We start from the raw sequence: 121,896 nt of genomic DNA, 5'->3' as shown, positions 1-121,896 counted from the left end.
GTTTCCATTCCGCTTTTCTTCAACACCCTGACCTAAACTGCTGGTGTCACGTTGGGTATGGGGTTTTCATCAAGAAACCTTCAAATATTTACCTCACAAAGCAGTCCTCCGTCAGGGAGGGCTGGGGAGAAGCAGGAACCCAAGCGGTGGCTGAAGGGAACTGACGCATCCTTTAAAGAACTGTAGCAACTACATAATATATACATGCTCTAAATCATATTTATTACCGAAAAGTTCAGTATAAACCAGCACAGGAACAGGTCCTGCTGGAGGGAAAATCGGAGGGGAATATTGTGATAAATGTCACCATGAGCGGCACCGATTTAATGGCAGCAGCTCGTCAAGAGAGACAAATTTGTCTCTCGCTGCCCTACTTCACATAAACCCAGAGCTGAGCCCGTCCCAGACACTGGCAGCATGGGTGAGAAGAGCAAATCGTGGCATTTAAGCCGTCTTTTGGGTGCTCTTGTTCTAAAGAAACTGAAAGTAGAGGAAAAATGGGTTTTAAAACAGTTGTCTGGTTCTGAAAGAGGCCACCAGAGCTGTTCATGGGCACAGGTGTCCACAACGGACTGGGTTTCAGAGCTCTGAGTGCTGTGAACTTTCTGAGTTCTCCAAATAAGCCCCTTAAACAGCAACTGAATCATTCCTGCTTTCTTGTTTTGACATCTGCTTTTAACACAAAGCGCTCGCAGTTTTACACACCAGCAGCCTTATATCGCTTGTCAAATCTATCTGTGACAAGATAAAGCTGAAAAGTAAGAGGACTAAACCATCAGCCATTTTCTCCTTAAGGGCTTTCCAACTACCTCTGGCAGCGGTGTTGCTCACCCAAACAAGTGACAAGGCATAATAAGGACAAGGAAACTACAAGGCATGGTTAAACCACTACTTTTGGGAGCAACTCTCCTCAAAGAGTTGGGTCTGCTTTTTGCTCTGACATGAAACATTTTAGCTGGGAAGAGCCTCTAAAGCCACTTCTGGGCCAGTTTTATTGGACTTCAGTCACCTAAGTGTAACGTCCTGGTATTTTCATCCCTAAAATGAGACTGCATTGTACGGCTACATGGGAGAAGTCACTCACATCCTCATCCAGGAGCTTTTGATCAGTAATTACACAAAACAACTCTGGAACTAGCACAGAGTATATATAAGCTTTTTTTTTTTTTTTTTTCAATTCAACTAATTATCTGTGGCAATATATATTTACTAGCCTTCCCCACAGTTCTACCTTCTGAAATCTACCCATCAAGCCCTTACCTTGTGTTCTGAAACGTTACTAGGCACTGCAGCACGGATGCATTTCCCCCAGAAAGGGCCAGCCCAGTGTCCTGCTGCTCTGTCTCAGCAGACAGAAACAAAAACGAGTTTCAGCACCTGCTGCATTCTGCACCGAAGCCACTTTCTTCCCAGTTTCACTTCAACCTCAGAGCAGAACTCTGTAAAGTCATGCCGGCTACTTATTTTTAGCACTCCTCTTGCTCAGGGGGAATGCAATTGTACTTCAGCTCAAGTGAAAAATCCACAACTGCTCCCGAGATCAGACAGCTTTCCCGAGGCAGTGCTCTGGGCAAAGAGAGAACTTTTTGACATCCACCCTTCCCAGCCTACCCAGCACCTGGCCAAGCAAACCAAATACGAGCAGGGACTGTTTTCACTTACTCTATCCACAACACGACAACTTTTCAACTGATTGGAATATAATCTTTTATTTCTCTTTACAGTGATGACGGAAGAATGTACGGGTGTTTTCACCCATAGGTATAAAAATCTGTTTATATACAGAGTCACAATAATCTTTAATTGGGAAATCACTCTGCGCTCCTGATCCATCCTTACTAAAGACCACAGGAAAAAAAAAAAAAAAAAAAACAACCAACAAATATTTAATACAGGCAATATAATTCCAGTAGGTTTGCAACCTGGCATCAAAAGCTCAGCTTTAGATTAAGGGTAATGTTTGATACTTAAAAAAGGACTTTAAGTCATAGGACACAAAATAAAGTTGCTTTTCAAATAAGATATATACATCAAAAATAGGAGTCTAAAAAAGGCATTGGTTTTAATGCTATTAGAAAGCTATATAAATGTGCATGGGTCCGTTTCTTCTTATAACGAAAGACCGAAGGAAAAAGTGCCTCTGGCTTTTGGGAATTTCCTCCTGGGACAAGTCAGTTAAAAGTACCTGCAAGAGAGAAAGAAAGAAGCCCTTTTGGAAAAGCAAAGGCAGGTGGTTGCATCAATTAGAGCGACTTTGCTTGAACAGTTACAGCTGTGCTTTAGCTCTGTATGAAGAGCACATTATAAATTGTTCCTAGTGAGTAATAAAAAAAATTAACACCACATAAGTAGCTGCTCAGTTGTTAAGACTCCTGCAAGCGCCTAGTTATTTTTTTTTATTAAGCACAACCACAACACGACATGGTTTAAAGGTTCAACCTCTTCTACCACACACCCTCCTGCATTCCGGGGTGTTTCATTACAACCTAAAATCACTTTCTGGATTCTCATTTTTAAACACGGAATAATTAGTACATAAAAAGTTTCTTAATATCAACGGATCAGACTGGAAAATTAGTCTGGGAATTATTAGGGAAAAAAATTAGTAGGGAAAAGACTCATCTTTCGAGCTGCTTTACTAATCCACTTAAAACTCTTGTTCAAATCTATAATGAAAGTCATTAGGGCAGAAAGCAGGGGTTTTAGAGAATACAGCCAACACACTAAGTACAGGTAAATAGGTAAGGAGCGGATGAAAATCAAGGTCTGCTGATCCAACTGATTTCTACCGAGAACCGCAGCATTGGTGCAAAAATAACCACTTCTGCGACTCCATTACAGAGTAATTATTTCACGCTAAATTAAGGAGTTCAGATTGACAATTTGAGTCGAAAATGGCAAAGGTTCGAAATTTCACACCTTAAATCAGCGTTCTTGCCTGACTTCCTTTAATGTTACCCATAATTAGGCTTTTAGAGGAGAAATATTCAGGGATTAAGAGTCTGACAGTAAATATCTAGAACTTCAAGTAATTAGAAGGAAGGTTACTGGCCTGTTAACTGGGCTAAACAACACTGCCAAATAGCTCTCGTACACAACATAAAGAGCAAATTTACGTTGCACTCATTCCATAAGTAATAAAAATGTGCATTAGAAACATGAATTAACGAATGCGTGAATTAATATTCGTAAGTATTATCCATTTAAAAATAAATAGAAAAGTTTTGGGAACTAAATTAAAGTCTGAGGAACAGCAGGACATTTACTTTGATTGCTTTACCCCTTTTTTCAGCACCTACTAAGCATTAAAAGATTCACCTGTAACGGTTTCCAGAGACTGGGCTTTTACCCTAAAGGATGAAAAACACTTTCTTCCTCCCCCAGCGATCTGCGTAGCATTCAATGTGAAAATATTCATTTCTAAATATGCAAAACTGCCCCTGCTGATGCAGTGCACTAACAAACGTGCTGAGAGAACATGGGGCTGCTGCTGCGTGATACGCTGGCGGATGAGATGGGGAAATCTGAGCGTGCCCCTCCTGGAGATCTGACTCACCTGATTTCTTTTTATGCTTCATCTCCGTTATCCATTTCTACCTCTAGATCTTTTGTCGTATCAGCCGCCCGTGACAGAATGTCTGCCATTAGTGCTTCCTCCAGTTTCTTACGCACTTGTTGCACCCGCTCTTCTTGTTTCCTGAAAGCAGAGAAGGGGCAGAATTGTCAATCCTTCAAGCATATCATCATCCTTGGAGCATGCTACATGGATAAACAATGACTCAGGATTGTTTTTTTAACCCATACTGATTAGTTCTTTAATATATTACCTTCACGTTCAACTATTATCTACCAGTCACTGATGCATTTTGGGCAGCAGCAACAAATGGTTGTTTCCCTGCTGAGCTATTTCAAACATCTTCCCTCAGATGTCTCCAACAATTTAAGGCATTTTGAGTCAATGTTTAGCTTGGAAGGTAAAATTTACCTTTCCTGTGTTACCTGAAAACAAGGAGTCCTCTTTTGAAGTTTTCCCAAGAGAACACAACTTTTGCAAAAGAACATTTATTTTTTTTTTAAACTCAAAAATACACCTGTTCTATCAAGCTATGTTTTCTAAAAAATAAAAATATATATATATATGCTTAAAAATGACCAGAACTCATCAGAAACAGGCACAGGCAGCACAGGAAAACATTTGTTTGAGTGCACCCTGCAGCTATTTAGGATGTCAGGACAGATAGGAAGAATATCAAATCTTCGAAGAGCAGGAGTGATATCTAGCATGCTGCACAAGCCAGAAGCCTCTCAGGAGCACCAGCCTCTAAAGCTGTTCAGTTTTACCGCTGCAGCTACTGCCAGCACTTCGGAGGAGGCTGTCTGCTCACAGAGATAGCAAAAGAAGTGCAGAACAAACCAGCAGCTCGGTACAGAAATTGTTTTCTGTCTTCCAGCTGTTTCCTGTCGTTGTTTGCTGTCCTCCACAGACAGCTCGCTGTCTCCCAGAGCTGTTAAGTTGCAGTGCCCACTGATCTTTCAGACCCCTGGGCAGAGAACTGAACCGAAAATGCCTTGTAACCTGTTTTATTTCTCCGTTGTCACATAGAATAGCAACTTTGGTATTTGTTAATTGAATGAAAGCGATCCCAAGACCTCAAATAAGATGAAATATAACCAAAACAAACCAACAAGTTTCCTTCCTACCACCTCGAACCCAATATCCGTGGTATTTAACTCCCACAAGACACAGAAGTGCCAGCCAACGTCACGTATATTGGACCAGCTCCTGTTATTAAGGGCTGTTAAGGTTCCTGTTAGCAGGGCATGCGGCCTCCTCGTGAGATTCTTCTTCCTCACCTCCCAAGGTCAGGTGAAGACAGAGCTTTCCCAAGTTAGCTCATTCCCAAATCGTCAGGCAGCCAGTTAATCTCCCTGGCAGCAATAACCATAAAACAGCTCGCGGCACTTCCAGGCCTGAGCAGGCTGCTCTGCTAGCAAATGGATTTAAGCATTAAAAACCCAGCTCTGTTTATACAAGCAGTATTACTTTTAAAGCACGGGGAGCTACCGAGAGCAAATATTTAAGAACCAACAGCAAAAAAAAAACAGCGTGCTACTAAGAAGCGCTCATCTTTAAGTAAAATCCTAAGGCTCAGACTATCTCCACTGAGCAGCTCCGCAGCCACATGCTCTTTTCAGCCTTCCTCCTGCCAAGACACACTCCTCATCCTATAGTATTTATGCTATTGTCTTCAAAAGCAAGCGAGCGTTAAAGAGATGCTCCCCCTAACGCAGAAATTCATTCAAATTCCGACCATATTTTCACGGGAAAGCTGCTTCATGCAGCAGGACTGCGCATAAACGTCGCATTCAGGCGATTTCCTTAGTGCTCAGAATTAAATTCAGGTTTAGGGCCATCCGCTGACTCCCCACACACACAGCTCTCCCAAACGTCATCTCACAAAGATCTTCTCTCCTCCCCTCTCAGCAGAAATTAACCACTGCTGACACAGCAAATCTAAACAGCAGTGACATATTCTCAGCTGCCTACTTTGCTGACATGCTCCCTATCAAACTCATCATTAGAAAATGGGGTCAGAAGGTTGATGCCATTGCTTATTTAGGTTTTTACCTCTCTGCAACGCAGAAGGGTGTGATCATTTTACCTTACGAGTTTCTTAATCATGAGGAGAGCTCAGGCTGCAACAGCATCCTCTCATTTCCTCCCTTTGGCACTTTGTAGTTCTCGTGGCTTCGGTCTGCCACACAGAGCAAGATTTGTGCAGGGCACTGAGGAATATCGTGAGCTACCAAGCTCCAGCTGACTAGCTCGGATCGAGGTTCAAATAGCTGAAGACGACGGCATGCTTAGCTCCAAGCTAAGCCGACTTGGAGAGCCCTAAATTTGAATTACTCTCCATCCCTGTCTGATGTTAAATGCCACTTGGCTTTTGGACAGATTAAGAGGTAATTTTTCTTACCCACTACCGCGCAGAGCGTGACGCTGCCAGACATACTTCATTTATCGCTATGCTCTGGTGAATTTAGCAGGTTACGGCTGCTTACAGGGAAAAGCAGAAGTCCTATTAACATGCAATTTCAACAGGCCATTTGTCAAGAAACCCGAGAAATCTCAGGAACAACACCTAATGGGCAACAGCGATCGTTCAGCAAAGAACCTAGCCTGAGCAAGAGAAAGGGCTCTTGAAAACCAAAAGGTAGGATTTTCAGAAACTAGGAGAGCAATCCCTCTGTTCCTTTCAGAGGATGCCATTCCCCGATCCACCCCAGAAGAGGAAAACTAGTTAAAGCTTTTTATCTAATAGAGACTCAAGGATGTCACCCCGAGCCTTTTACAGAAACGGAGATAACTCAATAGTGCGGTTACAAAAAGAAGATAACGATGTGCAGGTCAGGAAAAAAAAAAGCTACGAACAAGCTGTGAATCAGCAATCTCAAGATAAATGATCTCAGACTCGTATGGGAGAAGCCAGTTGACAGGGAATACCAAAAACCTGCCTAAAGAGACCAAGATTGACATGTAAACACCCCTGGGAACAACACCATGCTCATTTTACACCCTTACCTTGCACAGGACTAGCATTTAGAAGCCGTATCCCACAACTGAAAAATGTTAAGTGCTTATCCCTGCTGATATGGAAGCGTGGTTAATTCTTAATCAGGCATTTAGAGGAGGAGATTTAAAATGTTTGCTGAACTGAAAGATGAAATTTTGTATTTTACTCTGATTACGAAATAGATTTATCATCATTACATGACCAGGAATACTTCAAATTAAACGTGATTCAAGCTGGCAGCTATTTTCAGAGAATCCAAATGTTCCTTGGGCTCCAGCAGCCTCCCCTTTTCTTGAAGACTCGATAAAAACTCACCTAATGTCATCGTCTGTGACTATGAAAGCTTTGCAGAGGGGTTGAGATGTGTTGAGCCAGACGGCTGGGTTCTTCTCCACCGCTGCGGAGAGCTGGCCCGTGATGGGTGCCGAACTGGTGTGCAAAGCGCTGGCAACAGCCGACAACAAGGTATCGTCGTTGTTACCTGGGCCAACTCCTAAAATAAGGATAAATTCTATAAAAAACAGCTTTGCAATAACATTTCACAAGGCAGCTCACCGCTAGAATTGGCTGGATTTTTTTAATTTTTTTTTTTTTTTTACTTGCAGTAGCAATTACAGCATCATGATTTTTTTAATAAAGCTGATCACATCGTCGATTTATCAGTCACGTCCTCAAACAGTTCATCTGCAACTTCACCATGTTAATCCACACCAGCACAGTCTCTGCTTGAATCCTACAAGGTGTTAAGTGTGAAAAACGCCCACTGAAGATTTTTACAGCCCTCAAGTTCCTGCGAAAGTCTCCTAGGCAGCGGAACAACGTTATTAATTCTGACCAGCGATTTGATCATATTTTAGATCAACTTTCACCAGCGAGAGTACAGTTCTGCAGTGTGGTTTATATTAACTGCTAAAAATAAAGAGAGTTTTGGAGGTTGAGGTATTTTGTCAGCAAGCACATTTACAATTTGAAGTTTACTAAATCTGATGGGAAACTGAAACGCTCGTTCAGAGCATCTAAAAGTCTGTCCCTGTTAAGCCCAAGCTGCTTTGTGAATCTGAAGCGTGAGCACAGTACCTTGAAGACCCTTGGGGAGCTCCATGGATTTTATGATTTGTTCGCTGACATCCGACGCGCTGAGGCCTTGTAGCCTCTTCTCCCAGAAAAGCTGCAGAAGCAAACGAGATCCCCATTAGAATACGAAATAAATCAGCTCATGGAAATAAACTGTGCTCGTAATCAAAGGAACATCGGAACAATATACAACACGCAGCTTGCAAAGGTGTGGAAAAGTGAATATCCTATCTGCTGCTGGAAATCTGTGTGATGCTGCAGGTTACAGCAGCACAGATCACCAAATGAAGCTGCCCAGCAGCTGTACCCCCTCAAACCTACACTGGCTCCACGACCTGGCCCTTTCCATTGCTGTGTAGGTAAATCTTGACTTTTCTAGGAACAGGATCAAATCTTTTCACTTCTAGGAAGGTAACACGAACTAAATTCACATTCTCTTTCCGTTGTTTAGTTTATTAGCTGGGAACACGCTTCCATTTCTCATTTCTTGATTTAAGGGAGGTTTTTTTAGTGATACAGATTTCCTTCTTCGCTCCTACCTTATATGTCCGAAGATAAATCCTGAAGTTCTGGGCTGCAGATTGACCGTGACTATTATTTTTAAAAGACCTTTTTATATCTAGCAAGACTGCGATGGAAGCTGGTTAAAAAGGGATTAGCTTCCCATCTTGAAGCCTGTAGGACTTCGGAAAGCTTTTGTCACTTCACATACAAGATGCAGACGCAATATTCAGCCACAGAAGCGCGCGTTCACGCGACCGAAAAAGATCCTGCGAGGCTGGAGGCACGGAGCATCTGCCTCTTCAGTTACAGCCCTAAAAATAGCTTACATTATTTAACCTGCACCTCTCTCAGCGTTATGGAGCCGGGGAAAAGAAGAGGAAAGAAACCTCCAATCCACCCCTGGGAGCACCACGAGGAGGATCCGCTCCTCTCCTCGGCTGCCTGCTGAGGCTGCACCAGCGCAGCCAGAAAAGCCAGATCCACGCCTCCGGGAGAGAGGCATTAGCAAACATGCCCCTGGTAGGCAGCGATGAGAATCCTGATGGGAGCAGGAGGAGGAAGGAATGAGAAAAGGACCGCATTTCAAGATTCATCATTCTTACGGCGCGATATTTCATCACTAATGCAGAACGAATAACCCTTCCGAGCATCCATCCGTCAGTCAGGGGCATTGGTCCTGTTGCAGGATGACAAACGGCCCCATTGCAATTTCTCCCGAAGCCTGGGGGTTAGGAAAAACACGCGGCAAAGAGCCTAAAACCCAAACCCTTCATTTAGCAGTGCTTGAGCGGGCTGGGTTCAGACCCAGCCAGCAGCCAAGCGCCCCATTTCCTGGGAAATTAGTCAGCGTGCGTCATGCCAGAAGTGACCCCTTACGCAAGAACATCCTGCAGAGGGAGAACTGCATCCCTCAGCACCCAAACTTACTCTCTGGAGGGCAACCCGGTGTTCTTCTGATATGGGAACGCCGTGCCAAGGTCCCCAGGGTGGAGCAGCCTTTTCTTTTCACTTCCTTGTTCTTCTGCGGCCCGATAATGGTAGCCCTGAGCTGCAGATGTGCTGCTGGAGTCCTTTATTTGGAGAACGGTAAAATATTGCTTCCTCCACCATTGGTTCTTTTTTATCATTTGGGAACTGCTCAACTCAATGCTGTTGCAAGCGATTCATGAGGAAATATGATTATAAAGTGGGCTTTTCAAAACGTCCGTGGAAGATTTTTAAATGAATGAGAATTCCTCCAGAAAGCTGGAAAACTTTTCATCTTTTTACACCCTGTGAGTTGCTCAGCTCTCCTACACCCATCATTGCCAAACAAAACGTCAGAGCTTCTCGACGGGCTTGGGAGGTGGAACTTCACCTCCTCAGGTTCCTTCCATCCCTCTTTTTTGATAGTTCTAACAGCCATCAACCGACAAGCTTCAGTTTTCCAACCCAACCTGATTTTGGATCTTTTAAGTTCATCCGCAGGAAATAAAATTACGTCTATTCGCCATCCTGCCATTTTTCGGGTAAATTAGGCTTTTGAGACTGCACCTATCTTATGCAAAAAGTGACTGTGGTCGCATTTAGCTTGTGATCTATCATCTTATTCAATAATTCATCGCAATACAATCCACGGCAAGTATCTATAAAGTCTGCTAAGGATAAGATAGACTTTCAAATCAATTGCGAAGAGAACTTTTGGCCTGAAGACAGATTATTTTATAGGCAAATCGAACAGGTTTATCCTCAGGTGGTTTTATAAAGTGAATACCGGCAGGTTTATCCTCAGGTGGTTTTTTGAAAGGTGGCTATCTGCCATAGCACTAGAGGAATCAGATCACACAGTATTAACTGATTACTTGCTCTTCTTGAAGGAAGCTTCAAAGAGGAGGCTGGATGCGTTTTAAACAGTTGATCCATGCTCACGGATTTATTTTTTTTTTAGCCAAATGTATCAGGAAGATAGAGCTGAACCTTTTGCAAATTCGGTTTTATAATCACCACTTAAGTTAGTTTATTTTACTAGCGTGGTTTCAAGCTCTCTCTATCACCACAAGCAACATTATACAGCAGAATTAACAGGCGATTAATCAAGTCCTTGGCAGTCTGAGGTCCTTTAACTCAATACCTCAGGTATGCTACACGTTTGGAGAGTGAACTTGGTGAAAAAACTTCTGAAAAAGGCCAGTAAGCGTGGAACAATGTGAACCAAGGAGCTCTAAAACATGAAGAAGATGTTAAGTGCTCTACATAAGACACAGACCTATGGTCTGCGAAAAAAAGTCTGATTTCAAGAAGAAATCTGATTTTCAGCACCGCTCCATTCGATCCGATTAGGTACAGAATGCTTGATGTTCAGTTTCTGCAATGGCAACCTGACTTTTTAAAATCCAAACCATTACTCTGAAATTTATCAAGAATGTATCATTAGGAGGCTAAACTTTTTTATTCATTTATTTTTTCCTTTGCAGGACCCACTAAAAATCTGACAGGGTTCTTCTTCTTATACTGGCTTATTTGTGGACGCTGCAAAGAAAAAAAAAACAACACAGAAATAGTAAGGAAACCTATGCTAAGTAAGCTTATGGAAAACTAAGATACGTTTGAGCAGGATGATGCTTCAAAAAGAGATGTGAAAGCACTTGGAAGAAAATTGCAGTGAAGGCTCCTAGATTTTCTACTTGGGAATTTAACAGATTTTCTGATTAGATGCAAAAAATCTGAGAAATCTGCTGGATTGATTGGTACTGGTGTTGGAACAGAGGCCTCTTAGGGGAAGACGACTTAGAGAAGTCTTGTGCGTATCAGAAGACCCTTTACGAAATGCACACACACACAACTCGAGTACTTCCAGAATTCTCCAGAGCATTGCTACTCCTTCTTGGATGAAGTTCTCCGCTCTGATGATCAGTAATCTATGGAAGTCTAAAAATCTGAAAGCCTTTAAGATGCTGTCTCGCAGAGCAGTTGCTTGAAAAAGTCTTAGACAAGCTTGTGACGCTATTTGTGTGCAACTAAACATCGCGCTGAATACGTGGAACCAGCAGTTGCTTTAATTGACAGCTTTACCTCCACCCAGATCCCAGGCAAGCTGTTATCTTTCCAGGAACTACCACAGGGTTTAGTGCTTAAAGAAGAGCTGCTGCCAAACGCCTTCCCTGCCAACACTAATAACCACGTCTGCTCGCTCCCAGGTCACGAGAAAACTCCTGACTGCCAAAGGAACTCCAATGCTCGGTTCTTTTCAGCTCTACCTAAGGAGGAAGGCCAAAGAGAATCTGCAGGGAACTCTGGTGAGGCTGTCTTTTGAAAAGGGAGGTATAACAGGTACGAGTGAAGCGAGGCTTTTGGAGATGTGTATCTAGAAATACAGAAGGAAGAACCCCGTCAGGGATTTGGGGCCAAGAATTGAAGAAACGGGGAGGAATGACACTGGAAATGGTAACTGAGTAAGCTTTACATACAAAAAGGCAATAGTCAGTGCTTCAGCAGCTGATTATCCAACACTGATTTAACGTCTACGTATTGGGAGGTTTACATGTCTGAGTATAAGAGAAGGAGGATGCACGTAGGGATCATTTATATGAGGAGAAATAGAGTTTAACTGGAAGAGAACTCAAGGCTGCACTTGTCTGACAATTGTATCTCAAGTGCTCCAAGGTGTCGGTTTTATTCCTTCCTATTTCTTTTTTATTTCTGTTTCCTTTTTATTTCTTGTATTTTTTTATTCTTTTTACAAAGAATAAAATTTTCCAGCAACTTCACTCCTCGCCCTGGTTTTTCTATTTTATCTCAACTGATCGCACCAAAAAAAAAGAATCCTTGCTTTTTGAAAACCAAGCAAAAGACCACATCCATTAATATTTACAATTCAGACAGTAAGTAGAGCATCCGAGTGAACTTCTTGATGCTTTCAAACGAGATGTGCATGTCTGTGTATTTACATACCTTCAGTTACCAATGCCTAAAGAAATACTGATAAAACGTGTGATGGAAATCTGTGTGTAAAGAAACCAGATCACTGGAAATTGTTTATGGAATCTGGCAATTCGCTTAAGATTCTCCAGGAATTGACAGCGTATCTACACTAAACTGCTTTGTTCCAGATTTTTTACTGGAAGTTTAATTCAGAACTCATTGAAGCTTTACGTAAAAGGCAACTGTGACCAACTATTCTCTCCCTTCTCCACGTTTCCCACCTGCGTCAGTCACCATGACAAACATAAGATCTCAAAGCAGCATTTTAGGTTGGGGAAAGGCAAAAGAGTAAGACATTTCAAGGTTTCCTTTAATATTAGACATAAACTATTCTCTATTCAGTGCAAGTAGAGTTCGCATTTCTTCAAATGAAGCAAGACATTATAGAATAAAAATAACATTTTAAGTGTCCTCTTCTGAAGATGTACTCTTGCGAGCAAAGGGAAAGGATGCTGATCAAACCCAAATGCTGACGCAGTGATCAGCAGACATGGATTTCTTGAAGATCTTGCTATAGCTTCACCTGCTAGAACTTAAAGAAGCAAAGATTTAACTTGGGTGGGTTTGAAAACCGACTATTCCTCAAGTCTTTACTTGAGAGTCGTTCTCAAAAGACAAGGGATGCATTCCAGATGGTTTCAGTTCACTACGTATTTCAAGCAAAGATTCTGGAAGAAAGAAAACTGGGAGGAAACAGGCAAGCACAAGAGGATTTGAAATCCATCAAGATACGGATCACCAAACATCCACGTCTCTTGCAACAAAGATGCCGTAACTTTCTTACCCTTCAGTGATTACTACTGGTTCAGCAGACATCCTAACACACCAAGTGCAGTAGTTTAAAAGGAAAACCCAAAGAACGTGAAGAGAATCAATAGACACATGCAATTATGCATCTTTAGGATCTGAACGTGATACACTTACATGGCCCCTGTTGAACTTCACGGGACCAACAGTGAGGTTAGCTGAGGCCTTCAAATCTTGCTAAAAGACATCTCAACAAGATGATCCCATACGGCTCGATATTTCTTCCTTCTCTTTCTCACCTGAATTTAGAGGATGCAGAGTCTAAATTCCTTATGTTATTTCTAACGAGAACAGCATTCAAGAGGTTTGAAAGTTCAATATTAGAGACAGCCTGAGTTTCAAAGGAAACGTTGTTAAAAGTTAGCGACATACCAACGTACAAAAACGTGAACATGCCTCTGCATTTTCTTCTCATCCCAGAATAAGATGTTTCAGTTTGATGAGAGCAATGCTATGACTCCAAAAATACTCATCAGACTTAAAAACTAACGCCTAAATCCTATAAACACTGTTATGTAGCTGATTATTCCTTCCACTAAATTTCCTTTTCTTCTCTGCTCTTCTCCCCATAAAAAACAAAACTGAAAAAGCATCATGTGAAGAGGTGATGTCATTGATATAGAGAAAAGCAGCTAAAAAAAAACTTGTGTAAGGTGAGTTTAAGTCACTGTGTTTTGCATTTGTAGTAGTATTATACTGAAAAAGAGGGATTTCAGATAATTTTAAAATTGATTTTGCACAAAGCTCTTCTATATAAAAGCGATAATAGTTCTTGATGACAACTGTATGTTTTATAGAGACTTCAATTAAGAAGCTGCACGTGAAAAAAGTTTTGTATTTGAGGTCCAATTGTGACAACACAGCACATATCTGCAATTCAAGAGGAATTTTTCTGTCAAATCTGAATGAAGTTTTGGATTAAGCAAAAATAATCTCCATAAGAACTGACTTATTTCTGGATTTTAAGGGTATTTATTACAGCGTATTTCCATAAGTAACCATCAAGACAGGATAGCTCATCTGCGATTGAAGCGCAGCTGAAAATATTTTGATTTTCAGCTTGGAAATCACAATATTTTGATTTTCAGCTTGTCTCAAATGTTGCACAGTAACAACAGAAAGAGATGAATTCTTACCTGCCGTGGCTGTTCCGTCACTCGCTGCGGATCGGATCTCACTTTGTTACTAGGATGGTTGGTGACTTTGGTGACAGGCTGCTTGAAAATCGATGCAGTTTGTCTGATGGGCAAAGTCGTATTCAAGTCTGGTTTTCCCTGTTTAAAAAAAAAAAATAAAATAAAAAGGTGAATTAACAAGAGATAACACATAAAATTCCTACAAATTAACGTTGGATAAACCATCCTCTACTGATGAGCAAAAGAAAGCAGCTTTTTCTGGAGTAAAGATTTCCCTGAAATGCTGTACTTAACTAACCTTTGCAGCCACCCAACTTTAAAGAAAAATGTACCACTTAAGCAGCTCCCCACGTTCTCACCTTCTCTGGAAGAAGCACACTGCTTCAAAAGTCCACCTTTTCTTTTAGTAAATGATAAATGTCATTTGTGCAAGCGACTTACATTCTGAAAACAGACAGCTTCGTGAAAATACGCTTGTAGTGAATAGTTTAGAGAGTCCCACATCTTAAAGGACAGCAACTTGCTCGTTAATTCATCACAGATTTCCTAAGCAATTCCTCCATAATATGATTTTTAATCCAGTGCAGTCATTTGTTCTGGAAAGAAACTAAAACTATATAAACTTCAGCAAAGCCTTTTGGCAAAGCTAGTTTTTATCAGGTTTGTTAACAGATGGTTCCCTTGCACCAGATAGAACAGTTCCCCAGTAAGAGCTTGGCACATACAGAACCCTCAGACCCTTGGAGATACTACAGAAAGGCATTCAGGCATCGGTACTAACACCACCAGATGAATCATTTGGGATGGGGAAGTCCCTCCTAGACCCCAAGACTGCTGAAGACAAAAGCACATTAACCTACACACCATTCAGAGTCTCTGAATGGATCTATCCAAGAGCTACCTGCAAGTTTGAAGTGCCATGCCAGCAGAACAGTCCCCTAAAGCTTTATTTTTTTTGTAATCTCATTTCCCAGAAGTCCTGAAGACCAGTCAGACCTCTCTGCTTCTGCATTTTGCCTTGTTTTCCCTGAAATAATCCCCATTTTTCCTGGGGTGTCACTGGCAAGACACGTTCTTACATCCACATAAGACACTGAAAATAAATATCCTATAATACATAAGTCCCAATTAACACGTACCAAAAAGCACCTTCATGTTTTGTGAGACTGTCTTAAAGATAGATCTATTTTTTGACACACAAAAATGGTTTTGTTTTCTTAAAAAATACTGCTATTTGCTCAAAAGGAAGAAAAGTTCTTGCCCGGTATTTCAGACCTTAGAAGAAAGTTTTATAATTGGCTTTGAGCTCACTGGATAAAAATTGCACGGTGAACGTTGATAGTGGACTACAGCCAAAGATCACATTAAAATGATTTAAAATTAAAATGATTTAAAATTATTTCTACCAAGAATCTCCTAGCTCTGTGTCATCCTGGAGAGGTTGCAGAAAGAGGTTTCCCCACTTGCCTCTCCCCACACCCAACAGATGAGTCAAAAAGTTGAAAAAACAGCCAATGTAATAATCATCGTGGCTTGTGAAGACATACGGCATTAAGTGCCTTGCCTGCGGGAAGGTTTTCACGTTGAAAATTACTTTCTGCACACTTTCTGTGCAAAGATATTCTTTTGATGGCTGGTTTATAGGTGTTACACTGCACACATACAGAAAGAAGGACTTCACACGCTCCCTCTCAAGGACAGAAGCGTGCTAAAACGCTGGGCATGTTGATGATGGAGGATCCACCCCGTCAGACTGACCTAGCAAAGCGCTGAAAGAGGGAAACTCTTAAAAGAAAAAGTTAGAAATAAGGAGGATATTTTTAAAATAAGAATTTAAATTGAGACAGGTGTAGTGAAAAGACTTACTGGTTACTAATATGTTAATAAACCTGAGTCTCTAACAGTTTTAAATTCATTTTTATACAGATCATTACAGAATATCCACCGTGAGTATCTAGCTGTCATCATCTGGACGTGTGTTTAGCTTAGAAACTTAATGATTTTTAAGAACTAGAGAGCACACGCTTGTTTAACAGTGTCTTTTATGAAGTCATCTCGTCCAAATTGCGTAATCTAAATACTGAGGGTTTGAAGACTGAGACTTAATTCCCGTTTCTAAACCCAAGAAATTGCTTTTTTTCTCATAAAGTTCTTTCCAGGAGAAAAACAAGGAATTCCTCCACCTAATGTTAAGGAATGCAATTGATAGGAAAGAGAAACAGAGAAATGCTTCATATTTATCTCAGTATTACCTAAATGAAGGGATGGTTGCAGTACTTCAGGCCTGATTTTTTCTCCAGATGGCAAAGAAGGTGATTTAGCAAGAGTACCACGTACATTCCTAGCTATTAGCATTATGACTCAATTCACACACTCATTTTTAAGCTCTCTCTGTAGCATTTGGAGAATCTTTGCTTAATATCGATTCACTCAGCCTCTGAGGAAAGCCAAAACAATTTTCCAGAGCAGCAGAAGTATGCTAGAACATAGAACTGAATCCTGAAAGAGTTCTAGAAACAGATTATTTTCGATGGAAGTCTTTCTGCTTCTATTCCTACCACTCCTTGAAAAACACCTTGCTGTTTTATACGTCCTCTTTCTTCATTTCCAGCTAGAGCAGTTAACTCCTTTAGATATAATACGGCTAAAAGCACAAATTCCCATGGAAGTCATCCTCAGAAATCCAGGTATCCGTCGTTTCTTATTCATAAACTCACAGCTAGAAGCCAGTCCCCATATTTTGTAATATTATTCCTGCTTTTAGCAGGAATATGTCCCTCCTATCAAATATGGGGCCCACGGTGAACCCTCTGACAGAACCTCTGATTGATGTCTAATAAAATCTAATGTTAGACTTTTTCTATATATTTTTTTTTTATATTTAAAGCAGCTCTGATGAGCACAGAACCACCAACCAGAGCCAGACCAGAACCTTGACAGACTTTATTTCTCCTCCCAGCTTCGCCTTCCCTGATCTTGTGACATCGAGTTCAAAGCCATCCGTGAAGCTTTGAAGTCCATGCCTCCAGGACATTCTCTGCAGCAGCATCAGTAGTCGTGGTAAAACAGCTATTAAAGTTCACAAACACAGTAATATGACAGAGCCACCCACAACATGGGGGGTAAATCTGGTTTAGCTGACACTTCTGGAGCAGAGGCCTTGGTTTCAAGTTCCTGGAAAAAAAGCCACAGGTTCCTTTTGTCCTGTAATATGACTTAAAGGGGAATTTTTAAAACATACCCATTAAACTAACTTTAAAAAAAAATAAAAAATTAAATTCCTTCAGGCAGTGTGAGAACTTAAGTTCAGCTACATTAATGACCTAGCCCCGAGAATGAAAGCAACACCCTGATGAGTAATGAACTATCCAGGAAATGCCATTTGAAGGACTAGATGCCCAATCTACTTTTTAATCAGAGCAACGTACTCGAAAGTGGCCATTAGGATAAATTGTTTAAACTAAGAACAGATCAAGTCCCAAGTATTATAATTGCACTCGTTACTGTCTTACTTTGTTTCCCCTCTCATCACACTCACATCTGGGCTTGCTGGTCTCCTAACCAAGCGGTCACTGGGAGTGCTGAACAACAAATAAACTCCTTAGGACAGAAACTCGCTAAGCTCATCTATCTCCAGCACCTGCAGATGGTCAGAGTTAGAGGGAAAAACCATAAGTTAACAGGAAAGGACGGATGTTCAGAGAAACTCTTTTTCACAACAAACCATAAACGAGATTTGTTCCTGACACGGGAAGAGCTTCCAATCCGTCTTAAAGAAGGCAGTGGCAGCAAACATCCCTTGATGTACAGCCAACACCTCTCCTAAAGCATAGAGGACTCTTCTGAGCCTTCTGGCCAAAAGACTTTACACGTTTCAAGTGCTCAGACACAGGTTCACCACCTGAAGTTCGCCACGTTGAGCTTTAAGCACCCCTACAAAACTTCAGCATCCAGCAACCCAAACCTGTGGGAGTTACATCACTTGCTCACTAACAAAAATCTTCTGCTCTAGGAACGATAGCAATACATTAAACAGCAGAAATATCGGTGTCCCCTGCTTGTTTTTATTCATGAGGAGCATCTTATTTATTCTCCAGTAACACATTCCAAAGAATTCCAGTCCGCTACCTTTTTGAAGACCTATTTCCAGAAGCATCAACACGCTCCCATCGTGAAAACATTTTAAAAACTCGATATATTTCCTGGCCTTTCCTATCCTAAGCAGCCATCTATCATCGGATAGCATGTTAAATAGTAGCCTCTATTATGGCGTACAGGAATGTCAAAAGTGAAAAGCATTTACTAGCATCTATTACCCTCGGTTCCAATTCGAACCAGGAGAGGTTCCCCTGTCAGTTCTGACATTGAGCTCTAAGCTGCTTACGATGAGAATCTCTGGAGTTAGAGGTAGGGCAAGACAGCGTTTCCATCCACCAGATGCATCAATCTAACCGTCTAGACACGTCGCAGAAAGAAGGCCAGAGTCTTATTTTGATATTCGTTCTTGGAACAGAAGGGGAGCCAAGGAGTTTAGAAACGTTCGTGGCGAGTTGTTTGTCCAAAAACAAACAAGCCATAAAACATGAGCAAGTTTATACACAAACATGCCTACGCACGGCTCGCCTTTATGGTCCCTCCAGCAGCACAGCTGCACGGCGGACTACAAGACGACCACAACCAATGTTTGGCACTGTCTGGTGGAAGGAAGAAAGCATAAACTTCAGGATTAAGCTGAGGTCCCCTTTTTAACTATCGCGGAGGCTGCAGAAATTCTTGAAAGCTCATGAGCCACACAGTCATTCACTTTCAAATAATAAGTGTTATTTACCTAAAAAAGAGAAAGCGTTAATTTATTCTAATCTGATAGTTAAAGAGTTACTGCGAACGACACCCAAAATCACAGCAATACAAAGTTAGCACAGTCTCGTCTGGATTTTATATACCAAATTTTGCAATTTCTGCCCCTGCAGACTGCCCACCCAAAACGTTTCCTTGGAGTAGCCCCAATAGCTGTCTTAATTTGAAAGCCTCCCGTCTGCGGGAAGGAAATGAAAGAATCTGAAGGCATGACTTAAATAAAAAGCAATCAGCATGAAATGTTTGGGTCACAAATTACAAGCGGCAGATGACCAAAAATGACAGTGCACGAGACACAGCTAAAACTCGTTAGGTATTTTCAGACACTACTGTAAATTAGGAAACCTCAGAGAAATAAAGCTCTTTCAAAAGAAAAACGTTGTTACCGAAATCCTTGTGAACTTGTGAGAACTGTTGTACAAGAAATCTATATTTTGTTTAGGAATAGAGTATCTGAGGGTCTGATAAGTTTATTTGTCCTGTCCTTACATGCTACAGCCGTTATTTTACTGCTCTATGCTTCAGACTTTCATTTTTAATCTACCTTACGCATTCTCCTAAGTACTCAAAAGGGTGTGTTTGTCCAAAGAGAACTAAGACAAGAAGAGAACAATCAGATCAATTGACAAAGGCCCAATCAAGCAGAGAAATATCTGGCCTTGTTTGGCTCCAGACATTCGGATTTGTACAGATAAGCTGCCTCAGAAAACAAGCTTCCTGGCACATACTCAAAATGTGAACTTTTTCATCTCAGAACAGGAAGATGAACATAGAATTTAGGAATTTTGAAGCCTTGCACAGAAGAAACCGACGTCAACAATCCTAACTGTTACCGTTTAGAAGAACATTACTCAGGCAGATGACTAAAACTTCGAGCTCTTTATAGCCTTTAGCCAACTTCTGGCTTACTCAGACCTTTGTTTCATACTTAACATCACCTTGGTATTTTCTGGTAGTAGCAGAGCATTCCCTCTATTTAAAAAATTTGCATCTCTACCACTACGAAAAATTAAACATACACGTACATCTTAGAAGCAGGCTGCTTTAAAGCAGAAAAGAAATTGCTAAATGAACTACAGGAAAGGAAATTCTTAGGATATCCTTAAACACAGTATTTTACTAACAAACCTTATTTTGATTGAGAGAATCATTCCTTAGTCTCTGTTTGTTCTTCTGCAATTTACTGGGCATCATCTTTCCCGTTCTGAAGTCAAAACTGCTGAGATCAACAGTGTTTCCCAGGTATCTTGCCAACTGAGGCTTGCTTCTGAACTTCTTACCACTTGGACTAAAAAGAAGAAAACACTTTAGTATGTTTTGTTGTACAAGAGGACACAACCTTGACTTCTTACAACAGCTTTTACGCCTGGTTAAAGATCCAAAAAGTTTCCATTAGCTTTATTCCATGTGGCACGTTCATTGGTGTGGGGGTTAGCGATGGCACAACTGCCCGATCCCTGCATACATCCAATCCCCTCCTTGGCACGGGTTTTAATTTACGTGTCAGGCTAAACCTTGGCAAGTCAGGCTGCGTCCAAGGGCTGGAACTTCTCTGCACAAACCGTAAAGATCCTGTGCAAGGTCTAAATTGATTGCTAAGGTCAGCCTAGACTCAACAGCAACCCTTTTCGGCTAGCAAACAGCAAGGGATTGAAGCCACGGGCACAACTAAGACTCGAGGTGACATCTCTGGGCTCTGCAGTCGCTTACACTGGTGAGCAGAGGCAGCGAGGTACCTGAGCAACAAGCAAGCAAGCAGCAAGCGAGATGGTGCGGAACATGAAGCAGGTCCCAGGCTGCAATTGTATTTATGGCAGATCCCATCATCACAAATTCAAATCGTACAGAAGTTATTTAAATCGGACTGGTTTGAAATTACGGCATTGCTATTACCCCAAATTCCCAGCTAAAGGTCTGAATAAGCGAGATACTTTTAGGTTTTCCTAAGGAAGGGCTATTTCTCCCCCTCTTTACATTACAGAATCCTCTCTCTTCGGCTCAAACACCCAGGATGGTGATGCACATACCACACACACACGCACTGCCTGCTCTGAATTACGCATTTCATCCCTGACACATTTCATCTCTGCAGATTTTCACCGAGCTCAGTGAGGCTTCCCGTGCACAGACTCATCAGCGGGTCAACCAGGACTTTAAGGGACATTAAGGGACAATTAAGGGACAACGGTGCTGTCCCCAGACTCAAAAGCTGGGGGAAAAGCTGCTGGCAGGAACTGCTACACGAAGCTCAAACTGCACCCCTGGTTGGAGGTGGCTTCTCCGTACATGGTTGTGGAAACAGCTACATACCTATCGCATCAAGTCAACAGCCATTTGATGGTCTACTGCAAATCTCTCTGCAGTGAAATGACCCCAAAAAGGTCAAAAAAGGACCTGAAAAAGTGTCAAAACCTTCCTTACGCAAGAGGTTAACCAATCTCAGGGTGTTTTCCACAACACTTTGTGCAAAAAATTACTGAAGATTTCTGTCTACGCTTTTCCTCCGAAGCGTTGTGTGCTTTTTTTTTCTTCCCCACCTCAAAAAGCCCTCGAGGCAAGAACTTCCACACAAAAGAATACGTACTGAATTCTGGGAAAACCAGCTCATTAAGCCAAACGTTTAAAAAAAAAAAAAAAAAAAAAACATATTTAAATGAATCCAGAAATATGGAAAGATATAATTAACGAGAGGTAAAGGGTGGGAGAAAAAGACTTGAAACAGATCGCAATCTGAAAGCTAACCTCCTCGAGGATGGGTGTGGGAGGGAAAAAAATAAAGCAACACATACACACACACGCTCCCCACAAAAAAAAAAAAACTCCTTTCTGTTTCTTGCAAGCCAAGAACTGAAGCTTTCCTGGAAGCCAAACTCAACCCAGCGCGTTTGAGTTGTGTTTTGGATGGTGGAGATGAATGCCCTGGCTTGCTGAGAGCAGGAGAAATTCTACACTGCAGGTCAGACAGTGAGCAAATCCCTCATGGGGCAACTAAGTTCCCTGCTAAAATAACCTGATCTATTGTCGTTCAGGCTTCTTCAGAAACCTGCGAGAGAAATTCAAGATAAAACCTCGTCTAGAAGTGCCAGCTGCCTAGCCAAGTGGCCCTGCTTGCTCCGACTTCACTGAATAAAGCCTCCTGGTAAGAGCTGCCGCCCCATCCTTCATAAAATCCTGAATGAAAAGGGGAAAACAACGACTATAAGCAAATTGTGAAGTCGATGATTACGTTTTCTGTTTCAAAACCTTTCTTTTTTTGAATTAAAACCCTTATACACACTGTCATTTTAGCCCACACCTAAGTCACTACTGAAAAGATGGAGAAATTGGAATTCCTAACACCTTCTTCCATTATATCCTAATTTTTGCACCAAGGAAGAATCGTTTTATCGTTCATTATTCCCCCATCACCACCTTTTTTGTTCTGTAATAAGCTACCAGACTGCCACGAAGACAGCACTGTGTCTACTAGCCTTCCTCTTCAGCCTCCTTGGAGAGAAACGCTTCACCTGCACCTCGAAGGAAGCCAAAATTGCAGCAGCGAGCAGCCACCAGCCTAACTCCACGAAAAATTCTTCCTGGAGAGCTCTGCAAACACATTTCACATTTATAAGCTAAATTTATAAACGCACCCAACACTCTTAAATTCTATTTTTTACATATTTAATATCGCGGGGGGCTCTTCTGTTTGTTTTGTTCAGTAACGCAAGAGCAAATGCTCCAATATTCTGTATCAGCATCAGCATGGATCATTGGCAGGGATTTATTATTAAAAACTATTTGGATCCGTAGCACAAATTCCACCACTTTACACTGAAACTATTAGCAGGGAGAAACCGCGATATGCTAACAAAATCCCTCCTTTCACCTTTAATTAAGTGTTAAGAAAGAAACGCGCGCTTGGGCTGAGATTAAAAGCTAAAAGTTAAAAAAATACAACTTAAAAAAAAATCATCCGAAACGAAGAGACTTTGGAAGAAGACTTGCAAAATGGCAAGAAATATTAAAAAAAATATATGGATTTTTAAACTGGAAGTGTCAAAGCACTGAAGTAATGCCTTCATTCCTGAATCGCTCCCAGATTACCTCTCCCCTGCTCCTGCTGCCAAGTTGCCTCACTTCTCCTACCTGCAAAGAAAGCTCCACGAGGCAGACGTCAAGCAGAAGGCCCATTTGCAGCAGCTTTATCTGCACATCTATTAAGTAATTGCCATGCACTAACGATAACGAGAGGGGTTACAGAATCTGTCTGGGCTAATGCAGCTGCACACAAGCCTGCTACTCACGCATCTGGGCTGAAACTACGAAGAGGTATTTTCTTTTCCTTTATTTTCTTTAAACCAAACTAAGTTCAAACCTTGTTTTCGCTAGAAAAGAAAGGTGGAAGGAGGGCTGTGAAGCTTTCTTCTCCCAGAGAGGCCCCTCTGGATGATGCTCTGGAGGCACCTCAGAAGTCAGGCTGCAAGGGATGCTGCAGAAAGCTGAAGGAAGCGCAAACTTCAAAGCCACGCTTTGCTCAGAAGGTTTTTAAAACGTGTCGGTCTGAGTTCACACGGCCTAGAATTTAAACCGCTACAAGAGTCAAAAAATGGATCCCTGCACGATTTCAAAGACAAATTGCCCAGATGTGGAGGAAATCGGTGCAATTTGCCCTCATCCAAGCGTCCTGAAGATTATTTTTACACTTCTTTCATGCAGCGAGGAGCAAGTGAAAGAGCTCTTTCAGGGTGCTGAGCCACAGGGGAGCCTCTGCTCTGCCCAAATTGCTGCATAACCCAACACTGAGACAGCTTAGAGTCGCGAGATGAACGTGGAGATGCACGTGAGCGTCTCCAAAACCAATTTCAAAAAAATGGACGGGTTTCGGACTGTTATTCTTGCAAACATTACCTAAAAGTTACAAATATGTAGTCTCACCTCAGGACAATTAACTTTCCCAGAGCTTTTTTAATAACTTGTCAACCTCAATTCAAAGTTTCTCAGTTTTTTTCCAAATGGAAAACTTATTTTCTATATTATTTCCAAATAGAAAAATTATTCCAAATCATATTTAGTGTACCTGTAAGACTTGGGTCTATCATAGCTGAAAAGCGTCCCAGCATCTGCTCTTTGTTCTTTCAAAGTCAAATCTGGGGATGTTTTTCAGCCTCATCAGTTAAGGACTAACAGCACATCTCCCGAGCGCCTACAAACTGCTCCTTCGGTGACGTTATCAGGGCTCGGATCACTCCGTACGAGATGAAACGAAGCACACTACACCTCACCTACAGCTATGCGCTTGTGCAAATTTACATGCCAGACAAATTGAAGCTCTTCGCGGGCTGAAGGCGATTAACTTCGACGATGAGCTTGCAGGGAACTTTATTAAAAAAAAAAAAAAAAAAAAAGAGAGAGAGACACTTTACAGATGTTTCCTGGGAAGCAGCAGAACAAGTTAATTAGCATACAGGGAAGTTACCTTGGGTTTTATGGCACTGCAAAGCCTACTTGACGCTCCTCTCCCCGGCCACCCCCACAGTTCAAAAACATAGCAGCGGTGCATATTAAAAACAATAACCTTCAGCTTGGCAGACACTTCTGTTTTTGGCTGCTTTCAAAAAACAAAAATTGGCAAGCTTCCTCAATTATTTATTTATTTTTACATGCTGGTCCTCCCCATCCAAGAGATTTGAGAGGAAGATTTCCACCGGAGCAAGCTCGATGCTCCAACAGCAGATGGTAACGGGGAAAACACGTCGTCTTTTTGGGGTTTAAAGTGCCTAGTTTTTTTGGAGCTACCCCAAGCAGCCATAAATTAAAGGGCTCCTGTTTTTAAGGATCCACTCTGGCATCCTGCAGTCCGACCCGGAGGAGCACGGAGCGGCCGGCCACCAAAGGAGAGGAAGAAAAACACCAAACTAGTTTTGAAAGGCGATTCAGATTAATGATGTTTTAATTTGGCCACCTAACAGAGGTGAAGCAAAGCGAAGCGTTTCTCCCAATCACCCCTTGTGGGTTGGGAACGAAGCCCAAGGAAAAGAAGGAGACTGGGAATAAATCCGAGCGTTTCACGGGGTATTAGTAAATAAGACCACAGAAATCCCTCGTTTGATCTTGCGTTCAAGGGAACCTAATATTGGAGAGCTGCTCCTTAAAGCCTCCTAGGCAGCTGACCTCTGCAGGGAACGTGAAAGATTTGTTCCACCAGCGTATAAAAACTGCTCTGGGATCCTTGGAAGATCCTTCCCTTGATGATTTGAGTGCAAATGCTCAAACACACGCTCCTAGACATTCAAAGATCGGGTAAAGAAGTCACCACACGGATGGGGAAGCAAAACATTCTCACGCCTGCAGGGAATTCAAAACTTAGGATCTAATTTTCCTTGCAAGAAAACACCTTTTTTTGATTTTAAACACACACTTCATATTGCCACGCTAAACCACCAACAGCAGCCGATGCCGACAAGCTTTGAGAGGTTATTTTCTAGAGGGCTGCTCAGTTTTCTAGTTCTGAAAACATTTTGCCTTCGTTTTTCAGACTCCCTTCCTACGTTTCCTGCACGACTTGACCAGCTGCTTCGCCGAGGCCTGACTCATCGTGCCCTCGTAAAACGAAGGCAGTTACCACGATGGCTTGGTAATAACCACCGGTATTGTTCGGTTTTACACGCTAAGACCCTCCTTTTAGTATTATGAGCAGTGATGGAGGAAAGATGCAGAGCTTCCAAAGAGGTTAGAAGAACAAGAAGGCGACTTCAAGGTCATCCCACGAAGGGGGTGCTCTGCGGGGAGAAGATGAAACAGGAAAAACACTGAGAAATTAATAAACTGCTAATTCCAACAACTTTTTGCTTGCACGGAAGGCAAAGCACGTTCCCAAGATTTAGCCCTCACTATTAGGACTTGTTCTGTGTCTTACCTACCTCTGGAAGCAGCAAAATAATTAAAAAAAAAATCAGTAAACCTACACATAACATAAGCATAATTCAGCATCCGAGAGCAGCATCGCTCAGGAAGTTACGCCGTGCTCGCTTTTAAAGATAAAGGTCTGCCCTCCGAAAACCGGCACCGAATTAAACTAATCCTGCTGTCACTGGAAACTCTCCGCCGTTTATCTTCCTGTCAAACCACAAAACAAAACTTCAAAGGGATGTCTGTTTGCCCCACGGGTACACCTAGGCTGGAAAAGCTTTTGTAGTTCAACGTCAGAGCCTGTTAGAACCCACTGAGAGCCGTGTCGAACTACTCGGCGTTTTTAATCTCAATTTAAAAAAAAATAATAATAATAATAATAAAAAAAAAGAAGGGTAGCTCGTTCGCTTTTTTTCCCACGAAGAACAAATGCACCAAAACGGAATATTAACTGGCTGGAGCTGTGAAAGAAGTCGTTTCATGCCAGGTTTAAGAAACATCTTTCAGCAGGTAAACGCCCGAGGGGGTTACACACGCTAAGGAGACAGCGCCAGCAGAAAGAAAGGGGTGATAAAGCAGAAGCTGAGAAACCCTCGTTCAAAATTCCCACTTTTGCAGGGCTCTGGAAGCAACTCTGAGTATTTAACAGGCCAGCAGCACCCCCTACCTCACGGCACACTGAATAAATAATTCGAAAAAATCGTGGTGCTGATTTCAATTCGGTACTAGGACCTGGAGAAGCGAGGAGAGTCGAAGTGAGCTCGATTTAAAAGGGAAGAAAAAATCTGATGCAGAGCCTTCAAGGCAATATCCTGTCTGCAGACACACTGAGAGCTCGGGCAGGATGTCAAAAATGACACAGAGAGGTGAGCTGCTCAGAGAGAGGATCCTCATCCTGAGGGTGAAGGAGCAAAATTACCTTCCAGCTCGCCTCTGCTGATAGCTGATGGGGCGCTATCACACGGACAAGATGGGCAGGAGGAGAACCTTCTTCCTCCCTCCTTCCAAGTAGATGGAAGCCTAACGGGAGCATTTATTCTGAGCAAGCGTGCTGTTTGCATTTGCCCTACATTCAGCGCCGCGCTTTTTAATGCGGCATCGCCCAGATCAAATAAGTTTGCAGGGCTAAATATAGAAGCTCCCCCTCGCGCTCAGCTCCGGCGGAATTAGGTTTTTGCTGCCTCGCCGTCAGCAGGGCGAGGATTCCCCAAGCCAGCTCGGTCAGCCGTGCGAGCCTCCTGGGGAGAAACACACAGAAATTCACCCGACACACACAGAAATTCACCCGGCACACACAGAAATTCACCCGGCACACACAGAAATCTGACAGTCTGCGTACAATGAAGCAACTGGACGTTTGCTCAGATCACGCCGCCGCCCTTCAAACGCAACGTGGATTTCCACCGCTTCCTACGACTGCCAAAAAAAGTGGAATATTAAACTTCAAGAGGCCGTGCCAAGTGCTGGCTGCCCAGGCTTTTAGGGAATATTGGCCTCTCCGAGGCACGCCAAGCAAAGCCCGCTCTGTACCCACCTACGTATTTCAGCATCGCCGTGTTTATTAACCTCCCCTTATTATTATTATTATTTTTACAAAGGGGTGACACAGCTCTTCTGAACCCATTTGGCCTGCTCTGCTTTTGCTGGATCAAAACAGATTTCCATTTGTTTGAAACACAGCGCTGCTGAAATCTGCCTCAAAGCCATAAACAGAAAAAAAAAAAAACAAAAAAAAAGAGATAAATTTCCTATGCCAGTCCCGCCTGCAGCCATAAAAAACATTTTTTTTTTATTTGTTTCGCTTTGGTTGAGCAGCAGTAGGCCCGCTGCTGAACAGAAGTTATTTCTCCAGACATAAATGACTACTTCTTCTTCCAAACCTGTAATCTGTAGCGAAATCAACAAACTCTGAGCTATGAGCTGCCTGGTGAGTTTTTAGTTTCAATTTTGCGGTTGTTTGGCAGAAGATCTGCATCACTGCTAACCATGCTGGAAGGCGGCCTGAAATGGGAGGCATTTATTCCTCCCGCTTTCCCACATGAAAAAAAAAAAAGAATTCCGGAGTCGGCGATGAGCAGATTACAGCCCTGCATCTTAAACCGGAGCGTGCTAAGGAGCTCCTCCTCAGCAGGATTTTCGGCAGCAGCAGAGTCTGGAGGCTCGGATCATCACAGAAGGGGCTAACCCTAAAAGCCACGGTTTGATCTCGCGCGGTGCTTGTAAGGTATTTCCACCACACCCCTCCTGGAAGAGCTTTTTGATGATAATCGAGGTCGCTCAGCCTCAAGGTTGAACGCGAACGGGGGGCGAAAACCGTCCCAGCAGAACCGCCTGCAAGCGTTTCGGTCCGGCCGAGCAACTGATTCACCTCTCCCGAACGCGTGGCAGCTTCAAGCACCATAAAGCAGCCCCGAAACAAGCCAGTTTCGAAACGCAAATCAGGTAGATTGCAACATGCATTAGCCTTGCAAGAGCTGTTCTTAATTACTGCCATTATTTAGAGCATCGCCGTAAATGAAGCTTCATCCAATCCCTTTTTATTGGGCCTTCTTTTTTTTTTTTTTTTTTCCTCTAGCCTTAAGAAGTCATAAACCCATAAACCTCAGGTTTTTAGTCAGCTAACTAGTTCTAAGCAGCTAATATTAGTGCCTTAATGAACTTAATGAGGTTCCATTATCATTCTTCGCGAAGCAAGAGCTAAAACCTGGAGCTTGCTAGGACGTACCGCGTCCTCCCCGTATTTTGGTCAAGAATTTGGGATGTATAAAACTCTGACATCCCTGCGCTGTAGCGGGATGGACGCAGGGCTAGGGTTAAGTGTTTTTCCAACAGTCCATTTTGAGGAAATAACTGAAGTTACGTGGGCTTTCTACATTAAATGTGCTGTGACAGAGTTAGCAGCGAGTGTCTAGCCTGAGAAAAGCCAAAAAGCCTGGCGTTTAGCTCTGGAAAAAGAAGCCCTACGCAGCAAGTTGAGGTCAACGGGCTGCAGGAAGCCAGGAGCCCTCCAGAAAACGGGACTGACGCGGCAGGACTCGAGTTCAACCTCCGAGCCAGGCTTCCCGAAGGCAGGCCAAGCAGATGCGGAGAGGCAGGCAGCGAGGCCAGGAGGCAGAGGCACAGCAAGACGGCAGAATCGGCTTTGAGGAGTCGTCGAGGAGAAGCGCCATCCCTCCTCTGCACGCAGGGCCACCGATGTCAGAGATTTCACGTTGCTTCGCAGCGACGGGTCAAGCGATGCCACCCCGGGGGCGCTGGCAGGAGCAAGGCTGCCCGCTCGCTCCTCCAGCTGGCCGGAGGAAGGCTCGAGTCCCTCGGCTGCAACAAAAGGAGGCTGCTGAGGCTGCTCGCACAGCAGCACAGCCTTCACCAGAGGTTTCAGGTGGGGCCCGTCAGATGCTGGGCGAGCTATAAATAGAGGAGCTGCGGCCAGCAGGCCGGCCTGTGCACTGGGTGGTTTCCTCTGCAGCGGGCTGGACCTACTCGAGCCCGGCCTAAGAGCACGTTTGGAGGCTCGATCCTTTTATCAGCCTGGAGAAAAGGAGTTATTCCCATAACATTTCTAAAAGCAGGAGGGAGGGGGGGAGGAAACGGAGGGTGCCGGAGCTTTTCTTGCTTCTCCGACAAGGCGTGCTGGCAGCGGGGAGGCTGGCAGCCCTTGCTTGTGTCGAACTTTTATTAAAAATTACAGCTCCTGCTCCCCGAGGCGCTGAGGGAGGCTCCCCCCCGCCTCACCTCACCTCAGGGCAGCTCCGGCTCTGAGGGGCCGCTCCTGTCACTGAGGGGACAGCGGGCCCGGGGGGTGCCCACAACCCCCCAAAACCCCCGGGGGTGCCCCAAAAACACCCAGGGGTGCCCCCAAAAAAACACAAAGGTGCCCCAAACCCCCGGGGGTGGCTGCTTTGATGGGAACCCCGCCGCTCCGAGCCCGGTCAGGGGCTGCCCCCCCCCGCGTCCCGCTCCCTGAGGGGCTTCTCCCCGGCAGGTGGCGGGGCCGGGGGGGGGCTCCGCTCGCTCCCGGCTCCTACCTGAAGTAGTAGACATCGCTCTTGCCGGCGCTGAGGCCCGATTTGCGGATCACCTCCTCCTTCTTCCAGCCGGGGGGCAGCGCGGGGCAGTCCATCCTGCCCTGCCGCTCCATGCACCGGCGCCGCGGCCCCGGCCCCGGCCGAGAGGGGACGGGGCTGGGCGGGCGCTGCTGGGAGCTCGAAGCCGGGCGACGAACCGGCAACGGGGAGGGGGGAAGGGGAACCGGGGGGGAACCGGGCAGGCACCGGGGACCCCCCTGGCGATGGCGGCGGCGGCGGCTGCTGGGCGCCAGGAGCGCGGTCGCTGCGCGCGCAGCCGGCGGGGCGCTCGCCCGGCGCCCGCTTCCGCGGCCGAGGCCCCGCGGGCGGTGGGAGCGGCCCCGCGGGCGGGGCGCGGCCTCGGAGCCCCGCTCCCGGAGCCGCCCTCACTCGGGCACAGCCGGGAGAGAGCCGGGAGCCGTGCCCGAGCCGCTGTCGGCGCTCTTAGGGCTGCGTTTCGGCCCGCAGCGGCTCCCCAGCGCGCCGTTGAGCCCCGTGCTAGGGCCTGCGTGGAGCCGCCGGGCCATGGCGCAGCCCCGGGGCGGGCAGGATGAGGAGGAAGAGGAGGAGGAGGAGGAAGAGGAGGAGGAGGAAGGGTGGTGGTGGCCGCAGCCGGGCCCTGAGGCCGCTCCGCCCGCCCCGAGTGAGCGCGGGCTCGGGGCGGGGGGCGGGGGGGCTGCTGTGAGGCGGAGTGAGGCGCTAGCGTGGCCTCAGCGACTATTGACTGATTAATTGATTAATTGGTTGACTAAATGGCTGACTGATTGATTAATTGACTACCTGATTCATTAATTGACTATCTGATTGATTAATGGGTTGATGGGCCGACTGACAGACCCATTAACCCGGCAGCTTTGGGCTTGCTGCCTGGCAGGTGGAGATCTTGCCTTCCCCCCCGGCGAGGTTTCAGTGTCCCAGTCCCACAAGCTTCTCAGGAACAACTCAGTTTGCCTCAAATTTGAGCTGAAATGGTGTGAAATCGGCAAAGGTTCACTCCATGTTTAACCTGAAGTGGTGTGAAACCGGCGAAGGGTTGACTCCGCAAGAGGTGGAGGTCGTTGCTGCTGTGCTTCTGTTAGAGCTGAGTTAAAAACAGAAAACTTGACAGAAATATACCAAAAAAAAACGTCAATATTCCACCAAGAACAGGTACTGCAGCACCTAAACAATATTCTGATATGGTCCAGTGAAAAAGAAATCCAAGTGGCCACCTGAAAATGGGAAGATGCCCAGCAGTAGGCTGAGCTGCTGTGGGTGACTTACCCTCCTTACTGATCCTAGAATTAACACGGTGCTAAAATGAATATAAATCTCATCAGTTTTATATTCTCGTAATATGTTTGGTAGTATAAACTGACTTAAAAATGAACCTTTCATTGCGTTGAAGGCGGCTAGTAATGTTTAATCTGTTTGTTTGCTTTCCTTGCAGCAGGCCACAGCAAGTCGGTGCCAGCCAGAAACGCGGCGGGCAGAGTAATTGTGCACGTGGACTTGGACTGCTTTTATGCCCAAGTAGAAATGGTCCGTAATCCCGAGCTAAGAGACAAGCCTCTAGGTAGGAGTTGCTTTGCTGCTGATTAATCTGGGGAATGTCTGGTTCAGGCCGGAGAAACCGAGGAGGTAGGGCTGCACGGTGACACGCAGGCAGTCACCCGGCAGCTGTAACCACATCCGCAGTGAGCAAGGTGCAGGCTCGGCTCCGCGCAGCTGGGTGACTGCAGGATTCATAAATCCTCCGGAGCACAAGCGTGGGCACTCGCCAACACGTCCCAACAGTTCTGGGGATTGAGGCTGGTTCGTAAGGCATGTGGGCACGGAGAGGGCAGAGCTCCACGGGCGAGCCGTTTGACACAGTCATGCTCAAAGCACGCTTTATTCCATCCCGAAGCTGAGCCTGAATGCAAGGCAGTCAGCAATGGCTGCAATCTGTGGAGGATGTACATCTGAAATTAACTAACACATAAAGGTCACTTTCATGGGTAAAACTGCCTGAAAAGGGTCAAGGGTAAGAGCAAAACGTGAGGTTTTAAAATGTTCTTCCAGCTGCTAATCTAAACCAACAAATCTGTCTTTCTTGTAGTCTTGTGAAGTTAAGACTTTGGGGATTATTTGTTCTACAATGTCATGTTCTGATCAAATTTTATGCTTTGGAGTCTTCGCAGTGGCATGAAAGTACTCTGGCCTTCTCTGAAGTACCAAGAAACCCAGACTTCTAAAAACATTTAACCCTTATTTTTAGGTGTGCAGCAGAAATCCATAGTAGTAACCTCAAACTATGAAGCCAGAAAACTCGGAGTTAAGAAACTGATGTCTGTGAAAGATGCTAAAGAGAAGTGTCCTCAGCTGGTACTGGTTAACGGAGAAGATCTAACTCCATACAGGGAAATGTCATACAAGGTTACAGGTACAAAATTAACAATTTTTCAGTACAGGACAAAGAAATCCAGTTAAATTCTGTGTGCACATTCACACGTATGCAATATTACTGCTGTATGCTGCACTAAAAGTTCTTGAGCCTCCTACTATGGTGATAATTATGGTCATCAACGTCAATATTTAATAAAATAAGATACTAAACTTGGTTGCAGTCTGGGTCAGGCATTATATCGTTCCGATGTTTTATGGGATCTGTATGCTGTATTAGGTTTATTAGCCATGTAGTTCTTGAGGAACATTTTTTCTTCCTTAAATACTGATTTCATTAACATATTTCCAAGTGTAAAATGATGGAGAACAGAACCCTGAAGCCTTCAAGTGGGTAAACTTCTTTAGTATCTCTTAATTATATGGTATGTCTGTGTTGTCACTTATTACTGCTTTTTATTACTAGCAGCTGTAACGGGTGAAATAGTGATAAATGTGAAAGCCAGGCTGACTAAGAAGCAGGTTTCCTTTGGAAAAGGCACTGCAGAGGTTAAGAGCTATCATTTTGTAAAGAAATGAGGAAAGAAGTTTGAGAAGAAAAGCAAATGATAGAGTGTTGTGGGATGGAGAAATATTTTTCTTTACATGCTCTTCATTTATTCAGTAAATATATAAGTAAAATAAATGTATATTCAGTGTCTTATCATCCAGAAGAGAATAGGATCTCTGTTCTTGAAAGCATCCTGTTGGAATTCATGGGAAATCTGCTGTGAAACCCCAGGTTATTGGTTGTGTGTATGTTATATTTGGGCATCTCTTCCTCCTAGGATTGTTGGAAGAATTTTGTCCTCTAGTGGAAAGGCTCGGGTTTGACGAAAATTTTGTAGATATCTCAGAGATTGTAGAAAAAAGGCTAAACCAGCTACAACAAAGTGGATGTTCCAGAGTGTGTGTGTCTGGCCACGTGTACAACAACCAAGGTGAGTATAACGTTCTTCATCCTGAAAAATACAACATTTGGGACATTTAGGAAAAATATCTATCTTCTTCTAAGTATTGTCCAATGCTGAACAGCTGGAAAACTGTGTTGCTTTGTACTTGAGATTTCATGTATCACAAGTGTGAACGGCTGTTCCTATTAGACTGTACATAAAATAAATCTCCGTGGCTGATTATAGAGAACTGATTTTCCTTTTTTTTTTTTTTTTAATTATTATTTTCTTATTCTTGAAGATAGCCTTACCAAAGGCAGGGCAGCCCTCGAAATCAAAGACTCTGAAATCCCTCATTTCATTATGTTGATGCAAGAATCTGCAACGCTTAAGACCTTGACGGCTATTAATATATTATATTTAATATTTTAAATGCTCCCTAAGCATTGTGTATCCTTGACAGTATGCTCCTGGTTGAGACAGTGGCAGTGCCTTTTGCTGGGACTCTGGGGAGAAGGAGCGTGGTTAAACTTGGATGCTGAAGTCATAATGATACCACATGTAACAGAATGTAAAAAATGACCAAATTTAATTAGAGAGCCAACTAAGGGACCGTTTAGGTGCTGAACACTGCTTGTTTGCTCTTTGCAGCTATCAATTTGCGTGATACAATGCACGTAAGACTGGTTATTGGATCTCAGATCGCAGAGGAGTTCAGGGAAGCCATGCATGCTCGTCTCGGCCTCACAGGCTGTGCAGGAGTGGCCTGTAACAAGTTGCTCTCTAAGCTGGTATCTGGGACCTTTAAACCAAACCAACAAACACTTCTGCTGCCTGAAAGCTGTCAAGATCTGATGCGCAGCCTTGATCACATCCAAAAAGTGCCTGGTAAGTGCGGTGCTATAAGCATAGATGGCAAGCATGGTGACAGCCCTTAAAATAATGAAAAAAAAAAAGTACTGCAAAGATTATAACCGGAATAATTTTAAATCTAGTTCCTGTAAGTGGTGCTTTTTTGCTTCTTTTTTTAATCTATTTTATTAAGCAGAAGGAACGAAATGAATTTGGTTTTCTTTTCTTTTGGTTCTCTTTGGTTACCGATACTAGGCTTTATATGGAAAAGGTTCTTTGGTTGTGTTTCTTCGTTTATTCTTAATTTTCTGTCTGGAAACCTATTGAGAGTTATTTAACCAGTCTGTTGGAGCTCGATCAAGTATTCTGGGGAAGACCTTTGCCTAATTATTTTATGCTGCTGCTATGTTGTTGGCCAGGAAGCATTGTTGCAGGCTACAGACACAGCAGGACCTTTGTTTTGTCCCAGTGTGGCTTTTCTAATGACAGATTCTCCGATTGGAATGGGAACTCATGGAATCATAGAACGGTTGGGCTTGGAAGGGACCTTAAAGATTGCTCCAAGCCCCGTCCAGCCTGGCTTTGAACACTTCCAGGGACGGGCGTCCAGAGCTTCTCACCAAAAATGTTGCTGAGAAGCCTTCATTGCATTAATGAAAATAACTGTCAGCACTGATTTCTACATGGGTGAAATAATATTTTTATTATGTATGTACAAACATTCACAGAAAAGTGATAGCGTGTGCATACGTGTGTATATTTTTTGATTTTCATTCTTTCTATATATTTTTTATATGCATTTTTACTTAGGCATTGGCTACAAAACTGCCAAACGTCTCGAAACGCTGGGTGTGAGGAGTGTGTGTGATCTCCAAGCGTTTCCATCCCCCGTGTTAGAGAAGGAGCTAGGGGCTTCCGTTGCTCAGCGCATCCAAAAACTCAGCTATGGAGAAGACGACTCCCCTGTGACTCCATCAGGCCGCCCTCAGGTACAAGAATTGTTCTGAGATACTTAGTAGAGAGCAAAAAAAAAAACTGCTTTGAGTTTTATACAGCTCAGCTGGACTAACTGAAATCATTTCAATTATTTTGCTAACTTTATTTAACAATTCCTGCATTTTTGTATGCATTCCCTAGCATAACTCATAATAAAGTACTATGGTGGTTTTTATTTCCCCTTCAGAATTTTGAAACAAATACAAAATTGAAGGGATTAATGTGTTTTTTTTTCAGTCCTTTAGCGATGAAGATTCCTTTAAAAAATGTTCCTCAGAAGCGGAAGTGAAAGAGAAAATGGAAGAACTGCTTCGGAGCCTCTTAGACAGGTGACTGCCTTCAGTAGCTCTTTCTGATGACTGAATTTGTGACCTGAAGGGACTTGGAGCAGGCGTTAGGTTTGTCTCACACTCAACATTTCTCCTCCGAGCAAAATGCAGCTCTAGGAACAGCACTCGCCTTTCCAAATTCTCTCTTCTTTTTTTTCTTAATTCATGAATTCCACTTGCTGATCGTTCTCTGTTGCTGTGGTCGTGCCTTGCAGTTCTGACTGCATCTTCACTAATATCTCTCATTTCCTGTGAAGATCCCTGGTTTTTCTTTCATTTTCCGTAGGTGAGTGGCTGTCTCTGCTTTCAGACCCTTGGTTATCACTTTTTACGTTTGTCTCCTACTCCACAACTTTTTCTTCTCTATGCTGAAAGAATATTTTCACTTCTTCCACCTTGCCTCACAAATCCAGGCAACATCCAAACCCAAAATACTTGAAAAGGTAAAAACAGCATAGCAGGTGGATTCCATTACTCATTTCTTAACTACTGTCACTTTCCTATCCTCCCTTTCTATCCTGTGGCTCTGTTTAAAACCAGTTAATAAGGATAAATAGCCTCACAACACTGGATTGTTTCTCTTCTGCTATGTTTCAGTTTCTTCTGACTTTTAAAGCCTTTCATGTCCCGCATTTGTTCTTGATATTTATTCTTGAGAAATATTTTTTCTGCTCTCTGCATGATTCTCTAAGCCTTAAAATAATCTACAAGTCATAAAGGCTTTTTTTTTCCCTACAGCTATGCAAGTCTCACAACAGACACAGCCAATTTAGTTACATTAACATTCTGGACAGGGAATCTTCTCTGCATCTTAGGTGTTTCTCAGAACAATCTCTCTCTTCAGATTTTTGTTTACTATGCCCTATCGTGTTATCTTTTTATTTATTTATTTAGTAGGGAAAAAACCTCCATAGCTTTTGCTTTTGGAGGGGGAAATGAGTACGTCATACTTTGTTTCTTCTCTTTCTTCCAAAAGTTAGCTAATTTTTTTTTTATTATTTTTTTTTTTGCTCTGAATTGGGGAAGTTTTCTTGAAAAGCTAAAAACTAGAAGCTGAGGATTACGTAGTGTATAACCAAACACTATGCTAAATGGATTAAATGCTGAAATGTGGCAGTGTTGCAGACTAACCCATTCAATTTTCACATCTTTTGAGTCTTTTAAAGACTCGTAGAGACAGTAGTCACATGGTTTTGGAATCCTAAATTAGGAGTCATCAAGAGAAGCAGGTAGGACTGAAGTTCCCCATAAAATCAGCGGAGGAAAATCAGGAGTTGGGAGAGCCGTAGTGCTTAATTTAGTGACTTTTTAACCTAAACTATTTGGTACAACAGTTTCTAGAGACTCCCTGAAAAATACTTGTAGTAACCTTTATCACTCTGCACATGTTCGTGTTCCACAGGGTATCCAAAGACGGAAGACAGCCGCACACCGTGAGGTTGACTATCCGCCAGTTCTCTGCGACCGATAGGTGGTTCAATCGGGAAAGCCGTCAGTGCGCTCTTCCACCTCATCTCGTTCAGAAATTTGGAAAAGGTACGCGTAGGATTTTTGCAAATGGTCACACTTAGCATTTTTGAAAACGATAGTAGCACAAAATTGGTCCTTAGCTTCTCTGAGCACTGCATGTTGTCAAAAGATACTAAATGAAAATAATTTTCAGTTCAAGGCATACCTGAGAGGGCAGAACAAACATCTTAATGACCATACTGATGATTAATTTTGGAAGCCTATAGTAGTGTTTAGAGCCTGACGCTTCAGGAATTCATCTTTTGAGATAAATAAAGGTTTTCTTAGTGGATTTATGGAGTTATATACTAGGAATAGCAGTGCATTTAAAACTTTTTTTAGGTTATCATTGATGTCTGTACATGTAAAATGTTGAAAGTTCACAATATAAAGTTAGAAGTGCCTCACACATTGCCTTGTACTTTGCTATTTAAATCAATCCTCAGTCATCTACTTTTGATTGTACACATAACTTTTTCTTTCAATTACTGTTTGATTGTTTCAGAAAGCAGCAACATTATATCTCCACTGATTGATATACTCCTGAAACTCTTTCGAAAGATGGTAAATGTGAACTTACCATTTCACCTTACCCTCTTGAACGTTTGCTTCTCTAATCTCAAAGATGTTCCTAGCAGCAAGAAAGGATCAATAGGTTTTTATCTCAAGCAGATGCCAACACCAACATCAGGCTCTGGTAAAAGTGTCCAGGTAAGCTGAAAGATGCTGAAAATTATCTTTGCAGATAAGGAAGTTCTGAGATACTTCTGTCTTTATTATTACAGATTTAAACTTAAACTGTTTGGAAGTTTTTTGGATCATAAATTTTATTCATAAAATGAAGATTTCTTTGGAATCTTCAGAGCAGGTGCTACTTGGTTGCTTTCTTTATTAGATTGCTTAAAACAAATTTCATGCTATCTGTTTTGAGTGGAACAGCCAGGTAGGTTATCAGCCCTCTGGACTTGAAGAGAACAGAATTCACTAAGGGAAAAATCCAGAGGTACATCTTCTGAAAATAATTCCTGACTTTTGCTTTTAATTTCAGTAAGAGGTGGAAATAATCTCGGCTTGATTTAAAGATAAAGCCAGGGATAGAACTTGGAACTTTTACCTTAGATTAAAATCTCCTTGAAGTTGCTGATCATTTACCTTGTTGCTCTTATTATAAGATATTTTCACAGTGATTATTTAACTTGCATCCTTAAGTCTCCCTGTTCAGACTAGAAATTAAACAAAGATGTAATTCTGTGTTGGCCACTAGCATCACATTCTAGGCTGTGCAGACTCTGTGGAAACACTGCTAAGTAATTCCAGGAGATGTTTTCCACACATAATAGAAACACTAACTTCAAAATGACATCGTGCACTGATTCTGTCTTGACATCTTGATTTTGCATATCGGTAACTCGCATGTTTCTTGACTGCTCAGGAATAAAGCAATAAAATACAGCTTCAGGGTATTTGCTCCTTTAAAGGAAGAAAAGGATTCCCTGTTTAGATCTGTGTTTGAAAATAAGATTTAAAAAATAAAAGCATTACTGATCAGGAGGATAGAATCAGTGTCTATTAAGGAATAATTTGAAGAAGTTGCTGTTAGTAAAATGGTGCTCAGTGATTAGCAGGCTTGTGGTTTAATGCACGTCTTATGCCACAGGAGATGGAAGATGGCTCACAAGGTGAAGGAAGTGCTTCTTGGAACCAGAACTGGCACAGAACCGGCACTACAAAAACAAAGAGACCTTCAGAGGAAAAGGAAAGCGATACAAAGAAAGCAAGAATTCCTGCCTTCCCCTGTCATTTGTCTCCTGGTGGTATTGACCAGGCAGTCTTCAGGGAACTTCCAGAGGATATCAAAAAGGAAATCATGTCTGAAAAAGCAGGAGAAGTGATCTCTGCTGAGGATGTTTTGGGTCAGCCACCAGTATGTTTCGCAGAGGAGGTACAGAGCTTTTCCCCAAATTCTAAGGGTGATGAGAACTCTGCAGGGTACAGTGCACACCTCACACCAGCTCATGAATCAGCATCGGCTTGGACACGCAGCTCCAGCACCATTTTTTCTGCTGAGTATCCTAAAAGTGTGTTAACAGGCATGGAAGAAAACCCTTCTGACTCTCGCAGCTTCTGGGATTTATCAGTTGAAGCTGGTGCCAGCCAAACTGCTCCGCGTGTCCCTGCCTTGGATAAAGATGAGCAGGATTCTGAAATAACTTCCGAGGATAAAAACGACAGCAGGAAAGTGGGAATTGTACTTCCTCCTAGTGTCGATCCGAAGACTTTTTATGAACTACCCACAGATGTGCAGGAAGAACTCCTAGCCGAATGGAAGAATCAGGAACCCGCATCCAAAACCTGTATAGAGAAACCCCCAGACAGGCCTAAAACAAATAGAGGAAGAAAGAACACAGCATTGAGTTCCTCACAGTCTAACAGTTTGCTGAGGTATTTTAAACCACGGTGAAACATTTTTCATAACAGTAACGCTGCAGGATTCAGCACTGGAAGGCACTTTAGGTTAGTTACTGTGAAGATTAAAAATGTATTTTGACATAAAACCTGCTGCTGACTGCTTAAGTAGTAATTAGTCTTATTTTTCTTCTCTGATCATTTATACGATGAATCTCAAATTGTCCTCAAAAATTACTTTTAAGCTAACTTATTTTAATATTCACTATCAATACCTTAACACGCTGACCAGAGGAAGAAATTTTGAATTTAATTTCTCAGTGATTTATATTATGCACGCTATTAATTTTTTTCTAACAACTCAGGAGGAGACCAAGCAGTGAAGATGAAAGCCGCGTTCGCTCTCTTCTTTTAATTTGCACCGCTGCTTCTGTGATTTGTAAAAGAAATTGCTCTTGTCCTAGCTGCCACCCTTTCCTGCCATTTAAGCTTATCTAGAAGTACTGGAAAATCTACAGGAGCAATGGGAAATGCTGCTTCCAAAGAAACCAGCTCATTCCCGGACTTCAGGCAGCGTACAAAAACTCACGGTGGGTTTTGGAGCTCAGGATTCAGAAGACGACAGACAATCTGAGTGAGTATAAAGAGCAGCTTTTAATGAGATGCTGTATAATCATATTCACCAGTCTTTCCTTCAAATATTTAATTTTGCAAACCAGTGATACAGTTTCTAATTACACTCACACACTTAATAAACATGTTTAAAGTCTCTAGTACACAAGATCTTCGCTTGTTTCAGTCAGGAGTGCGTAATTGAGGTAAGAATTTATCAAAGTGTTTTAAAGCCATAGCAAAATATTTGACTACTGCATTTTAACATTTATAATTTGCATCACCGAGTCCTCATGTGACCGCATACATAGTGCAAAAATATTACAAGACATCACCTGATAACAGTGAAAGCTACATCCTGTGCTTTGAGGGCACTTCGGGGTAGGTTCTTGCAACATTCCCCAAAAGCATTCACTACATTAACAGAGAAGTCGAGCTTTACACATTTCCACGTACACCATTAAAATAAACTTCCTCTTCCATTTTAAATATGAATCGAAGTAAAAAACGCACGTGACTTAAGCCCATATTATTTTCCACTTATGTTTAATTACGGTCTTTAAAGCTTTTCAGTCCAGCCCTTGTTTCAGTGATTAAGTTTACGAGAGTCGTAGGTAACGCTGTCTCCACCACGGAGCAGGGAAGCATTCCTCCGAGTTCTGGCTGAATAAATACAACTAGCTTAGAGTGCTCTGGATTCCTGCGATGAAAGGAGCAAAATCCTTCAGTTAACAGTTGTTACTGCTGCTTTGAAACTTACTGAGCTGTGCAAATGATTACAAGTGTTCACAATCTCTGTTGAAATTATATATTAAATGAAGGGTATACAAATGGTCCTAGAAGATTAAATTCAGCTGTTGAGTCTAACGAGGTTCCCTCAGTTGTTTCAGAAGATTGATCTGCACAAAAATCTAAAAGTTTGCCCTAAATAAAACTGTCTAAATAATAATAAGCTGTTTGAGTTCAGCAGATTTAAGCTTGGTATAGAGAGGACAAGTGAGTAACTGAAGAGGCCACTGAAATACTTACTCAGGCAAGGGAGAACACACGTACCCACAGGGATTGTTACGGCCTCGGACACAAGAGGGAGTCGGAGGGCAGCTGGAATATTCCACGCTGATGGCTACAAGTTGCCACACACACACAAAAAAAAAAAAAAAGGTGAAATTAACCTATTTTTATACATGTGAATCATAAAACTCAAAAATAACTTTTGAAAACAACAACTCCAACCTGTGTGGGATAGTAAAAGATCTCACAATATGCTCCCTGATGTGTTCAATCATTTTATTCTATAAGCGAGATATCTAAAGGACATCAAATATTTCAACATAAACCGAAATCTCTGTGGATGTTTGGGCAAGCATACCCAGCAGTTTTTTATCCTCGGGACGTGATTACACATCCTCAAGTGTTGAATTGTGGTTTAGTTCAGGACAAAGCAGTCAGTTTGGTAGCAGCTGTCTCTCATTAGTTAATGCAGTCGCAAAGAAGACGAGGAAACTGTTTGCTGCGTACATGGACAGTAGTAATTGGGAGGGGTGGTTTTGTTTAGAGCAGTAGTTAGGAGGGGTTGTTTTGTTTAGCTCCCCATTAATTTTGCGTAATAAAGTGTTGTGACACGGCTTGAAAAATAGTGGTAGGTCGGTAAAGATCTAAGGTGAATAAGGGCATTTTCTGCCATGTCCTAAGACCCCCACAAAGGAAAAACCCAGCGCAGAAATAGCGGTGAGCTAATTTCCTTGTTTATCGTGTGAAATTAATCATTTTACATTTTGTGTATGTATACAATCAACTACAGACCAAATTAGCAAAGTTCACTCCGAGAAGTCCCTAGTAGAAGCCCAGGAAGACCCCAAAGTATAAAGAAGAGTTTATTTAACAAAAAATGGCCTTCTATATTGAAATAAATTCTAAATTTCTTGTTAGTGCTACTGTTTATTTTTTTTTTTTTTTTTAGGGCACGAGGGCAACAGAGACAGTGAAAGGACTAGAGGGCATGTGAGGAGGAGTTGGGAGGAGCAGCTGAGGTGATCTCATCACCAGCCACAGCTTCCTCGTGAGCGGGGAGCAGAGAGGGTGGTGCTGAGCTCTCCGGTGACCGCAAGGAAACAGCTGAAAGCTGCACCAGGGGAAATCCAGACTGGACTTCCAGATCAGGAAACAGCTCCTCGCTGAGAGGGTGCTCAGGTGCTCAACACCCTTAGCTATATGCTAAATGGTTTAACTCTGTGCAGAGTCAGAAGGTGGACTGGATGATCCTCGTGGGTCTATTCCAGCTCAGGATGTTCTATGAATTATAGTTTCAGTGTTAAAGAAAGAGTTTTGGAACAAACCAGAGGGAACTGTTATCAGTAAGACCACATGCAAGCAGTATATATCCTCTGATTAGACTGCAGAACTGATCCTAAAGAAATTCACGAGGTTTTCCGAAATAAATAAGCACGCAGTAATTACACAGAACTCACAGTTAGTTGTAAGGATGCCACCAGGATAAGCTTTGACATGCAGCAGGTCGACAAAATCTCGCGAGGAAATCAGGCCCATGCCATAGCTGTGCGTTACGCTGTGGTAGATACCAGTGTCCTACAAGTGAGTACAGGGAATTTTTTGTGGATTAGTGTGTTAAAAGCTAAGCTTTATTTGGTGGACAAGCATCACATGAATAATGAGAGGGTGGCAAAAATGTATTTCTACGTGTTAGGGTAAGTTCTGTCTGGTTAATGCTGAACTAACACCACAGCCACAAAAGGGATCAGCCAGTAAGAAGGGGTGAGGATGTGCTGCCAGTGCTTGAGGCTTGGATCCGAGCAGTAAAATTGCTGCGTGAGAAACTCAGAACATGCACGTTTAGTATCTGGAGCTAGAATACCTAGTACAGCATCCCTTACACCTTCATTCTGTCCTTGTCTCGTGTGCCCACATGAGCGCAGCACCCAGTCAAATCCCAGACATGTCTTGTGATAATTTCCATATTATTAAGGCTTTGATTTGCAGATTCCCTGGTGTGATTTCGTTCATCCTTCCTCTAGCAGCATGTAAGCAACTGTAACCTTCCTTTTAAAACCCCCATTTTACACCCCTTCCCAAGATAAAGAGCTTTCTTCATCCCAACGGAGATCTCTTTAGTCACCACAATTCAGGCAAAAATAGTTAAAAACCGTATTTTAAACAATTGCATTACCTGGTCAATGCTTTCTAACAGACTGTAAGATTTTAGTGCTTTGTCCCATTTGTTTCGATATTCAGGAAGATACATGAAAGGGATAATTTTACTAGGGACTTCCTCAATTATCCCTTCTCCACGGTATCTACATTTTGTAAAAACAAACAAAAACAGAACAAAACCAGATTTTTAAATTCACATTTATTACGAAAATAAGTTACACAATAAGAAACAGCTAGAAGGTGGGAACACCAGCCTATAATGAGGGGAAAGACAACAAAGGTGATTGCACTTGATGGCTTAAAATGCAAGCAGTAATAAAAATTATGATTTCGTGGCTGATTTTTGAGACCATCACATTCTTAATGTCACACATCTTAAATGAATTGTTTATTGTCAGCTATTAGATAAAAATGTGTTAATTTAAATGTATGTAATTTATCTATTAATTCATATTTTTCTACGTAAATACTTTCAAACCTTTTTGATACTGCAAATCTTCTCACTACTTATGAACCAGTACGCTGGTGTTTCTCCAGCTTTTGTTCCTAATACTCTGGGAAATCCAAGGGAAAGTTCAGAGCAGGGAAGAGCGGCCTCTTACAAGGAAATAGGAAACTCCTCTCATGCTGGGAAACGCTCACTAGCACGGGCAGTTCACACACCTGGTTTCTGGGAAACTGAATCACTTACAGCAATCGAACACAAAGGTTAAGGATGCTGCACAAACGAGCTGAAAGGATTCTGCTCACAAAGAGGTTAAGAAACGCGGTATCAGATTTGCAGCCCCTAACAATACAGGACTGGAAGAGAAAAAGAGCAAACAGCTATTTCATCACCACTTGGTGAAGTGGCAGCGTGGGTGTGAGGGACTGCTGCAGGAACTTGCCTCTCTGCTACCTACAACAGCTCTGAGGGTGGTGGAAAACATTTTAATGTCTGCTCAAAAACAGGGAATGTAAACCATGGCAGGGCCAGTTAAAATCATATTAATATTTGAATACACCCTTTATTTCTGTAGCTGCCATGGATTTATGTTTATCAGCATCCTAAGCAACTCTCACCTGCATCCTGTGAAGTTTTCTGTCCTAAACTCGGTAGTTGTTAATCAAACAACCACAAAGTTTGCTTAGGAGACAAAACATCAAGAGAGACCCCATGCTACCCTGAACTCTGCTGGAAATATTTCACCCACGTGAAGCAAGAATCTGTGTTTTCTCTACCAGTTTTGATGCTGCCTTCTCTTGGCAAGTAAAGCAAAATGTTCCTATTCCTGCCACTTAGAAAAGGAACTGGCATTTGTGATACGTGGTTAATAAATGTGGAATGTCACACTGGAAAGGGGAACAGCTGTATTTTTGCTTCTAGAAACAGCTGATATTCCTTCTCCTTCCTAAAAGATGCCAGGGATCGATGCAGCTTGTTAACATGACAAAGATATTTGCTTCTCCTGACTGCCTATGTGCCTGATGGGGACTGCAGGATGCCTTTTTCACCCAAAAGACACAAGTCAGGCGCATCCTTATGAGTTCCCAAGCTACCATATTCTAAGTCCTTCACACCCACCTGCACTGGAATAAGATCTGAAACACGAGAACAATGCCACATCCGTGCTATTCAAATTCTTATTAAGATAATAATACTCTGAACGTATTCTAATGGCATATTACTTTCCATTATAATGCTATAATGGAATTCTTTTGTAATATCATTAATACAGCGTCGCATTCTCTAGTGAATACCTTCCGTGCTTCAGAAGGAATCAGAAAACCAAGCACGATTTTTGGATTTGGAGTGCCACTCATCAGAAACATCTCATCTTACTGAGAATTTACAAATTTAAATAATCAGATGCGTATTGTCTCTACTGCTTCTTTGTCTAGACTGACATTTAATATAATTTAATACCCATTAGGCATTAAAAAAAAAAAAAGCTAAGGACACACCGTAAGTGTCCTTTTAGTCCCCTTTCGCATGCTTCTCTTCAGTGAGATTTCTTTTCTCCCTGTTTCAGTGATCTGTCTCAGCCACCAGTTGCGTGCCACAGCCAGCATAAATGAGAAGGACTGCAGAGCTTGGAGAGGGGTAAGGAAGCAGAAAAGATGAATGTAAAAAAGAACAGTCAGTGTCAGCAAGTTATATGATCAGGTTACTACTCTACCTCCCCTAATTCCACCCTCTGGGCAAAATCCAGCTCAACAACAGCACAGAATTCATAGCTCAAAAGAAGAGTGGACAGATGCTGCTGCAGCTTCAGAGACTAAAAGATCCCCTTCTTCCCACTACAGCAAATTCAGTTTCAGGTGCCAGGAAGAAAAAGGCACAGGTAAAGTAGAGTGAGAGCTTGAGTGTGTTTACATGTGTAAGTATCAGTCATTTCGCAAGTGTGAAGATGTGAAAAGGGAACTCCTGTTGACAGCTGTAATGGCATGAACAGGATATTCAACCAGGAACAGCTTCCAACTTCAGGCTAAAAGGTATCTACTTACTCCATATTAATAACTTACATAGAATGTTTAATTTTCATAGCACATTTAAAATTGTTTGGGAAATGCACCTCTTCTATTCCAGAACTATTGCTGACTTGGGGCAGCTATAGTGCAAAATCCCTGCAGTTAACAAGACCAAACACGATTACTTTTTCCATTTAGATCTTGGGTGTCACCGCTCGGGACAGATGTTGGCATTCGTTACAACGACAAACAAAACGCAAATACTTACATATTTCCCGCATACTCTTTGGAAGGCTTGGAAGAAACTGTAACATTTTTCTCAAAATGAGAAAAAGAAAATAAAAAGTTAGTGCGCTACCTTTCACCAGTCGCTAGTTTTTAAAGCAAAACAACGTTTTAAACGCTTTCTGCAACAAAACGTATTTAATACGGATAACTTCATTAGAAGTATTAACTGGTATTCACTTACCGAAACTTTTATCACCCTCCATCCTGAAGTATCCTGGCTGTACGATAAGATTTTTTCTGAGATTTCATCCGTGATTTTCTTATAGTCCATTTAGCTGTGAAAACGTAAAAGCAATTTGTTGGCATGCAATAGGAGCATCCCCTGAAGGGCAGCAAAGCACAGGGCTCACTTCTCTATTATTTCTGAAGGCTTTAATAAACCTTGAGCATTTCTATCACGTCTTCTTGGTCGTCATGTTCCAATTCAGAAACAAAGCCAGGAATTTATTAAAACAACATTACACGACCGCTTCCCAGCCCGGACGCCTGATGACCAGGGCTTGGGGTGGGAGTTTCTCATCAATTCCAGCGCCCAGCTTGCACCTCACTGCCACCAAACCCCAAAATGGGTGCAAATCGGATGTCCCCCTCCTCACAGGGCTCACCACACGAGGATCCGGAGCCGCCAGGACGCCTCACAAACCCCACAACCTCTCCTCCTTCCCTCCTCACACCCGTCCCCCTCAGGCTCTCCTCACCCGCCTCACGGCCGCGCTCAGCCCCGCCCCGGGGCATGCCGGGAGTTGTAGTCCCAGCTCGCCCCGCCCCGCTGCGCCGCCAGCCCGCCTCGGACTACAACTCCCGTGAGGCCGCACGTGTCCGCCGCCATTTTGTGTGGGGGTGCGGGCTCGGGTAGCGCTGAGAGGGCTCTGGGGGCCCCGCGGGGTGTGAGGGGCTCTGCTCGTCCCGGCTGCTTGTCCCGGGCTAGGCGGGGGGCACCGGCGGTACTTTGGGGTCAAAGAGACCCAGGAGGCTTCTACCAGCCCTGCTGTAGGGCCCCGCTCCTCCTTTCCGTGTAAATCGTGGTGATCCGCGTCTGCGTGTGGTGCTCTGCGTAATAAAGTTACTAATTCCTGTGCCTCGTCGCAGCGTCTGCTTCTTTCTAACACACTAACGTGCTTCTCAAATGGGCTTTTGCTTGCAGGATTTATAATTACAAGGAGGTTTCAGTCTTATTTGCAGGGTTTGGAGCCAGTCTGCACTCCAGTCCATGGTTTGGGGGGTTACGAAGTCAGCTTGGAAAGCGTTGGCCAAATTGTGTAAATTGGATAAATCTGAAGTGCTCTGATGCTCTGTCAGTTCCTGTTGTGGCCTGTAAAATAATACTGATGTGTGTACACATCTGGCCATATAAAAGAACCTACAGGAGTAATACGTTTCTACTTCAGTTACATTCAATATTTTTTTTTCTTTATACTAAGCTACTTCTGTCATTTTCTATGAGGACCCCCGGTGTGCAGGCTCTGAAATAAAAGATAATGATATGCCTGCATTTCTTTGCTGAATGTCAGCAACATGAAGCACAGTTATTGGAAAAGCTGAGGGTCCTTGGGAACTAGTGAGGAGCTGGATTTCTTTGCCATCCTCTCAGCTCTGTGCTCTGCTAAAGCTTCGGTATACAAGAAGTTTCCCCTATTGAGATATAAATTTTATATATATATATATATATAATATTTTTTTTTCTCCCTGAGGCTTTATTTTCTCTCTTTTGCTTTTCTAGGCATGACGCCTATGTATGACTAACTTGAAAAGCAGGAAGTCGAATAGCTAAATATTATTTTCCTCCAGATTACTGACATTTTACATAACTAAAAAAAGAAAATCATAGATGCATTACAGTTTGAGAACCAACTGTATTTATATTAAACTGTATTTAAGTTATTTCAGTGCAGGTGATGACTTGGACTTTCTTTTTCCATTTAGATACCTTAAAAAATGAGTGAAGATCCAAACAGAAATCTGGATAAACACCACGACCAGCTTAATAAAAAAAGCAGTGTCTCCTCTCCTGATTCAACAGTATCTGTTCTTCTAACCAGCATTGGCAGCAGCAATTCGTGCTCCTGCAGTTTGATTCAATACAAGGACAAGCTTTACAGCTCTGCATCTGAGGCGCTGCAAGCTTATATCGAAGATTTTGATCTAAGTCTCACGTCTTCAGAAATAACCACTGGGAAGATCTGCCTGTGTCAAAGTACTCCCAAACCAGCGGAGTTTTCAAAGCATCACGTCAAAGGAAAACGCTGTGTGTTTTCTGCAAGTACGTCTTTTAACAAGTTTTGTTGTTTTCTGGTTGTTTTTTTTTGTTTGTTTCCCTCCACTGCCGATGGTTTTGCAATTCCTTGTCTCATGTCAGCTGTTTTGGTGGAGTATTCCCTGTATGACTGCCTGCAAGTCTTCGTGGTATAATAAATGATGCTTGATCATGGCTAGCAATATTTGTCATTCTCTGTGGTGCAAATATTGCATTCAGAAAATATTCCAGACTGTCAATGTGTATTCCAAAAGGTGATGTAACTTTTAACTGCTGGGTTTTTTTATCAAGATCCTGATTCCTGCAAGAACTAGAATTCAGTACCCCTTGGTTAATAATACACCCAGCTTTAATTTATTACTCCACGTTAGATCTTACAAGTGTGTCATTCTGGTATGCCTGAAGTTATGCGATTCATGTAAACTGTCTTTGTTTTTCAGCATTGGATGACTGTAACGAGCACGTCGGATTAAGTTCTTTTGCTTCACCCTGTAGAGGGGAGATGGAATGTGACCCAGACTCGATTAGTCTTGCGACAGATGATCTGTTAGCTTTTCCAGCAGATGGATCGCTGCCCTGCGTCCTGAGCAGGCCTTTTAAATCAAGACAAAATAGTGAGTGGAGCAGATGGCCACTTAAAAAATCTGTCTGCCCTTCCCACACCGTGTCCCTCAATACTGAAAGGGGCTCCTGTCTTCAGGAGAACAGCAAAGCTGATGCTAATCAGAATGTACACAAACCCTTCAATAAAAGGAAATATGATGTGTTTACACCTAACAAGTACTCTATCTCCTCGAAAGGAAGTTCCAGACCCTTATCTGTTGAGAACTCTGCCACTCTTCCTGCTAAGAATTACCCAAGGTGGCTTACCAGTCAGAAGGCTGACTTAAGTGTATCAGGGATAAGCAGTATTCCCAGTTCTCACTACCCAGTCTGGCTGAAGAGTCATAACCTTTTCTCTGCTGCGACTAAAGAAAGTGATGGACACACTTTTAACACCCAAAGCAAAGCTTCCTCTTCGCAGATTTCTGAGATGCTGAAAAACCAGTGCTCCGTAGATGAGGACGGTGCTGATTTTCTTAAAAAAAGTGGTTGCCTGGATCTGACAGGTGATAACGAAGTAGTAGAAAGTTGCAAGTATGACAGCCCAGATGCACTCCTCCAATCTGGTACCTCCTTTTCAAAGCACACCAAACAGTCATTCGGAGGTAACTAGAGTTCACAATTGTTTCTGAATTTTGAGGGTGAGCTAATGAAGATGTGTTCATTTTCAAACAAAAGCTCTCGTTATGTTAGTCTGCATTGTACAGCAGATTTATTTACTTCCATCTTTGACAAGTGATTCAAAGCATTTATTAGTAGATGACCAAGCTGCACGGCTTTTATACTGTAAATTTTCATATATTAGTGAGTATTTAAGCATTCCTTTTACAGCAGAGAATATTTATCACAGTGGCATATCTTACAGCAAGATAACAACAGTAATTCTATAAATATTCGAATAGAATTTCAAGCTTTACATTAAATTATATGATGTCTATGCTTTTTCTTCATTATGCAAAGCACAAATATTGATCTCTTCCTTCTTCCTAGAGGTTAGGTGCAAAAGCTAAGTTAAAATGTTGTGAATTCAAAGTCACAAAATGCCAGATAACACAAATGTCTGCAAACACCTTTTCAATATGTATGCATGATGGACTTCAGATGCATGCATATATCGTTTTTTTTTTCCCAAACAGAATTTTTCTATCAATCGTGAAAAGGGTGGGTATAAAAATAGATGAGAATGTCTCTGTCGTGATTAGTGCTTGTCTCAACTTACTCTAAAATGTGAGTTTTGTGTGATTGTATATGTGATACTCATGTATACGTTTGTGTTTCTTCTCCCAGGTGTCTGTAAAAACAGCTCTTAGAAGAACCCATACAAATAAGAAAACTAACTTAAGTTTTTGCAGGATTAATAAATAATATTTGTTTGGTGAATTCATTACATTTCTACAGAAAATTTAATTAGATTTTCTACAGCATGAAAGCATATAATCATTAAATAATCTTGAATGCAGCACTTGTTTTACGTAGGAAGAGAAACACTTGATTACTTTAAACATTCTCCCAGCTAGAAACATCTTTTTGGTACTGCTGATTCACATTTTTTATTGCCATACCAACATAAGCAAAGGTGTTGTGCTGTGGCTACACAATCTGTAAAATATTTCCAGTGCTAATTCATCTCTAGTAATTTTGAGTATTACATAAAATTAAAAGTAGTGCGGAAATAATGTGTCCAATCCTCTCCAAGGGCTTTCTGTCCTTGCTTTTTAGAAGACCAACTTGAGCTGCTCACCTTGAAGGCTGACAGAGAGCTGGAGAGTTCAAACGCTCTGGAAGGTGATGGCAGTCCTTCTACCACAGATATACTCGGAGCAGAAAGATCCTGGGAAAATGCTCCGGGTGCTTTGTAAGTAAATAAACACAGATTACGAAACCCTTTGTTAAGAAAAATGCATTATGTATTTAATTCCTTTTGTGTAGAGTTTATAAATATTGGTAATATGGCATGTGCATAAAGGATTTATTGTTAGATTTCCTGCCTAGTGCTAAATATTTGATATTCTGAGGTCAGATTAGCGCACTACTTTCCCTTTTCCACTGTCTTGCAAAGAGTGCTATCAATATTATTGTTGTCTTTTAATAATATATTTTATATATCATTGATACACAAAGGTATTTACTTCAAGAGAACAATTATTCAGTGGAATTTAAATTGATAAATTTAAGAGTATATGAAAAATGAAATAATTTAATTATATTTAACAGGCGAGCAAAAGTCCCAACCTGCAGCATTCCTATTACTAAAAATATTATTAAAACAACTATTTTTCTTTGGGTGTTGAAAATTAATGCTGGAATTGATGTAATAAAAACACCTCTGTATGCTATATTATAGCTAAAAATTAGTTGTCTTTAATTTATTATTATTATTATTAGTTAGTTAGTTGCTTTTTATGGCTACTCAGGGTTTGATTTAACTGGCAAAACTGGAAAAAAGTGGTAGTGTGATTCTCTCATAGTCAGTTTTCATCAGAAAGACTGTTGAATTCTTTCAGATTATCAGCCTGTTGTTCTTCTCCATTGCATGTTTAATGTCGGTGCAGCAAATCACCAGTGGCTGCATGCTGGGAGGACAGAAACAATCCTCTACCATTCCCCAAGGCAGACATCATCGATAAATTCTTGGAAGACTGTTTAGATGACAAGAACAAGGTCAGTAAAATTGAGGGTTTACTGCTTAGAGTGCCCCAAATGTGTAAGGCTGGTAAATATCAGAAGGGGAGATACCTCTACATTGGTTTTCTTCTCCTAAAATGTACAAAGTAGAAAGTCAAACTGCTGTAATTTAGTTGTATTTCAGCATGATGAATTCTTAAAGTTATTAAATCCCATGAGCTAACACTTAGTTTTACTTTTACATTCCATATTTAGTTTAAACAGTAATTTTCCTGCCTCGAGTAAAAGAAAAAAATGTTTTATTATAGATGTATTAAATGCTTCCTATTTAAGAGCCTTGCTGGTGTCGTGCTGGGTATGAGTCAAGTTCAAGGGGTAAATTAATATATTATTATTCACGCTGTCGCACTGGAATTGGGTTTTGGATTGAATCGACTCTCTTTAGATTATTCATTATTTTAATCCCATTCTTACATGTTAATCGCCTTCTTGGCAGTCTTAGCATTGTTCAGTCTTTCATTTTAATTATATGAACCCTTTCCATTTCTATTACCCTTTCCTCAGCTAGGGAGATGAGCCCCGAGCCCAGCGTTCTAGTTCAAAGGCATAACGTTCATTTCTGTCGTGGTATGTTGCTTTTCCTTTCTGCCCTCTGTCCTTGAATCTTAACCACTCTAACATTCTCTTTTCCCATCCTGCAGAAAAGCAAAGCATTATCCTTTAAGTTAGTCCACAGTGGCACACGTTTCTGTTCCCCTACGGAGTTGTTTGACACAGAACCTAACAATCTGCATGAGTAATTTAAATGATTCTCTCTAATGAATTTGGCATCATTTCTAGAAAAGAGTTTTTCTTGATGACCCACAAAGTTTGGCACCTTGAATTATTTTGCTTGCTTGTTTTGTTTTTTATTATTGAATGAGCAGCTATCACAAAGGTGTTAATTATATCAATGAATCTATATTTATCAATAATATTGCTTACTTGTTCTGTTAGTTATAAGACGTTAAAAGATGTTCCAGCACTGCTGCCATAACATTAAAAGGACTTGACGCTGACAGCCATAATATTCTTGAATGATTTTACACAAGCCAGGGCTGAGACCTTTCTGTGTTGCTTCAGAACATACAAGCACAAGACAAAACAAAAATGCATGGATTTACAGTGACTTCTCTAACTCTACAGTGGCATAAATTAAGATGATCCAGAGTAGCATGATTTATGTGCAATTTATCAATAGACTTGCAAAGAGCAGGTAGAGAGAAACACTCACAAATTTGCCTTTCAGCTGTTTGAGGGAAACTTCAAAACTTCCTCAAATTTTTATGTGTACTGATCAAGAAATGTTGCTGTTATGTGCACAATCAACACATTCTTTTGGATTTTGGTTTAGGAAAACATCTTTTCTGGAGATCATAAGCACAGACCCCTGGAAGCCTTGAAGCTAATGTTGTTTAAGCTTCAAGCAATTCAGGGAAGATTAAACCCGAACGACACGGCTGAGCAAAAGGAAGAGTTTGAAAAAGTAAGTAGTCAGTTTCCTTGTACTCTCCTGTCAGTATCGATGTGCTGTTTACATTCTTTTATGGCTGAGCTTTCCAGTCAGCTTCAAAACAACACTGCCAGCAGATTCCATCCAGGGTGCATCAAGATCCAAATGGCTGTGCCCTAAAGCCCCGTGTCTTTCTGCTGTTCCTGCTGCCGTTGTGAATCAGTCTCTGTGCAGAAAGCGCTGCTTATCCAGAAGGTGGCGACATTCCAGAGAATCCTGCCCAAACAGAGCACATCACGCTCCCCTGCTGCTCGAGCACCAGCTACAGCAGCCACTTGATGTGTTCTGGACAAGCTGCTTCCTGATTATATCCCAATTAATATCAGGCTTTCAGGGGCATTTGAGAATCGCATTTTTAAAAAGTCACTCTCAAGTGTTTTATCCTCGCCTGCTTTAGCATCAGTGATTCAGTATTTTGTGTCCCCTATGTTTCAAAATTCACAGATTAATTTCTTTATAACGTTTTCATAATGCTTCCTATATACAGCTCTTAAAGTTTATGTCCTATGCTCAGTAGTGAATGAATTCTCCATGCATATGGGTAAGGAATGGGCCAGAGGGAGCAACCTTCTGCAACATCATAGCTGCACAGGAACTTGGATTAAACCCCTCCTGAATTATTCTGTGTTTCCATAAAGTTTTTGGTAATCCTTTCCAATGAAATGTGCTATATTTTTTTTTTTTTCTGTCACATTCAGGTATGTTTCTCAGTTTACACTTTATTTTTTAGCTTTTTGAAAAAGGAGATGCTGAATTAAAACTCTGTGACAGCGAGATAATCCCTCTTACCAATTCTATTCAGAAGTAAGTGACTGTCGATTTTCTGATTTTTCACTGTTTTCAGAAAGTAAAGAGAAAGAATGATTAGCTGAGAGTTGTTGTGGGATCTGAAAAATGTTAAGAATAAGCAAATTGTGAATAATTAACAACAATCCTACCGGAAAGTCATAAGTAACTAAAGAAATAATAACTTTGAGAAAAGGCAGAATGGAAAACAGGTTTTGATCACGCAGAGCATTTGTTTCAACAAAAGTATAATACTGTGATGTGAAATTAAAAGGTTTGTGTAAAAATACAGTAACTTTTAGAGTGATATGCTCTTTGATAACACGATTTAACACGTTTATCACCGTGTTAAATACCTTTTCCATAATAATTTAATAATTTAATAATTTAATAATTTAATAATTTAATAATTTAATAATTTAATAATTTAATAATTTAATAATTTGCATGAGTGCCCATATTTGAGAAGACGTGTTTAGAATTTCAGTTCCCCACAATATTTTATCTTTTTCTAAAAGAAAACCTTAATTTGTTTTATAATCTCTAAAACAGAACGAGTGGACAGTTAGACAAGATGATGGGAACTGTTTCTAATACAATTCAAAGTGATAAACTGTTAGTACGTAAACTGTTAGTAAGTAAACTGCTAGTAAAACATAATTTTGTGTTGATTGTAACTACTTAGACACTGTTATTAAAGTCTTCATAATTCCTAATTTAGGGCTTTACACCATGTGTCACATCTTAAGAGTCTTCCTGAAGATACCAATATGAAAAAAGAACAAAGTGACAATCATCAAGAAGATAAAGAAGAAAAAAGCTGATACCTACGAAGTTTAATACTGTGTAATTTAAATAATTTGTCAGCTTGTACATTGTTCAATTTTTTTTTGAAAGGTGGACCAGTGCCTGCTCTGAAAAAAATATTTTATTCATTATTTCTGTACCTGTTCATTACTTTCACGAGTTATCTCAAACCTTGAGTTATTAGTGCTTCCAGTAGGGTCTAACAACATGTGAGGAGACACCACTTTTAGAAGAATATGGAATTAAACCAACATTAACATTTCATGGAAAAAGCCCCGTGTCTTTATATTTTTCATAAAAATAATAAAATAAATAAACTAAACTGTTTGTCCAGTTCTGGGTATCATAGTTGCACAGCCTATTAGATTTTTTCTTATTTTCTTATCAGAATTTTATCAGCAATGAAGAGTATTTTAAAGAGGGCTTTGATTGCTTATATATCAACGGAAAAGTAACTTTTAGGATACATACACGAGGCGCTTCTTGCAGTTATAGCTGGAATTTTGTTTTCTTGTCAGTAAAAGTGAATTTACCACTCAGGAACAATAAATGAGTATGTAAGTCAAGGACCAAGCAGCAGTAATTGCCATTTCCAACTTGTCAGTGGTGTTTGTTTCCTGGAGGCTAGATCAGGGAAAAGGCATTTTATTGAACTCTAATCTTTGTTTCGATAGTGATGGGGTGGGGAAGGGAGGCAGAAAGCCCGAGTCCGGCGCTTGGAGGAAATAATAAATTAGCAGGAGTTGTCAGAAGGAATGTCACCGTTTCTCAGCAAGTTACAAGAAGTGTTTGCTGAGGATGTACAGAAGTGTCCGTGATCGTATGTATTTGCATACACAGGAAATCTTTTCTGCAGAAAGCACTTCCTGAATTGCAGTGTGTATATAAATGAGTAAAACCGAGCTGGGACAGTTAAGGCTTTGATGAGGACAAGCCTTGTGCTCTCAGACCTTGCGAAGATCCCAGCGGGGGTAAGACAGAGGGTTGGCATGGTGGGAGGAAGGCGGATGGGAATTCTTTCTCTGGGATTTCTGTCCTTCCGAGGGGAAGACCCTTTGTGATGCTGGGCTTTAAATGGGATAGCTGTGTGCTGCCATGGTATTTGCCTCTGGAAATTTGCATCAGGGCATCTCTCAGCATCAGTTCACACCGATTTGAAAAGAGGCTGGTATAAGAAAACTTATTTTCAGGGTTCAGATATCACGAAGACTGCCAGCTGAGGGGTAGTCTGGTTCATTTATACCCCTTTTAGCCTGAAAAGAAGGATCTGAAAAACTGCAAACCCTCTAGTCACTCATTATCAATAGCATAATAATAGTTGTCACTATTAATTCTTTTCCTGTGTAACGAGGTGAACTCCTACACTGTCAAGCATTTGTACTTGTTTGTCAAAATATGTTTGTGGAAGCTCACACATATATACATACCTGGAGCTGTGAAACCCTTGAAAATCACGGTTTTCTTTCTTGTTGATCATCGATTCATTGATCTACCACGTTTTTTCATTTTTCTTTCCTTACTTAAAATATTCGGTTGCGTTTACAGTCAGAAAATCTGTGCGGAGAGAGTTGCTGTTTGGAGAGAAAGGAGAACAGCTTTTGATTACATTTCTCTGTGAATTTTTACCTTTGCGTCAAAGTTTAGAGAATAAAAGGAGAGAATCTGCTGGAAGTCTCCTGGTGGCAATAAAGGGAGAAAAAAGCCCGAGTGCTATTACGTTGAGATCCTGCCATTAAGTCCACCAAACCACAAAAAGATGAGATGGGAAAAAAAAAACATTGTAAAAAATATAATTGAATAATTTGCCCCAAGGAGATGTTATTTGACCAAATATCTGTTGGGAAAAAAATCAATTGAACAGAGTAGATCCAGGATATTTTTAGGCTATGAGGATGTCAGGTTTTGATCAGAGTGTGAAGTACAGGATTTAAAGGATTTAAAGGTTTTTAGAAGGAAAAAGCGACTTCACTAAATTCAGATCTGTTTGCAAAATCCTGGGAAAATAGCCTAGAAAAAAAGACGCTCAGGAATTTGGATGTTCATCAGGATAGAGGGATCTGAAAAATAATTGTAGGACATCGTTACATGGAACTATGAGAATCAATATAATTTGGCATGTAGTCTTCAAGGGTCTCCAAGAAGAAAGCACCAAAGAATTGGGTGGAATTGCACTTAACCATAGTCACCTTTGACTTTTGTGCTTTTTGGAAGAGCGTAAAGAGGAGAGACAAGGAGGAAGAATGGTCAAAGCTAATAAAAGGGCACCAACGTCCCTCATTGTTTACTATAGTCCCTTACTGACAGAAAGGAAGACCTGGGAAAACCCTGGTCCATGAGTTTCCTGCAGAGATTAATAAATTAGGCCTGTGAAGATACGATGTTTACTTAAATCATCAGCAGCAATCAAGCAGGTAGCAATCCCGTGGAGGGAAGGTGAATAAAGTCCAGATTAGAAAAGAGAAAGTGTGATGGAGAGGGCTGACGCGAGTTACCTGTGGTCAGTGGACTGCCCCGTTTGGCATTAATGCCAAGCTCCTGCTGGAAAGAGGAAAAAGAAAAGAAAAGAAAAGAAAAGAAAAGAAAAGAAAAGAAAAGAAAAGAAAAGAAAAGAAAAGAAAAGAAAAGAAAAGAAAAGAAAAGAAAAGAAAAGAAAAGAAAAGAAAAGAAAAGAAAAGAAAAGAAAAGAAAAGAAAAGAAAAGAAAAGAAAAGAAAAGAAAAGAAAAGAAAAGAAAAGAGAGAAAAGAAAAGAGAGAAAAGAAAAGAGAAGAGAAGAGAAGAGAAGAGAAGAGAAGAGAAGAGAAGAGAAGAGAAGAGAAGAGAAGAGAAGAGAAGAGAAGAGAAGAGAAGAGAAGAGAAGAGAAGAGAAGAGAAGAGAAGAGAAGAGAAGAGAAGAGAAGAGAAGAGAAGAGAAGAGAAGAGAAGAGAAGAAAAGAGAAGAAAAGAGAAGAAAAGAGAAGAAAAGAGAAGAAAAGAGAAGAAAAGAGAAGAAAAGAGAAGAAAAGAGAAGAAAAGAGAAGAAAAGAAAAGAAAAGAAAAGAAAAGAAAAGAAAAGAAAAGAAAAGAAAAGAAAAGAAAAGAAAAAAGAAGAAAAAAAGAAAAAAGAAAAAGGAGAGGAGAGGAGAGGAGAGGAGAGGAGAGGAGAGGAGAGGAGAGGAGAGGAGAGGAGAGGAGAGGAGAGGAGAGGAGAGGAGAGGAGAGGAGAGGAGAGGAGAGGAGAGGAGAGGAGAGGAGAGGAGAGGAGAGGAGAGGAGAGGAGAGGAGAGGAGAGGGAACAAAAGAAGAAAAAACAAAAGAAAAAAAAAGTATTTATAAACACTATGTATCACACAAACCTAGTTTCCTTTTATGACAGGGTAACAGAGTTTAACACTTCTGTGTCTCAAAACGAAGAATCATGGTCCATTTGAAATTATTTTTAAGGAATCATTGGGATGGTTGGAGAACAGCACTTGGGGTTAACAAGGTTTGTCTAGTGCTTTCCATGATTTTCATTAATGGGGTGCGGTTGGAGAAGATCAGGAGGAGAGAGGCTGAAATGATGAAGGAGAGGGAAGTGTGATTTTATTGATTTATTTATTTTTCCCTTACCTAGCAAGCAGCCTGTCTGTTAAGTCAGGGGATGTAAATGGGGTCAGGAAAGACTTGGATTTTCACAGAATGAAGCAGAGGAAGGAAGGCATCTTCCTCTTTGGAGGAAGATTTCGGAGCTGGATGCGCTGCTGCGCGGTCATGTCGATGGTGGGAGGGTAACCCTAACGGGCTGCAATTGCAGCAAGAGTGGCTTAGCCTTGTGAAAAACTTCTCCATGATAAGGATATGTAAGCAGCAAAGTGCGTTGCCAAAGGAGTTTGGGAACCTCGACCGTTTTGCTTGTTGCAAAAGCAGGTTGTGTAACCCAAAGCTATAACTTCACCGCGGTAGGTCCTTCTGGGAGGGGACCAGATGACCTCTGATGATTCCTTTTTTTTTATTTTTCCCAGTATTTGGTGGTTCAGCCTCATCTCGTTGCCATGTGTCAGCCCTTTCTGCCGTAGCTCGGAGTTTCTCTATTGCTGCCATCGCTGCACAAGGGCGCTGCGCTCGGTGCCGCTGCCGTGCAAAGGCGATGAGTCACTTCCCTGGCCTTAATGCAACATAAATGAGCACACGTCGCAATTAACAGCCTCTTCTGTCAACGTTTCTCTTGTCTTTTGCAGGTTCATCTATACTAAATGGATAACCAGGCCTTTGAAATGCACGGGGAGAAAATACAAAGCTCTTCCAAAGGAAAAGAGTGGCCCAAGAAAGAGGTACCAGCCAGTTTCTTTTAGTCTTCTCAAAATATTATTAATAGATATAGTTAAGATTAAGCCCTTACTTCATATTAGTTTACCATATGACCCCATCCTATACCATTAAGACGGTCCTGAGGAAAACAAAACTCCCAAGGGCTTCTGCTGCCAAGGTTTTATGACATCCTATCTCACGTGCATATGCCGGGAGCTGGACAGCGAGACACAATTCCCTGGCCTCGCTGAAGTTAAGAGCTAAATTCTTTATCCCATGACAAAATAATTATCTTTGGAGGATTCCCCCTTGATTTTAACCAAAACAGCTACTTAAAAGCCCATTTTGTGGTCGTGTTTAGCATCTCTTCGGAGTTACACATTTGAGTACTATTTCATTTTTTTTCTTTATTTTTTTTTTCTTGCCCTTGAGAAAATCCACTATCTGTACTTTTCTCCTTAAAGTTTTTGCTCCTTGGGATTTTGAAGGAACTTCGTGGAGAAGGAGCTGGCGTAGTGCTCCTAGGGCCCTGCGTGTGTTTGCAGCCTGCCCCTTGGCCGTAAATACGGCAAAACCAGCGATTTCCTCAATATAATAAAATAATCGATTGAATCGGCACCACTGCTGTGAAAATGCTGTAAATTAAAGGTCATTCCAGCCTGGAAAATGAGGATTTTGAACACATTTAGGTCTAACGCCTTGTTCTCTGATGAGACTCTGTGGTCTGTGTACTGCTGTTGTAATATTTAATTGAATGCAAGCTTGAAAAAAGGGGTAATTTAAACTGAGGAAGGGATTATTACTGAGTAAAATACATTGGTATTTCGAGCACTTTTCCACTGGTAAGGGAAATTTATTAGCAAAGAGCTTTTGTCAAAGAGATTCATGAAAGAGGTCATTTTGTTAAAATCCGAGGGCAACCTGCAGATATTTCACTTCTGATTGTCCAGCTGAAGGGATCAGCTTTCATAGCTCATTTTCAGGCGCTCGGCACCTGAAAATCAATCTTTTAAAGGTAGATCAAGCTGTGCACCTCAGAATCACCGGAGGTTAAAAATCTGGGTCGGGGAATATGGTTTTGATTCATCTGAATTGGCAGCTTGTAAGAAAAACTGGTAAGGGGCAGGAAAACTGAAAATCCTCATCGAGGAGATGTTTTCTGCTGCCAGAATACCTACAGTAGGCTTCAGGTGCTTGTAAAACCCCAGGCTGATGAAGATGTGTTTTCAGTCAGTGAAACAAGGAAAGGACAGAAGGAAACAGCCCTATAACATGTGCTATAAGGTTTCCCTACAATGGGCTATAATTGTGTTTCTGCAAGGGTAATGATTCTGGTATGATAACAAAGGAATTATCACAAACCTTTACCCGTGTGTTCAATCTAATAGAGCTCCTTGTTTTGTTTCGCTGGGCTTTTCCCTAATGCCAGGAAAGAAAAGGCAACTGGTCGCTGATGAAAATCTTCTTGGTTTGTCTGCTGGCCTGCGTTATCACCACCGCCATCGGAGTGCTGGTCTTGGCCTTGGTCTACACCACCACCACCCACATCGTGAAAGAGGTCAGCGTTACAGACGATGGGGCAACCTCCACGAAACCAGAGGAAAAGAGCGTGGATGTCAAGTTCCAGTTCCTCAATCATCTGACAAAATCCAAGGTAAACTGTTCAGTGATATTCTAGCATCGTATGTAGAAGTTGAATGGATTCATGTCACCTACTTTTATTTATTTAAGTAATAGGTGACCAGTCTAGAATCTAGAAACAGTAACTTCTTAGTTCTGAAGACTGGATTCAAACAAATTCTTATGAATTCTTAAGAAAAATTAATTTTATGGCCTTGTTTCAGTAAGCTAACACATTAATTTACAATGTCACAAAGCTGCAGGAATTATGCAGGCTTTTTTTGCAAGTCTATTTTTATTTTAATAGAAATTTCCCCTTTGAGCAAACTCTAAAGACAAGATCCATCTCGTATTGTTATATAAAAATAATTTCTGATTGATTAAAATTTGAATTCATTTAAATTTAAAACTTACATTTAATTTTGCTCAGCAAAGAGCGAAAAGGATAAATTAGATAGCTGGACACTTTAAACTCCTACACATTATACTTAACTATGTAATATATTTGCAAATAAAAATGTGTTTAGGAATGCAAACAAAAGGACAAACAATGTGTATTAAGAGCAGAGCAACCCTTTTGATATGCCCTTCCCCTCTGCAAGATCCCCAGCTGATAAAACTATCCACTTTGACTCACTTTCCAGGTGTATAATTTCCCAGGTGGTGAAATTCAGTGGGCACGATTCAGGAATGATGTAAACGAGTATGAAAACGACGAAGAAATGGAATTCGGGAAAAGTATCAATAACCATCGCTCTTCCATGACTTTTGGCACCTTGAGGATCAAAGGCAAAGGGCTCCGGGTCCCCCACTGGCACTTCAATGCCAATGAACACGGTTACCTGCAGCAGGTATTCCTGCTTGTTTCTAAATCTTTGAAATCTTTGAAAAGGTTTGCTCGACTTCACCTTAGCGTCAAATTTCATATCTGTAAAAATAGATAAAGAAAATAAAAAAGCTAAATAGAAACTCACAGTGAGGAAAAATTCAAGATACAAAATTAATTTGAACACAAAATCATCTTTCCTTGGAAGTATATGTATTTTTATATATATATATCAATTATTCATTGTATTTCTAAGAATGATTACTCTTAGTTAATGCTAATAGCACATAACTGGGATTTAAGATCTCCAGCCCAACCCCTTCTGTGATCCTATGATTTAAATTCACTAAAGCTTGCAGGAGGGTGCATCAGGACCCATTTTCTCCTAAGAGCCTATCTGACTTTGGGATCATATAGATGAAACGAGCAAGTTTTCATTGCTGTTGTTAAATTCCGATTGTGTTATAGGGCACTGCCTGGATTGGAGTCATTGGGGCAGACGGCAGCGGGGTCACCACGTACAATGTCACGGCTGGCCAGGTGATCTTCTTCCCCAGAAACACCGTGCACTGGATAAAGAATGTAGGCACAGAGGACTGCGTGTTCTTGCTGTTTTTCACGACACACGAAGAGCTTCAGACCTTGGATGTCGATGATGCATTCTTCTCTACCCCAGAGGATATAGCAGCAAGAGCATTAAAGGTATGCTAGGATAACCAGCCTCTGCCTAATCTTCTTGACGTTACCATGGCAGTCCTTTTTTTGGGGGAGAATTCCCCTTATCTCAGCTCATCTCCTCAATTCCCCCAGTGTGGAGGGATGTACACCTACCCTACACTGTGCCACCCCCTGTGCTCCTTTATACACGAGGAGGAATAAACTTTTTGGGTCTTCACAGCTCATGGGGGAGCCTCCACAATTCCAAAGATAGAAGGGAAAATGATGTACTGAAGCCCAAAGCTCATTTCCCAACAGCTCCTTTGATGAATCTTGTGGTAAAATAATGTCTCGAGAAACTATAGATAAATCCACCTCCTTGTTAAAACAGAGCTAATCTGAGCTAACTAGTTGGCAGTGTTCCTTCATCAAGGCTCAGAAATTCTGCTGAGTCTGAGGAATCTGCACAAAACTGTGATAAATCTCCCCACCCTGAAAGAATTTGATGGGAGAGGGCAAAGCAAAGCCTTGACAGGACGAGGCAGCTAAGGAGATGAAGAAATGTCTGAAGAAATACAATCTGAATCCTGCAGTTTGCTTTTGCGCATCTGTCAACTTGCTCCGCATTTTGTGTCCCGCAGCCACAAGGTGGAGTCAACTTCATCAGGACCTTCAAGAAACAAGTGGAAGATCAAGCGGTCAACCTCCCTCCAAACCTGGACGAGCTTGTTAAAAGTGCCGACTACGTGCAGTCCCCGGACCACCAGGTGTGGCAGTACTTCTACAACCTCAAAGGTACGCATCTGAGGACCTGGGATGGAAGAGCTCTCGGTGCTTGTCGAGGGGGATCTGGAAACATTTCACTGAAACGTGACTTCAAAGTAGAGAGAGTAATGATAATTTAAGGGGATTGGAAGAACGGGGAGTTATAATGATTTGTTTAGCATCCCTCTGTGCAGCCTGGGTGTGGTGATTACCAGGGAGCACCTAATGAACACAGACGGCAAAACTTAGTGCCAAGTAGCACGGTCTGTTCAAGAAGGCCTAAAAAAATACACTCAAAGCTATGTGTGTTGGTCTTGACAGCAATTTGGGGTGGAAAAGTTCCAGTCTGAGGTTTCCGTTGTGGTGATCTAACCACTCAAACATCCAACAAAGGAGATGGCATAGCGCCTAGTGGTTAAGCCAAATGGGCTTTCTTTTTTGTTCTGGAGGCTCACAAGATTCAAGGCTTCAAGTTTAGCATGTAGTAATTCCCCAAAGTTCATTAACAACGTTCACAAAAGCTTGCTGTAAGTGCTCATTTAGCTATGTCTTTGGTTGAAGGGTCCAGAGAATATCGTTTCCCGGGAGGCATCTTCCAGTGGGCTCGCTACCACAGAAATAGCACCGGGCTGAATGAAACCGAGAAAATCTTCAGTGAGTCACTGAACAAGGTAAGTGCTTGCTTTTGAATAGCTACCTAAAAATAAGGCATTGAATAAGGTATTTATAAATAGGGCGTTTAGCTCCCTAAAAATAAGGCATCGAATGCATTTTGTGTAGGTTCGTCACCACGATGTGATGTACAACAGGGACGTAACAAACTCTGAACATTTTTGTTGTTTTTCAGCATGAAAATACCCTGACCTTAGCAACTCTCAGGATATTCAACAATCAGCTGGGACAGCCTCATTTCCACTTCAATGCTAATGAGATGGGTTACGTCATTAGCGGCTGCGGACAGGTAATTCCCTACCTCAGTAAGGGGCAAGCCAGTGGAGTTCTGGCTGGATAATAATCACAGATCTATTAACGAATCCTCATCCCTGATTATTAATCACACTTCAATTAGTATTATTACAAAACTTTTGGTGTCCACACATTCCTTCATTCCTTTTCAATATGAATTTTGATCTCAGTTGCATTTGTGGAAGCCTGTCTGGTCAAAGTGGGCTTGTATAAAGAGCAGAATTTGTCTTTCTTGCTCAGTTGTTCAGAGAAATCACACATGCTCTTGAAAAGAATTCAGACTGAATAGTAGGAAAAGAAGGTAACAGTAAAATAAAACAAAACAGTACTTTTAAATTAGATCCTGCTGCTTTCCTTGCAACAGGCTGGAGTTATCACCTCCTCTGGAGCCACCAGCAGCTTCAACATTGGCATCGGAGATGTCATATTTTTCCCCGTTGGGACCCAGCATTACCTTAAAAGCATATGTGATGAAGACTTGCTTCTGATTCTAGCCTACAGCACAGGCGACCAGGTGAGAAAACTTCACAGGAGGAGGCAGAAAAGCCCAACTGTACATAATCTTATGCTTTAAGCAGCTCTGCATCTGAGGAGCCAGAAAAAGGCTGTATTTTTCTAACCTAAGCATCCAGTGATATCAAGAGCTCCGTGTAAGGCTTATTGTTAGCTGTATACCTTTATAGTCATTCATTTTCACTTCAATTTGAGATGCACTTCAATATTTCGTATCATTAATGCTGTAAAAATAGCCAGGAAGCTATGATTATTCTCTCTAAAATACTGTGTCTTTTCCTTACAGCTGGAAACTCTTCGCATGAACGACTACTTCCACGCAACAGCAGACCATATCCTTGCTCAGATTTTTTTCAAGGAACAGGACGAGTTCAAGAAGTTCCCGAGGTCTAAAAAATAGACTGCCGATAAGTGGTCTCAGCAGTTCATGGCTCCAAGGAGATTTTGTACAAGTGCTGTGTTTCTGGCAGCACCTTCTGATGCCTTTCTCGCTGTTTATCCAGAAGAGATGTTCAGAAAATAGGATTTATGGTTACTAATTTTATTTTTTTTTCCCTGTTTGTATTTTTTTATCATGTATTATTTATAGTGCAATGTATTTTGAGTGTATATTAAATTAACTTCTACCTCTGCAATTGCCTTTGGTTGTGTATATAACCCATTATCCCGCTTTATCTCTTTCCTCACATTACCGAGGTTTACATTGATTTTCTGTCACGGCGACAGCACTTTATCTACCAGCATCTGCACAAACACAGCACATTCACCAAACTCTGTCTGCCCTGACACCAGGCACTGCTGTAAGCCCTGCCTCGAGGAGTGGCTGCAGGAACGAGCTCATCGTGCATTCGCCTCAAATTCACTCTCGCTGCAGCCCCCTCAGCTTAGTTCTTGCAAGTTCATACTTGCTTAGTTCTTGGAGCTTAAATCAAATCAGGATCAAGGTGGTTTACTAAGTTATTATTGCAGACATTGCCACCCTTTCCCCAAGATGGGGCCTCAAACACTCTGAGTTACCTTGCACCCAAGGAGAAGAGGGCCTGGCTTATTATTAGAGCATTAACTGATTTCAGGTATGAAGAGAGCGACAGGCTCTGCTCGTTACGAAAATGTCATTCAGGTGCCACCAATCAATCTGCCCAGGGCTCTGGTTTAAAGCAATTCAGCTGAAAAGGAGAAGGTTTAGATGCTGGATGCTTGTTTCTTTGTTGAGTTGCTCCTCAGGATGTTCTTCATGTCCTCAGCAGGTAGGGGAGATGCTCTGCTTGGCAGATGGGGAAGCGTAACCGGATAATGAACAGGGATGTGGCTCTTGTCCTGCTGTTGTTGTCTTCCTTTGCTGTGCTGATAACAACAGGCTGAAAGCTGAGGTCTCTTATCATGATTGCTGTGGCGTCTTCTGCCCACACAAGCCTTGCAGTCCCAACATGTAGAGTTTGTATGCTGCTTACAGGCACCCACTAATTATTTCAGTGCCTGGTTTCTGTCTGTCTCTTCAGCTACATGCTCCTTGGGCTGGCTTTGACCTGTTGTTGGAGTGGTTTGGCTTGCCTGTTGGTGTTATTCCACGTCGTGCTTAAGCTGCTCCTTAAAATACTATTTGGATGGGAACCTCCTACTCCATCTCCCTTACTTTCGTGCCAGTCTGCTCGAAACGCCACGCTCAGCAGTGCAGTGAATGCTCTCTGGAGAATCTCTTGGAAGGGCCACGAAGGGAAATGCATGGCTGTCGTTTATCATGCCGTAATGAAATGATCATTGCTTTGCATGTCCAAATCCATCAGGTTAACAGCCTGTGAAATGCGTTTTCCAGCGGTGATTACTGCCCAGTCAGCTGCTGTAGCAGTGCCCTTGTGCTTCGTAGGCAGGCTAGCATTGAGGAATGCTACAGTTTTGTTTGGTTTACTAAGTAATTAGCATGTTTTCAGCCTTATTTTCAATTCTGATGAAGTTTTGGTCTGCTAATTGTAGACCAGTCCTCCAGCACGACGAAGTGGATTTCTCTGTAAGTGTGTATGCGGGTGGACTAACTTCACTAGTTGTCTTACTGATGGACTGGTTTTAATTATTCATTAATTTTTACAAATACTCATAACTCAATTGCTGTCTCCATAGCTTCTTTTGATATCGGTCAGTCAACCTTTAGGTTGACATCAAGCCATTTTTCAGCTGGCTATGGTGGAGTCAATGCGATGTTAAATTACGCTTCTTGTCTTTCCTATGGGAGTCAGAATCCAAAGAAATGGTCAGAGCAGAAGTGTCAGATCCCCGTTTTGTGTTAATCTGCCTAAACCAGGGACACTGTGGAGTGCTGGCCAGCTCCATCATTCTTGTTATCGTTCCTGGCTGTTAATATTACAGCTCTGCAGGTAATGCTGGGATAGAGTGATGTATTCAGTGGGTGACAGGATATCCTCTCCTCTTCTGCTTTCTCTTTGACTAGTGAATTATCTAGATTCCCCCCCAAATACTAGAGGCTTGAGATGATTTAACCAAAAGGTCATGAGGTCTGGCTCCTAAATGTGAGACTTGCCTCAAAACTCTCCTTCATCTCTTCCAAATCTTTTTCCTGTTTACCCAGAGGACAATAGGCTAGATGTTCAAAAAAATCTCCAAGTTGCGTCAGTGAGAGGTTCTTGAATCAATGTGGTAGAGCTGGGTTTGAAATGCAGCTAACCACCTGTGATGAGCTTTGTCAGAAGAGATTAGAACCAAGCTTCTTGGTTCAGCTCTGAAGACAAAAAAGGCTGAAAGCAATAGGAGTTGGAGATGTTGATAAAACTGTGGCACAGGGAGCTTCTCGCTGTTGGTTCTGGTTTCTGATAGCTCTAACTCCTGTTTGCCTGAGGGCTTGGCTTGAATCAACAGCTCTGGCTTTCTCAGAACATTTCTGCAATGATTCGCTTGAAATCAGAGGTGCTGTTCAGGTGTGATAAGCCCATCCTTACGTGTCCTCTGAAAATAATGGGTAAAGCATTGATTGGAACAGCACTACCTAAAGAATAAAGGCTGTGTTATCCTGCCTCCATGAGAAATATGAATTATGGCAAATATTTCTTGTCTAGAAATTAGCTAGGGGTATGAAATAGAATAGGTTTTGTCATGTTGGGGTGATTATAATCAGAAGCACTATTACAATGGGTGTGACACTTGAGCGGTTGGCGGCGTGTGAGTGAAATTCATGCGGAGTAAGTCATCCTGTGGCTCACTTCAGACAAATCATCATGTGGTAACCTGCTGTGAGTGCTATGTAATCCTAAGGACAGGGTCCAGGGAAGCCCTTTTGTGCAGAGAAGAGGTGGTGTGGTTTGGATATGACAGGGAGAGCCTCGCACTGGGGACAACTGATGTGATATATGGAGGCATGGGCAGCCCGAGGATGCTCTCAAGAGCTGGAGACAAGGGCAGGGTTGGGACAGCAGGACTGCACTGTCCAGCCACTTGATGCTCTTGATATGAAAGCTTAAAATCTGCCAGGAGGTGACAACACTGATTCCCTGACTCAGTGCCTTGTGGCGCTGGGCTCCCAGCAGAAGCCTGATTCACATCCTTATTTCAGGGCTGTCTGCTCTGCCCCGTGCACAAAACACAGCCCAGGGCAGCTGGGTTCCCTTCCAGTTTCCCCAAACACAACCCCCTTCCTCAATCTGCTTTCTTTTTGAGGTTTTCTGACTGGCTTTAGACCTCCCCGGTGGAGGGTGCGGTGCTGCCGGAGGTGACAGCAGTCCCTGGCATGGCTGGGACATCCGCTGAGCCAGCACGGGGATGGGGGTCTGGAGGATTTGGCATCCGGGCTACCCCTTTTGGGGAAATCCCCTCTCCTTCTGTCTTCCTCCTGAGCCATCCTGCTGAGGCTGGCTGGGTTTTACAGCCATGGGTGCAATGGTGTTGCTGCAGCCCATGGTCATAAACCACCTGCTGCTTCATGGAGCACATGAAATACATCATTTAAAAAAAAAAAAATAATCCTCTGAGCAAGTTTCAGAGTTGGTGTGTATTCACACAAGTGCTGTAGCCCCACTTCTGTGCTTGTTTCCTGATGTTTAGCACCTTAATAGTCTCCTCTTACCAATATTGCATTTATAACGAGTGACCTGAGCTATTTCTGTGAGGCCACACAAACACATCCAAATGTCTGCAATGTTTCTGTTGAGATCCCACCAGCTAAAATGCCTCGGCAGCCTGGTGGGGTCTCGAGAGGCCTCGACACGTGATGGTTTAATAACTTCCTGCACCCTCCTCGTGGTGTTTCTTTTAAGGATGTGTGTAAAACATCCGGATTTGGTGTCAGTGTTTTCTTCTCAGCTGAAATCCTGACTGAGGGCCACCATAAAAACCACACTGAGCTTGCTCTAGGTGAGGTCATCTTTGGTGTCACCCGCTGCGTGACCATGGGGTGCTGGCAGGGGGTGTGCTGTGGCGGTGGCCCCAAACCTTTTCCCCTTCCTCTTCTGGCACTTCCACCCCTCCAGGAAGAGTGAGTCAAGGGCAGGAGCCCCAGGGGTGGCAACAGCACCCAAATACGAGGAAAAACCTGCCTGTGGATACTCATGTGAGCGTACATCACAGAAATGCCGCTACTAAGGCAGGATGTTGAAATTAGCCCATCTCTGAGGTAGGCAAGTTGAAAGTTCAGGGGTTTTATTCACTCTAGATCAAATTAAATGGTGAAATAGTAGATTTCTCCACAGAAATACATTATTGCCTGTATTTTGGGAAAGGGAGCTTGCTGCAGGGACAACCCAATTGCCTGCCTGCTAGAAAAGACCTTACAATAATTTACTTTTTACTAATGCATCAGTTTCTAGGGCAAAATCTTTCTTTAGAGTTGTTTTTTTCCTCTGATTATAAATGCACTGAAATATTTTGACTGTATATTAAATCCAAGTGGCTCATTCTCCTGGACACCATCAGTATTTATGCTTTTTTTGTTTGTATTTAGTTCCAACACAAATATATAATTCCTACTTTTGAGCAGAAAGTCAGTGGGATCGGGACAAACAGACCGGAGAATTTATGGCTTTTCTGGTATACTTTAACCCCCGATTAAACACAGTGAATGAGTTTCCACAGGACTTAATTTAATGGCAAGGTGAAATTTAGATTACAGTGTGTTACTTGGTAATAAAAATTCATGAGACAATACTTTGTGCAGAGAGGGTACGGTGAGAGCGGAATGATTTCCCTGGTGCTGTGGGGATGTAATAATGCAAAATCCTCTTCAGTCTCTTAGTCCCACGAGTTTGGCCTTTCCTTGCTGATGAATTGAATTCAGAGATTAGTCTTAAAAAAAAAAAAAAATCAAAATATTCAATATTTAATGCCTTTAGGTTTGATGTTTATTTGCTGAAGTTATTGTTTTTGTACTCCTGGCTCTGTGCAAACCTCTGGGAGAGATGACATGGGGGGAGGGTTTCAAAGAGGGGATTCTTGTTTTGAGGATAATGGCTTAGTTTTGTGAATGATGAGAGAATCACAGGACAGGGGAGGGCACTGGGGACTCTGCTTTCTCTGTGAGGGGTGCATATTTTTTGCCCAAACCAGCTTTGTCATGCCCCTGGGCAGAGCCCTGCACTCCAGTGTTATTCTAGGCTGTGAGCTCTGTGCAGCTGCAGGGAGTGTTTGGATGGGTGCTGCTTTGGCCACATCCAGCACACAGCCTGGGCAGCTTGTTCCCTGTTCAGTGTGGTGAAAGAGGTCCCTTCTGAGGATCAAACTTCTTCACAAAGCCCATTTTTCTATTAATTTGTCCGTCAGTCCCAAGTGCTGCGAGTTATCCTCAGCAGCTCTCCATTCTCCTCCTCAGCTGAGCTCACATAGCGGTGCACAAAAGAAAGTAATTTTGCTTCTGATGGCTGTTGAATTGGCTGAATTTCCCTTTCTCCCTCCTCTCCCCACCTTTTTGCTCTCAGCAGGCATAAAACTAACCATAAAGCTCCCTGGAGGGGCAGATTGAGAAAAGGAGGAGCAGACACCGCGTGCTGCCACGTATCCCCTAGGTATACAGCAAAAGATGTATTAGACACCAGATCATTTTTTGTCCAGCTTTTTACAGCATCCATTGTCCGTGTTGTGTGGGGGAACTCGGGACAAGTATCCACCACCTGACAAGAGGCACTGGCTGTGGTTTTGCCTGCAAGCAGCTCACGGTGCCTTTGATGTGGCTGGAGGAGAGCAGTGCTTGAAGCTGCGTGGCCCAAAATAGCACACGGCATTCATCCGTCCAAACCCTCTCTTTGATCGCGTCCATGCAGGGTTTGAAACTGGATGTAGCAGTTTCCTTGTGCCTCTTTTTATGCTGCTAATTAGCTGGACGTTAATTGCCGCTGCCACCCACGAGGAGCCTCCGGGTCCTCAGGGGCTGGTGCTGTGGCCCTGCTGCAGGGCCTGAGGGACAGGACCCAAAACCTACAAGATAAGGGCTTCTCTCAACTAATTATTGATAAACTGTGCACCTGTTGGTTTTTTCCTCATCACTTCCAAGGCCCAGATTCTCATTTTTGTGGAAAATTTGTATTTTTAGTTGTTTGGGAGACTCAGGCTTGGAGCTGATGGAGCTCTGCGCCAGGCTCGGCTGGTTTAGGGGAGGTGGCGATGGCTGTGGGGGAAGCTGCAGGAAAAATGCTCTGCTGAGCCCTTGTGGCCCTTCCAGCACCCACAAGGCACAACCTTTGGGGTCACAACACTGCCTGGAGCCCTCGTTCTGCCACAAATCCTTTACACGCAGCAGCAGAAAGGGGAGGGAAGCAAGATTGTGGGCTCCTCTCTCATCGAGCAGGCTGTAAACGCTGCTTTTGAGCTTTGGATCGGGTCCTGCATTATTTTTTTTCCTGAAAAAAAGCCAGTCACAGCAAGATAAGAGCAACCTTGAGGAGCAATCTGTGTTTGCCCTAGCGCGGGGAAGGCGCTTCACGTCTTGGCAGAGCAGAAAATGAGCGGGGTTGTGCGCAGGCTGCGGGTTCCTCGCAGGGAACGGGGCTGCAAATGGGACCTGGGACCCCACAGCCAGCATTCAGCCCCCATATTCCAAGGGACCATTCAGCATCCCTCTGCCCTGGTGTTGAAATAAACAATATAGATGGATGTCCTCGCACCAGAGGAGGAAAAAACGTGAAAAATGTTAACATTTCTCAGAGTAACATCTCTCTCCTTGCAGTTACCAACACCATAGCATCGTGCCCAATCTTTTTTTCCCCCCACATATTGATGGCAAGACAGCCACAAAGGTGGGTGAGTGATTTCTTTTGGGTGCATTACTTCAGAATATCCTTAGGGCTATGGACATTTGTCCTCCTGGCCACCAAAACCTGCCTGAACCCAGCCAGAGGCGATGGTTGCTGCTGTAATATGGGCTGCATCCTGCAAACCTGGATGGAAATTGGGGCCCTTTAAGTATGGGTCCTGGTGCCCCTCCTGTGGCCAGGCATGGCCTTGGGTATGTGCCCTTGGTTGCCTCTGGAAGCTTTTCTGTGATCATCCTTTGGGACCCGACGCGCAGGAGCGGTTTGAAATGCCCTTGCTGGCATTTTGCTGTGTTTTAATTGACTCGGGCGATGTAGGGCAGGGAGTAAATGGCAGGCGTTAAATAATTAAGGCGCTGCTAATCCTCAAGAAATGTCAGAAAGTCCCTAAGAGATGTCACGTGCCGTCCTCGTCCTTGTGCAGGGGCTAATTAAAGGGATCCTTTGGCTGGGTGATGCTGTCAGCCTCGGCATGGGGAAAGGAGGGCAGTTTGGGAGGGCACGCTGCGATGTAGCCCCCTGATTTACTGGGTAAAGGTGTTTGGCTATAAATCAGGACTATCTTGTCGTGATGCAGAGGGCTAGCGGGGGATCTTGGTGCTGAAGAGGAAGGTGGTGCCTCGGGATGGATGCCAGGAGGGCTCCGAAGCTGCTGGCGAGCCGCAGGTGAGTGGCAAGCTGTGCCAGCGGGCTGGTGGCCAAGTGCAGGGGGCTATCAAGGAGCTGCAGGGACCCACATCTGGTCCCTGCTGAGCTCTGGCAGCAGCCCCATGCAGCAGGGTGGGCCCTACACGGTCCCAGACCTGCTGGGAGATGTGAGAGCTTAGGAACGGGGCAATGCTGCATGAGCTGGCTTTGCTGTTTTATATAGTCATAATAAATTATTGCTCAGAGCTTGGAAAAACAGCAGAAGGCAGCAGAAAACCTGAGCTTTAGCCGCATCTCTGCGAAGCGTATTTTGCTTCCTGAAGGAATGCTTTGATATGATTTGATTAGCTCAGATTAATATGAAGTTTCTCATCTGAGGAAGATAGGAGGGGGAAAAAAAATCGATTCATCGCCGCACGGTGTTTAACCCGTGCTTCTGTTCTGCCCTGTGGAAGGTGATTTTAAATGGGATTTTCTTACGTAGGAGATGCTCTGCTTCATGAGATACAGAGAAATGGGTGTTTGAGGAAATAGGGTGGCGGGCTGAGGGGTGCTGGGGACTTTTTGACAGGGACCTTTGGAGGAGCATGCTCTTTGGGTCTGTTTGCACATCTCTCCCCATCAAATGTGATCCCAAATCCGGATTTTGGCACGGATCTCTGAAGTTACTTGAAGTCCCAGATCCTGAAGTCACTCGAGCGTGAGGAACTAGGCTTTTTTTCCTTAAAATGTTTCTGGATGTTGAACCAGCCTCAGCCCTACGAGCACAGAGATACCCAGCAGGGGGCAATAGAAGATGGGGCAGAGGCTGGATGGGGTTTGGGAACCCGCTCTAGCGGGATGGGGTTGGACCTGGGTGGGCTTTAGGGTCCCTTCTGACCCAAACCCTTCTGCGATGCTGCTGCGGTACCAATAATTTGATAAGAAACCATTTAATAAGCAGGTAAATCCTCACTATCAGCAAGCACGATGAGGCTGTCGGGTGTTTTTTGGGGTTTAATGCATTTTGTTTGATGCCCATCTGTGAGTTACGTTCATGAATGTAAACGTTACTCAGGAAACCGCTCGTTTGGGGACAAAACTCCACTGTAAAGGCTAAAAATGGATAAAGCTCATTAATTCAGAGGAATTAAAGTCAGTCGAGGAGGACAACCGGGTTTATTTGGAACTCAAGCCACCAAATTCAGTGCGGGTGGATCTCCACGAGGTTGCTTTTCAGTAGTGTTTGAACTTAATTAAAATGAAGAAATGGGGGAGACAGTTCTGAAACCTCTCTTTCTCAGGCCATCATCGCTAAATTTATCATTACGGAGCCTTGTATTGTAGCACAACCCCTGGGATTTGGCACTTAACCAAGTTTCAAAACGTGCCCGGGAAATGCAGCCCTGGTTCCTAGATATTTTTGGGGCTCTGCATCCCTTTCTTAGGCTGATCTGGGTCCGGTCACCATCACCAGAGCCTCCTGCAGGGGGCTGGGGTCACGCCAAGCTGTGCGTGGCGGCCAAAATAATTGGGGTATGCATTTCAGGGGAGCTCAGGCTCAGTGTTTGTGGCCCAGTGAAGGTAACCTGCATGTAAACACAGCAGCAGCCTCCTCCTGGGCACGAGCAGGCTGGTAATTTGTTGCTAAGGCAACATTTTCCCCCAAAAGCCTGGGGTTTTACGCACGGTTTTGCAGCGTGGCTCTGTTAATAGCGGCTATTTTACTAATTCCATCTGACCCGGGAGCAGACCACCGCTGAGGAGCCCCTCGGTCACCTCCCCGTGCTGAAGCAGAGGATTTTTAGAAGTGCTCAGTGCTGTTATGGAGCTCTCCCGGGCTCTGTTCCCATACAGAAGATGGGAAGGACCATCCCCAGGGCCTTATTGATGAATGGGAACCTTTGGGTATGGCTCCACCATCCCTTACCTGTTCCCACATGTTTTTTTTTCCACCCATTTCCCACTGCAGGAGAGTGGGGGGAGCCCTACAACGGGGACCTTGGCCCCGATTTGGGTTCCCGTGGGAGAAGTGAGCGGGATGACAGACAGCAAATAAACTTTTCTCATCCTGGCAAATTTATAAGAGGGGGTTGGATGGGTAAAATGATTGTCTGGGGTAACGTAGGCAGACACACTGCGTGTCAGAAAGCGAAATGGTAGCTAAATGCTCATTTATCTTACGGGATTGCTCCGATCGGGCTCTGTTTTCAAGTGCTTTTTCCCTAATAACTTCCTCCCCAGCGCTTCCCAGACAGAAACTGGGGGAAAGCAATAAAGGGATCTGTCTGGGGCCATCCATCCTGCTCCGTGGGCACCCGCTTGTCACTCGGGTGGGAGGGAGGAATTACTTATGCTGCAAACAGATGCTTATATTTCTGGATAACGAATGCACGCTTGGTTTGGAGATCAATCACTGAGTTTTCTGCTGCTCAGACTGTCGCATCTGGCTTTTTGTTGAGTGCTGAACTGCTCTTCGTTTCCTCCATGCCAATGAAAGGCTCCTCTGTTTAAAGCTGGGCTGCAAATCGAGGTCTTTTAGAAGTCACCTGCTTTGGGGTCAGCACCAGCGTGCCATCAGGCTGCTCTTTGTGCTGGGGCTGTGAAGTTATTTGGGTGTGCATGCGTAAAAACAGGCAGCGAGGGATCTGTACACCTTGAAAAACAGCCCCTGTCCTGCAGGGAGGACACGGGGAGGTCTTCATATCCAAGGTATGTCAAAAAATTGAGAAAATCTTTCTCTAATTTCTCACCTTGACTTGAAGATGCTTGCTGCAGCTCCCTCCTAAAGGTGCTGCCCCTGTGGGACTTCGTTGCCTCTTTATGGGTTTAAAATAAGGCAATTGTGCTGGAAACATCCCATAATTGTGAACAAACTGCCAAGTTTAGGTTACGAGGAGGAGCCCCTAATGCAAAACCCGAAGCACATCCCTGGCTTTTCATGGGAACGAGGAGGAGCAGATCCCTGGGAAAGCGTCAGTAGGGCCGAGACGGCGTGAAACCTGTTGTGTTTCGGTGCAGTTCAATCCCTCGTTCTCACACATACGACATTTAAAAATAATTCAGGCAGTTCAGCAGGCTACAGGCGACCTGCTGAACACCGAAACAAAGCCAACTTTCATCTCCAGCACCTGGAAGCAGATGAATAGCAACGGGGCCGGGCGGTGGAACTGGAAAACTTGGTTTGAGACGATCACTTCTTCGTTTAGACAGCGCTATTATATACGTTCCCTATTACACAGCCTTTAATTTAATTAGCTCCCGTATTCTCTTGGACGCAAACGCCCAGCCCTGTTTGCATCCTTGCCCTATTACCCCTGGTTTAGACAAGATTTTAATATTAGTAGCATGTAACTGTATGATGGTAATATGTAGGCTGTTATTTAGGCTGATTTGCGGTGAGGAAGCCCAAGTCGCATCCCAGCACCGTGCATTAGCTCCCTGAAACCTTCACTGAATTTGCAAACTATTTGCTTTCCACATCTCCACCATTTTAGTGTCATCAGTGAAATACCTTCCTCTTTTCAGTGAAGAAATCATATTTTTTCCTACTTTACCATCTTTTCTTTAATTACATTGTACAATAAGGTGGCACTGAACATCTTTGTAAGCGATATGAGTAACTTCAGAATAATTTGGTGTTTTTAATAACCCCACAGCCTGCTCTGTTTGTTTTCAGTCTGCTTTGAGGCTCAGGTGACGAGGGCGGGAGGAGATGTGTGGCTCCCCTGACTGGGTGAATGCAGTCTGTTCAGCCCAGGCTTTCCTTGGGGAACAGATCGCTTCATTACCCTCCGTTTCCTTCCACTAGACTGGTTTTTGAGTTACCCTTTGTGGTCCCCCTAGAAATAGTCCTTGGTCTCCCAGGAGGTCAGCGGGTACAGATGGAAAACCAGCGCAGAGCTGCACTGAGGATGTAGGATGCAGACAAGTCTGATGACCTTGAGGCTGAGGGTTTCCCTCTGCTCACAAGTCATAAAACTTTCCCAAATCCCAAAGAATACCCCCAAAAATTACAGAGGAGCTCCTCACTGGTGGTCCCTTCAAAAGGGATTTGAAGCATGCGTACAGCACAATGCTGAGAATTAGATCCCCTAAGCAGAGGAGCAACAAAAAGAAATGTCTACGGTTAAAAACAGCATGTGCCAAGCTCTGAGGACATCGGAGACGAAAGAAAATTGTGTGTCTGCTGCTAAAAGTCCTCACAGAGGAGGCTTGGGCTGTGCCACGAGCCTTGAATGCTGTTTGCGCTCCAGGCGCCGGCAGCGTGAACGCTGGGGCACGAAACCTGCAGGTAGAAAACAGAAAGAAAAGAACAGAGCGAGGGGAAATAATCACTAATAAAAGGCTGGGACAGCTGCTGAAGGGTTATAAAATGGATTTCACGAGGCAGCAGCATAGGTAGAGGTGCCTGCTGCTCTCGCTGTGGGCTACAAGCCTCTGTGTGCTCCGTGCGGTGACACAGAGGGAACACCAGTGATATTTGCAGGCTGGAGGGGATCAGTTTTTTACACCCCCAAAAAAAAGCTTTCACTCCTCTTAGCACTCTGCGCTATTTTGCAGTGCCTGGCAAATTAGATTTGCTCAGTGCATTAAGCAGCACTCAGCTGCTGGTTTTTTTTAGAGATTAATTTAATTCGGAGCTCTCCAGCCCTTTCCATGCTGCATGTAACGAGGGGAGGAGAGCCTTTGGTGCGAAGAAAGTTTGTATGTGATAGTGTATGATCATACAGCTGTTATAAATCAGTGCAAATGAAGTTAATGATAATGATAACGAGGCAGTTCTGTCCAGCTCAGAGCCTTTTTCCCTTATCTCAACTGCCCCGGGTACTGGAAAGGAACACGAGGCACCTCAGACCGGTCAGCACATAGCGATTGCTGCTTCTGCAGCAAGTGGAAGGTGAAATCCAAGTCCAAGGCTTGAGGAAATCCAGCACAAGCCGTGTTATTTTATGGCTTTTCTCAGCACCAATGCATCAGTGCAGATGCAGAATTATTTAGGTGCTGATACCCGGTGTTTGCAACATCAAAGTGATCTTGGCTTGTTTCTAAATGAGACATGAATATATTAAAAATACATGAAATATTTAGAATATTGTTATATGAGGAATTAATGCATGCATTTTAAAGTTAAAGATCTGATTTAAAAAAAAGTGATGCAGATTGCAGGTTGGCAGAAATCCAAGTGTTCACCTGCTGGCCTTAATAATGCTATGGGAAAATAAAAATGTTCTGGGTCTGAAAAAAATATGGGGCGACTTTCTAGGTGAAAAATGAATCTTAATCCAAAACCTCTGTAGCAAAATATATATTAATAATAATAAAAAAAAATACTTAGGACTTTTCTTTCTAACACTATTTCAAGCAGAAGGGGATTTCTGACCAGCCTTGTTCTTTCCTCTTACTCTGAACTAATTAATCCCTGGCCACATATTCAGGGGACGGAAAATACGAGCATATCCTGCTGATTTATACTTTCAGCAAGTGGATCTAGGGGATTAAATGTGTGGTTAGGGTAAAATACTTGAGTTCAGAGGGACTCGGAGGAGTCAGAGGCAGGGACGGGGCACAACCGGGAGGGGATGTGGGTGGCAGGGCGATGGGGGAGGAAGCAGGATATGCAGGACTTAGTCATTAAATAAATCTGCCCTGTATGCCTTATCTAATTAACTCGTTGCCTTTGTGTTGGTAAGTCAACTCTTTGCTCCAGATTTGCCTTGGTCGTGTATCTCGGTTCTCCGTTGTCATTAAATGGTCCCAGGGCTTCCGTCCTTACAGCCCCATGCGAGGGGGCTGAGCGAGAATAAAGCAGGCTGAGGGCATTTGCATGAGAAGCTCGTAGCAGCTTAATTAGGTCGAGTGTACACGAATGTAGCTTGCAAAAGGAAAAATGCTGCTGCTACTCTGTGAAAAACCACAACGGAGCCGCAAGAACTGGTTTCAGACAGCCTACTTCAAGGCATGCACCGGTTTTGTTAGTTAAAATGATTTTATTACATTTTTTTTTCCCAAAGCAGTGCAGGCCTTGAAGAAAAAAATTTGGATGAGTAATAACTTTGCAGGATAATTAAAGAAAAAATTGGGGGGGGAGAGAGAGAGTTGGCTGCAGCCTTTTCCTTATTCCTGGAGCACACGGAGGCTATGCAGGGCTGCTGCTCGTTCCCTCCGTGGGCACAGGGAGAACAGGTGAGCTAACATATTTGCTTTCTTTGTGGTGTAATACAGCAGCGAAGGCAAACACGCTTGTCACGGCGAGCCTACAGACCACATCCTGCTGCTGTTTCCAAAGGAGACCCAGCCCTCTTTCAGAAGAGGCTGGTTCGGGAAATGCCACCGCTTCGGTATGAATTTTGTCGGGTTTATTCTACGAGCTCAAAGCTGCCGTTTCACATGACATTTCTCTATCTAGGAAGAGCAGAATCGAGGCACGTTTCCTGTCCTTGCGAGTCGTGCTGAATTTTAATTGTTAGAAGAACGAGCAGGAAGCTGAGGTTACCGAGTAAGACGCCTTTAATTTCAGGAACCCAAGAGAAACGCAACCAAAAATCCTTTGGCTTGCCATTTAGCAGCCTGGGAGAGTTGAATAGAAAACCTATTTAGAAATGGCAAGTGTTTTGGTGAAATGCTTCTGTCCGAAACCTGTCACAGCAAAATGTTTCCAGTGACATAAAGCGAGCTGCCGCTGATCGCAGGCCAGGCGTGGGGGCGATGCGAGGCCTCGAGAAAGTGCTGGCCAGCGCTTTCTGTCCGTGCCATCGGTAAGATGGGTTATTTGTTAGCTATTGAGCCCAAAGAACAAAGCTGCCCAGAAAACCTCTTTTTTTTCTTGGTACTGACAATGCTATTTTTGAGATATTGCCAGTAACGAATCCCAGCAAATGGCAGCGGCCATTTAAAGAGATTTGTGAGCGGCTGCGAGTGCTGGAAACTGCTCCGGGGTGCAGGGCACTGCAGCTGGAACATCCTCCTGGCATCAGGAAAGGTTACAGGCAGCCACCCAGGTTCTGCAGCAACCTCTGAGAAGATAATTCAGAATAGAAAGATAACGGCGGAGCATCCCTATGTATCCGAGCAGGAGGAGAACCTCAAATTCCAGTTTCCAAGAAGTTTTTGGTCTGGATTACAGCGTCTGCCCTTCCGAAGAGCAGCACCATCGCTTCTGAAGGACCTTGAACCCTGCAGAAATCCCCTACCTCCCTGGAACAACACCAATCTCAGCCCTGGCAGGGTTTTAAAGTGGGATTTTTCCTCCTGGGGGAGCTCCTGCGTGGCTCTGCCCGTGGGGGCAGCGCCCAGGCTGCGAATTATTGGGATGGGCACCAGGAGCATCGCTGGTGGCAGCAGTGCGAAGCTGATGAGCCCGGCTGGGAGACCTGTTTGCCTCTCCCACCTGTTGTGTTTCTGGTTTTAAGGCAGATATTTGAGAGCTAAAATATGCTCGTAGTGGGCACCAGTGTCTTAGGGGCAGGTGGGTGTCCAGCCCCAAGGAAACCCCTTGGGGCCTTGCCATGCGCCAGTAGCCACAAGCCCGCAGCAGGGCTGATGATAACCCTGCTGTTTGGCTGTCAGCTCGCTGAAATTATTTATTTTTATCCTTGCTGTGTGAAAATGCTTCGGAAGGAGCCGCACTCGAGTTCCCAAGCACCGTTTCATCTCAGGAGCGTGGGGTGATGGGGTTAGCACCCGATGGGCTCCCGCAGCTCGGGGCTGGAAGCACAGCCTGAGCAGCAGGTTTTGGGGAACAGGGGCAAGGACTAAAGCCCGAGGGGGTGAGGTGAAGCCCTTTAATTTTCTCAATCGGGGCTCAGAGGGGGGATGAGCAGCGAGGCACCGAGTGGTGCCCGGCGCTCTGCGCCGGAGCGCGCAACCGGGGCGCACGGGGGCGAGAAGAAAACCCCCTCCCGAGCCCCCGGGCGAGTGGGGCCGGCCGGGGCTGAGCCCTAAAGCTCGGGGGAGGCCCCGGCAGCGCCTCCCCGGCTCCAGCCCCGCAGAGGGAGGCGCTCGGCGCCCGGCCCCTCCGCCGCCGCCAGCAGGAAGCAGCGCAGGCGGCGAGCCGCTCCCCGCAGCAGGTCGGTGCCGGAGGGGGGGAGCGGGTCGGGGGGCGGCTGGGCAGCACCAGGACCCCCCCCGGGTCCTCGTTTTGGGTCCCCGACATCGCGGTTGGGGAGCTGAGATGGAGCCCGGGCGGCCGCCGGCACGGCCTTGCGCTGCGCCATGGGGATGGGGATGGAGATGGGGATGGGGAGGTGGTCCCAGACCCGGTCCCCGACCCGGTCCCGATCCCTGGTGGGGGGCTGAGGGCTCCTGCAGCCCCACAAGGTCCGTGAGATGCTCACCCGCCAGCCCCTGGGCTTTGTCCCCACCAGCATCTGGGGGTTTCTCCTTTCGCTTCATGCTTTTTGGGGTGCCCGCAGCGGCTTTGTCGCGCCCTCGTGCCCCACGTTGCCCCGAAATAGCTCCTGCGTGGCTGCCGGCGCCCGCACCTCCGCCGCCGTGCTGCGGGGATGAGTGCATAAAAATAGGAGGTGAAGCATAGAAAAAGATATGTGCAGACACGCACGGAATAGCCTTGGTGGTTGGAAACCCGCCTGGCTCGTGGGTACCGGGGTCCTGGCACACCCCACAGGGGTAACCCATGGGTTTAGGAGCCCGGCTTCTGCAGGGTTCACCCGGAGCGGCTGTGGGAGCAGCAGGGAAATAGCTCTTCTCCAAACTCTGGCTAAACAGCCCTTAAAGTAAGCCTAAAATACGGGCTGGGGGTGGAGGAGAGTGCTGGAGGTGAAAGGGATTGCATGCTTGCAGGCATGGGGGGGGGGAAAGGCCAAGAGCTGGAGTCGTGCGAATCCCCTCTGGTGAAAGCAAGCGTGCCTCCGCATCCCAGCCCTTAATCCGGCACAGGAGGAACGCTTTTCCCCTGCTGAGAAACCCTCCTCAACAAACCTGGTGGGTCTCGGTGGTCTGTGAAGTGCTCAGGACGGGGTGTGATGGACGAGGGAAGGCGCAGGAAGGCGCGGCGTTGGAAAGCTGAGCCCAAAGCTGGTGCCGGGGAGGTTTGGACAGCTGCGGAGGAAAGCGACGGCTCTCACGGCACGGGGCTGGTTGGTGCCTTGGGAGGAACAGCACCGCGGGGCAGGAGGGCTCCCTTAACGCGTGCCTAGGAATTGCCATGGCTCGCACAGCACAGCCCGGTCAGTACCGAAGTGCCTGCTGCTGCACTTCAGAAAGTGGCCTAATAACACCTGGAAAAATATATTTCCCTTGGGAAGGTGCCCCAAAACGCAGTTGGGTGCTGCTTACCGAGATACCTGTGAGTCCAGCCGGCCAAAAGTCCAGATTTGCACTCGAGCAAGCTGCGCAGCTTCTTTTTCTGCAGGCTGCTGGATGCTGTTTCTCCTCCCTGTGCATGCCTCGCAGCCTCCAACCTCGGAGCTGATTTTCCTGCGAGCGAAGGTATCCTGGAAGATCCCAGAAAGTCCACGTTTCGCACGCTGTGTGTTGAAAGCCGGCACGGTGAGGCAATGGCTGTTGTGGAGCAGAGCAGGGCAGGATTGGATTTGAGTCGGGAGGTGCTGGGGCAAGGCAGGGCCGAGCGATCTGCCCTTCCCTGCCACCTCGGTGGAGTTATCTTGGTGTGACAGTGGAAATCCAAGTGCAACCTGGGATATTCCTCCTCTGTTCTCAGCAGTGCAGCCCCACAAAATGACCGGGCAGCGTGGAAACAGCTTCGGTGATCTCAAACCCAGCGGGCTTATCAGGCACTGAGGAACTCTCTGCAGTGGCTGATTGAGCCTGGACGATGTAATCTTCAAATATCGTAGCGGAAAAGATGCTTGGGGATCTCTGTTTCCTTTTAACTCTTTAAAACCTGCGAATTCCTATAGCTGAGGGTGATAAAACTCCCTGCTAACCTCGCTCGTGGCAGCGTTTTGGGTCGGGGCAGCACCACAGCCTTGAATTCCCAAACCTTTGGTGTAATAATCAGATTGCTTCAGCGCTACCCGTAAGATTATGGCTTGTTTAAATGAGCTCTCAGAGCATCAGGAGCTTTCCGAGCCCGTCCTCAGCAACAGGGAATGAAACCCATTAATTTCCAGTTATACAAAAAATCCCTGCTCCTGTGCCGGGCAGGGCTGGCTGAATATCTCAGTCGTGTTTTATAACCTCCGGGGATGGGGATCCATCTCTAGAGGATGAAAAATTAGAAGCTTTTTTTTTAAAAAAAATATATCTATATTAAAATTAGGAGGATGAAAAGCAAAGCTTTTTGTTTTCCTCCATTTCAGAAGTTTCTGTAAAGAGGATGGGTTTGATTTGGGGATCGGTTATGGGGTTAAAGATGCAATCAGCAGGTTTGGAGTCTTCACCAGTTTATCAGGGCTCCTGAATTTAAGCGGAGATCTGGCAAAAACCAGCCCGAGAGTCACGCGTGTGGTTGCAAGGGCTGGCTTTTGTCAAAGGAGCTTTGCAAAAGATTTGTGATGAGGTCTGGATCCGAAACAAGAAGTTGATAAGGTCAGGGACAGATGAGGCATGGATGATGATATCGTGTTCCTGCAGTTAAAAGGGAAGCCTAACCCTCTTCATGCCTTTCTGACGACCCTATTAACTCTAAAATTTTCACAGAATTTATTTTTTTTTTTCCTGACAGATATTTAACGTAATGATGCTACTACTTTCTGATAACACCCTTTTAAATTTAATTTAAATCCTCTGTCTGCATCCCGCCTCGTGCTGCAGACTTCCCTGGAGGGGTTTTCTGCTAGGGAAGAGGTGTCTGATGAGTTGGATGCTCAGGACTTGATCAGCGAGGGGATGTCCCTTGGGGTATGCTGTCCCACCCCAAGACGAACAGGCTGTAGGTATTTGAGGTGGGATTAGGATTTAGCTTTTTGTAAAGCTTCGAGAGGCCTCAGGGCTTGAGAACAAGACAAAAAGAAGCCAGAAAACCAAGGGGGGCGGATTCTCTCTTCAAGGTATGGTTCAAACCCCTCTCACTTGGGATGAAACTGGTCTGGCTGGCACAATACGCGCGCTGCGATTTTACATCCCGCACCCCCTAGAGCTAACGCTGTTTACCCAACATTTTATTTGTTGGACTTTTAACTAATAACATGTCAAGGGAAAAAAAATCTCACTTTCTGGAACCGACTTCTCCCTCGTTGTAGGCGTAGCTTTTCCTGAATGATATTCCCATGAACATAAAGAGGTCCTCTTTTAAACAACCCTCTCCATTAAGTAGAAAAGGCGTTATCAGGAGGGTCAGCACGCAGTTTATTTCAATAAAAATCCTTTCAGAATTTAAGAATCTGTCATTTGAAATTTAAAAGTTTGAAGGTATTTCCTAAAATAATCTCCTCCAGTTCTGAGAAGGTAAAAATATGGCTTGAACGGGCTGTGTTTGTAGGTTAGGTTCGTGCGGGTTTTAGCCCGCTGGATTTGTTTTTTGCTCTACATCTAAATGCCTTGAGATCAGGAAGTTTCCGAGTTTGTTTTTCTGCAGTTTGTGCCCTGCCAAAATTAATGTTTTTTTCAAAATCAGCTTAGATTTCAGTTCAGACTTGTAGTTTTTTAGGAGTGAATGGAAGAAAGGATGCGGCGTGCGGTCAGTCCGGAGCAGCCGTGCTGTCTCTGGCGTGTTAGGAAACTTCGAGAAAAGAACGGGGAAAATCCACAGAGGAAAGGGTGAGGCTGTCAGGAAGCAAAACAGGATACGATTCGCAGCTTCGGCTGATACCAGGCTGAAATATGCTGATACTGGCAGATGTGCTTGGAGCTCCTTTTGTCCCCGCGGTAGGAGATGCCGGAGGGTCATGGTGCTGTGCTCAAGATGCTCCTCCAAGGGTGCAGTGGGAGCCAAAATGTGCTTCTTCCAAATTCCCCATCGGGTGCAGAGCTGCAGTGTGGTGTCCGAGGAGTAGATTTGCCTCTCCCATAGGCTTACAACTAAAATGTCTTCAGGTTAGGCTGATTTATTCGAAGCCTTGGCTCTCTATTGAGAAAACGCTCGCTGGAGCATCTGCTGACAAGTGCCAGCTTTTCAATGATCTCTTGCCCTGTAGTTAGAGAGCATTAAATAGGGCTGGGAGAAAATGATCAATCAAGACAGAGGAGGCTGCTTCTGGTCGAGACGGGAATCTCGTCTGCCAAGAAAGCAGGGAAGCGTTGTTAAAATCAGGCGCTGTCTCGAGGCGCAGCCCGGGAGAAGAGCAGCAAAACGACACATTTATCATCCTCTGGCTGTCGGCCACGTGGCCAGGAAGGCTGGGGAGGGACGGTGGCGAGCCCTGCTTGGGTTCTGGGTGATAAAACGCCACCAGGGCGAGAGCTTGGAGGTGGAAGAAGAGGTTGGTGGTGGTGGTTTGGGCTGTTTTGGGTTTCTTTGGATGCCTTTGCGGAAAACCCTGAATTAAGTTGTGTTGTTTTAACTACATGAGATTTGTACGTCACAGCCCATGGGTGTTCCTTTTTGGGAGCGCAATTTATCGAGCCATTTAAAATTAGAGATGTATTAGAAATGTAATTAGAGATGTAATTAGAAAGTATATTGCACTTCTCTTAAAAAGGCCTTGTTCGTTTCTTAGGGGAAAATTCGGAAGTGTTTTTTTCAGATTTTCGCAAAAAGAAAAACCCTTGAAGAAAGGGCTTTTTTTGCTATGAACCTCAGATATTATAGTTTGATTTTTTATGCTTCAGTTGTAGATACTATTGAAGTCAACATTGGACATGGAACAAATTGAAACTTTCAGAATTTTTAAACCCAGTTAAATCACACCGTTAAAAGCAAGTGTAGATGTTTACTTAATAATAGTTATTAGAAATCAGAAATTCATTTTTTTCCTGTTTCTTTGAATGAATTACCCAAAGAAAAGTTCCCGTGCTGACCAGAAATAGGTTGATTTTGATCATCCTTAACCATCTGGGCAGAAAGCAGGCTTGCCCTGGTGGAAAACCTGAGATATCGGGGGAAAAGATGAAAGGTCTTGGATTAATTTTGGTGACGGTGCTGCGTTGGTGCTCTTACCTCCGAGGAGCACAGGACAGAGGCAGAGCCAGGCAGAGCAAAGCAGGCAGGTGAGAGCTTTTTCCTCGGATTTCTTTAAGCCCTTGTCATCTTCCAGATGGATTTCTCCTGAGCTTGTCCTGCCTCTCTGGGTGGCTCTGTGTCTGTCAGAGGTAGAAGGCTCGCACAATGAGACGGCTTGGTGCGCAGCCAGCTCTTTTCTCCTGAAAGCTGTTGAAATCCAGGGGAGTCAAAACGGGCTGAGATCTCTATTTCAGTCGAAACGGGTCGGTGCTTGCTAATTTAAGTGCTCGAGAACGTAGGTTTTATCCGGGTGGAAATTAAGGGCTTGCGCTGAAAGGAGGAGGAGGTTTTATGAATGGAGCGTGACCCAGGGTCTCCCGCGCTGGCAGTGCAGTAATTAATCTCGGCATAACGAGCTGAATGGAATGGATGTGTTCATCTGGGCTCAGGATTAACAAAACGTTGGAAAAAGCGAGAGGCTTAAATCACCTTGAGAGCAAGCGAAGAGGATGCAAACCAGCTTGTGTTTGGCATAATTCCAGCTTTCTCCTCATCGGGGCGTTTCAAGCAGGTGAATAAATATTTTACAGGCCTATTTCTTACGTACGTCGTCCCCTTTCCTTCCTCTGCAGAGCAAAACTTGGCGAAATCAATGCAATAATGGGATTTTCCCTCCCATATATACCATGCTTGACTCAACAGGTTGGGGAAACTCAGTGCGTGCGGTGTGGGGCCGTGAAAATCTCCCGGGAATCCTTTCGGTGGCATCCATTTAGCTCCGGGAGCTCTGCCTGGGCTGGGAGGCAGCCTGGCAAAGAGAAGGGAGATTTTTTCCCCTTCCTGGGAAATTTGCCTTGTGATTTCCCGATGCGTTTTGTTTTGCAAGTACCCAATAAGGCAGGCTCCGCTGGTCTCGTTGGCGAAACCGGGAGCTGTTTGTGGTTTCCTCGGGACATGGCCTAACCCGAAACGCTTCCCCCCCCCCGGCCCGCAGGAAATAAATCAACCTGCAGGCAAAAAAGCAACTCGGCTGTGGCGGAGCTGAGCCCACGCTGTGGGTTTTCCATCTGTTTGGCTTTCTTCTCCACTCCAATTAGTACCGGCAGCATTTGATTAGGGGGCGGGTTTCGCCGAGCGAGGCAGATGTGCGTGCCTCTGGTCGCGCCGGTGAAAAAACCGTGTGTGTGAGAGCCCTGCCTTTATCCCCCGTGACCCCGGGATGATTGCTTACTCTGCTTTTTAATTAGTTCTGTCTAAAAAACCCACGTTTCTATCAAGATAAAAACGCGCAGCCCTTATAACTTCATGCAATGCTGTTATCAGCCCGAGCCCTCCAAGTCTCGTCACCCAAGGCAAGTCTCTGCAGGTCGTCTTCCATCAAGGAGGGGGTCATTTTGTTTTTTAAACATTTTTTTTTCTTCTTCTTCTTCCGTAGGTTCCTAAAAATTAGCACTATGACTGATGGAGACTACGATTATCTGATCAAACTCCTGGCCCTTGGAGACTCTGGGGTTGGCAAAACCACCTTCCTCTACAGATACACCGACAACAAATTCAATCCCAAATTCATCACGACAGTAGGGATAGATTTTCGGGAAAAACGAGTGGTAAGTAGTCTCGGCTGAATGATAGCAGCTTCCTTTTTATCTGTCCTCGTTGCTGCTGAGAACAAATTTGACGTAGATGTGCGCTGCTGCTCTTGCTGTGGGACATAACATGTTGATAACGCTTTTCCTGCTCCAGCTCTTGGCTTAAACAAATCATAATTAGGAACTGGATAAAGGAGAAAAACGCCATTATCTTTATCCCAATGTGGGACTGGCAAGTGGTTTATTTCCAAGCGCAGGTTTCCATAGTGCTGGTGAATGAGGTGTGCTTGCTGATGCCTAGAAATAACTCCAGCCCCAAAACATAAAAATTTAAACAGAAAAGGTGGAAACTTTCAGAAATGCAGAAGTTTCAACTCGCTTCCAGTAACCTAGCGAACGAGCTTGCTGCTTCCCTGCTCCCCCGTCAGCAGCAAGGCTGAAAAATGAGTGCAAGGACTCTGTTATCAGCAGTCCTTGTAGGATTGATGGAGCTCCTAACGCAGGACGTGCAGCCTGCTCCGCAATGCACTCATTTCTTCATCCTAAATAGAAGATGAGAGGCTCTTTTCAGGAATAAGAGAGCATGCTTGCTCCGTTTTAATTTCACATGACTAATCTGTCTGCTCGTACATCCTGATACCAGAGACAAGCTAAATATAGGGGACAAAGGCAACTTTCTAATAGGAATCGTTCCAGCTTGCTTGAAGAACAAAACCATGATAAATACAAGATATTAGGCCCTGGAGGATGATTTTAGTTAGTTATTTGATAAAACAGATGTAAACACTTGCCCAGTATGGAGATATGGAGACCTCTTTATGGAGATCTCCATATGGAGATCTCTTTAAATCTGCATTTTTTTTTTAAATTTAAATACTTGAAGGATTTTGCATGAGAAGTCCTTGGAAGTCTTGACAATGCAGAGATGCTAAAGGGGCAGACCCAGGCAGCTTTTCCTTTTTAATAACTTTTTTTAATAACTTTTTTTAATGGCTGAGAGCATTTGTGGCTGTGGTGTTGAGTTCGGTGGTGCCATCGTGAAGGGTACGTACCAGCCCCACTGAAGAGATGGCCCCGTATGGGTTTTAGGGCTAAATCACACATTTCTTGGTCCCCTGCCCTGTATGGGTTTTAGGGGTAAATCACACATTTTTCAGTCCCTTGCTTGAGCCATAGGAGCCCACAGGTTTATGGTGTGGTCAGGACACGCTAGGTGTATTCAGGTCCGTGGGGAACCAGGCAATTAGTAGGCAACTCTTGTAAATCAGCAGCACTAGAGAATTAATCATTAGGCCTGAGGTAGAATAAAATGGATTACATCTTAAATTAGCCCTAATCAGCGCTCCAGCAGTTCAGACCGGTTAAACACGACGCACGGGTTGGAGGGGAACCTGGATCCTCCACCGCACCGCTGGGTTCCCCCGGTGGAGAGAGAGGAAAATATGAAAAGCAGTTTTATTGCAAGGAGACGTCTGAACACGCAGCTCGCTGGCGTGCTCGTTCCCTGCCTCATCGAGACACTCGTTAGCGTGTTTTGAAGACGGGTGCTGGCTTCCTTCCAGGGGGCTGAACTTTTCTGCTAAGGGTTGCAGGCGGATTTCTTCTGTAATTTTCCACTGCTGTACGTTTTGGGGGTGAGATCGCTGATAAGGATGGATGAAACTACAACTTACGTGCAATCACAAGCTTTAAAACATCTGGAAGGTCCGTCTGAATAAGATGGCCTTTTAAGAAGGAGCTCCAAAAGGTTCAATGTGTGTTCTTCTGTTGCGTGGAAGTCATATTAAAAAAAACGAGCCCGTGAAATTCCCTGTTTCTAGCACTGGGTATTGCAGGAACATGCTTCAGTGAGCCTATTTAATTCACAAAGCGTGGTGTGTGGTTGATCTGCTGGTTCTTCTCGGCTTTTCAGAGCTGTTGAAATCCACAAAGGAAAGAAAAAGGTGTTCAGGTTAGAAGCTAAGCGTTGAAATCGCAACAGATGAAATAAATCCACGGGATCACCGAATAATCTGGGTCGTAATGGGCCTCCCGAGGTCATTTAGTCCAACCCCCAATTAATATTAACTGGGCTGAGCAGGAAAGCTGAACGCTGGGTTTGACAGCCCAGGGAGGGCAGGTGAAGAAGTATTCCTCGAATAAGGTCAGTGGAGCATCTGGATAAAGACACGTCCAAAAAGTCCATATCCTCCTGCTGTAAATTCATTTACAGGCAACATTTCCCTGCTTTTAAAGTTGCTAAGAGTCTGCTGAGCAAGTTCAGAGAGCAAAAATGGTTCCTATTTGTGTTTTTTTTTTTTTTTTTTTCCTTCTGTCTTTTACTGTAACAGTTCGTGTACACGTTGCTTTTGTTCAATAAGGAATTGAACAGAAAAAAGGTCACGGTGCTTTGAGTGCCACAAGGTTACGGTTGCAGTTGGTCAGGAAGTCGTTAATGTCTAACAGGAGTTAACGAATCAAAAAAAAATTAGTAATAGTGGCTAACGCTGTCAGCCAGCTGCAAATCTTGCAAGGACAGCAATGAAACAGCGCAGAAAGCTTGCTCAGCACAGTGCTGAATCAAGTTTTATTGAATTGGTATCTAATTTGAAGTACTGAACATGACCAAATAATCTTCCAAAGGAGGGTTTTGTGTGATTCTTGCGTTTACTGATTGCACTCTCTCGTTAGGTGTACAACAGCAGAGGACCAAATGGATCTCCAGGAAAAGCCTTCAAGGTGCATCTCCAGCTTTGGGACACCGCTGGACAGGAAAGGTGAGAGTCCAGTCTGAGTTTTTCCACGTTTGTGGGTAAACCGTTAGTCCCTTCATGTGAAGAGTCTCAAAAATCCTCCTAATTTGGGACAAGAACAGTATTTTCCGGGAACGAAGCTTTTTCTGACACTTTATTCAGGGTGGAGAGTCCTAGCTCAAGTCTTACCCATGCTGACTGGTATGGAAGAAACCTCTGCTTTCATGGTTTTGTGTGCGAGGTTTTGCAGCTATCATCTGTTGACAAGGGAAGAAGCAGAGGAAGCCGACTGTAGTGATGAGGCAGATTTCAGGTTTCTAAATAAGCGGTGCCAGCACTGTGTGGGAGGGGTTACTGCTATGTGAAAAGCAGAAAACAGCCGAAATTTTGGTTGTATCTCTCCTGCTTACCCCCATACACCATTTATATAGTAAAAGTTAAACATTTCGAGGCTAATTTTTTGCTGAAAAGGAAGACTATGAATGCGTCAGGGCATCTGATGTATTTTTTTTGTTTTAATTTGCATGGGTGCGTGCCACGAAATACCAATTTCTGTTCCTGACACGTAGGTTTTGCAGGATTACGTAGTGCTGTTTTGGGATGGGATCGATCCCCCGCCACGTACAAACTCTGACACGTGTGATATCGTTTGGATTGCCTTCACCTTTTTGATTTGAGCAGAGTTGTGACCTTTGGGTGACAAACGGCTGTAGTTTCGTGGTTGGTACTTTCATCCAGCTTTGCAGGCCAGCTCTTCTCCCTCTCCGTCTCTGTCCTGGGTTAAATCAGACAGAATTGGAGCTGATACATTAGTCACTGACAGTGTTTATTTCTCACGTATAAGCTTCCCCTGGCCCGTTACTAACACACTGATTAATATGTGTTGACTGACGTGATGTATCATAGCTAAAATGAAAATCACATTATTTTTTTTTTCCACTTCCAAGGGGAATGTACATCCTCTAAATCATGCAGACTCTTCTGACTGGGATTTTTTTTTTAAGAGCTTTTCACAAGTGATTTGGAAAACCTTTCATTTACTTCACCTCTTTCTCCTTACCCAGTTCAGTTTTGCCAGAAATGTGCTTACCTTGAATCTTAGAGCTCACTTTGTAACAGAGCTGTGCTCTCTTTTTTTTTTTTTTTCTTTTTTTTTTTCTTCCTCCTTCAGATTTCGAAGCCTCACCACAGCGTTTTTCAGAGATGCTATGGGCTTTTTACTGATGTTTGATCTCACCAGTCAACAGAGCTTCTTAAATGTCAGAAATTGGATGAGTAAGTAGAAACATACACTTTGCATTTACTGGGTGACTTGAAGCTTTCCTGCGCATTTGTTATGCTTCCAGGCTTTATGTGCTTGTGAACTGGAAAAATTTCAGAGGTTTTTATGTCTAAAGCAGCCATATGCGAGGTACTCACAGCCCGTGTGCTCTAAAGCACCTCTGCTCCGGATCATGGTTTGAGATGTTCATGAGCTGAGTTGTAGTGATGCATGCAAGGATGACAACTGAAGGTCTGCCAGAGGTTGGAGGACGTGGATTGTGGTCCTGTGGAGCGTGGCACCCTGTTGTGACTTAATTTGGGGCCACAATGACTTGCCTCGAGCAGGATATGCCCCTTGATTTGGGATGAAAGCTTCATCAGATGTGAGAGATGCATGCTCTACTTTTTTTTTTTCATGGTAGACTTCTGAACACATACTTGATAATCTCGTTTGGATTTGGCACAATCCAAACAAATCTGTCGCCTCTTGAAAATTTATGGTGTTTGACACTTCTTTGGCCAATCTCCTTATTTGAGATGATACAAAGGAGCTCGGAAAACGCTGTTTAGTTTAATGGTGTGATTTGTATTAGCAAAACAGAACGAGATTCCTTCCTGGCTTTGAGGTTTTGATTCAAATTGGTCTTTGAAGCTCATGTTTGAAAGCAGATAGTACTTGAGAATTGAACAGCTGAATGTATTCTGGCCCTTAACAGGGTCAGAAAAAAAACTACCTACAGCTGTAGGTAGTTTTTGTTAGGACAACCACCTGACTAACAAGGAAAGGAAGGTTAAACTCTTAAAGTTTGTTGTTAATTGAGGGTATTCAGAGTCCTGGAAGGATGGAGGCTGCTGCTTTTCCAGCTGGTAGCTTTCCAGCCAGGGAGCTGAAGTGGGGATAACGCAAAAATTCAGACAGTTTTGTGAAAACAGCTCCAGATTTTATATACTTAGCTGAATTTCTTCAGAGATTCATTCCTCCCACTAAAAGGTTGGTGTCATCGCAATCTTCCACTGCTTACCAAGTTGAGTCCCGACTTTCTTCTGTGTCGCAGGCCTTTTGAATTGTTTTGTCAGCTGCCTGAGTCTCTAAAGCACTTCCAGCATTCCCTTAATTCTCCTGTTTATTTTTCCTTCTAGGTCAGCTGCAAGCCAATGCGTATTGTGAGAACCCAGATATCGTGTTAATTGGTAATAAAGCGGATTTATCCGACCAGCGGGAGGTAAATGAAAGGCAAGCGAAAGATCTGGCGGACAAATACGGGTAAGTGCATTATGGCAGAAGCCAAATTTAGTGGTCCAATTTTTGGAAGCACAGCTAATGGCTGGCTGGAGACACCTGCAAGGAAGAGATGCTCTGAGGTGTGCAGACAGTGCAGTATCACACGCCTGTAGTGAAGCTCGTCGTGCTTTCAGATCAAACTGTTTGAATAGGAAATAGCAAGAAACCCACAAAAAATAAAACATCTAGATCACGGTGATGTGATACAGGTGTTGTCTTTACAGGAAAAAAATAGGTGGTACTTTTTTTTTGGGTGCTCACCTGTGGAAAAGGAGCACAGGTTTGGGGTGTTTTCAGAACAGGGAAACGCCTGCATTTGCAGTAGATCGATCACAACCCGAGGTGTGAGTCAGATTTGCAGGAAGCTTGGCGTGTAGGAGGCACGGCTTCGCTCAGACACATGGCTGGGTGCTGGCTGAGCTGGTGCTGGGGCCTGGCTGTGTTTTAGCTCTGTGCCCGAGCCAGCACTCAGTGGGTTTAATGCTCAGGTTGGAAGGGATAAGGACCAGGACAGAAGTGGCAGTAATGGGACATCTCTGTGGGACTGTGCCAGTTCAGCATCCAGAGAGCATATGAGAAAGGTGTAGAAACTGTACTCACCTCGGTATTAAAATAAGCAGGCCTCAGTTTTAAATCTATTAAAGTAACTTGCCTATAGAAATTGTTCTCAAAAGAAGAAAAAATTAACTACATTTTTGATGTTTTCTTCAATGCCTGGAGGAAAAAAAAAGACAACTCCAACTTGAATATGGGAAAAGATCTCTCCCTGTTCTCAACTGAGAAACAGTTTTGCCTTATCCATCCACTGTGGGTCAGGAATTTCTTAACAACTGAAAGATGTACAGTCACTTTTTCTAAATGTTTTGATAAGTAAGCCTGGTAGAGGAACCACACAGCCTGCAGTGATATGGTCCCTGAGGCTTTCTGTGATGCAGACCAAGGTTTCTCCTTAAAGCTGATGTTCTGGTGACCTGAAGGACTTTCAGCCAAGGTTTGCGTTGACGTTCTTACTCTTTGAAGTCAAAATGTCAGGACAGATTTATTTCTTTTTTAATTATTTTGTCTGTTTTGTGTGCATATCAACACACCACCACGTGCTAGGAACAGGAGTTTGGGTTCTGGTGAGCTGGAAAATTGAGTCCCAACAACCCAAAAACCTCTCATACGGTTTTCATTAACGCTAAACCCACCACCGATAGCTGTGCCAAGGGTTTTATGAAGAGTTCAGTCTCCTTTGCCTTAAAAGCCCCTCCACTAAACCCTTTTCTTTTCACCGTAGCATCCCCTACTTCGAAACAAGTGCTGCTACCGGCCAGAACGTGGAGAAGGCCGTGGACACGCTGCTGGACTTGATAATGAAACGGATGGAGCAGTGCGTGGACAAGACGCAGGTCTCCGACACGGCCAACGGGGGAAGCTCGGGGAAGCTGGATTCAGCAAAACCGGAGGAGAAGAAGTGTGCCTGCTAAAGCTCGCCCCGAAACTGTGAGGACCGGTGCCGATAGCGCACCCCAACGTGGCTGACCCACCACCAAATCCAATCCCGCTCCGTCGAGCCGTGCACAGCAGCTCCATCGTGTTAGTGGGATCGTGCTTTTATTTTTTTTTCCCTCCCAAGGACTGGTTGAAAAACCTCCGACCCCTGTTGCGGTGAGGCTCTTGTGCTGAAATCGTTATTCCCGAGTACGGTGTCATCGTCCTGAGTGATTCTCCCACCTGCTCTTCCCCGCTCCCGTTCCCTCAGCCCCTCGTCTTTCTTTGTCGGGATGCTGACGGAGGAAAGTAGCTCTATCCAAAATATATATATTTAAAAAAAAAGGGGAGGGGTAAGAATATATTGTCTACATCAGCTGGATATTGAAATTTAAGTGGAGGTGGGTGCTTTTCTAGGTCTGTGCCATTTTTCCACGGATTTTTTTTTTCTTTATGGTTCTTAATCTGCAGCAGGGAGCGTGTGTTTTGTAAAACAGAGAGATGAAAGGTTGTGTGTGGCCTCTGAAGAAAAACTTTGTTGCTTGCACAGAGTGAAGCTGCTTGGGGGTGGTGTCTGTGTGTGTGTGTTTTGGGCTTTTGGGCAGGAAGAAGGGCATTTAATTTAAAAAAAAAAAATAATTATAATTATCAGGGAATTGTGCAGCATTGCTGATGTTGCCAATAATCCAAGCAGGGATTGGAGCGTGGCAGGAAAAAATAATGCATTGAGAGGGATTCTGGCACGGCAGGGACAGTTTGTAAAGATGAGAATGTAACGCATGGGAACAGGTTAATTATATTTTAGGAAGCATCTTTTGAATCTGGCAGAGGTTATTCTGCTGGTGTGCTGCAGCAGTGGGGTGGATGGCAAAGATTTCTACGGGTGAAAACCACTTTGAGTGAAATATCACGCTGCTTATCACGAGCAAAGATAAATACAGGACAAAGTAAAGAAAAATACTATATTTGTAAGTAAAGAGATTGTTTTCTAAATCAGGTTACAGCATAGAGTTTATCCCGTCCTTTTTTTTTTTTTATAGGATAACGGTTTGGGTTTTATACAGCTGGCAGTTAAAGGTCTATTTGTGGCTATTGTGCTTTCAGCTACTTAAAAATCATTCAGGGATCCACTCAAGGGATCCATATAGGAGTAAAAGGGAAATGACTCCAGCAAAAGTTTTGTTCCTTGCTAATACAGGAAGCTAATTATTATGTGTTTTTTTTTTTTTTAAAAAAAAAAAAAAAAGGAAGCCAATGAAACTATTATTCCAAAAGGATTTTGTTATCAAAACTGTACAGGAAAAGGGAGAGAAATGGCAGTTTCTCCTCCTGGTAGGTGCTGCAGGTAGGTTTTATAGGGAAGCTCTCAGGTATTAAAGCGAGGAAAGAGGAACATAATAAATGTTCCTAAATGCCTGCCAACAGCTTTGTTGCTTATTAGGTTAATCCTCCTTGCAAAAAAATAGGACAGGGTTTTAAGTAAGTCTGTTACCTGTTACCTCTCCGATTCCATTTGACTCTTGCTCCCTTTTTTTCCCCTGCTGAGCAGCTGCAGCCCTGCAGGGATGCCTCAGAGCCACTCCTTGGGGCGGGAGCAGCTCAAACTGAAAGTGAGAGCAGCGTTCAAAGTTCCCAGGTTGTACGTAATGTCCTGGAGACAATGGGAACCGCAGCACGGAAAGGCCACATCTGAGTCATCCCTGTGGTGGAAGCCTATTGTGGAGGGATTAAAGCCCAGCAGGTTGGCACAGCACTTTATTTACTGCTTCTGCCTCTTCTGATTGCACTCTGGACTCCTGAATGTATCCCCCCCAGGTGCCAAGTCCTATTATTTTCACCCTTTTTGCCCTCCCTTTGGGTGAAGTGTTTCGCTTTTACCGTGTGGTGCCCTACAAGTGGCTCTGGGACAGTGGCCTTGGAAATGAATTAGCTTTCACTTAATCCCTCTGCTTGGATATGGCCTTACCCCACCCCAGCAGATCTTGAATTCGAATCCTGCTGTTGCAGAACTTCCTTGTAGGTGTTTGAATTTGGGAGTATTCACTTTTGAGCACGTTTGCAAGCCTGCCAGGCATCCCACGTGAGGCTTGGAGAGGGAGAGGAGGTCCAGCATGGGAAACCAGCAGAGGGGGCTTAAATAACTCTCATCCTCTCTATTGCCTTTGCTTTCAGTGGCTTTCTTGGGATGTTTGCAAGAGGAAAGGTAGCTAAAATACAGTGTTGGGTGCTTGAAAGATGCTCTTTTTAAAAGCAGAAGGGACGGATGGGGAATTTGCTGCTGCTCCTGGAGCTGCAAGTGGCTTCAGGAGGCTGTGATGTAGCGAAGGATGGAGCTGAAAGCAGCAGCTGGCTTGGTAACTTTATAAAAAAAAAAACAATTGCCTTAAACTGTTTTCTGAAGGCTAAGCATTCCTTTTTCTGACTGTGTAAAGGGTTGTCACACATCCATTTACATTTTAGAGGATTGGATCCTGTAGGAAACTTTATTAAAAGTTGTACCTGATGTGACTTTTGATACCTGCTCCCTAGCAACTCCTTGGGCTTATTTCAAGGTAAGAGGTTTTTATCTCCTAGATCTATTTCAAGGCCTGGATGGAACTAGGGTGGTGGTTTTTTTTCAGCCTAAACGTAAAACAAAATGAAAAAAAAATTGAGCTGTTATTTTAAAATCTGTATTCCCGTCACTATAACCCTAGAAAAGTAGGAGGTGTAAAAAAATAACCTCAAGTGACTGCTATTTTTACGCGTGCGAATGCTGTGGGCGTTTCAGACCACGCTCTGATATTGCACAAAGAAAAGGAAAGGGGAAAAAAAATCAACTTCTTGTAACTGATGTGAAAATGTTAAAATGAGTAGGTTTTGTTTTTGTTTTTTTTACCTGACTGCTGTGAGACCTGGCTTGAGACTAGTTTAAAGAGAGCCAAATTTTCACAGCTTTTCTGTCTTGCGTAATTCTTTTACTTTAAACACAAAACACTCCAACACCTCTCCCCCTGAAAGAAAACCAGAAGTGCACCCCCTATATAGGATGAATTGTCCTGTTTTTGTGTTTTTTCCCCCCCAGAGGCTGCTATCTGGCTTAGAATTATGCTCTTAGATGCTGGGCAGAGCTGTTTCTAACTTCTTATTTCCGTCTAAACCGGTTAAAGACAACAGAGGAGGTGATTCTTGGCTTTGTGCTTTTCCAGTTACCTAGTGAACACATAACTTTAGAAAATAAACCCTAAACTCGTCCATCCTCATTGTGCAATAGGGCTTTAATGGACAAACTGTGTATTACAAAAAAAAAAAGCCTCTTGTGTCTTACCAACCTACTTCTGGACGTTGAATTGTTCTTTGGCTTCGGCGAGGCACCTTTCCTCGTCCAGATACGAACACTACGGAGCCTGTAGCAGTTCCTCCCCGGGTGTTTTCTTCTGTTGTGCTCTGGTAAGCATGTTTTACGTTCGTCTCCAGCAGATCCCTGTGACGCCTAGTGACATGAGTGCGGTTGACACTATAGCTCGAACACAAACGGTGTTTTTTTAGCATTAGATGCCCCTCGCTGGGACCACGGCGCTTGCTTAACAAATTTCTTGTCACTTTTTTTTTGTACCAAAGCACCTGGGGCTTCAAGCCGTGCTGGCGGGTGAGCCCCCGGTGCGTGGGTCTGTGTAACACAGCTGAGGAATGTACGCCCGTGATCCGGTTTCTGCACTGTTATTTTCACAATAAAAGTACATTTTTAAGTGGCTGGCTCACCTCTTTGGGGGGAAAGCGGTTATTTTTTTTTAATCCTGACCTGCAGTTGAGCTCAGTTTCTCCTGAAAGGATAAACCCACCTTCTGAAGCGAGCTAAGAAAAGGAACAGACAAGTTTGGTACATTCAAGTCTTATTTAAGGATCAACACGGTTGTTTTTCCCAAAATACTGCCGTCTGTGACAACAGGTGAGAAAACAAACTTTATACAAGGCTTTGGCTTTCCTTTTCCTTCAGAGGTGAAGGTGCACGTGCAAATAGTGTCACTCACGTGGGGGATATGAGTCACACCACGAGGTGACATCTCAAAATGAGGGACAAACGGTGCCCAGAACACTTTGGTGTGACAGCAGAGGGACCAGCCTGTCCTGGGCACGGGGCTGGACGGATGAGATGTTACCTGCACCGGGACAGTCAGGGGTAGGCAGCAGGAGCTGTTCATCACCCTTTGAAGATTTTGGATCAAAATGAGGACGTAAATGCCAGAAAGCATCCAGGAAACAAGTCCAATCCCATGCAAACGGGATTTCGGGTGAAGGGAAGGAGAGGCTACACGTGGAGCTTCGTCCTCGCACCGACTGGAGCACAAAACTCACCGTGGAAAGTGTTCAGGAAAACAAAAGCTGGTTGAACACCGAGAGGAATCTGCTTAATCCTTGTCTGAGGACGGTGCAGTGCCATGCCCAGGGTGCTGAATGCCACGGGGACGGCCCCGTATGGCTTACCGTGAACAGCTCCTGCTCCCGGTGGGTATGGAACTGATGCCCCTGGGCTCTCTCTTCACCTCGTGCCTTGGTTCCAGGTTTATTCTCCCAAAAGCAGCTCCGCGGCACCTCTTCTGCACCACGTCTCAGAAAAAGCAAGTGTTGAAGACGTGTTGCAACACAAGAAGTCCTTCTGCTAAAGGCAGGAGAAGCACGCCCTCATTTCATTAAGTTCATTCAGCAGTCCTGCTTCTTCATCCTGGTCAGCAGCAGGTAAGGGGACGCTCTGTAGTCCCGCAGGGGGCTGTGGAGTGAAGCAGAGAAAAGCAGGGATCACTCAGAAACCTTCCCACACCTCTTTTTTTAAAAAAAAGATCACAAATCCACCCCTCTCTATACACTCTCACCACTGTGAGGTGTAACTGCTGCCCTGCGCGTGGGCAGCAGGCTCCCGCCTCCCTTTCCTCCATCAGGAAGGGATCCTCTGCAGGCTGCGACCCGATTCCTTCCCCCAAGGCCTGGCTCAGCTCTCCCAAACCTCCCCGGGCAGAGGCACTCACTCTGTCAGGACGGCTTTTGAAACTTTCGTCTTGGGCTGGCCGGACCAGAACGCCACTTTGTCTTTTAGTTCTTTATTCTGTAGGGGGGAAAAAAAAAAAAACAAAACAAAACAAGATGTAATGCAAATAAATCACAGCCAGGCGTTGCCCCCAGCTCAGCAGCACTCCAGGGCCATCCCTGCTTTCTGCTGCCCTCTCTCCTGATGTTTCCCCACCTGAGAAACACGAGGATTTCACAGGACCACTGCTGATCTCTCAGCTTAATGCCCCTTCCTCCTTCCTGGCCTTACCTGAGTCTCAAGCGCCGTCACCTTTTCGGTCAGGTCTTCTATTTTCTTGTCCTGGATTTTGAGTTCTTCGTTCAATTCCTCCACCTAGGAGTTAAGAAAGGAAGGCTGTAAGATTTTTCCAAAACACGAAAAACGAGTAAAACCACAGCATTAAGCGTCCTGCCACACCAGGGGACTTGCAGGCACTTCTTTCAACAAATAAAAACCGAAGCTAATTGATTGCCCAACGTATAAGACAATTTCCGTGTCGTGTTTTCCTTATTTTGCCTCGTGTTGGTGAGGGCTGTTCATGGCAGCATGTTTACAGCCCAAGCTTGCCCCATCCACCACAATAACCCCATTTTGGGGGCGATGGAGGCCTCTGCATCCCCCATCCTGGGCCTTACCTCCTGGATGACGCGGCGCAGGCTCTGGTGCTGCGCCCCGATCAGGCGCTGCAGGTGGCCGATCTGCTCCCGCAGCGTGGCGATGTCCTGCTGCACCGCCAGGCACCTGGGGACAGGAGCAAGGAGGGGAGCACGAGTTTATAAAAGCTCCTGGGCTGAGCAGAGCAAATAACCCCATAAAATAAAGCCCTAAAATAAGCCAGACTGCGTGTGGCAGGCCCCCCCCCAACCCGAATCCCTGTTGAGCGCGAAACTCATCGATAACTCCACGGGCTGATTTGCAAACGAGTTCATAAGCAATAAAACATTATCTGATATTAAAAAAAAAAGAGTAAGGGGGGGCTGCAGAGGCTCTGGGAGCCCCACGGGGTGGGTAGGGAGCGACACCCTCCACCAAGTCACCCCCAGAAACAAGGGGAGCGCTGCACCCTGTGTGTTTAGTCACCGTTTGCTGTCTTCGTTCCTCGACATCATCTGCAGAAGCACCTTTTCATAGGATGTTTTCTTTTCCATCAGTGTTTTCTTCTCCTAAGGAAATAAAAACAGTTTTCTGAGAACGGTATTACACACCCTGTCGTTTCTTTACATAGAGACATTCGGCTTTAGGTCCGATTGCTAGCCAGCCTCCAAAAATTCAGTGCTAGCCGCCTACAGCAACCTCAACTCCAGGTGTAGGTACAGAAATCTGACCTCTTTAAACCAACCCAGAAAGAGATAGCAGCGTACTGACCTACCACGAGAAAATTCACTCTTAAAATAACAGGTTTTGCCTTAATTTAATCAGCAAAAACCTCAGGTCTTCTGAGTGGCCACGCTCAGCCACCAGAGGGTACCACAAAAGTGCTACATCCGACTCTATTTACAGGATGTTTTTCTACCAGAAGGCCACAAATCCTTCAAAAATACTTTTTCCACCACTTGCCAAACCTCGTGGTTTTGCCTCCCACCTCTTCCATCCTGCGCACGCGCTGCTCCATGGCCGCGATGTGGGCGCACCTCTCCTCCACGGCGCCGGCGAGCTGCGTGGCCTTCTCCTCCTGCTGCTGCAGCTTTCCCTCCTGCTCCCGACTGCGGGCCTGAAAATGAGGAGGGCACAGGGGGCTCAGAATACCTTCCTGGACCAGCTCGGTAGCTGAGCAGGACCGTCGTGCCCCCTCCCAGCAAGATCCGTACCTGTATTTGCTGCTTCTCCTTCTCCTGAGTTTTGCAAAGTTCTTCGGAGCGAGCCTGGTAGCTCTCGTAGAGTTTTTGGGAGGCAGCCCGGAGAGCCTGCACACCCGCTTCTCTCGTGGCTTCCAGCTAGAAAGGGGGAATTTCACAATAATTACATACAATAGAATCAATTTTCACTATTTTCCCTTGTCAAAAAGCAGGTTTAATATGAATTTCATCGTCTGGTAGAGCAGAGCAGCTCACACCAGCTAGAGAAGCGAGGCAGCTCTGCCTCTTCCGCCCAAAAAACAGTTGTCCCCCGTGCCACGAGGCACAGGAGAAACCTTGGGAAGCCCCCAGCACGTACCTTGATCTGCAGCAGCTGGTTCTCCCTGCTGACCAGCAGCAGCTGCTGCTCCGTTTCCCTCATCTTCGCCGCCACGGGGCTGCAGCTCGAGCTCCAGCCGCTGCTCCTGGGCTCCGCGCTCCTGCCCGGCACCGGAGGGTGCTGCTAAAAGGGAACAAACGGGGAAAGAATGGTTAAGGGATCGGAAAAACAGATGACTGAGCCCCTAAAACAGGCTGTTTTTTTTTTGTAATCACCCCTTTCCTTTTCCCGGGAGCCAGCGTTGCAGAGCAGCCAGCTCTACCCAATGCCAGCAGAGCAGTGCAGCTCCCCAGGGCTTCATATTTTAAAGCCTCAGCACATCAGTCCTAATAAACAGCTGCCTTCTTCTCCCCCCATTGTTACTCTGCAAGAATAATTCGCTTTTAGATGATCAGCTAGGGCAGGTGAGGCCGCATACACACACGTTAGCAACTGCTGTCCACCTCTCCGCTCTGAGACCCGGTTTGTGCAGGAAACACGACCCGCAGCCGCTCAGATTTCTGCCAGAACTCGCTGGCATTTTGCACGGCCTTTCTTCCTTTCCTCCCAGTTCGCTTGTTAAAAATAAACCCCTAAAAACAAAGGGCTGCCTGGGCATTTCAAAGAGCTCAAACACCATAAATCACTTTCTGTTCGCTTCTTTTCTTCCACCTCCTTCCTCACCTGAGCAGAAAAAGGGATAAGCGTTTTAAAGAACTTGTTGTGATCAATTATTTCTTAATGAGCAGAGTTTTGGCCCACCCCTTCACACACCCTTCCTGAGTTAATGTCACCACCACAGAATATATCCTTTCTTGCAGTGAGGCTGGATCCTTTTATCCTTTTATTTTCATCATTTTATCCTTTTATTTTCATCAGCTCCCACCTTGTTCTGCTGCTGTCACCTGTGAAGCACAAGGCACCCATCCTAAACACCTCCTTATCACAAAGCGTCCCCAGCTCTGCCTCGTGAGAGCCCTGAATTTGGGTGGGGACAGCACATCAACGCCTCTTGCAACAACCCTAAATAAGGGGTGGAAAACCCTCGGTTTCAGAGTGGTTGACCCAAGACAGCGCGTGCTATAATTAAAGCAGCGCTGTGGAGAAAATCATATTTGTAGTAAATAGCCACGCGTGGTCGGGATCTTCTCTTTCGGCAGCTATCACGATTGCTCACCGTGCTGCCAAGCGAAGGAGGGAACAAAACAAGGCTTCACAAATACCTTTTTCACATACTCAGCTTCTTCGGTGAGCTCGGCGCAGGAGGAGCCGTACAGGACGTAGCTCCCCTCTGAGCCCCGGTCTTCCCGCATTACTTCTTCAGTGAGCAGCAGGGTGGTGGTCACGATGCGTGCGTTCCTCTGACCTGTAGAAGGGCGAGAAGAGGGGCTTGGCTCCTTAATTCAATGCAGCGAGGCCATTTCTCCACCCCATTTAATTCCATTTCGGCTTCAGGGGTGTGCTGGAGCCAAGCAGGCGTTGCAAGCTTAAAGAAACAAAGACTGAGAACCACATAAAAATAAAATGTAGGCATCTCTTTTTCTTTTTTCTTTTTATAGATGGGAAAATAAATGAATTTGCACATTATTCTCATTGAGGATCTCACCGACTTCTCGCTAGCAACCTAAACCTCAATCCTACATCGTTTCAGAAAACTCTTGGCCGGAGACTCCGGGCAGAAAACGTGCCAATGCCTCGCACGCACCTGCAATTTGACACGGGGCAAAACAAAACTTTTGCCACTCGTCTGAGAAGTTTATCCACCAAAAGCAATTACAGCCAGCAGAGCGGTCCCACCGCCAATTAGAGCAAGTCCCGGGGACTGATAACCTGTCCTGCTCAGATGCAAGGAGCAGCACAAAGCAGGAACAACATCGTAACACTCGGGAGAGGGGTGGGAGCAAAACTACCTACGGGAACGGATGGGAGACAGCAGATAAAGCTTCTTCTTCCCGTGTCACGCACCGAGAGGAAGGTCCCAGCCATCTCGGTTTTGTTTCTCTTGTACAATGGTGACATCCAGTGTCAGCTGCTTTCCTCTGAAAGGAGCCTGCATTGCTCCAGCTCCCTGTTTCCAGCCTGTCCCAGCAAGCTTACAGGTGCCCATCAGGCAAGCTGGTTTTTAAACGAGCCCCTCGGAAGCATCTGGAACTAATTAAAGCTCGCACAGGAGATTAATCAAACCACTCAGCGTGGTGGTGGACAGGCTCAAAACAAAAAGTGGTTGGGTTTTACAAACCTTGCAGATCATTTACAATAAAAGTTCACTGAAAAATACATTTATTTAAGAACACTGCAGTTCAAGGTCTTAGCTCCTGCGGGTTAAGTCGGTGAGAGCCATCCCCGCATGGTTTGCTGCAGGCAAACCCTCGTGTTCATTGAGTCATCCCAGCACAGAGTGTTGCGGCACTACCAGGAAGCTCACTCAGGCTAGCCCATTTCTTAATTAACCCGTTTTCTAGTAAAATATAATTAGGCAACTCGAAATATTTATTGCTGTGGTGGAGGAGGAATTGTGTTCCCACAAGGAGCTACTTGCACAACTGCTCCGCTGCAGACCTTCCCCTTCTTCTGTTAACCTGTGTCCCAGCCGGACAGATACAGAAAACTAAATCATAAATCAGCCATAAATAAGCATTAAAAAAAAATAAATAAAATGATGTTAAACGAAGAGCTCCCTTTCTGGCTGTAATTTTCATGGGACTGGCAAGGAGGAGCTGGAGATCCAGACACAACCCTCAGGGCTTTGACCTCAAGCGAGCACACGGAAGAGGTTTCCATAGCTCCAGAGGATGGTTCCCTGCTGGCACAAAGTCATTTCTTGCTCTGGGGCTGCTGTTTTCCTCCTGGCTGCCAGCTCACCCCACACAGGGGCACCCCACACCAGTCTCCCTCCAGCCTGGGGGGTTCAGCCTGAAGCCTCCAGGTCCCATCCCCTTGGGGTGAGTGGGGTGGAAATGGCTTTTTAGCCCTGAAGAAGCAGAGGCAGGAGAAATAAAGAGCGGGCGAAGCCCCACAAGGTGACCTGAAGGTCCCCAGCACAGTCCCGGTCTGTTGGGGACTTGGGGCAGGTCTGTGCCATAAACCCCAAATCTGGGTCTTTGCCCCGAGCGCCTTTCCAGGCGGGGCAACGGGACCAGCAACAAAACAAAGGCAGGGCTGGAGCCCTTTTAATCAGAATTAACACATTTCATTGCAACTAGTGGGGATATTCGGGTAAAAAAACCCCATGCCAGCCTCCGACAGAGCCCCGTACCCCAACACCCGGTCTCTCCCTGCCCATGCTCCCCAGGAGCTGCCAGGTAAACAACCACGGCGCTCATCCCAGAGCTGAACAGGGATTTAGCCACCATTCCTCCCCCTTTTCATGCCTGTGCCTGCAGGAGCTGCTTGCTGTGGCTGCTCCCAGCGCTGTTTAACAACCCCTTGCTAGAAAATACACCAAAACACAAAGCAAAAACACCTTTGGGTGCTCCCCCCGGGGCTCGGGCAGGCTGCGGTGCTCCCAGCACCCACCCAGCGGGTCCCCCACTCTTCCTCCTCTTCCTCCTCCTCCTTCTCTGCCTCCTTCTCCTCTTCCTCAGCCTCCTGCCCCCCCAAACCCTTCTCCCCCCATTCCCTCAGCCTCACCTGCGGACATGGCTCGGCCCCAGCCGCCGGGGAGCCCCGAGCACGGCCCCGAGCCCCGCCCGGCCCCGCCTCAGCCCGGCCCGGTTTGGGTCGGAGCCTCCAGCCCCACAGCCCTCACAGCCCTCACAGCCCTCCCCCTATAACGTTCCCCCTCTGGAGCTGCACGGGTAGAGGGTAAAATGGGAACGGAGGGAGAAAAACGTGTCATAAAAGTGCTACAAACACAGCAGCCCTGTCAGCAGGTCTGCCCCACAGCAAGCCCTCCGCGCCCGTAACCCCAAAATCCACCGTTTTGCACCCAGTTTTCTCGTCCCGGCAGCGTCTTGAAGCTGAGGCTGTGTGGTGCAGCTGCAGGGCACCCACCCACCACCATAGTGTCCCCACACGGTGCTGTCCCCTCGTGGTGTCCCCTCATGGTGTCCCCTCATGGTGTCCCCCTGCACTGTTGGGACCCCAGCGTTGTCCCGGGCTGAGGGCCAGGAGCTGCTGGCCCCAGCGAGCTGTCTGTTCTCTGGGAGGGCAAGGGGGTTGTCTTATTAATTATAATCAGAAATAATAAGAATAATAAAGCGTTACTCCTCTTTTCTTCTGCCTGGGACGTGCTGCTTCTTTCTCGCCTTCGGGTGTGAGGTGTGGGACAAAGTCAGGCTGGTCCCAGCCCCATTTGGAGAGCAAACAGTGGCGAGGCAGCGCCCAGCTCCAAAGTCTCCTCTCCCCAGCAAGGTGAGAGGCTGAGCACACCCCAAAACCACCCCGAGCCCAGTTAGCACCCAGCACATCCCCCAGGACTGCTCCTTCCTCAGCTCTGGAAACTCAAATCTCTAAAACGGGGGCACAAGAGGAGGCTTTTCGTCTCCTACCCACCCACTGGTGGTTAATCTTTAGTCCCCTGTGAGCCTTGGAGCTGGCTCCAGCTGCGTTTAGCAGCCCAGGAAGGCAGAGTCCAGGTGATTTCATTTCCCTTCACTGCTTACGGCAGGGGAGGCAAAATGCAGCTTGGCGTGGCCTTGAGGCTGCATCTCAAATGGTTTGCAAACACCGCTGTGCTTTCCCCCAGGAAGTCTCTGAGGGTGTAAGATTTGCTAAATCATTTGCTAGCGTTGACACGGGGTGATGCCTGAAGACCTTTATTCATGGGGAGACGTTTCGAGGTGACTTACGGGGTACTGCAGGAGCTGCCAGCCCAGCTATCAGCACGCTGCAGTGCTCCACGCAGCCTTGTGTAAGCTTCACGTGTAGCACCCACATGGCAGGGGAGGCCGATGAGCCACGGGAATTTAGGTTAGCGATTCGGACTTGCCCTGGGATTCATCATTCCTCCCCGCCGCATCCTGTTTTGATTCAGCCACAGGTTTATATGGGATGTGCAGGGAGCTGAGTCTGTGACGGGAAGGTCTCCCAGCCCCTGGAGCTTGTTCAGTTACTCATCCTCGTACTGTCATTATTCAAATATCTCCGTTTCACCTCCACAAAAGCACAGTTATATCCACAAACTTGTTCAAAAGAGAACGGAGAAAACTATTATGTCACTATGGGTTTTCCCACCAAACTTCCATTGTGGGCTTTGCTGAGTAAAGCATTAAGATCATTTGCAAATTTTGAGGTCTGGAGCAAAGCCTGTTGAATAATATGGAAAGAAACTTTATATATATCCCTGAAGAAGGATTACTTATTTTTATTTCTCTATTGAAAACATAAGCAGTAATGCAGCTGCATCACTCATACTCTGGAAGCACGATGGCTCTTTCATTCTGTGCTTCGCTTCTGCATTTTCAGGAGCTTTCAGGCAGGAGAGAGCCAGAAAGGAGCACCAAATATCCAAATCCTGTGCAGAAATGCCATTTCGTGGAGCTGGCTCCTGAGCTGCCCGCGGAAATGCCATCCTCTCCTCGTCCCAGCTCCGGCCGCTCCTGCCCATGAACCCCGTGGGTGTAACCGCAGGTTTGCCAGCAGCCACCGTGAGCATTCAGTCAGCAATTTCCCTGGTGGGAGGATCGCTGATTAGCGAGGCAAAGTGCATTCCTCACTGGAAACCCGTCCGATCTCACTCAGGTTTTTCCGGTCACAGCGCACGGCCAGCGGTCCCCGTGCTGCCCCCACTGATGCTCGGCCCCATAGCTTGCCTTGCCCTTGGCTGCTCACAGCTCCTGCACCGCCTGCTCCCCAAATCCCTTACCCGAAGCCAGCCTTCATGCCAGAGCCGAGGAAGATTAAAGATGAGGATTTAGAAATTTTAATAAAGACCCAAAGTTCCTTCAAGCCGAGCTCACCCTACAAAACCAGCCTTTTATTGACGGCTTTTGAGCCACTCTCCACAGACAAACACGGCAAGGAGTTACTCAAACAAAGCTTTAACGCTGGGATTTCTAGATAAGAAGCGCAGATTATGTCCTGGCTCTGCCAGGCCCAGAGGCTCAACGAGAGCCGTGAGTCATCTGTCTGCTGCCTGCCGGGAAGCACGCAGCCAAGGTGTGTTCGAGCCATCTCGACGTGATGGCAAACTCAATAAATGTCCCAGCACACTGTCCACGTGTCCCTTCATGCTGTCCGTGTGTCCCTTCATGCTGTCCATGTGTCCCTTTATGCTGTCCTTGTGTCCTGGCAGAGGTATTGAGCACCCAGGCTGCGCCCCAAGGAGGGAGCTGTGAGCGAGGCTGGCCCGAGATCACCCCAAATCACCCCAAAATTCAGGGTGTGTTGCAGGATGTCATGGCCAGCGGGTTGCATACCTGTTGGTAACACTCCTCCAGCAGCCTACAGGTGGGAAGTGTTTTGTGCCTGCACCAGGGAAAGTGCCCTCACTTGGATGCTGAAGCTAATGTTCGAACCCAACAGCAATAATCCTGCAAGAAGGAGCAAAAGACAGCTCTTTTGCCTCAAGTGCTTAACAGTCACCAGGGAAGCCTGGTAATTAATTTATTGCTTTAATTATACAGTGCGTTAACTGTTCCTGTCAATGTCTTTTTAAGATAAGAGTTTTGTTGCATGAGTAGTTTGGGCAAGAAGAAAAAAAAGGGTTCTTCTTATCGCGCCTGGGCTGAAAACATAACATTAGCAGGAAAATGAAGCCCTCACTCTTCCCCCGGTTTATAGAGACATTTTAAGAGCGTCTAACCAAGACTAGGCAACGCCTGCTTACCCCCGACTAAATAGGTCCCCTCGCAATATTTAGTATTTGCAAAGGGAAGGAATATTTGCGCCTGGTCTAGCCAGCCGCTAATTGGAATTAATTAAATAGGAACGAAAGCTTGAAACGTGTTCCTTCCATTTCATGCGTACGGAAGAGCTTGTGAACCAAAGAGCTTGTTTATTTATTTATTTTTATTTTTTTCCTAAATAAATCATTTGCTCTAAAAAATCTTTCCTTATAAAACCCACTCCAGTGGTGTTGTAATTAGGGGCGGCACTCGCCTCCACCCTGATCCCTGTGCCACGCAGTTCCTGAAGTAGGTCGCGTGGATGTAGCCCTCAGAGACTATTTTTCATCCTGATCTGCACTGCCAGAGGTTGGCATTAACAGGGTTTGGGCTTCCCCATGTACAGGATGGGACAGCAGCCCTCTGGTGAGTGAAATGTGGGCACAGAGGGGGAGAAACCCCAATATGTTGAAGCCAACACTAGATTATGGAGAGAATGGTTACTGCACACACCTTAAGCCATTAATACTGCTTTTGGTCAAAAGTTAAAGCCCTAACCCTTCCCCATGTCAGTACGGACCCTTTTTCTTTAGAAAATACAATTATTTCCACAGGCTGCTGCTGAGGAAGGCTATCCAAGACGCGTTTTCTTGCCTACGTGAAGAAGAAAAGTGACCCAGTGGTATTCCCTCGGCTGCGCTTCTCGAAGCACAGCAGGTCCAGACCCCATAAACCTTCCTTGTCCACGACAGGTTGGCTGAAATCCACATTTGGAGAACTCCTGTCTTTAAACACCGTCACTGATGTTATTTCTAGCGGGGCGGTTCGCCTGTCACCATCCTTGTGCTGCTCGGCACTGATTTGCCTTTCATACCTTGGCATTACGTTCGGGGCTCCCATGCCAGGAAAAACCGTGCCAAGCAAATGTCAGATGGCAAACGAGAGCGCTGCTCAAAAACCGTGCAAAGCGCAGTGAAAAGCTGTTCCAAAATACGGTTTCTGGGTGTTTTTACCGTACCTCCATTTATTTTGATAGGGTTGCGGTAGCGAGTGGAAGCGCCATGTGTACGAACACGTCAGCTTGACACCTCTGAAGCCATCTAGACACGAGTGTGAGAAGCAAATCCCCAAATGGGAAACCTCAGCGTTTCTCCGTGCAGTGCCTTTGGCTCCTGGCATGGGGTTAATGGCACTTTCTGGGGTCCCATGGGGTGTGGGGTCCCATGGGGGGCGATGCTGCAGGTCTGCAGGTCTGCACATGGGGTGCTGGTGCTGGGGTGCTGGTGCCTGCCATGATGCCACGGCCCCATCCCCAGTCTCAGCAGGCGCTTTGCTGCTGGTGTTAATGGGGTGGGAGCTTTGCTGGCGATTTAGGACCACGAGCACCGGCCCAGTGTCTGCGGCATCGCTCACACAAGCCACACCAGAGGTGTTTAATGCTCGGCCCCATCCATCACCTCACTTCCCAGGAAACTGCAAAGAGATTGATTATTTTTTATTTTTTTTTTCTTGTTTAGGGGATGCAGGAGATGCAGGGGATGCAGGAGGTGCGGGTGGAGCAGTGGGAAGGCAGTGCCACCTAGTGCTGCCACCCAGCTCTGCCACCAGCTCTGTCACCCAGCTCTGCCACCCAGCTGCCACCCAGCGCTGCCTGAGCTGAGCTTTGCTTTGCAGATTCTCACCAAATAAAAAAATAAATAAATAAAATAAAAAGTTCATTTCTCATTCCTTCACTGTGGTTATTTATTTATTTGTCATTATTTTTTATTTTTTTTTAAGAGGAACTCCAGAACAGTTGCCCTTCCTCAAAGACAAGATAACGTGATAGGCAACAGCCTCTTTCCACATATTGCTCAGCTGAAGCAAGAGACTCCAAAATGTGCCAAGAGAAGCCGAAAGCAGCACCGGCAAGGCTGCAGCATGAGGGTGTGAGCCCCAAAACACGTCGCCGGGGGGGCATTCCTCTCTGCAACGCACACCTCTCATTCCAGCTGCCCTAATTGCATTCAGTAACTTGTTCCATGTGCACAGGATCAATGCAGGTCATTTATTTGATGGTGAAAGCTTACGGGGCCGATAAAAGCTCACAGCATCACCCAGGGCGCAGAGGAGTTGCTGCAGGTGTCGTAGGGCACAAGCACGCAGAGCTCTGCTACGCACCCTGCGTTTATTCTGCGCTAGTGGAAGTTCAATACGATGAACGCAGGCAATCTGATCTCGGATTAATCTTTATTGGTGCACTTCTGGAGTAAATGGATTGATTTCGATAAACTTTGCGGGTCTTTGAATCGTTGCCATCAGGAAACGGGGTCGAGTTTTGCAGCGGGGATCAGCCAGTCCTGCTGTGCTGGGAAGGGGAAGGTGCCTGCCCTCATGCATTAGTCTGAAAGCATCCCACTTTGATTACTGCCTTTTTTTTCCTTTTTTCCCCCTCTTTTCAACTTAATGATACCGCAAGTGTCTTCATTAGTAAAATCTCGGAGGGCAGACGGTCTTTTCTTTGTTCTACATCGCGACACCTCAAAGGCAGCGCTCTCCTTTCTGATGCATCGGGAACTGTATTTGTAACAGATGAGAGATTAGTAAAGTAGCCTTGAAACAGACCTAAATAAAGCAGGGAAGAGTAATAATGCTGCTCCTTTCCACCCCGGATTTCGGCAAATGTTCCTTCCCTCCTCAGAACAAATCTTGTGTGTGTGCCTGCCAGAACTCCTAGGGAAGACAACGCTACCTTAATACGGGAAGAGAAGCTGGAGCCTCAGCAGGGGTAAATGAGTTTCCTGCAGGTTTAGAAAGATTTCTCCGATCCAAAGTGGGGTGCTTGAACAGTTCCGATAATGAAATGAAATGAATTTTCAACTGCTATAGAAATGCTGTGCAGTGGACCCAAACCCAGATCACAATTGCCGCTTGCTGAGCAAAATGAGCCTGAGCACAGCTGCTCATTTCGTAGCAGCGTCCCATCCCTTTGAGTTTTAAGGAGCGTGTGCTCCACGAGCCCCCCGTGAGCGTGCTGGCATCCCCAAGGCCCGGACCCGACCCCGCTGAGCTCCAGGGGGAATTTGGCAGGCAGGGAGGGTAACTCCCTGCTTTCCAGCTCAACCATTTTCCAGCAGCTAAAAGCTAAGGACGCCCGGGTGAGACCTTCTCTTTCCAAGCAGAGATGCTCCATCACCACCCAGGTGGCTCCTTTCCGAGGAGACACACTGAACTTTGTTGGGAAGTGAGCCCTCCAAGCAGCAATGCCTTTCTCCCTCAAGAAACGCAGCATATTAGCACTTATTATTATTACGATTCTTCTTTTTTTTTCCTTTTTTTTTTTTTTTTTCCTAATCAAAAAGGAGCTAATAGGTTCTGTGTGCGGGAGGCACGCTTGATGGAGAAGAAAAACCCAGACGCAAACAATAAGCACTTCCCTTCGAGGACTGGCCCAGATTGTCCATTAATTGTTTTAATTTGTCTCATGTGGATTCGCATCAAATCTCGATTGGAATCACTTAAAGGTAATTGAGGATAATGGACTTCATCGCTCAGTCGCCGCGGAGGCCGCTCGCCGAGGTGCGGCGGTGCTGCCCCCCATGGGGACACCCCAACTGAGGGCACCCCAGGACCTTGCACACACTGGGACAGCCTTGCCCGAGCCCAAGGAGCACATTTTGGGGCCAATTTGGCTTTCCCAAGCATTACTGCTTAAAATGCAATGATCCAAAGTGTTGTCTTGTTCAGAAGTTGCGTTCAATTAAGATTACGTGCAAATAGATATTTTTTTTTCTCAGCGAAACAACTACGCTCATATAGATAAAGTTTCTATATTATTTCATGAAATAATTATCGTAATTAGCCTCACAATTTGAATTTAGAAACCATTTCCTTCCCCCAACCCTCCTTTATTTTGTTTCTTTGTCCTTTTGAAAAAAAAACTGAATTAATTCCTTGGGAAACTGATGAGGAATTTTCAAACTAGAAGTAAATGTCTGCAATAAATCAAGAGATAAGGGAACACACAGAGATTAGTCTGCAATTAAAGTTTACAGAATTAATTCCGCCTGCAATCCGTGGAGTTTAACGCGATAAAGTCCACGTCTTCCATCTTCTTTTTGGAAAGGATCATGGAAATCTGGGAGGAAGGAGAGCCCAGCGGAGGCCGAAAGAGCAATCGCGACTCCTCCGGCCACCAACAGCCCAAGAGGTTTCGGCATTTCTTGCCCATTTTGCCATTCGAAAACCTAAATAAACATACGGCACAGCTAAACGCGGGCAAATTGATTGGAAATTTGGCCAGGTGATTGGAAGTCGAATGTGAATATTTGTTTTTTACCCCAATGAATGTAAATTTCATTAGCTGATAATTAAAAGGAAATTATACAGACATTACAATTACTGCCAATGGCATAAATTATGAAGCTATATGGCAAAACAATTTAGGAATTCACATTGCAGTTCTTATTGTCAATTTGGTTACCAAAGAAACCAAGAATAAATAATATACTCAGTGACTATGCAAATGAAGCCTTGATGTGTTGCTAGGCTGTTAAAGCTAATGTCATTGTATAAAACAATAATGTTAAACATTATTAGTTTTTTAATTATGTCAGTTAATTAGAATTGTTCCTGTTAATTGCCTATGATTCATCTCTAGAAGAAAAATGTACAGCTAACAGCTTTGGGGGGTTTTTCCTCAACGTATCACCTCGAAAAAAAGAAGCAGAGGTTTGCAATATCGCACCAGAAAATGGCAGTATCCCGTATTCAGCCTCGGTTGGCAGTGTGGCAGTAAAGGGATGTCAATGGAAAGTGAAGGAGGGATGGTGACAGTGTGGGGACACCCGTCAACAAGCAGTGACCCTCAGATACAACCATTTGCTCATCTCGTGTGGAGGGACAGAAGGAGATGCTGGGGACACCTGCCCAGGAGGAGCTTGACCTCAAGGCCCTCAGCCCCCAGGGCCTGAAGGCATTGCTCTGAGGGCAGTGTGACTGCTGAAACTTGGCTCTGACCCTATTTTGGCATCATGTGTGACCCTGCAGCCCCGTGTGGCAGCTCCCCGGGTGCAGGAGGTGTCCCCAGGCCAGCCCAAAAAGGGTTTTTAGGCCCAGGAGAAGCGTGGCCTTGCTCTCCGCCCTCACCCCACGCTGCCACCTCAGGCCCCACTTGCTGCATGAAGCCCTTAAAGGAAACGGGAGAGGTGAAACCTCTGTCATGACACTTCCATGACACTTCAGGCAGTCAGGTTCCTGCTGGTAGCAGGCCTTGGAAGCAGGCAGCCAACGTAGCTGCTAAATTGGCTGAGCTCTGTGAGCTTTGTTTATCGTCGCCGCCATTCCCTGGGCATCTAAGGGAAATGACACAAAGCACCTACTCAGAGGTGCTATTCAAAAAATAAATCCTTGTTGCTCTCCTTCTCCATCTAGAAAGATGAAGCCATGGCCTCCAGCAGATGAAGGGAGCTCTGGCCTCGTGGGTTAGGGCTATAAATCTGCCGTGCTCCCCTCCGGGCAGGCAGGGAGAGCCATGCCCGTCCCCTTCCCTCGCCTCATCCCTCCTTCCCCGTCAGGAGAGGATCCCAACAGCTCCAAGTGTATTCCCTCATAAACAAAGCCGTCTTTCATCTGAGTTAAAATCATCAATAAAGAGGAAGTTTTAACAAACAAAACCATCAGTAATTGATATCACTTGCATTTGGGTTTTGATTTTAAGATTGCTATCAGAGTCTGCATCCCTCAGAGAGAAGTTCTCATGATCTCTGTCTGTGTACGTGCAAGTGAATGGATATTTTCAGACTCTGGTCTCCTCCTTTCATTACTGTTTTTTAGGACAATTCCTTTTTCTTTTACTCATTGTTGTTTTTATCTTCTGGAACCATTCCGGTAAGCATGCCTCATCCTGCCTCCGTCACCACCACCTTCAGTTTCCCGCTTTGCTTCCATCCATTGTCACAATCCCTGGAAAAAATTGGAATAAATGAGTGATTTACTTTGCTCTACATGATGGAAAACATTGACATCTCTTCTCCCCAGTTCTGGGCTCTAGAACCGTCACACGGATGGCAATCTCCAGTTGTCATGCTGAAGTTGCAAATGCATCGTGGTTGTTTAAACAAAGTTAATGCACATAAACGCATTGTATGGAAACAGAATGCAATTAGGATCTCACATTTACAGAAGACTACGACACAGCTTTCTTAACGCCAGAAACGAAGGGCTTAATAAGTCTATCAAATTATAGCACCATCTTTCTGCTTTGTAATGCTGGATCTGGCTTGTTAATATTCCATTCCCCCTCTGACAGCCCCGTTTCCAAATGTTGGATCTGCAATTTCTCTCTTTTTTTCTCCCCGTCTTTATACCTTTCAGCCTAAATACAAACAGCAACAAAGATCCTAATTATGATCCACAATCATTATTCTCTGAAGAAGTTCCCAGTAATTAAATTTTAAAGAAAAATATATTTAACGAGCTTTTTACAGTTTCATCCAAGCGATACGTATTCAAGTAGATAGTGATTAGAATGAAACAGCTCTAATTTGAATGACTTGATAAAAGCTCCTACTTCACTCCTATGTTTTTAATAATTGTGTAATTACATAGAGAAGTATTCCTGTAAATAGCACTTGTTTTGTACAGAATGGGTGACAGAGAAATGTGAGAGGGTTATCTAAATCTTCACTACTTTGAAATGGCATTTTCCTGTGTCAGCTAAAAAGTTAATGTGGGTATCTCAGCCGTAAAAATATAGTGTAGAAGCCTACATGTATATATATTTTTTGTTTGTTCGTTCAGAATTTCAAAAAATATTAAGTTCCAGTTTTATTTTGATTTAGAAATTCTAGTCCCGAGGTGTGGAGGTGGGATGCTCCCCATTTCTTGGAGCCACCACGCCTCACTTCTGGGGAGGGCAGCCTGTCCCATGGGCTCACCATGGGGAAATCTAAGCAGAGGACTCATTATTGGCATTATTTAGGGCTGAAATCCTCCAAATCCCCCGTTAGACCCCCAACAGGGGCTGCCCAGCAGGAGCACACCCCACTCTCCCCCTGCCCAAGCTGCGTTTCCCATGGCACGGGGTCCTCCCGCACTAGGGTCAGCATCCTGAAATACTAAACCCGAAATACTCCAGCAGAAGAGATTTAGTAGAAAAAGCCTCAGTCGTGTTAATCTGGGATGCTTTATTTTTGAAGATGACTGAGAAGTAGACATGAAGAAGGTGTGAGATACAGAAAGCTGTGAAGCATCAGAGGAGTTTGCAATTAAGAGGAGGTTGAAGAGCCTACGGTACATCGAGTTATCGAGCTCGATGCTACGGTTCACCTTGTGAATGAGACATTAGCGGATGAAAACGAAAGCAGGAAGCCTTAAGGTGAAAGATTTGTCAAGGGCTGATGATAGACGGCGCAGCTGTAATTTTAATTGCATTTTGGAAATACAAAAAAAAAAAAAAAAACACTAAAAGAGAAATAAAAAAATTTGGTTGGAGCATAAAACGAGTGATTCAAAAATACAGAATGAAATAAATGTGTAGCTCAGCCCACAGCTGCACCAAAATTAAGACCTTGGTGAGCCCTCTCTTGTACTAAGCTGATGCTGTGCCAAGGGCTGCTGCAGGGCTGGAACCAAGCTGGTATATATATATATATATACACACGTATAAAATGACTTGTTAAACTTTGGAGAAGAATTTTTATATTTTCCATAATGTGTTCTTCACGCTCTCTGACACATGCTTTGATTTTTGGGTGGTCCTTTGGGGACCCACGAGTTGGACTTGATGGGTCTCCTCCAGCCGGGGATATTCTGCGATTCCAATCCCTCAGGGAAAATCAGAGGGACAAGAAAAGGGCCAATTTCTATCATTCAGGTGGCAGTCCCACAGAAAAGAGCCCGTGAACCCCGTGCAAGTGCTCCATGGATTTCCATTTACCTCTGTTCCCACCAGGGCGTCAGGGCTCCCCCGGGCTGAAGCCTGCATGATATTTTCCAAGTTTTCCCCGCTTTGAGGAGCAATGCTAAATGGAAAAGCGATTTCCCAAGCGGGGTTAATTTGGATTCACGCATCCTACATTTATCTACATCATAAAGATACTTCAGCTCATTTGAAAAAAAAAACCAAAGCACCACCTCTCCAGTTCTGCTCCTAGCACGTGCTAAGCCTCAAAGTGGTAGTTTGCGCTGATTGAGTTTCCTAAGTAGGTTTTAATAATGGTGGCACAACTAATTTGCTCAGATATGAAACTCAATCGAAGCGATATTATCCCAGCGATAATGAAATAGGAAAAAAAAATAAAATTTAATGTAACTCGGCTTTTTCAATCAAGGCTGCAGGTGACTCCCTAAACATCTCTTTCTCCCGCTGCGTGGTTATCGTGGTTAGCAACTCCCTCGCCAGGCAGGCTCCCCAGCAGGTGCCTTGGTTTTTATTACGTTTGGGGGACAGCCCTGGGGATGCTCAGGGTCCCCAGCAGCTGAAAGGGACCTCAGTGTCCCCAACTGCTCCTGAGGGGACACAGGATGGCTCCTGGAAGCCCAATGCCCTGCAGCAGCGCCGCGGCCACCTCCGGGCTGGGGACGCGAGGCACGAGAGCTCGGCGCTGAGCTCAAACCCAAAGCAGATTTTTTATTTTTTTTAAGCTAATTCGAAACAAAACCAAACCAGATTTCGAAACGGGCTAAAAATACATTTCCTCTCTTTTCTCAGTCACTTGTGATGTTTTTTTTTTTTTTCTTTTTTTTTTTTTTCCTCCGCTTTCCAGGGCCTTAGTGCTCGGATTTCTCTTTGCCCCAGGCGGAGAAGGCTGTTGAGCTGATACCCAGGGAACTGGTTCCAGCTTTTCCCCAGCCCCCTTCCCTTCTCGCCTTATTTTTTTTAATCTTCCTGGTCCCTTCTGACAAGGTGTCCCGGGATCTGCTGTTCCAGGAGACTTCTGTGCCGCAAAGGGGGGGGGCTTTAAGCGAACGGCGCTGGCACGGGCTGAGTTAATGGGGGGATCAGGGGGAGAATAAAACCTTTGCAACCTGCTGAGCGAACCCAAACTTGCTGAACTGCTGGAACATTAGCGAGCGCGAGATCTTAATTAAATTCTTTGTAATTAGCTCTCCCAGGAGTGAAGAAAAAAAAAAAAAAGAAAAAAGAAAAACGCCGAACTGGTGACTGCAAACTACCTGTGGCGCTCACCCAGGGCGCGCTCCTCCCGCAGACCCTGCTCCTGGATGTGGGGAGGGCTCGGGGTGGGCTCGAAGCCTTCAGGTTGCTTTTAGGGCCACGTCTCTGTCCTGCTGCCACCGGGGTGGGCCGGGGGACTTGGGGATCTCTGGGCAGGATGACGGCTTGCTGGAGGCTGCACCCTCCCTCGCCCCGGCCGGGAGGAAGGAAGCTCTCCCCTTGCCTGAAGGGCGCCCTTTGATATTCTTATTTTTGTCCTTTCCAACATATTTGGGGGCGCGTTCTTGTTCTCCTCCCCCGTTTCCTTCCTCGTGGGTGTCACAAGCCTTTTCTTCGGTCGTTTTTGTGGTTTTGCTTTCCACAGCTCGTCGGCTCATCCCTCTTGGTTTCGCTGGCTGCTCCGGGATGCCCGGCACAGCCCCAGGACGCTGCCGACCTGCACCACCACCCCGCAGCCACCCCAGCCCTACAGGCCGCCCTTTTACCCCAGAAACCTCATCCTCCTGCAGCCCAGATCCTTAATTAGTGGGGTCCCTTCTTGCTACCTTGCAGCCTCCATCCATACAATGCAGAGGGAGGTGAGGGGCGCTCAGTGCGAGGACGAGCACACGGCCCCGAGAGCGCCGCGGGGAAGGTTTCGTTTCGGCAGGCAGCGTTTTTTTTTAACGAAATAATGCGTTCCCACCGCCTCCTGAGCTGTCTCGGGCAGTTCCTTTCTAAGAGAAATCCCATTTTTCATTCCAGATGTTCAAAGCTGGATGTCACAATACCTTTCAAGTTAATCCAAAGCAGCTTTTGCAATTAGCTCCCCGCATCAGACAGGGACGGGACACCCTTTCGAACCAGGTTCTGATAATAAAACCATTAGGCGGGCTCTGTTTCCAGTAACGAGGATGGCCTGCAATTAATTCCCCACCTAACAGAAACAAGGTGAGCAGATGGCTCGACCCCAAAATAGAAGCACTATTTTTTTTTTTGCACAAGAGGAGAGCGAAACAGGCACCCTGGGCCGGGCTGCCAGGCACGGTTAGGGCGCAAACACGTTTTCCTATACCTAACCCACTGGAGAGAGGCTCTCCGGGGCTTTTTTAGGGGATGGAGTTCCCAAACGGAGCATTTTGTATGGGGACGGGCCCTGCCCATGTGATTCCAACCCCTCCTGCCTCTGTGGTCCCGTTTTTGGGGCATCACACCCAGGTGCAGCAGCGAGGAAACATTCCCAGCTCTCCATCCTGTGCTTTCGGTGCAGCAGGGGGAGCTGGGGAACCTGAAAGCAAACCCAAACGCAGCACAGGAGGCGCTTGCAGCAGGATTGCAAGTCCTCATTCCTCACCTGCTCCCCGAACAGCCATCCGTGCGCATCCCCAACCCCCAAACTTAAAATACGGCCGCGTATCAGCGGGCAGTGCCCAGCGGGGAAAGGAAAAACAGCGGCTGCGGGTTAAAACACACCCAGTTCCACTTGAATTCTTTGTATTTTTTATTTTTTTTCTATTTGTCTGTCTGAGCCCTGGCAAAGGCTGCGGAGCTTCCGTCCCCGGAGGCGCCCAGGGCCGCCTGGCCGCGGTGCTGGGCAGCCGGCTCTGGTTTTAGCCCCGGGAGCAGCAGGGTTGGACGCGGCGACCCCAAAGGTGCCAGCCCCGGTGACTCTGTCTCTCTGCAGCCTACATTCGGACATACATGCATTAAAAGGACTGCGTGTGTCCGTGTGATGAAGAAACTGGCTGGTGGCCGCGGCCAGAGCCGACTGGAGGTGGCCAGAGGGTTTTTTTTTTCGCCGTTCTCTGAAGCTTCTGCGCATGGTGTTATCGCTGCGCACAGCAGCAGCAGCAGCTGCAGCCCCCCCAGGTCCGGGGCCGGGCCCTGCCAGCTCCCAAAAAATGGGCTTTGGGGCAGCCCTTCTCCTCCTGCTGGTTGAATTCTGCCCCTGTAAGCTCCAGGAAAGTCAGGAGGGATTCGGCCCTCTGCGTGGCCACCCCAGCGAGCCGGTGCAGGACAGGCACGCCGCTATTCGCAGCGTCCCCCCTGCCTCCCAAATCCCTCCATTAATCCCTTTTAGAAGTGCCTTTGAGCTCGTTCTGGGGTCGGGCGTAATGAAGGTAATTACGGACGGCTTCGGAGTCCTGACATAAAACAAAAACCCACCGGCAAGTAATCTGCCGATTACGCCGTCCCAGTTCCACCCTTTTTTTTGCCACGTACCCCCCCCGTGCTAACCCGGTTATCAGAAGCCGAGGCCGGCGGATTCAAGCACGGCCAAAGCAAACAGGCCAAGAATTTGGCGAAGTCATTCATCTTAATCCAACAATCGGGTGATAATCCAATTTATTGGCCTCGAATGCTTTGAATTTTGTCAGCTAAGCGGGCCCTGCGAGGCGGCGCGGCGCTGCCGCGGCGCCAGCTGGAGCCCAGCGGGCAGCAAGCGCCACCCAGGCCCCCCCCGGCCCCGTGCTTTTTGGGGTGGCAGCAGCTTTCCTATGGATAGGGCTGACCCCATAGCACCCTGCGCCCCAAATGTCCCCCAGGATGGGTGCAGGTTAGCATCGCTCGTGTGCGTGCATCCCCCACATGGCGGGGTCCCCCACGGGGTGAAGCGGCCGAGCCTGTAGGGTGGAATCGGGCTCGGGGGTGACCTGGATGTCTTGGGATCTCTGCCCCATTAGCCTCCACCCCACTGCAGCCCGTCGGGAAGGAAAACTTCACCGGCAGGCTGCGGCAGCTGAGGAAGCGGTAGGTGAAGCGCTTCCCCCCCCAGTACCCGAGCTGAGGCTGTAGTAATTAGCGGAGAAGTGCAGGGTAATAAGCACAGCAGGGCGTCCCTCAAGGTACTTTGGGCTCCCACTGCGTTTATTTGCCACGATCGGTATGGAAATGTCTGCCTGACTACCTTTATGGCAGCTCGGAGAACTGCAACGCCCCGGAGAGGTGGCGGAGACCCCAAAGAGGTGGCAGAGACCCCAAAGAGGTGACTGAGACCCCAAAGAGGTGGCGGAGACCCCAAAGAGATGATGGAGACCCCAAAGAGGTGACTGAGACCCCAAAGAAGTGGCAGAGACCCCAAAGAAGTGGCAGAGACCCCAAAGAGGTGGTGAAGACCCCAAATTGGTGGCGGAGACCCCACAGAAGTGGCAGCCCCTCTGGCTGGCAGCTCTCCTCCGGCCGTGCCGCGCTAGGTGGCACTGTGGCCCGCTGGCTGTCCCCGCTCCGTGCGGAGCCGTGCGGTTGCTGGCGGCTGGCCCCAGCAGGATTCGGCCCCTCGCGGCCCTGCTTCGTGTGCTGCGGGGTTTTTCCCTATCTCCTCCAAAAGGCTCGGGCCCCGCAAGCCCAGCTGCCACTTCCCGGGGCGCCCCGAGAGCCTTGGAGCATCCTCGGGGATGGGATCCCCGGGAAGATGCCGTGAGGAGAAGGCAAAAAGTGGCAAGAAGGAAGGAAAAAGCTGCTAATAGGGTCAACACGAGGCCGGGCCACATGTGTGTGTAGGATTTCAGTGAAAGCCCAGCACGAGAACTTTGTTTCATGGGACGAGGACGTGGGGTGTGGGGGTCCCCAGCCCGCTGCCTGTGCTCAGCCCCTACCCCCGTTTTTGGGGTCGGGGGACCTGTGCCCCCCTCCCGGCCCTCGCCTCCCACATGGCTCCTGGGAGCTCGGCCCCAGGCCCCGCAGCAGGCCCCTAATTGCTCCCAGGTCGTAAATCAAGGCCGTAATAACGCGCTCGGGGAGGGGAAGGAGCGTGGCGGTGGGGCTGCAGGCAGGAGCGCCGTTTCCACAGGCAACGGCAACAACAAATACAAGCGAAAAGCAGAAGGAAGGCCGCCGGGGCCGGCGACCCATCCGGAATTGCTTTCTCATTGGGTTTGAGACGGTCAAAAAAAAAAAAGGATCAATCGCTCCATGCACTTAAAACCTTTTATTTGTTGTTTGTTTTTTTTTTTGGGGGGGGGAGACGGATCCGCGCGAGGAGGGAATGCAGAAGTTTGCCCCGCGCTGAACGCAGCAGGACAAACGCACTTCCCCTGCTTCTCTCCTAATTTCATTTGGGGCCGCCTATCTGCCGTGGGAAGTCTGCCCGAAGCCCAAATGATTTTAGCTGCTCGAGCCGCCAGCTTCTTCTGCAACCAGGCTCTGCGAGTCCCCCAATAATTGCAGTTAATCTGCCCAGCGCCAGCCCGTTCTGCGGGCAGCCTATGCAAATCCAGAGAGCCATCAGCTAAATTAGGTCAGGGCGTTTTAATGAGCCGAGGTCAGGCTCTGCTCCGGCTCCCGGCGCAGCGGCAGCGCCTCTGCCCCCGCACGTCCCAAGGGCTGCGGCAATTTTCTGGGGCAGTCTGGCCGTATTTTGCTATTTTGCCTTTCTTTCCTGCGCGCCTGGACGTGGGCTAGCACGGGAGGATGCTGCCGGGGGGTGATTTTTGTGGCTGCTGGCCCCCGTGGCGTGACTTTGTGCCCACAAATGGAGGTAGCCAGGTCTTGTGCACACCATCCCGAGAGGATATAAGGCCGGGATGATTCTGGGAAAACAATGCAGGAATTGTTATTTTTTCAGAAATCTCACCTGAGTATTTATGCTCAGGAAATCTGGAAGTTCCTGGGCCCCACAGACACTGATTATCCGGGTGCAAACATCTCATTGTGCCTTGAAAAGCCCTTTAACAGGTGACAACCTTTTCTTCCCCGTGCATCGAGATGTTGTAGGAAAAGACGTGTTTCTCTGCCCAAACCCACCTTCTGGGCTAGCAAAGAGCCTGGAAGAGATGGAGTGGGGACTCCGAAATGGGGCTGCGTGCCGAAAAGGGGCTGCGGGCGCAGGCAGGAGGGAGCAGGAGGGCAGGGGCTGGCTCCAAGGCCAGGCAGATGAGGGAGGGCAGCGAGCCAAGGCCTGGAGCAGGAAGGAAGTGGGAGGAGGGAAGCAGAATATTAGGAAGCATAACTGGAGCAGGCAGGGAAATGAAGGGTGAACGAGTTCAGCAGAGTCACATAAGGTTGAACCTGGCCCAACATAAATTAAGACGGAGCTTCGCTCCAGCTGCTACAAGCTCCAAACCTTGTATTTCCAGAGCTGTTAAATGAAAATACATAAAAACACTACTGGAGTCACTCTGTCCATAAATTATGAGTGTAATTCAAAAGCGATCTAAGGTGACTAGGATTTCCATTACAAAACCAAACCACAAGGCTCTTCTGGGAGCGCTGTCACAACAAATTCAGCCAGGCCTTCTCGGGAAACATTTTATAAGGTCCGAAATCTTTTGTTGCAACTGGAAGGAAAAGTGTTTGCCTTTTCCTGACCCGGAGCGAGCTTTTCAAGCCCAAACCTCGGCGATTTCATCCGAGGCTTGCTGCAAAACTCTCTGTTAATTTTAATGCTGTCACAAATCTCCCCGAATGCACCATCCCGTGGGTGTCCACGTGCCGTATGAGGCTAAGCCACCAAACTCACGAATAAAGGATGAAGGTTGTGGCTCGTTCCGATGAGGAAAGCATTCTGCTTTTTAAAATTGTATTTGGAGGGCGGGCAGGGTCCCTCTCT

General features: G+C 45.1%; 7 protein-coding genes across 23 annotated transcripts; 4 read left to right on the top strand and 3 right to left on the bottom strand.

Annotated features, from left to right (window-relative positions):
• Nucleotides 1-1,682: 1,682 nt before the first annotated feature.
• LOC311427792 (methyl-CpG-binding domain protein 2) lies at nucleotides 1,683-29,963 on the bottom strand. The gene is made up of 7 exons (XM_084505365.1): nucleotides 29,830-29,963; nucleotides 20,042-20,201; nucleotides 14,057-14,194; nucleotides 7,653-7,743; nucleotides 6,891-7,068; nucleotides 3,557-3,697; nucleotides 1,683-2,185 (listed from the first exon to the last, which is right to left on the bottom strand). The coding sequence occupies exons 1-6, from the start codon at nucleotides 29,940-29,942 to the stop codon at nucleotides 3,568-3,570; spliced, it is 810 nt and encodes a 269-aa protein (XP_084361491.1). The 5' UTR covers nucleotides 29,943-29,963; the 3' UTR covers nucleotides 1,683-2,185; nucleotides 3,557-3,567.
• On the top strand, nucleotides 29,941-45,683 carry LOC311427791 (DNA polymerase iota-like; the record flags this gene model as incomplete). Of its 5 annotated transcripts, none has more annotated exons than XR_014687565.1 (12): nucleotides 29,941-30,511; nucleotides 31,298-31,423; nucleotides 32,108-32,272; nucleotides 33,060-33,212; nucleotides 33,816-34,052; nucleotides 34,827-35,005; nucleotides 35,250-35,341; nucleotides 36,744-36,877; nucleotides 37,356-37,561; nucleotides 38,508-39,292; nucleotides 39,622-39,890; nucleotides 45,049-45,683. XR_014687565.1 is itself a non-coding variant. In XM_084505363.1 (11 exons), 11 exons carry the CDS (start codon nucleotides 29,941-29,943, stop codon nucleotides 39,752-39,754), a joined length of 2,778 nt encoding a protein of 925 aa, XP_084361489.1. In that variant the 3' UTR covers nucleotides 39,755-40,032. The 5 variants fall into 5 exon arrangements, 3 of the variants coding, with proteins under 3 accessions (XP_084361489.1, XP_084361488.1, XP_084361490.1); XR_014687566.1 differs by lacking the exon at nucleotides 45,049-45,683 and adding an exon at nucleotides 41,829-42,309; XM_084505363.1 differs by lacking the exon at nucleotides 45,049-45,683 and having other exon boundaries at nucleotides 31,301-31,423; nucleotides 39,622-40,032.
• On the bottom strand, nucleotides 39,892-46,518 carry LOC311427793 (stAR-related lipid transfer protein 6-like). Of its 3 annotated transcripts, none has more exons than XM_084505368.1 (7): nucleotides 46,474-46,518; nucleotides 45,957-46,050; nucleotides 45,756-45,805; nucleotides 43,053-43,179; nucleotides 42,337-42,454; nucleotides 40,898-40,991; nucleotides 39,892-40,568 (listed from the first exon to the last, which is right to left on the bottom strand). In XM_084505368.1, exons 2-7 carry the CDS (start codon nucleotides 46,044-46,046, stop codon nucleotides 40,415-40,417), a joined length of 633 nt encoding a protein of 210 aa, XP_084361494.1. In that variant the 5' UTR covers nucleotides 46,047-46,050; nucleotides 46,474-46,518; the 3' UTR covers nucleotides 39,892-40,414. The 3 variants fall into 3 exon arrangements, with proteins under 3 accessions (XP_084361494.1, XP_084361492.1, XP_084361493.1); XM_084505366.1 differs by having other exon boundaries at nucleotides 46,381-46,493; XM_084505367.1 differs by having other exon boundaries at nucleotides 46,372-46,481.
• Nucleotides 46,519-46,644: 126 nt separating this feature from the next.
• LOC311426620 (lung adenoma susceptibility protein 2-like) lies at nucleotides 46,645-54,729 on the top strand. Its single transcript, XM_084503101.1, has 8 exons — nucleotides 46,645-47,389; nucleotides 47,699-48,035; nucleotides 48,470-49,237; nucleotides 50,352-50,487; nucleotides 51,185-51,293; nucleotides 52,651-52,782; nucleotides 53,540-53,613; nucleotides 54,317-54,729. The coding sequence occupies exons 2-8, from the start codon at nucleotides 47,711-47,713 to the stop codon at nucleotides 54,417-54,419; spliced, it is 1,647 nt and encodes a 548-aa protein (XP_084359227.1). The 5' UTR covers nucleotides 46,645-47,389; nucleotides 47,699-47,710; the 3' UTR covers nucleotides 54,420-54,729.
• A 578-nt stretch (nucleotides 54,730-55,307) lies between these two features.
• LOC311427366 (uncharacterized protein) lies at nucleotides 55,308-64,651 on the top strand. Its single transcript, XM_084504677.1, has 10 exons — nucleotides 55,308-55,373; nucleotides 58,600-58,692; nucleotides 60,099-60,323; nucleotides 60,934-61,140; nucleotides 61,584-61,817; nucleotides 62,414-62,567; nucleotides 63,099-63,208; nucleotides 63,385-63,498; nucleotides 63,868-64,017; nucleotides 64,303-64,651. Exons 2-10 carry the CDS (start codon nucleotides 58,615-58,617, stop codon nucleotides 64,414-64,416), a joined length of 1,386 nt encoding a protein of 461 aa, XP_084360803.1. The 5' UTR covers nucleotides 55,308-55,373; nucleotides 58,600-58,614; the 3' UTR covers nucleotides 64,417-64,651.
• A 543-nt stretch (nucleotides 64,652-65,194) lies between these two features.
• Nucleotides 65,195-96,975, top strand: LOC311426869 (ras-related protein Rab-27B). Of its 3 annotated transcripts, none has more exons than XM_084503643.1 (6): nucleotides 65,195-65,263; nucleotides 86,344-86,515; nucleotides 89,168-89,253; nucleotides 90,401-90,504; nucleotides 91,633-91,756; nucleotides 93,054-96,975. In XM_084503643.1, the coding sequence occupies exons 2-6, from the start codon at nucleotides 86,363-86,365 to the stop codon at nucleotides 93,241-93,243; spliced, it is 657 nt and encodes a 218-aa protein (XP_084359769.1). In that variant the 5' UTR covers nucleotides 65,195-65,263; nucleotides 86,344-86,362; the 3' UTR covers nucleotides 93,244-96,975. The 3 variants fall into 3 exon arrangements, with proteins under 3 accessions (XP_084359769.1, XP_084359770.1, XP_084359771.1); XM_084503644.1 differs by lacking the exon at nucleotides 65,195-65,263 and adding an exon at nucleotides 79,830-79,953; XM_084503645.1 differs by lacking the exon at nucleotides 65,195-65,263 and adding an exon at nucleotides 85,190-85,479.
• A 132-nt stretch (nucleotides 96,976-97,107) lies between these two features.
• LOC311426868 (coiled-coil domain-containing protein 68-like) lies at nucleotides 97,108-104,130 on the bottom strand. Of its 9 annotated transcripts, none has more exons than XM_084503637.1 (10): nucleotides 104,076-104,130; nucleotides 101,669-101,811; nucleotides 100,446-100,589; nucleotides 100,100-100,225; nucleotides 99,874-100,002; nucleotides 99,372-99,454; nucleotides 98,927-99,032; nucleotides 98,541-98,624; nucleotides 98,251-98,327; nucleotides 97,108-97,994 (listed from the first exon to the last, which is right to left on the bottom strand). In XM_084503637.1, exons 1-10 carry the CDS (start codon nucleotides 104,083-104,085, stop codon nucleotides 97,928-97,930), a joined length of 969 nt encoding a protein of 322 aa, XP_084359763.1. In that variant the 5' UTR covers nucleotides 104,086-104,130; the 3' UTR covers nucleotides 97,108-97,927. The 9 variants fall into 9 exon arrangements, with proteins under 9 accessions (XP_084359763.1, XP_084359764.1, XP_084359767.1 ...); XM_084503638.1 differs by having other exon boundaries at nucleotides 100,446-100,586; nucleotides 104,076-104,126; XM_084503641.1 differs by lacking the exon at nucleotides 104,076-104,130 and adding an exon at nucleotides 102,360-102,542 and having other exon boundaries at nucleotides 100,446-100,586.
• Between the last annotated feature and the right edge of the window lie 17,766 nt (nucleotides 104,131-121,896).

Source organism: Aythya ferina (genome assembly GCF_964211825.1).
Source record: "Aythya ferina genome assembly, chromosome: Z".
NCBI lineage: Eukaryota > Metazoa > Chordata > Aves > Anseriformes > Anatidae > Aythya > Aythya ferina.
The sequence above is the reverse complement of the archived record's forward strand: the minus strand, read 5'-3'. Positions and strand labels throughout refer to the sequence as shown.

What these genes read in the sequence shown, in the direction of transcription:
- LOC311426868 (XM_084503634.1), bottom strand. Translation starts at nt 102,464, where the DNA reads ATGTCACCATTGTACAAGAGAAACAAAACCGAGATGGCTGGGACCTTC. An exon ending in AGGAGAAGCAGCAAATACAG is followed by an intron (nt 100,003 to 100,099) that starts GTACGGATCTTG and finishes CCTCATTTTCAG; the next exon opens with GCCCGCAGTCGGGAGCAGGA. An exon ending in TCAAAAGCCGTCCTGACAGA is followed by an intron (nt 97,995 to 98,250) that starts GTGAGTGCCTCT and finishes TTCACTCCACAG; the next exon opens with CCCCCTGCGGGACTACAGAG.
- LOC311426869 (XM_084503643.1), top strand. Translation starts at nt 86,363, where the DNA reads ATGACTGATGGAGACTACGATTATCTGATCAAACTCCTGGCCCTTGGA. An exon ending in ATTTTCGGGAAAAACGAGTG is followed by an intron (nt 86,516 to 89,167) that starts GTAAGTAGTCTC and finishes CTCTCTCGTTAG; the next exon opens with GTGTACAACAGCAGAGGACC. An exon ending in GATCTGGCGGACAAATACGG is followed by an intron (nt 91,757 to 93,053) that starts GTAAGTGCATTA and finishes TTTTCACCGTAG; the next exon opens with CATCCCCTACTTCGAAACAA.
- LOC311427792 (XM_084505365.1), bottom strand. Translation starts at nt 29,942, where the DNA reads ATGGAGCGGCAGGGCAGGATGGACTGCCCCGCGCTGCCCCCCGGCTGG. An exon ending in TGACGGAACAGCCACGGCAG is followed by an intron (nt 7,744 to 14,056) that starts GTAAGAATTCAT and finishes TTGCTTCTGCAG; the next exon opens with CTTTTCTGGGAGAAGAGGCT. An exon ending in GTCACAGACGATGACATTAG is followed by an intron (nt 3,698 to 6,890) that starts GTGAGTTTTTAT and finishes CTCTGCTTTCAG; the next exon opens with GAAACAAGAAGAGCGGGTGC.
- LOC311427366 (XM_084504677.1), top strand. Translation starts at nt 58,615, where the DNA reads ATGGATAACCAGGCCTTTGAAATGCACGGGGAGAAAATACAAAGCTCT. An exon ending in GTACTTCTACAACCTCAAAG is followed by an intron (nt 62,568 to 63,098) that starts GTACGCATCTGA and finishes CTTTGGTTGAAG; the next exon opens with GGTCCAGAGAATATCGTTTC. An exon ending in CCTACAGCACAGGCGACCAG is followed by an intron (nt 64,018 to 64,302) that starts GTGAGAAAACTT and finishes TTTTCCTTACAG; the next exon opens with CTGGAAACTCTTCGCATGAA.
- LOC311427793 (XM_084505368.1), bottom strand. Translation starts at nt 46,046, where the DNA reads ATGGACTATAAGAAAATCACGGATGAAATCTCAGAAAAAATCTTATCG. An exon ending in GGAGGGTGATAAAAGTTTCG is followed by an intron (nt 45,806 to 45,956) that starts GTAAGTGAATAC and finishes TCTCATTTTGAG; the next exon opens with AAAAATGTTACAGTTTCTTC. An exon ending in AAAGAGTATGCGGGAAATAT is followed by an intron (nt 43,180 to 45,755) that starts GTAAGTATTTGC and finishes TACAAAATGTAG; the next exon opens with ATACCGTGGAGAAGGGATAA.
- LOC311426620 (XM_084503101.1), top strand. Translation starts at nt 47,711, where the DNA reads ATGAGTGAAGATCCAAACAGAAATCTGGATAAACACCACGACCAGCTT. An exon ending in GAAAATGCTCCGGGTGCTTT is followed by an intron (nt 50,488 to 51,184) that starts GTAAGTAAATAA and finishes ATGTCGGTGCAG; the next exon opens with CAAATCACCAGTGGCTGCAT. An exon ending in GTTTAGATGACAAGAACAAG is followed by an intron (nt 51,294 to 52,650) that starts GTCAGTAAAATT and finishes ATTTTGGTTTAG; the next exon opens with GAAAACATCTTTTCTGGAGA.